Here is a 131,019-nt window from a genome sequence, read left to right on the forward strand (position 1 = left end):
TCTATTTACAAATCTTCAATGAGAGCTTTTGGACTCTTACACACTCTCATTAGAATGGGTTCTTCCTAGTGTGATTGCACACTTTTCTTGGAAGGGGTTCTCCCTGGTACGATTACACAATCTTCTTTGAAATGGTTCTTCCTAGTACAACAGCTTCACCCTTCATGACAACTTGAGATAGTCAACCTCAACAAAGCAACAAGACCCCCGTTCTATGGCCAAATATATACTACCAAGGCTAACCAGAATCCAAATAATTAACACAACTCTCCAAATAAGCTCTCGGACCTTATGTTATCTTTAGAGATGATATCAAATCTCTCTCTCTCTCTCTCTCTCTCTAATGGAAGGCTCTCACGCCTCATGTCATCACTAAGAAGGCCACATGCCTCAAACTCTTAAAAAATGCAATAATTCTCAAAGAAATGAAATAACTTGGTCTTCTTAGTGCAATAACACTGTCTTCCTTGGGTTCCTCTCCACCCCTTATAAAATTTTCTAGGGATAGGTGTTAACATGAGTCTATCCTCTTCGCCTCCTAGGAGTTTTCCAAGTATGTGCATCGATAGGGACTCGTTCCCTTTAGTCTCTTAAAAAAAATTCTAAATATAGACTCACCCTCATTGGATTCCCCTCAACCACTTGAAAATTTTCTAAGCACGAGCTCCACCCTTCATGGATTCCTCTCAGCCTCTTAGAAAAATTTCTTAATATAAGTTTATCCTCATTAGGTTTCTCTACTTATAAGAAAAATTTTCTAAGTATAGATTCCTCTATGGTTTCACCTTATCATCCTAGAAAATTTTATAAGTATGGGTTCCTTCATGGCTCACCTCTACATATTTAGAAAAAAATTTTCAAACATGGAGCATTCTTGTACACACAAGCTCTTTGGTATATTAATCGGAGTCACTACCAGAAAACCGGAGAAAAGCAACGGAATTGCCGACGGAATATTTCCGTCGGTAATTTATACCGATGGAAATAATTCCGTCTCAAAATCTGTCGGTATATACCGACGGATTTATTCCGTCGGTGATTCCATCGGTATATACCGACGGAATATTTTCGTCGGTATATACCAACGGTTTCGCCGACGGAGTATACAGTTCGTCTGGAAATACGCAACGACATGGTGACGTCAGGCGATTTTACCGACGGCAATTACCGAGGGATTCAAACTGAGATAGCCGTACAGTGACGTGGCGATTTCATCGACGGAAGTAATCCGTCGGTGATTCCATCGGAAAAAACCATTATATGCACCCATCTGCCGACACTCTCTTCCTCTGTTTCTCCTTCTTCTTCTTTCCCATCCCACCTCTCCCCTCCCAAACTGCAGCCAAACACCCATCCCAAACTCTCCACTATTCTCAACACGAGCACTCAAGTTTCTTATATCTTGTACGTGGTCACAATATCCGTTTCTTGTAGATTTTATCATTTTTTTGTAAGTAAATCTATCCTTTTTAGTTTTAATATTTAATTGTGAATTTTATTGTTTTAGTATATGTATTTTGTTAACGTTTGTACTTGTTTAATTGTTATTTGTCAAAGAAACTTGTAGTATGAATGTATAATTTTGTAGTTGTTATAGTTTGTTTTAGATTTTGTCAAATTATATTTGTTTGTAAATTGTTGAAATTTTGTTTGAATTACACCGAATTAAATGTGTCGTTGTGATGAAATAAATAATTAATAGCTTGTTTAAGTGTCTTGTTTAATTGTTATCAATTATATTTCGAAGTTGTGATTAATTCTGTAAATTTATATATGTATAAATTTGTATGTATGAACGTTGATAGTTGATAATTGATAATGAATATTTAACATAAGTGTTGTTTTAGTTTGTTGGATAATGTCGGGGAAAACCAATATTTTTGTTATGTTTTATAGAGGTTCAATAGAAGTCATGGATGATCGTTCATGGATGTATCGGGACTCACCCCAAGGATTGCGGAGGATGGATTATTGTAACGATGTCCAGGGTTTTATTAATTTCACAACATCTATTCCGAGGAATTTTACTAATGGCGGTATTAGGTGTCCATGCAGGAAGTGTAAAAATTTAAAGTTTCTGCATCAAGATGTTGTAACGATGCATCTTCTAACCAAAGGGTTCATGGAAGATTACTTGTGTTGGTATGCTCACGGAGAACTATTTGTTCCTGATGAGAGCATGGAAGAACAGGTGGTTGGGTCAACTTCTAGTGCTAGTAACATGCATGAAGTTGGAAATGAGAACAGTAATCCTTACAGGAATATGGTTATGGATGCAATGAGAATGAGTGAAGATAATGTCAGGGAATGTCCAATCGTAGAAGAAGAACATAATGCAGATGCAGCAAGGTTTTTTGATCTGTTGAGAGATTCTGACGAACCATTATGGGATGGTTGCATGAACCACAGTAAATTATCAGCCGTAGCACAGGTGTTCACCATCAAGTCAGATCATAGGTTGAGTGAGGCCGGTTATGACAAGATTATTGAATGGGCGAGAAGCATTTTACCTGAAGGGAACAGGCTGAAAGAGAACTTCTATGCTGCCAAGTCCATGATGAAACCCCTCGGTTTAGGATACCAGAAAATTGATATATGCCCTAACTTCTGCATGTTATACTACCTTGAAAATGCTGAGATGATCGAGTGCATGACATGCGGGCATTCCCGTTACAAACCCAGAACTGGTAGAGGGAAGACTCTCGTGGCATATAAAAAACTTAGATACTTCCCAATCACACCTAGACTGCAGAGGTTATTCATGTCACCAAGGACTGCTGAGCACATGACATGGCACCAATCACACCATGCGGTTGATGGAGTGATGGTTCATCCTTCTGACGGTGAAGCCTGGAAACACTTTAACAGTATGCATCCTCCTTTTTCAGCTGAATCTAGGAACGTTAGTCTTGGGTTGTGTACAGACGGATTCAACCCATTCGGGTCATTTGCTGCTCCTTATTCTTGTTGGCCGGTCATACTGACGGTTTATAACTTGCCACTGGGGATGTGTATGAGGCCGGAGTTCATGTTTTTATCTATGGTCATACCAGGTCCGAGCAGTCCGGGACGAAATATAGATGTTTGTCTTCGTCCGTTGATTGATGAGTTGACGCAGTTGTGGTCCTTTGGAGCTTTGACTTATGACATCTCGAGGAAACAAAATTTTGTTATGAGAGCGGCTTTGATGTGGACTATCAATGATTTCCCAGCTTATGGAATGGTTTCTGGTTGGAGAACGCATGGAAAGCTAGCATGTCCATATTGTATGGAGAACAACAAGGCATTCACGCTAACAAATGGGGGTAAAGCTTCTTTTTTTTACTGTCACCGTCGTTTCTTGCCACATAACCACAAGTACAGAAAGAACAGAAAGGATTTCGTTGTTGGCAGAGTTGAAAATGATGTTGCACCCCCGCGTCTTTCTGGTGAAGAATTGTTTGATGTTGTGTCAGAGTACGGTGAAATTGTGTTTGGTCTCCAATCAGGTAAGCAGAAGTTTCCTGGTTTTGGTTTGACCCATAATTGGGTGAAGCGAAGTATATTTTGGGAGCTTCCTTATTGGAAGACCAATCTTCTCCGCCATAACCTTGACGCCATGCATATTGAAAAGAACGTGTTTGAGAACATTTTCAACACCGTCATGGATGTGAAGGGGAAGACAAAGGACAACATCAAGGCTAGATTGGATGTAGCGTTGTTCTGTAACCGTAAAAATATGGAGTTGGTTTGTGATGGGTCACGGGTCGCAAAACCAAGAGCAAGCTTCGTGCTAGAGAAAAACGCACAACTACTAGTCTACAAATGGCTTAAGAGTTTGCGTTTCCCCGATGGACATGCCTCGAACATATCAAGGCTGGTTAATACGGAGGAATGCAGATTATATGGAATGAAGAGTCATGACTGCCATGTGTTTATGCAAACACTCATCCCATTAGCTTTTCGTGATTTGTTGCCAAAGGGGATATGGGATGCACTAACGGAGATTAGTCATTTCTTCAGAGACATATGCTCCAGCAAGTTGAATGTTGATCACATTGAAAGGCTTGAAAAGAATATCGTCGAGACAATATGCAAACTTGAGATGATATTCCCTCCATCATTTTTTGACTCAATGGAGCATCTACCCGTACATTTACCGTTTGAGCTAAAAGTTGGAGGACCGGTCCAGTACAGATGGATGTATCCATTCGAGAGGTTAGATATTACAGTTGCTATGACATTTATAATTAAATGTTTTTATTTTTATTTTAATGTTTTTAATTGATAATTTTTTATTAATATATATATATATATATATATATATATATGCAGGTACTTGTTCAATCTTAAAAAAAAGGTTAAGAACAAGACGCGTGTTGAGGCGTCAATATGTGAGGCGTATATTGTTGAGGAGATCTCAACATTTATCTCATACTATTTCGAACCTCATTTGAGAACGAGGATAAACCGTGTTCCACGGCATGATGATGGTGGTGAAGTGCATTCAAGTGGGAACTTGTCAATATTCTCCAATCCTGGACGACCCACACCTAAAAATACCGTGAGGGGAAGATATTTGTCTGAAATAGAGTTCAGACAAGCACACAATTATGTCCTATTTAACTGTGATGAGCTGAGACCTTTTATTAAGTAAGTAGATGTTCGACTTAAACTTTGTCAAGAGTGTACTATTTATGTTTTGTGATACCATACACTCATATAATTTGGAACAACCTTGCAGGCAACATCGACGATACTTACTGTCCAATAACTCACAGCTGACCGAATCCCAGATCTTTCAATTATAAGATGAACAATTTGCCACATGGTTTAGAACACATGTAAGTCCTATCACAAACTCATTATCTCTTGCAATGTAATTAATTGTAGTCAATGTTACATAATATCCGTTTATTGATTATTGTTGTATTTAATTTACAAGCTAGGTTTATCAAATGGGAGGTAGTGCTGCTATTTCACTGTCTTTACTATGTCTGGGCCCTGAAAGAAAAGTCAAGTGCTATAATGGATATTTTGTCAATGGATATGTCTTTCATACTGAAGAATACTGGCATGGAAGAAAGACATACAACAACGGTGTTTGTATTAAGGGATCGACTTCTAGTGAGTTTGAAGTTGACTACTACGGTAGATTGGAAGAGGTCATCGAACTACAATATCATAGTGAGCAAAATAGAGTGTTTTTATTCAAATGCTATTGGTATGACACAACTGACAGAGGAATCAGAGTAGATCCTCACTATGGTCTCGTTGAAATCAATTCAAAAGCTAGACACCGCAACGTAAACGACGTCTTTGTTTTCGCAAAGCAATGCCAACAAGTTTATTACACATACACCCATTCCTTTAGAAAGGACCGATCAAGAGTTGATTGGTTATCCGTTTTAAAAACAAAACCCAAGGGTCGTGTCGAGGTTGTTCAGGATGAGAACGAAGACACAAGTGTGATAGATGAAGTCTTTCAAGCTAGTGAGTTGGTTGAACCATACCGAGTTGCTCCGTCGATTGACTTAGAAGAAAATTTGAATTTTCGTGTTTTCAACGATAGTCTTGTTGATGTTGACGCAGAGGAGTTGAATGTTGTTCTGAGCTCTACTAGTGGAAAAAAGAATGTTGTTGAAGAAGATGATAACGAAATTGAAGAGTGCGATGAAGCTGATGATAACAATTCAATAGAGGACGAAGATGAAAATTCTGACTAACTAAACATGTTATAAAGCCTTATTTTTATAATGTAATAATTTGAAACATGAAATATTTATTCTTCTTTAAGGGTCAGCCTTTGTTATTGTGTTGTGTGTGCTGTAAGATTGCAATTCAAGATTTTTTGAGAGGGTTACATAAAAAAAATAAGAAAAATTTATCTTTTCACCGATGGATATACCGGCGGAATATAACCCGTCGGTATTTCACAGAGAGTTGCAAAAAAATTACGGGATTTTGCCACATTCACCGACGGCTTTTTCGACGCTAATACCGACGGAATCACCGACGGGTTGTCGCACGCATGTCTGACACGTGTCCGTCTGCACTATTACCGACGTTCAATACCGACGGCATTACCGACGGACCACGCATGTTTGACACGTGTCCGTCTGCACGAATACCGACGGCATTCCCGACGTAATAGACCGACGGCATTACCGACGGATCACGCATGTCTGACACGTGTCCGTCTGCATGAATACCGACGGCAATTCCGACGGAATTGCCGACGGATCGAAAAGTTTGGCGGGATTTTCGATTTTTTTTTGTGTGCATTTCAATTAATTTCCGACGGCATTACCGACAGAAATTAATTGCACCGACAGCAATTAATTTCCGTCGGTAATCCCGTCAGAAATTAAGCTATATATACCGCCCCCCGCCCCCCCCGCACCTTCTCCTCTTCTCCCTTTCACTTCTCTTCTCCTCTTCTCCCTTTCTCTTCTCCCTTGCTCTTCTCCTCTTCTCCCTTTCTCTTCTCCTCTCATTTATATTTAGCTTTTAGAAGGATTTTATTGTTTTGGTGGTAGTTTTAAAAGGTATGTATTTTTTTTCTTTATCTTTGTATTTTTTTTATTTTAATTATGATTATTTTTTTTGGTGTTCTTTGTTTTGTATATTGTTTGTAGATAAAATCTTAAATTCAACACATTATTAAGGTAAGCATTTTTTATTCCCAAATTTATTTTGAATTGATATAATGTTTTTTAGTTTTGTGTATTGTTTGTTTTGTGTTTATGTTGTGTGTTGTGTAGTGTTTTTTAGTTTTTTAATTTTATTTATTAATTTTAGTTTTTTAGTTTTGATATTATTGTTTGTATTGCTATAATTGTTATTGTTGAATTTATGTTAAAAATGTTAGTTTATAAATATAATTGTTATTGTTGATTTATTTTAAAAATGTTAATTTATATATATATAATTGCATTTAATTAGTTTATCTTAATTTAGGATATTATTGTTTGTATTGCTATAATTGTTATTGTTGAATTTATGTTAAAAATGCTAGTTTATATCCGTAAATTTGAATGTATGACTTTAATCTAATGTTTGTAACTCTAAGTACCAATTTAACAATGAATGTTCATAGTTGTAATTCTATATGATGTTATTGAATAAAATGTTGTGTTGATGATGATGAGTTGGGTTGAGATCCAGGATGATTAGATCGGGATGTGAAATAAAATTGGAAGTGTAATATGATTTTATCGACAACTTGGGACCCCCCAGTACAGGGGAGACTCTGTCGAATTTTTTTTTAAATAATCGAAGTTAATTATGTAATTATTCGTATACATTTGTGTAGATGCGTAGAATAAAATCTATAGCACGTCGTCAGAAGACGGTTGCAGCTAGTTCTTCTAGCAGCGAGGAGGACGTATCCTTAGGTGTTGATCACGGCGAGGAATCTACGCCAACTTGTGATGCTGCCTCTTCTAGCGCGGTTTCACAGCGCAGAAGCGGTGTGCCTTCACAGCGGGGTCAATTCACCCGCAAGTACCAGGCACAATGGAAGGATGACTTCTCAATGTAAGTTTGTTTAGGTTTTAGTTTTTTTTTTTATATACTTATAACATAATTTATGAACAACTAATTAATATTAATTACTACTTTTATTTAATTTCAGGTTCACAAACATTGAGGCTGCAAGTACTATAACATTGGCGTTTAAATCGTCGATGGAGATTCCATTGTTTCAATGGAGCCAGGTTTCCAAACATCCTGAGTGGAAACCTAATATCGATGCATGGTTTAAGCGATTTCAGGTCGGTGTTAATTTTTAATTTCCAGCTTATTTGTAATAAATGATTTTTATAATTTTATATCTTGTACTATTTTTATTTTATATGAATTATTTATATACACAGAACAAATTTGAGTGGGATAGGGCGGACAACAATGTTGTGAGGAGGGTATGGGAGAATCACGCGGCAACTAGGTAACATCGAAAATAATATTTATTTTTGTTTTATAATTTTATGTTTTAAATTCTAATTTGTTACTATGGAAGTAGGTTGCGTGATTTTTGGTATGAAACCCAAAAAAAATCAAAAAGACATGCGAGGGATAACGGTCTTGAAGGATGGAATGAGGTGGCGGTTTGGCAGGAATTCAAACCGCCATTCATCTCGGGGGAAATATGGACGGCATATATTGAGCACGTGACCTCAGAGCGGTTCTCACGGCGCTCACAGTCCGACGCCGACAACCGGAACCGGCAAATTCATGGTTCGGTGACCACGCACACTGGCGGATCCGTCCCATTCAGCGCACATGCAAAGCGGATGGTAAGATTAATTTTAATGAAATATATCGTTAATTAATTTGTCGTTCCTTATAATATATTTAACTTTCAACCTATTTTTCCCTTACAGGCTGCGTCTCTTGGACGTGAATCGAGTCCAATGGAGCTGTTTCTAGAGACGCATGTGCGGAGTCAAGACCGCCAGAAGGGGGCGCAACAGTTCGTTGATAACCGTGCTCAGCATTTCGTGGTATGTTTGTTCAACCATTTTATTTTGTAAGTTATTATGTAAGTTATTATGTTTATTGTATTGAATATGATGATTACTTTTTTTTATTATTTTCAGGAGACCTATAATAATCAGTTGAGGGAGAGATATGGGGACAATCCGTCGACCTATCCAGATTTCGATCCAGATTTGTGGATGGAGGCGGGATCGTCTGGTGGACCCGATAAAAATAGGGTCTACGGGCTCTCCAACACTACGGCTGACAACTTGCGTTCGACTCGTAGTGTCTCAACTGTTGGAAGCTCTCCATCAGTATCGAACACCCAGTCTGAGGAGTTCATTGCGTTGAAACAACAATATCAACAACTCTCGACGAATTATGATGAGCTCCGTCAAATAGTCATGGAGATGAGATCAAAGATGGGTGACGATACTTGTGCAGCTTCTTTTTGACCGTATGGTCCCGGGAACAACCAACCTCCTCCTCCTCCAGCTCCGCCGCTATTCTAGTTTAATTTTGTTTTTTAAACACATTAAATTTGTAATGAATATTATTACTTTTACATTTTTAATGTTTAATGCATTTTTATTTGTTTATTAAGGTTTTTTACAATTAATAAATTATTTTTTATATATATTTTAAATACTTACCGACGGATAATATCCGTCGGTATTTAACAGAGAGTTGCCGAACAATTACCATCCATGCCATAATTACCGACGGCATCACCGACGGATAATATCCGTCGGTATTACACAGAGAGTTGCAATAAAATTACAAGCCATGCCATAATTACCGACGGATTTTCCGTCGGTAATGTCGTCGGCAATTACCCTTGCAATTACCGACGGATTTATTCCGTCGATAATGTTCCCGCGGGAAACTTTTTTTTGGCGCGCGCGTATCCGTCTGTATTACCGTCGGTGGGTGGTTTTTTTTATTTGCGACAAAATTAGCGATGAAAATGGGATTTACCGACGACTGTTATACCGACGGACGTGTTCCGTCGGTGAGTCCGTCGGTATTATTTTCACCGACGGATGTCATTGCTGTCACCGACGGAATGAGTCCGTCGGTAAAACTGGATAATGTTGTAGTGAGTCTTTACCCCACTTCTCATAAAAAAAATCGACAAACTCATCGTACCTAGTACTCTTACAAGTCTTTGTGTATAAATATCACAAAGACTTGGGGAGCTACTGATAAACTCAAATTTAAGAGCCTAAACCCCCCTAAAAAAAACATCTATATATTGGAGCTCAACCAATGGTAGGACCAACTTCCTTTGGGCTCGACCAAGGAAAGGTCCAAACCTTTCTTGGGCTCAATTAAGGGAATGATCTAACTCTTTTGGACCCAGCTATATTTTGGATCTTACTCTTTCTACACTCATTAGATATATAAAAGTCATCCAAGAATCCACCATATTCCCATCGATATTAATGTTGTGTGAGAGATAGTGTGTAAAGTCCTTTAAAGACCAACTATATTTGATTAACATTACTACATATGCCAAGGATATTTTTTATTTTTAATATTATCAGAGTAATAATATTACACTTTAGTCCATTATCTCCAGAAAAAGACTCATGTGCTATAAATAGATTATAAATCCTTTAAACAAAGGGTTTGAGATCTTTATTCTCTATCCCATATTTATTTTCAATATCTCTCTTTATATATATATATATAAAAAGAGAGAGAGATGAAAGCTCATTTAGATGCAGGTCCACCATTGTTAGAAAGGCAAAAAAAAAATGCATATCACTTTGGTAAAGGACCATAGTATAAATAAAAAGTAGCTGCCAACAGGAGGAATCCATCTTTTTTGTTAGCGGTCCTTTTTATATAACTGGCTTGTACTATATAACATAAACGAAGAAATAACACTGTAATGTAGTAGTCGATCTCAGGTAGGAGAATTAAAGGTTAAAATATGATTAGTTCTATAAGAAACTGATCCTACTCTCGAAGGGTCCTAATGAAGTGTTTCCACCAAGGTTCCCACTCCCAGAGCGAGCACAAATATGGGCTGTGTTCTGAGATCAAATTGCTTTAAGAGACATGCTGCCCCCCCTCAATTGAGACCACCATCATTCTAAAATTCAAAAGACGAGGTCCTGCCCAGGAAGAATATGTTAAGCCTTTTCATGTTTATAAAGTGTTTCTATCTGACACCAAATGCTTTTACTACAAGCTCATATGTTCGTATGCATAAGATATAATAATAAAAGTTGGGTCTTGTAAGAGAAGAACTTGGTCTGACGCTGCCTGCATGAACCGGTCGGACACCGCCCTGACCATTCCAGTTGTGATCTTAATTGCATTTGCCCAGCTTCATTCTCTTTTGGGTCACATAAGTACATGCCTGACAGCTAGAGTGGATTTTGTTAGCACGAGAGAATCTTCAAAGCCTGTGTGTCTGCCTGTTCGAGGTTTGAGTCGACTAGTCGGTTGTTTGACTTAAATTTAAATTAATTAAACACCTTGAGATTTTATTTCCTTTCATTAAAAGTAAAAGGCAAGAATTTTGACATGGTAATGATGCTTCTGTAGTGGTGATGCTTTTTTAAATAGAAAAAGGTTGAGAAACATGGGATCTTTAATTATCATCCTTTATTTGGTTTTCGGAGCAGAAAGTAAGAGATCCCAAGTATTCAGAATGGTAGGGCAAAGGAGAAATTAGAAAAGAGGGTAGTGGACTTGCATTTGTCTATGTTTCTGCCTCGTTATAGGAAAAGTAGAAAGATACCACCTCAAGCGATTGCTTATGGAATTTCATCAAGATATCCTCTCCTTAATACACACACACACACACACACACACACACACACACACACAAACTTGAATATGCCATTACTAAATTTATCTTCCCAATAAATTTAAAAGTAAATTGTGGACGATGTTAATAGAATATTGTAGCGTTCGGTTATATTTTTTTGTAGATAGAAAAAACAAAAATAAGAAGACAATAAACATGTTTTTTGTATTTTTTTTATTTTTAAAATGTAAAAATTCTCTCAAAAACCATCTTAAAAACAAATTTATTTTATATCTTTATTTGTGTTTCTTTAACTTAATATATTTTTGTTTTTAATTATTGTCTCTGTTATTTTTATCATTAATATCTATGTTTTTTCTATTCTGAAATATTAACCAAACGCAACATAAAATAATCATAAAAAATTAATTTTAATATGAAAAGAGAATATACTCTATGGATCAAAATGGATATTTTCTTGCATGGTATAATCCCATGCAAAAATAGCTAAGAATTGTTTTTTCCTTTTTCTTTTTTATAGGTGACACCAACATTACATGTGCATATAGAGAGGTAGGGTGTGGTCCAAAATCGCACCACCGGCTAAGCTTACAATCCCTACCCAAGAAACCATACTTTATAATTGTTTGGTACAGCCATGTGATGCTTGCTTGAATCTTCCTTAAACTTCATTATCAGAAACTGATTAAAGATCTGTCATATGTTTTGGCTAACCATGCATGACCTCTACAGTACTTTATCACTTCAGCTAGCTAGCTCTCAACAAGGCGTGGAGAGAAGAGCAGATGTATATTAGCTTGAAAGTTAAAAAAATGCAGGAAATTATTGTTAATTGTGGTAGTCAAGTTGGCCCTGTCCTTGACCTTTCTTATATTTGCGTAATTAACTCATCTTAAATAGTAAGTACCTGCTTAATTATGAGTTTTCAAGCACGCAAGCATGCGCAGCTTCTCCTTAATGCGTGTAATTATCCAATATAATGCCCTTCTAAACTTAACTGCAAGGTAAGTTTGTGAATTAACCTTAAAAATAAGGAATAGTAGCAATAAAGATGGTTTTGAGATCCATAATGAGGCTCTAGATATTATTGACATGGACATAATTATGAAAGCAATTTGATATTATTAGTCTTGATATATGAAAGTTGATATGTTTAGTTTTAATATATGAAAATTGATATATGATAAATCTTGATTATTAAAAGAAAAATCAATGAACAAGTAATTTATTAATGTCAAAAAATTATCTCAACTCAAAAGTTTAAATTATTAAGTGAGACTCCAAGATATAATTTATATTATTTTTTAATACATTCCCTCAAGTAAAAGCTCTTCAGACTTGAAACTTGCACAAGCTCACTGTACTTGTGCTATTCATTAGTTTTAATTAGAAAAGAGAATGAAAATGATAAAATTCGAACTCGTGACTGTTTGGCCAGTAAAGCCCAAAGACATGATTTATATTATTTTCTAATAAATAATACATATTAAAAAAAAAAAACCAATAGCAATGCTTGCTTCTCAAGAAAATAAATGAGATGTTTAGGTTTGGCTCTCCACACTTAATTGAGGAAATTAATGGAAAAAATATCGTCCTCAACAATTCCATATAGTATATTTATATAGCTCAAAATTTATTTTAATTTAAACACCATGATTAAGACAATACACGAGAGCATTGAATGTCAACGAGAGTGATCATAAGCTAGATGAATGAATCTAACTATTTTCCTCACGCCATAACATCATGCTGAGCACTTTGAGGACAACGTGAAGCTTTGTGTTCCCATTAATCAATTTGCATGGACAATGTTGCCTTTGTTTCGATGATTCAATCTCTCAAATTGGTTGCTCATTTTAAGTCATCTTCAATGTCGTTCCAGCTCTGCTTGAATCTTACCATTAGCATTTGGTTACCATTCAAAAGGTCCAGAGATTCATTCCAGTTTTAAGTGTTGAATCTTTCATCTTGAAGCTTACAAAGCTGCCTCTGATTTTGCAAACACGAGTCAGTAACTGAGTCTCTGCCCCTACTTGTGAGTGGGTCATTGTTGAGTCTTTCACCCGCTCCAGGCAATTAGGCATGTTATACTGTAGAAGCAGGGACGGGATAGGGATTTTGGAAATGGGATTGCCAAAATGAGATTTAATTTTAGGGTAAATTTGAAAATAAGATAAAATAATAATGAGTTTGTTGTATTTGATTAACTTTTGGGGGGTGCAGAATGTAGATAGCCTTCGATCCAAGGGTATATTAAAAACAAATAGAAGTTTATGAGTACTGATATGAAACGTCTTTCAAAATATGGGGATTCCATAATTAAGCCCCCACCATAAAGTGCTTCTACCCTTAGATAGAAGAAGGAAAGGAAAACAACCTCAATTGTCTTTCTTTTGATAATGAGACGGGTCTTGAATTATTATACAGCTTCCACATTGACTAAATTATTATTTAGTCCCTATTTTTTTACCAATTTTGTAAGTTAGGTTTTTTTTCTTAAAAAAAAAATCATAATTTAGTTCCTTGATCAGAATCGACGGTTGATTTTTTTAAAGTATCCAAACTACCCTTTTAAAATTCTTTTTTGGTTTTATTTGTAGCGGGTAAAACTGGAAACTTTGACTAGAAGAAATTAAATTGTAATTGAAAACTAACCGAAGGACGCAATTATATAAAAAAAACTACACATAATTGAACAAAAAGTTCGAGAAGGCACGAGTGGAGACAGGAGAGAGAGCGGTGGAGGTACGATGAAACTGTAAATACAGTGAAAGTGCTTCGATCGTTTTCATCTGCAGAAGCTTATGCAAGTACCCTGTCCTGAGCCCTTGATTTATTTGCCTTAGTCCATATACCATGTCAATTCTCAAATATTCAAACAGCGTAGCATGGGCATCAATTTCTTCATCTGATATGATATTTGAACGATAGGCTACATGCACCTTGCGACTAATGAATTAAGTTCTCTCTTTTTCCATAATGTCCCATGAGAATTCAAGAGAAATCTCGATAAATTCTGCGTGTAGGTCTTTGGACACAGACCTGACATACCGATATTTTAAATCATGAATTTGACAGTCCGAATCGAGGACATGCCCTGATGAGCATACAAAATCCTGGAACAATGCTGCAGCCCCTTTGATCCCCTTTTTTTTTCCCCCAACTTTTCCTGCGAGGATGAGGGAGGGGTGGATTTTTTTCGAAAAAAATCTTCCAAGACACTGAGACCGACTAATATATTAGGTATGTCGCTATGGATAGGTTCTGTTTGCCATCATATCCTCCTTCGAGACGAAGCTAATATCACCAACTCTTGCTCTCAATGATAAAATTGCTTTTGGGGACAAAAAAACAACCACACCAGTTATGGAGTTCCATCTATCTCTTAAAGTCATGAGATTGAGATTTAGATCCAAACCAGCTACCACCCCTTGGAAAGACCCCCCTAGCCCTATGTGGGTTGGCTTTTTTCTGGTCTTCACTCTCTAGCAGATAGACGCACTAGGGCTTCTTTATTGCTTTCGTTTGGCTCTTTTGGTGCATAAAGTGATTCCACCCACCACGATATCACTATACAAGAGGTTAAGACAGAGATATTTGGTGAAAATAGTTTCACGATGCTTTTTTCAAGACACCCTACATGATTAGATAGGTTCATGTAATTTCACAGATTTGCTTGTGACATAGTCTAGTGAATTTAAATAAGTAAAGATTTTCTGTACCCAAAAAAATAATTAAAGGGGTTTGATCAATTTTTTTATTCATTGATGTCTATCGTTAATTTCTTCCTTTTTGACTGGAAATCTTTATTTATGATTACGGCAATTAGTCGTCAAAATTGACTTCCTTGCTCATTTTGCGTGGCTGTTTCCTGCTTTTCGGCTTCTGCTTAGCTTTACCTCTATAAATTGATAAATTTGTGAAACATAAAGAAAATCTTCCTGGAAAGACACCTGATAGTACTAATTAAATACCATATCAATAGAACCACATGCTGGCCTAGGCCTTATCTAGAGAATTTTATATATTTAACATCACAGACACGACCTTGATCAAGCAATCAAAAAGAAATATAAAACTCGAGTACTTCATGAACCTGTAGCTATGCCGGGTATTTAAACCAATGGTGTTGCACCAGCACGCCCCAAAAGGGGGAAAAGATGCTCTCCAGAATTCGATTCCTGCTAGAAATTATGTGCATGGGAGATGATTTGATGTAGTGCTTGGAAACCAGATATGAGAATTCAAGTTGCTTAAAGGGGATAATTGTGGAAGGCAACAAATTGTCCCCTTTTTAGCATCTGCTTCTACTGAGGAAAGGTAGGACTTGGGAAAGCAAAACCCTACTCTATATGCAACATTTCTCCTTCCAAAGTTATCAATATAATGCAACCGTATCTGTTCATCCAGATTAATCTTCATGCACCCAAGCCGCCATTCAGTTTTTTTTTTTTTTTGGTAAAGAAGTGGGTCTAAGCCCAAAAAACTAGAAAGAAAGAATCAGGTAGGTGTCTTAGCCAATGCATGCCCAACTCCATTCGGTTAGTTAAGGGTTCAGGGTTCAAGGCACTGAAGAGAATGGCCTAAAGTTCTGCGTACTTGCATTAGCTATTTGCTAATTAACCAGAGATTGCAAAGAAGAAAGTAGAGTTCACCAGCACAACTTTGCACTTTAATACACATATGTAAGCGAAACACACAATAGTTTCACCACTAATGGAGTTGCGTGATCAGTCGATTCCAATGGTTGCCAGACATCAAATAACACATGGAACATGTAAATCCCTGGATGAAACAAGATACCAAGAACCATATGGACAGTATCCACACAAATACACATGAATAAGCACAAGAGATAACTTAATGGCTTGTGTGTTTGCTTAGATCAGTCAATTCCAATGGTTGCCAGATACCTAAAGCACAAGGAACAAGCATATCCCTGGACAAAACAAAATATCATAATCTTATATCCAATAATAGCCACCAATACACAAGCCTGGTGGAATTTGACCCTGGGACTACTATCAAAACAAGAACAAAGGAATGACAATTCACAAAAAAAAATGTCATGCTTATCTTGTAGAGCAAGTGTTTTAGTATCTAAGATATATTGTGGCGTGAAACCTCAAATACTATCCTCAATCAAAACCATCTTTGACTCTCTCTCTCTCTCTTCATTTATTGCTTTTGCACTTTAAGTATCCACGTTCATGGGAGTCACAGGTCTCCATTAACATTCCCTTTAAACTGCACCATTGTGAGAAAAGGGTCCCTTAACTGGGGTACCCCAAGCCCACCATACAATAAAATGTCCAAGGTGGTGAAAGCATTCAATTGCATGCTCATTAAATTTTGAGAAGATGGTATTGGGATCTATGAGCCAAAGAAGCTACGAAAATCTTCCATAGGTGACAGAAGATTCCTAGTAGGTCATTCAGGGTCCTCATCACCGTTTGCGTGGGTGTAATAGCTAGGCAGAATCAGTGGGCAACACACCAGTGGCTATTCGCACTCGACAAGAGCCCATTTAGGGCATGAATGTTGCATTCAGCATCCACTTGATAAGGCACTTCTATGTATTCATGAAACATTTTCGATGTCAATGAGATCCGCAAGTTGTTGCGCATGAGTAGTCATATCACAGCAAAGCATGCAACTAATTAGCTATTAGAGATGTAATAACCCCTGTATAATCACACGAAAAACTTATTTAGGAATTTACTGAACATAAAAATATTTATGGTCTGCTCTAATAGTAGCATCAAGAATAAGACACATGACTCTTAAATAAATTCATTAATTATTTTAATCCTATAGGACGAAAAATGTATAACCTACTGGCATTCAAATTTTGCTTGAACTTCTGTTTTTTCCATGGTATACAATTACAGGAATCATATGCTTTTAAGTAGGTTATAGATGATAGTTTTAAAGCATGAGTACTTCACAAGCTTTACAAGCATTCCTCATACCTTCTTGCCAAATTATAGAGAAGGATATGTTCTATTGCATCAATAAAAGCCAGTTTCTCACCATTTGCTTCCATTGTATATGTAATCCATTATTGGTTTCTCCTAATTAAAATTACAGTAATGAGATTGCCCTAGACAATTGATTCCATTCAATAGCAAGACATTGTATGGAGATGAGTAATTTGAGACCTTGTATAGATCAAGGCTTAGAATGATAGAAACTTTGATGAATCACCTGAAATGCGCACAATTAATGATGATATTCGAGAAAATGATGACAGCAGCATCAAACGATTTCAAACTTGCAATGTACGTGTTCATCTAGTGGATGACTATCATAGAACTCTAATTATTTAGGTTCCTTTCATATCATGCTGACACATCATATTTTTCAACGAAAAAGAAGTTCAAACAAAGAGGTGCTTTTATGATGAAGCATCGAGTTTATGAGGGTAAATCTCAAGTTCTAAACTATTAGACTTAATACCAGGTCAGTCTGGAGATTTGAACGGAGAACGTAGCTGATTGTTTCATACATTATTAATTAAGGAATTTAGCATCTTACATTTCAAATTCTTGTTTCTTCCCCTAAATGCCTTGACCATACATTTATATGATCATATTAGGAAATAAGAATTAATACTAAAAGGGTTCTAGTATATGTTCAATTGCTAAAACATCAGCCCCTAAATTCAATAGCATGGTGCCAGTTTCTCGTTTCTCTGGCACACTTAGAACACTCAAAAGGGAAGAGCAATCTTCTCCAAAATGGGATCAATAATATTGCAATTCAAGACATTATTAATTTAGTATTGGTATTGCAATGCCCAAATATATAGGAAATGATGCCATTGTTAGGAGAAGTATTGAACCCTGCACAAATGCAACGGTTAAAAAGGGCACTTACTGAGAGTCTCTTAGGGTTTGGTTCGGAGTGGTATCCCAGTCCCACAGCACAGCAGACATCCATCCACTTACAGGCTATAGGCACAAGTCTTTCTTTGCAGCTACCAGGAACCCAGTATAGAATCTGCAATGTTAACCATCAGGAAAGAGTGACATTATGTGATCAGTAATAAACATCTCAGAATGAAGCATGTAAAAAAGACGGAGAAGAATCGAACGTCGTTGACACTCACACAACTGTATCGATCATTCTTCTAGCAACCTTAAAAAGAAGACATTGTTCTTATCTTGCTTCCACTCGCATTCACTCATCACGCGCATGATAAAGTTGATAAACGAATGATGAATTGCAGAGGAGCCTACGCGTTACCTTTCGCTTGTGGAAAAGTGAGCCACCGTTTTGGTATTTTGGAGTTGCTGTGGTTTCATGCCTCTTCACTCTTCAGTTTCCGAGGTAGTCAAAGTAAACAGTGGCCGTAGACTTAGTTTCTTAGAGGTAGGCCTTAGCCCAAATCATTTTTTTAAAATGCACCCTAACTCATACAAAAGCCAGGGCTCTTTCTGTCTTTATATCACACAACACAGGCCCAGTTTCTAATTTTTTATATAAATTCTGATAATCAAGTTCTTTTTGTTTTAAATAGAATCGGCGCAAGAGCATGATAATGATTTATCAAGTGAATTTAGATTTATCTTAAAATAATATTGTTTGAATTAAAAATAAATAAATAATATTTTTTCAAATAAAAAATAATTAATTAATTAATTAAAATTAACTTATTTAAAAAAAAATTAGTTTGACCTGGTTAACAAAATCACGGGTTAATATATTAAATTATTTAATTTGAACTAGTTTATTTTTTAAAATTCAACTGGGCTCGAGCCATACTTCAAAACACCGAATTACCATAGTAAATTTTATCAAATTTAATAATTAAGCTATCAACTTTTCTAGAACATTACTGAACAAAAAATATTCTCGCCTCCGAAGTAAAAGCGAGGAGAGCAGCAGAATAAATTGATCAGAAAACTCCCAATTCGAAAATGGGCCTCCAGGTCCAGACTAGTGGCCTCTATTATAATTTGCAAATCCAGCTAGTAATAAGTTTTGTTTTGCATTAAGAAAAAATTAAAACTGCTCAGTATATCACTGTGCAAGTTTATAGTAAAATATTGAATAGTTTTTTTTTTTTTTCATTTTTTTCATTTTTTTCTGTTTTTTTTGTTTTATTTTTTTTCTTTTTCTATGCCTTTATGGGTTTTTTTTTGCTTTTTTCTTTGTGTTTTTTTTTTTAATTAATTTTTTTTGTTTAATTTAGTTTGTTAATGTTAATTTTTTTATTTAGTTATCAGATTTTCATGACACGGATCCCGGGTTTGACGGGTTAACCTGGTTTGATGAGTTAACTTGAATTTTTTTTTTTGCTTTTTTTCTTTTTAATTAATAACATATACTAAAATTGTTCAGTGTTTCACTGTGCAGTCCACCGTGAAATGCTAAGCTTTTTTTTAATTCTTTTTTTGTGTTTTTTTAATTCTTTTTTTGTTTAATTTAGTTTGTTAATGTTAATTTTTTTTTTTAGTTATCAAACTTTCATGACACGGATCCCGGGTTTGACGGGTTAACCTGGTTTGACGAGTTAACACGGAATATTTTTTTTGCTTTTTTTCTTTTTAATTAATTTTTTTTCGTTTAGTTTAGTTTTTTAATGTTAAATTTCTTTCTATTTAATTATCAGACTTTCATGACACGTATCCCGGGCTTGACGTGTTAACCCGTCAATTTGTTTTTATATTTAGTTATCAAACTTTCATGACACGAATCCCAGATTTGACGGGTTAACCCAGTTAATTCAGATTCTTTTCTTTTTCTTCATTAGTTTTTTTTTCATGTTGGTTTTTTTTTCTTTGTTTTTTTTAATTAATCTATTTAATTATCACACTTTTATGACACGACCTTGCAGCTAGACTTACATTCAAGGCTTTTGGGTCCGGTGTTGCAGCCAGACTCACTTAAACTTGAGTCATGTAAGTTTAATATTATTATTAATATTATAAATATTACTCTTGGGTCAAGCGTTGCAACTAAACTAAAGGCTTTTGGGCATATCTTTGCAGAAAGACCTAACACTCTTAGATCTTAGCATTTTTTGATATTTTTTATGCAAGAAAAAAATTTTAACCCGTGGCGCGTGTCTTTGTTTTTTTTTTTCTCTTTTCCTTTTTAAGTCTTTTACTGTGGATTACACAGTACAATCCACAGTGAAAAAACTGATGCCTTTAGTTTTTTTTGTCTTTTTTTTAATTATTTTTTTTAATTTAGTTTCTTAATATTAAATTTTTTCTATTTAATTATCAGACTTTCATGACATAGATCTCAGGTTTGACGGGTTAACCCAATTTATTCAGATTTTTTTTCTTTTTCTTGATTAGTTTTTTTTCTTCCTGTAGGTTTTTTTTTCTCTTTGCTTTTTCCTTTTTAATTAATCTTTTTTTAAATTTATTTCATTAATAATAAATCTTTTTTCTATTTAGTTATCACATTTTCATGACACGAATTCCAGGTTTGACATGTTAACCTGATTTGACGGGTTAACCTAGTTGATTCATATTTTTTTTCTTTTTTCTTATTAGTTTTGTTCTTCCGATTTCATCTTTTAATATTATATGCAGTCCACAGTGAAAAGGCTGAAACCTTTAGTTTTTGTTTTTGCTTTTTTTTATGTCTTTCACTGTGGACTGCACAGTGCAGTCCACGATGAAAAGGATGATGCCTTTTTTTTTAATTAATTTTTTTATTTAGTTTGTTGATATTAAATTTTTTTCTATTTAGTTATCAGACTTTTATGACACAGATCTCAGGTTTGACGGGTTAACCCAGTTAATTTAGATTTTTTTTTCTTTTTCTTCATTAGTTTTTTTCTTCATATAAGTTTTTTTTTCTTTTATTGTTTCTTTTTATTTAATATTTTTTTATTTAATTTAGTTCATCAATATTAAATTTTTTTCTATTTAGTTATCGACTGATGCTTTTAGTTTTTTTTTTCTTTTTGCTTTTTTGTTGTTTTTATGTCTTTAACTGTACACTGCATACTGAGTCCACAGTGAAAAGGCTAATGCCATTTTGTTTGGTTTTTTCCTTTTTAATTAATTTTTTTCGTTTAATTTAGTTATCAAACTTTCATGACACGGATCCCGGGTTTGACGAGTTAACCTGATTTGACGTGTTAGCCCAGTTAATTTTGTGTTAACCTGTCAATTTTTTTTTCTATTTAGTTATCAAACTTTCACGACACGAATCCAAAGTTTGACGGGTTAACCCAGTTAATTCAGATTTTTTTCTTTTTCTTCATTAATTTTTTTCTTCCTTTTGGTTGTTTTTCTTTGTTTTTTTCTTTTTAATTAATCTATTTAATTACACACTTTTATGACACGACCTTACAGCCAGATCCACATCCAAGACTATTGGGTCTGGTATTGCAGTCAGACCCACTTAAACTTGGGTCATGCAAGTTTAATGTTATTATTAATATTATAAATATTACTCTTGGGTCAGGCGTTGCAACCACACCTAAGACTCTTGGGTGTAGCTTTGCAAAATGACCTAATACTTTTAGATTTTAACTTTTTTTGATATTTTTTATGCAAAAACCATTGACCCACGGCATCGCGCGGGTCATGTAACTAGTAAGAGTCTAAAAACCATTTGGGTATTGGATTAGAGTCTACAGTACTATAATATAGGCTGGTTTTATGCGTAGTTGCCCAGCCCCGCCTCCCAGCCCTACTTGTCGGTTGATTTAAAAAAGGGTTTTTTTTTTCATTGTGATTTTAAAGTATTTTTTTACTTTAAGTATATTAAAATAATTTATTTTTATTTTTTACTTCAACAAATCAAAATTAAAAAAAATACTAAAAAATATCAATTTAATATTTTTTAAAGCCAAAAACACTTTTAAAAAGCACTTAAGAGCTGAAACGTAAATTGTGTCAAATACACTATATACATGATTAAATTTCTAATAAAATATTGATTTGATAAAATTTATTACCAAACTAAATTTTTAGTAGTGAATTGATAGGCCCAACCAAACATAATCGAATCAAGATTAAAAAATCAAAGAAAAAAAACAAAATGAATTTTTTTAGTAAATAATATGAAGGAAACTGCGGACAACAAACTATGCTTCTATTTCTAGAGAGAGACGCTGTTCGGCACTACTGTAATCAATCCATACCGCAGGCAAACATTGTATTTCAAGTTTCAACTTACACGCCATCCGAATAATATTTTACATGTTGCTTCAGCAAAGATTATGAAACTATGAACAACGGTAATGGGTTTTTATTAACCAGACAGATAAAATGTGATCTCCGCCGATTGAATTTCACGATCATGGTGTTGAAGCACCCTCAGCATACTCTGAAGCCTGTTACTTCCAAGAGAGACATCCCCACCCTCTAGAGAGATGGGGGAGAAACATCACAGCCAAGAAGCAAGTTATGAATTCCTTAGAAATGCTGATTTTGTCACTGCATCAGCATATGTATTAAGATGTGTTCATATGATATAGAATTAGTCTTGACTCGTTAAGTTAGCTCAGTGCACATAAGCCCTTGATATACCAGGTTCAACCATACCAAGCTGACAAGGTTTCGAACCCCAGCCCTACATGAGGCCGGCCCTCTCTATTGTGGGCTTCTAATTTCAGCCAAGAGCCCAGGGGGATTTCAGCAAAAGACCCCAGCCCGCCTAGTACAAAACAGATTCCACCTCTCCTCTCTCAACGCCATTTTCTATCTTGTTTTCTTAACTGCAGTTAAAGCCTATTTAAAGGACAAACTACTTGCCCTTGATTGGCTGGTTATGTGTCTAGCCAGGGTATTTTAGGCATGAAAATATATCTAAATAACTTTTGTTTAAAAGCACATTAAAATTATCATAAAAAAATTAAAAAAACATTAATTTAATACTTTTTTAATCTAAAACAACTTTTAAAAAGCACTCAAACACGATTTCAAACACAAAAACAATCTGTAATTGAACACCCAGTTGCATCATCAGGAAGCTTCCTCCCTCTTATTTTTTATTTAGTCCGTGAAGTTCAACACGACTAACTAATTAACACTCATAGTTTTAAAATCATTTAAAGGGTGACCCCAAGCGAAATTTTGTCCCCCATTATTAAGTGATGCAAAAACCAGGAAATTTTTCTCTGACAAAATCGGATATCTACAGGCAAGAAAAGAACTTAATGAAAATAACATGAACAAGAGAAAATAAATGATCCGGAAGCTCAATAAGTTACACCAGCTGCCATGTCTGCAACGATTATTGCGTTCTAACTTCTTTTCATGCAACACAGCATTACTCGTTTTCTTAGCATCCAGTCCTCATTCGTAATAGCTTAACAATTTCGATTAGGAATTCAAACACAGGAACACCCTAACTGGACATTCACAGTGATGCTGGTTAGTGAAGAAGAAATTTACTGGAGAATCAATGCTACAAAAGAGAGATGGATTTGGCAACCAGCTGAACTCAGGCCCACAACAAGCCATCACCAGAGGAGGCAAAAGTCATAAATGACTTTGCTCTACAGTAACACACCTGCAAACTTTAGAAACTTTCTATCTTTCTGAAGGGACTTTCTTTAATTAAGTTTAACCCACAATAAGGAGAATGGAAATAATCTCTCAACAAAGTATGCTTCTATTGCTAGAGAATTAAATATGCAGTCCAGCACTATTTCTATTTCAGGATACACGCCATCCAAATCAAATTTTACAAGTTACTTCAGCAAAAATTATGAAACTATGGAACATAGTAAAGGGTTCTTATTAACCAACCTGATAAAATTGAACCTATGTAAGTCTCCCCCGATTGGATTTCACAATCATGATGTTGAGGCACCTTAAGCACAGTATTTCCAAGTAAGACACTCCCACCCTCCAGCCCAATTTTTTTCTTTTTCCTTTTTTTTTTTTTTTTTGGTCTCCTTCCATAAAGGTTTGCTACTGACCTATATCTGTCAGGAGAAAAATGGTAAAGTTTTAACCATACAAATATAGATGAGAAGATTAATCAGCACCTGTATCCTCAACAGTTTTCTTATATTCTGGCTTAAGTTCATAAGTTCCTTGGTTTGTTCCCCGCTTATTGTACACACAGAGCTCATTCAGTATCTCTTTCAAGAATTGCTGCATTCAGAGAAAACACCACAGAAATTTCACACATGAATACCCCAGAGCAATATAATGGTATAAATAAACAGAGCCAATTTGACAATCATCCTTCTAGAAACAAAACATATAAGAAAAGGGATTATCATATCTATATAAGCATTAGGTAACAATGATGAAAACATAGGAGCTAACATCTATCATGGTCCACAGTTCACACAGATCAACTAATCAGGTACAACCATATAATTTATGAACCATGATTTAACACTTATTTTAGGAAGTCTACCAGCCAACAAGCATCGGTAAAGGAAATGGCATTAGCAAGCATATATTCTGAAGAGCTGTTACCACATCAGAACTTTTTATCAGTAACACCTCTGTTATATAATAGCAAAGAATAGAAAAGGCATACCGCAGGTTGATCTGTTTCTTGAACAAGCTGCTTTAAGGCCCAATTTGGTTGTCTTTCAAATAACTTGAACATGATATCTTCCAATTCCCCACGATCCCTCCTGGTTCTCTTAACGTCTGATTGTTTAACTGGTTGTGGTCTCTTCTTATCCTACTCGTATAAAATAGAAATAAAGATTACAAATTTTTATTCTTAAGGGCAGAAAGAATGGATCTTTGGCTAATAGCACCACATTATTCTTGACAGAAAAAGTGCTACCAGAGGAAAGCACTACTAGGAAAGTATACACATTATCTTTTCCCATTACTAAGGAGCAGTATTGTTCATAACTCCATCGTTTAAAGCCAAATAAAAGAGAACTAATTTATGAACATCCTAATATCAACATGTCCAATGGGGAAAGAAAATATACCTTGGAGCTAGATGAAATCAAGCCAACCATTCCAGGCATGGGCCTCATGTGAACTCCACGGTCATTATTAATCACCTTTAAAAGCAACCAAGGAATCAAAACTTCTGTTATATCCAGGTGATTAAATAGCAAAGTAAACAACAATCTAATCCTCTACCTGTATCTGCCTAATCTTAACCATAGATTTCTTCGTCCTTTCACGGCACAATTTATGATACTCCTCAATGTTCTGCTCATGGGGCTTCATATCAAATTTATGTTCCACTTTCCCTTCCATGGCGACCTTCCCTATAAATAATTGAAAAGATTTTGCAAATAGTAGAAATCCAAAACAAGTAACTAATATTAGTGTACAAAGAAAAGTAAATATCAGTGCAGAGCATACTATCATGGATTAGATCAAAAACATGTAGATTGCATCTGTTTGAAACATCCAAATTGCATATTCATGAGTAATGAACAAGTGCCTTCAGGAGTATGATGCTCATATACAATAAACATGCATACTCGTGAATGAGAAGTCCCTTATTTATATTTCTGCAAGTTGCAATGTTCGACATCAATCTTCATGTCAAGTATTGTACTTGAGTCAATAATAACAAATGACAGGAGACAGATAATTATTGAAATTGAGTTGAATCATAAAGAATTGAAAATACAAACATCCACAAAAACCAATAAAGGGCCAGCGAGATCCTCAAGAATTGTTTGAATCATGACTCACCAATCAAAAGAATCACAAAAATTTCTTCCACAAAAAAAAATAATGTGAAAAATCATCCAGTAGATACAAACTGGATCCTCACCTTGAGGTGTCTCGGAAAAGACGCACATAGGAACAAAGTCTTTAAACATATTCAAAGAATAACTCTTCGGTACATTCCCAGCCTCGGTGCGAGCCATCTCCATAGTGAACTGATTACCATTTGGAATCATGTAAGAGAGATGAAATGATGAATTACAAAGACAACATATCAAGCAGCCAGATAAAAACTATATGCTGTTTTTAGTTAGATACTCTCTTTTAAAATCATTACAAGCTATTTCGGCCTCAAGAATCCACATATATACAATCATCTGATTTAAATTCCCAGATAAAAAGTACAGATTGAATTTTGCAATCAATGCCTAACAATACAGATGACTACTGAGATAAAGCATCTTATAAATGCAAATTTAAGCGCACCAACCAATCATCAGCTGATTGAACTATTGAACGCTTCATGATAAATTATAGGTCATATAGTTTAAGCGCTACCTTAAAAAAAATCATTACACAAATTCCATTACAGCTTTAGTATCCTCGGATTTATAATTTGCTCAACTCAACTGATATAAGTAAGAATAGTTCACTGACTAAAATAAACTAGGGTTAGAGAGTTAAACGATGAAACCCTAATTATTAAAAAAAGTCAAACATTGAGCGCAAATTGAGAAGACGAAGAGTACCTGAAGAGCAGAGGGATCGTCAGATTGGAGAGGATCGAGGGAGAGAACGACTTTAGCGAGAGGGGCAGAATCTGAAGAAGAAGGGGAGGTATGAGTTTTCCATGACTTCGCAACCACTACTGGACACTTCATCAACCAAACAGATTTATCTGCCTTTGATGTTTCTAAATTAGCGCTGCTACTGCTGTTATCTTCTTCCATCTCTCTGCTTGATGTTTTTTTGCTCGAATTTTGTTTTCAGTTTTTTTGAGATTTTTACTGCTTTGCTTCCCAGTCTTGTCTCGTCTTCTATTCTCAAGTCTTCTCTATTGACGCTGTTGTTTTGAGAGGTGAACCGAGGACACTTTCCTTGAACCGGATTCGAATTAGGGTCCACGTTCGTTGATGAACTTGTAGCTTTATAATTTTGGTTTAAAAAATTATTTTTAGCTGTAGTTATTTTTTATTAAAATATGTATTTGATTAAAATTATTGTTTAACAAAAAATATATCCAAGATATTTGGTTAAAATAATAATTAAAATTGATGTTGGTAATAAAATAATTTAAAAGTAAATATATTAATTTTTTATTTTGTAATTATATTAATATGCATTTTATTATTAATACATTGTAAAAAAACCATACGAATTATATCATCAATTTTATTATCCTGTTAAACTTGTTGCAGCACAAACATAATCCATATAAAAAAAATCTCTAGTTTTCATATGATTGTGAGCATGAAACACATCAATTAAAAAAAATCTCATTAACAAAATTGAGATGAGGATAAATTATATAAATAATTGATGAAAATTAAAACATATGTATATTTTTAAATTACAGATAAAAAAACTTGAGTCTCGTAAATTTTTTAACTTATACAAAAACTGCACAGCATTAATTTTTTTATTAGTTCGAAGAAAGGTGAGGTTATTTTGGTCTGGATAGCAAATTCAACAAATAATAAAATACAACTCAATGAAAAACAGAAATAAAATGTAGCAAAAGCATGTGGAAGCAGTTCTCAAAAATTAAGTTGGGGTCTAAAAATAAAAATTACGATTCATTTTGTAACCAAACAGGACTATGGTTAAGGACAAAAACGCATAGCCAAACGAGCTCGCGGATACCACTCCACAGCGTTTTTTTTTGGGCTGTTCGACCGCCTTATAGAAGTTGAGACAAAATAACCAAACACCTATAGCCCAAATTCATTGGGCTTCAGCCCATCATCGAATCATTAGATGAGAGGAGGCATTGGGACAAGGTTTCAACTTTACAGTTTCAACAAGTCCTTCAGAACAAGGCTAAATGAGGGATTTCCCAGCGATTACCAACGTGAAAACAATAAACCCAAACTTGGATTTCTACCAGAGGCATGATCACTGCTCAGATTTTTAGAGTCATATTAACAAACACGTAGAATGCACAAAAATGAGATGCGAACTCAGCTGATATAGCAAGTAATCATCCTTCCATTACATCTAAAACGATCGCATCTTTTAGTACTTGGAGGCAAAGGCACTAGACATGGAAATAGACTTATGATACCTAGAAGATACAAACAGAGATAAGAGTTGTCCATCTACCCAGAAATATCTAACATGTCATTAAGCCCTTTCACCCCTGATCCTTCTAGCCAGCTGAATATCCTTAGGCATGATTGTAACCCTTTTAGCATGAATAGCACACAGATTTGTGTCCTCAAAGAGACCCACAAGATAAGCCTCAGCTGCTTCTTGAAGAGCAGAAACAGCACTGCTCTGGAACCTGAGATCAGTCTTGAAATCCTGAGCAATTTCTCTCACAAGCCTTTGGAACGGAAGCTTGCGGATCAAAAGCTCAGTGCTCTTCTGGTACTTCCTGATTTCTCTCAAAGCCACAGTTCCTGGCCTGAAACGGTGGGGTTTCTTCACGCCTCCGGTGGCCGGGGCAGACTTCCGGGCAGCCTTAGTTGCCAGCTGCTTGCGAGGGGCCTTGCCTCCAGTGGATTTTCTTGCAGTCTGCTTGGTACGGGCCATTGCTGATTGAATCGAGAGAGATTTGCAGATAAAAGATAAATTGCTCTAGCTTTTGCTTTCGTTAAGAGAATGACGATAAACGATTGAGGTTTAGGCCTAATTTAAGGGGAGGTTTGGTTGGGGTAAGCGGGGATTTGAAATTTTCGTGCTTCGATGGAGGGATTTTGAAGAAGGGGAAAAGTGAGGAGAGTGAATTGGGCCGTTGATTAGTGATTAATCGACGGGTAGGAATGTTTGGATTATCGAGACGAGAATCGCGATCCGCGTGCATTGTGGATGGGCCAATGGGAGGTGTTTCTAAGCGGGAATTGAATTTTTGCGTTTTAAGAGGCGCGGCTAGTGGAAATTTTGAACCGTGGATTGATATGGACGGTCGATATTTAGTGGAGGGGAGTGACAAGGTCCCTATCTGTGTGTGAATACGTTGCTAATGAAGTTTAAGCTTGTGTAAGTAAAATTTTAATTTATGAAAAAAAATCCTTTTGAATGTTCGATTATACATACATGTGGAATGACAGTAATTTTTTTTTTTGTAGATTAAAAAAATAACTCTTGGTTGGTTAATTTAGTGTGAAATACTTTTTTTCAATGATTTTTTTTTAATTTAATAGTAAAAATATTTACATATCATCAATCAAAACTAAATTTTTAAAAAAACAATTAATTATGAATTACCTGTAATTTGTTTTATATAAAAAAGAGTTTGTTGATATGATTAGTGGTTAGTTGTTCATGTTTTTAGAAAAAAAAATTGAAATTTAATATACATTTGCAAGAGATTAATCACTGTAACAAAGATGAAAGGCTAATTTTAATCCCTTTTTTTTGTGTGTAGGATGTTAAAAAATTTAGTGTTTCTAATTTTAATATGAATTGAATCTCTAACCTCTTGTTACTATCAAGATGCCATTATCACTTAAATAGAAGTGGGATGATCAATATCATATAGGATGATTTTTAAATCATTATATTAAATCATTAATTCAGTAAGATTTTTGAGGAAATTATTAATATACAAGGTGTTTGACATAACTTTTTCTGCTTTTAAGTACGTTATAGAAGAATTTTTTACTTTAAAAAAATATTAAATTAATATTTTTTTATAGTTTTGATGTGATGATGTAAAAAATAAAATAAAAATATAAAACAATTATTGTAATATATTTTTTTAAAAAAAGACTATTTTAAAAATCACTATGCACAATAATCATAAACACCATATAATTGTCATTTGACTCAACATACATTATAGTTTTTTTTTTAATCTTTGATTTCATTTAAATCTCTTTTTAGGTGTTTTTTAGTATGCTGATAGTTTTTTAAAAAAATAATTTTATTTAAAAATATATCAAAATAATTAATTTTTTAAAAAATATTTTAACATTAATGTATCAAAACGAAAAAAAAAAAAAAACTATTTAGAACATAATTTCTAACGGACTTTATACGTGCATGATAATGATTTTGGATTCTTTAAAAGAATATCTCTAAATTTTTCCCTTTTTGATATATCTTATTTACGAAAAGGGGCAAGTGAAAGTCCACTAGACAGGTTGGATCCCATGGCCCGCACATATGTTTTCTAGCTGCTCTCGTGTTTCACGATATATCAAGAACTTAAATCATCTATAGTGTCTAGATTTGACCTTGGGTTTAAAGCAAACCTGCCCATCCATGATTCGAAGCAAATCACCCGTTATTGTATTTTTTTTTTAATTTTTTTAATTGTGAGATTTTGATATTGACACTTAGAGTGTATCAAACACTTTCTTTGATTCTGCAGTTATATTTAACATCAAATAAGTAAAATTTCAACGAGTTGAGATATCTAAACAAGCTCAATTTTTACTCTCAACCTTCAATTTTTCCATACATTTTTTAAGTGATATATATAGGCCTAGATTACAGGATTTTGCAAACTTAACAACACTTATAATTTTAATAATTGGCTCGTCCACCTTGTTTAACCCATCACTCACAATAAAATTACCAATGCGAGCATAACACCGACATAAATAAACTCATTATCTATAACCATGAACTAGCATTATTTAACATGATTGTCAAAATTCTATCCATGCCGGCCCCAATTAATCAAGCAACTCTCCAAAGTGTATTTCAATGGTCTGATCAGGAACTTGAAAAAAGTTTAAAATCCTTTCATGCAAGTTTCAATAATTTTTTTCACAGTAAGTTGTGACGCGAATGTAATTGATGTTTTGGATGAGAATCTAAGTGTCACTTGTAAGATACGCATGTTCATTCTGTATGACTTTCTTTAACTTTCTAATCTTTTTTATATAAGGGTTAGGGATGATCATTTTCGATTCGATTCAGTTTTTATTAAAAAAAAATAACCAAATTGAAATATGTTTTTTTTAAAATAACCGAAACCGGTTCGAACCGACCGGTTTCGGTTCGGTTTTTTAGGACAAATACCGGTTTGACTCAGTTTTTTTCTGATTTTTTTTCGGTTTGGGTTCGATTCGTTTTTTTTGTTTCAGGCTTATAAAACTGAAAACAAACTGAACCAGTTGGTTTTTTCAAAATTTTAATCGGTTTTATCGGTTTTTTTCACGATTCGGTTATTTTTTTCCTGATTTTTTTAGTTTAATCGGTTTTTTGATTTTTTTGCTTACCTCTAATAAGGGCTAGGGCAATTCCTTATGATAGCAATTCGTTGTAGGGCAAAAATCTAGGCTACATGGTTTGATAAAATTATTTTAATCCTAAAGCTTCTACAATCATGAAAGAAAACTCATCACAAATAATCATCATGTGTCTTTATACAAGCTTGTTAATTGAATCTAACAACCTTGATAATACCTCTAGTTTCATCTTCACCCTTTTTAAAGTTTTAGCCAATGGTTTTTGCTTTTTATCACTAAACTTAAACTTATTATGAAATTGTTTACACGAGTATTTATTCAAGTGTGTCCGCAAATTACTAGTGTTACAAGTCTTTGAAGCACATGCATAATTTTATTAATAGTACTCGATCGATCGCATGTAGCTCTCCTCGACAATGGATCGTAATCCTCTCTATATATTATATCAAATTGATGCTAAACTTCAGATATAAATATAATTATAAAGGCCACGTTCCTTTTCATGTTACCTTTTCTGGGCAATAACACTTGCATGAGTAGCTGAAACAAGCTTGGTCTCTATTCTAGCATCATCATCATTTGTTGAAGGTCGAACTTCGTCATTCGATGGATGAGCACTTCGTTGATCAACATTAATTTCTTGAATGGAATTGAAGAACTTGTATTCTTCATCCTGAACAATAAGATTTAATCAATTTTAGTTAAATATTTATACAAAAAAAGACGTAATAATTACTAGTTCGGAGCTAAGTCTAAGCTTATTAATTTTGCAGAAAATGCAAAAAGAAAAAAAAAAAGAGCAGTCAAACAACAAAACTGAGATTGACCAGAGTATTGTGAAGGTTAACTTGTCAAAATCAAGCTAGGGTTTCTGGTCATGTAAATCTCTAGCTAACTTCAAAGCTTTTGCTGCTTCACAATGGACGAGGATGGGACACATGCACACACAACTTTACGCCGTAATCTCGTGGATCCATGCCTTTGTTTTGTGGATGTAGCATGAAATATATTTTCAAGACGATAACGTTTTTGTTAGTGGTGATTAATTTTTTTTCGGTTTAGTTTTTATAAAAAAAAAAATTAAACTAAAATTTTTTTAAAAAAACTAAAACCGAACCGAAATCGGGTCAAACCGACCGGTTTCGGTTCAGTTCTATTTTTTTAGGGTAGAAACCGGTTTGACTCGGTTTTTTCCGGTTTTGGCTTGGTTTTTTCGGTTTAGCTCAGTTTTGGCTTGGTTTTTCCGGTTTGGCTCAATTTTTTTTGAGTTTTGGTTTTTTCATATATTTTTTTTCAATTTTCTCGGTTTTTTAGTTTTTTTGCTCACTTGTAGTTTATGTGTGAGAGTTCTCTTTGTATTTTCATTTTTATTATTGTGAATACAAATCTGAAATACATACAAATTTAACTATCCCAAACAATCGGCGAAGACGGATCTATAACAAGTGCAAATGGGGCCGCCCAAAACTGAGAACAATTCATAAAGCTTGATGGATTTTTTGTTCTCTCCGCAAACATGTTGGAGTTTATCTAATTCCAAAGAGATAATGAGTAAATTAAATGATGAACATTGTAATCATAAAAAGAAGAAGAAGGAAAGATATAATTATAAATAAACTTCCCAGCATAATCATTGATATTGATTTGGTAGTTAATTAAGAAAATATTTCTTGACTTTTTAAAATTAAATCTCTTCTAAACCATTGTATAATTTGAGGGTGTGTTATTAAAATCATCTTATTCTGGTTAATATAAAATGATCCGAAAATACTTTTATAGTAAAAAAAATTGTTAAAATTTTGCAATATCTTGATTCAACCATGTATAACAAAACATGATTACAATTTTTGCTTGATCTTTCCTTGAATTGCTCTGGTTGGATAACATTAATTTCGTGTTTTGAAATTCTCAATAGCATCTCTAGAACATGGATTCACGGTGACAAAAAAATAAAAAAATCAAAATTGAAACCTGGAAAAAATATTACAATCACATGAATTCACCAGCAACGACAACACAAGAAGGGAACCGGTAACTTGTTAGCGGCTGTTTGACAAACATACTTGTCCATGTATTAAGTATGTTTTAAGAGTAATCTATATTAAAAAGCATTAAATTAATATATATTTTTAGTGTTTTTTAATAGTTTTGATGTTGATAATAAAATAAAAATATATAAAATAATATTTTAATATATTTTTAAATAAAAAAATATTTATAAAAAACAACATCATAGTATCAAACAGATATTAATATCAAACAAACATTTTATTTTTTTTGGTGTGTTTGAGATTAAGGTGCGGTTTGATTTTTGTAGAAGAACTCATAAAAAAAAAAAAAAAAACATGTATTTCTAACTTTTAGGAAGATATAATTTATACTTTAAATGATTGTACTTACAAAAGAAATTAATCACACTCCACCATATCTCAATTTCAAAAATATACTTGGGCAATGTTTGATATTAGTTATTTTTTAAAATATTTATTATTTAAAAATATATTAAAATAATATTTTTTTATTTTTAAAATTTTACTTTTAATATTAATACACCATATCAATTAAAAAATATAAAAAATTATTATTTTTTAAAAACAAGCACAAACTTTCCTTCTTCCCCTTTCTCTACTAGAATCGTCACAGCTTACGTATGTTTCCCTGACCCTAATAAATAATAATAAATATCTTTGAAAATTAGTAAATAAATATTAATAACGGTCACTATTGCGGGCCCAAGCACGAAAAAGACAAGCATCAAAGAAACACAAGCAACAGAATCAAAGGCCCACTCAGTCCGAGACCATGGAGTGCACGCTTATTTGGAAAACTCAATTAGCCGAGCATTAATAACGATCACCTTCACTTCACAAAAGCCAAAAAGTCAATTTATTACGATGGAGAGGATTGTGATCGAGGCAAGGATGGCGTAGCTCCTATTTTTAAATATTTTAAAAAATATATTCGATTTCAAAATTATTTTCTAGTATATCAAAATAATCTTAAACTATATATAAAAAATAATCTTAAACATTTTTTTAAAATTTTTTCAGTAAACACCATTCAAACGGCGCCTAACCAATATATATATATATATATATATTTATTTATTTATTTATTTATTTTTTCTTTCTGTTTCTTAATCCATCAACTTGCTCACGTAACTATACGTGTCACGTTCACAGTGGTAATCACCACACAATATTCTGGGAACATCGCCGCTTACAAATATCTCCTACGCTTCCAGTTCCCACTGCACAGGCATTTCTGTCCCAAGTCCAAACCATGGAACGCTTACCTCTGCTCTTTCTCCTCCTCCTTACAGCCCTATCCTCCACCCTAGCATCCACAGTATCTTCCAGCGATCTCGACGATCCTTTAATCAGGCAAGTCGTGTCAGAGGGCGAGGATCATCTCCTCAACGCAGAGCATCATTTCACCACTTTCAAGTCCAAATTCGGCAAAAATTATGCGACTCAAGAGGAACATGATTACCGATTTAGTGTTTTCAAAGCTAATCTCCTCCGTGCCAAGAAACACCAGATAATGGACCCTACCGCTGCCCATGGCGTCACTAAATTCTCTGATCTTACTCCCAAAGAATTCCGCCGCCAGCTCCTTGGATTGAAGCGGCGGCTTCGGTTGCCGACGGATGCTAACAAGGCGCCGATCCTTCCTACTGGCGATCTTCCTACTGATTTTGACTGGCGTGACCACGGTGCCGTTACTAGCGTCAAAGACCAGGTATCTTATCTTAATATCCTTTTTCCTGGCTTTTACTGTCAAGCATCATCGGACCAGTACTTTTCATGTCTGTCGAGCTTTTCGATATTTTATGTTGTGCTATGTGTTAAAAGATTGGGATTTCGATAGGGATCGTGTGGATCGTGCTGGTCGTTTAGTGCTACAGGGGCATTGGAAGGAGCTCATTACTTAGCAACAGGAGAGCTTGTAAGCTTGAGCGAGCAACAGCTTGTGGATTGTGATCACGAGGTTTGACTTCCTTATTTTCATGCTCTTGATTCAGTCTTTCTTTCATTTATAACTAATATTAATTTTTATGGATTATTAGCAGTAGTTGTGATTCTTGTAGTCGTACATGGTCTGGGAATTTGTCAAGTGCCTGGAAGACTACGAGTCTACGAGGGTTTTGATTTTTTTAACATGAAAAATGGATTTTCTTTTTTAAAAAAAGCTTATTCATTTTCTATCAAAGGAAATACGAAAATTTAGTTACTGTGCTATGATTCCTCGTTATGGTGTCCTATTGGAACCGTTACAGTGTGATCCAGAAGAATATGGTGCCTGTGACTCGGGCTGCAGTGGTGGGCTGATGAACAATGCCTTTGAGTACGCACTGAAGGCCGGTGGTCTTGAACGTGAGAAGGACTATCCTTATACCGGAAATGATCGTGGTGCTTGCAAATTTGAGAAGAGCAAAGTCGCTGCATCGGTATCTAACTTCAGTGTTGTTTCCCTAGATGAAGATCAAATTGCTGCCAATCTGGTGAAGCATGGTCCACTCTCAGGTATCTAGCTACTTCTGGCTGTGGGTCCTAGGCATTGGCATCTTTTCTCTCAACAACTCCTGTTAAGATTTGTATTTTGCCTATTTTTATCGTGGGAGGGCTAATTATAAGGTTTTTTCTGCTTTCCACGGTGCAGTGGCTATCAATGCAGTTTTTATGCAGACATACATAGGTGGAGTTTCATGCCCATACATTTGCTCAAAGCACCAGGATCATGGGGTGCTGCTGGTGGGTTATGGAGCTGCTGGTTATGCTCCTATCCGGTTCAAGGAAAAGCCTTTCTGGATTATCAAGAACTCATGGGGAGAGAATTGGGGAGAGAATGGGTATTACAAGATCTGCAGGGCTCGCAACATATGTGGTGTGGATTCCATGGTTTCAACTGTCGCTGCTATTCACGCTACTGCCCAGTAGATTGCTGTGCCCTTTTAGCACATTGAATTAGTACTGTATTTTTAGACGGTGCTGCTTTTGTGTTATATGAAGTGTGATGTGTGTATTGTAACTCATGTAAATGACTAGAATAATATAAGCCCCCCCTCCCCCACCCCCCCAAAATTTATCTGGCAAAAGCTGTAATGATGAAGGTGGTGTTCCGTGTTCGTAATTTCATCAATCTATGCCAGGATTTACTGTTTAATGGTTGTGCATTGCTCAATCTTGTTGCTACTGATGATCAACAATGTAATTTCTTTTACTTGCCTTTTAAGTAAATTCAGAATATAATTTTCGGAATAATTTGGACGGATGCGTTCTCATGTGCTGATGACCTCCATTGTTTCCTGCAATTGATTTTAACCAGAAGCGTGTCGTGGGCACGTACTGTGAGGATTTGAAGCTTCAGAAAACATGATCTGATCCCAGTCCCCCACAGACACAATTACTGAAATCTAATAATATGCCAAGTGGCAAACGTACAAACAAGCGCATTTTGGCGATAGGAGAGGTTGATTGTCTCGATAAATATAGAAATCTGATCACGTTTGGTTCCAGCTCCTCATCTACAAAGTGAGTTCACTGTCAATTGTCAACACTGTTTGCTTTCTTTATCCTCACTGGACAATATTGCACAGCAGTACCCTAACAATCACTGGTGAAGAATACAATCAACTAACCGGCAAAATTCTAGAAGCTTGTACATCGACCGAAATCTCGGTTAAGCTTCTTATTTGCTAACTGGCAAAATTCTAGAAGCTTCATATATCGTTTTTCCTCTATAGTTTCCCTTGAACCTCAACAATCTACGCTCAGGGAATAGGCAGCCACGCCTGCCAGGCTTGTTTCAGCAACCACAAACACCGTGGAAATGGTTGTTCCTGACGAAAAGGTTCTTCTTCCGAACTTGGAATCACTTCCTCCGTTGGCTTTCTTCAACTCTTTGATCATATTCAAAAGAATCGCAAGTTTGCTATATATACTTCAATGTGTGATAAATTCAATTACCTATCTATGCCCTTGACTGCTCTATCCAGTAAACATATCATTCATCATCTTGACCAAGCGAAGCAAATGAAAATGGATAGAATTTGTATCCATCTCCCACGTAAAATTTGTTTTGAAACTCCACCCAGTGAAGCCTCAAGGCATGAAGGAATGCACTTAGGGTTTCCATCACTAGGAGGACACCGACAGTTGCAAATATAAATACACACAATCCAATGCCGCGAGCAATGATGCTGTTGTACCTGCAGTCATTCACAGACAATTCATTATATTGCTTGATCAAATCTGAGAGATATCAAGTCACTTTCATCAAAAGCCAAAACATGGTCATGAGAACTCACCCCCATGCTAGAAGAAGGACCTTGTCATAGAATACACTCGATAGTTCTGAATGAGCCAGACTGAAAATCACAAAAATAAAAAAAAAACTCATTCAAATTAAACAGTTAACTTTCTGTACTCGAATGAAAAACGCACCCCACATTCATCGTAAACAAGAGAAGTGTGTCAGGAAGGCATATAAACATAAGATCTTAACAATCCAATCAATATAACTTTGCATTTAGACCACGTAAAAGAGAAATTATACAATATACTAAAAGGAATAATGCTCATGTTACTATTTACAGAGACACAAAACACTGTGGTTTGAAGCAGTATAATGATAGAGCTGCCCTTGCCACACAGAGTTGGAAAGACTGCAGGGGGAGGGTGGGGTTATCTTTTCACTAGAATGCATATGGCATTGAAGGGATAGTTTGGGAGAAAATAGTCAGCTCCAGTTTTGGTAGGGCTGCAGGCCCCAGACTGCAGACACCTGGCGTTGTGGCTGGCAAGCCCTGGGCGCCAGCACGCCAGGCTACAAACACATGGTGTTGGGGCTGCCCTGGGCGCTAGCCTTAGCCTTGGGTCCTGTGTGTTGGGTCCGGCGTCAGGATCCATTTGTATTATAAATATTATTATTTTTATTATAATTCAAAGTATTAATATAAAAAATATTATTATTTGTGCTATAAATATTATTATTTTTATTATGATTCTCTTGGGTGCTCCAGACGCAGAACCAATTGGCCTTGGATCTTGCGTCTGAACCCAATTCTGTTGGGTCCGGCGCCAGGACCCAATGCTCTTGGGTCCTTCGTCAAGACCCATTTCGCTTGGGTTCTCACCAGGACCCAATGCTCTTGCCTTGCATCAGGACCCAATCATCTTGGGTCATTTGTCAGGACCCAATGTTCTTGAGTCTTGGGTTTCTAAATATAATTATTTATGTTATAAATATTATTATTTTTATTATAATTGAAAGTATTAATATTAAAAATAGTATTATTTGTATTATAATTAATAAATTTGAAAAATTATTATTAGTATTATCATTAATAAATTTAAAAAATACTATTATTACCATTGAAGAAAAATCATCATTTTTTTATGAGATTAAAAAATATAAGAATTTAGGCAAATAAGTTAAATATTATTGTTAGGTATGGTGTTGCAGCCAGACTCGACACTCTTGGGTCCGGCGTTACAGCTAGACCCAACACTCATAAATGTTAGATTTTTTTTATATTTTTTATGAAAATAAAAAGTTGGCCCGCGGCATAGCGGGCCACCTAACTAGTGACAGCTACATTTTGACGAGCAATCACAAGCAAGCATTCAAATAAGGGTGGGAATTTATTTAGCTTGAAAATATAGATCTCAAGTAATTACTAGAAGAACCAACCTGAGGGCCCATAAACGTAAATATGAAGCTGTATTCGACACTGCTCCAAGAACAAACTCTATGGTATGTATAAGTTGGTGAACAAACACCTCGCTGAACTCAAATTCCTCATGGTTATGGGAAACAGAATGCGGCTCAATTTCAGGAGGGTAGTCATTGCTGTCCAGCCGTGCATAGGACTGACCTTGGAACCTCTGAACAATGCATTTAGGAATGATAGAGGTTAACAATTATTTTTACAAATGAGCAATAACAATGAATGCATTTGGGAAAAAAATGAGCATACTTCCTCATGTCGTTTCTTCAACAGAAAAGGCTTTGGAAACATCATCCATGGGACAGCAGCAAGGGCTGATAGGAGCAACAAGATCTGATGGTGAAACATGTTAGCTGGCTTCATTTTCTTAAACCACAAGGGAGAATTTCCACACAATCACTATAATATATTATACCTGAAAAAATTTCTGGCCGATAAAAAGCTGATTGTCATCCAAATCATCAGTGGGACTTAGAAACATGTATATCATCACATGGTATAGATCAGCTTGTGAACCGGTGCACCACTTCACAATTATGAGGAGTGAAAGGTAACCAAACAAGCTGTTTAAGAAAATCATCTGGGGCACGAATTGGTACCTAAAACAATGCAACTGTCGCTAGTTAATTCTGAAAATGAAAATAAGAAAAAGAAGAAACAAGCAGTGAAAAGCAAAAGATATATATCTAAATGCTTCCAAGGTCCCATCTCTCCACTGTAGCAGATAAGGACGGTCATGTTTATAGGATTAAATACTCTAAAACATTAAACTTGAACGTTCATGAAAGAACAATAACTTAAAACCATCATTATGCTGTTATTCCATAAGGGCATGCTGTAACATAATATTTGAAACAATGCATTGCATGCAGGAATAAAGTCTATAGCTCACCAGATGTTTATGTTATCTCCAAAGAACTTTGCATTGAAGTAGCTCATTATAATCCCAAGATTCATCTGGGCCACTCCAAATAAAATTGACATCTTCATCTTCATTGAGTTAAGAAAAGGTAACTCGCTCCGGCTACCATGCCATTTGGGATCCAAACCAAATGGATACGTAGCATGGACCTTAACTAGACCAGCAGTATAAGCATCCCTACAATGCAAATAAAGCATAAATCATTTACAGGTAAAGTTGAACCACTCGTGCACATGTAAAGTTGTACTGGTTAATACCTGCAAGACTGGTCACGACAGCCATACGCAGAGGGCCCAAACAGTTCAAATGGAACCGAAAAGAATTCATTGTATATCAACCCCGTGTAGATTGAAAAAATTCCCATCATCATTATCACATAACGACCACTGAAAGCCATTTCCATAATGTCTCCAAGCTTCTGTTGTTTGCAAAAGGAAGTAAGCCAAAGCATGCGACAATTAAGAGGAAGACAGTGCTTGCTAAGACAAACCAACGAGCTGTATCACAATTACCTGACTGGAAAGTTTCTTTTCCCTGATAATAAGATATAATGTTGCCAACAGCAAGCAAATACCATGGCCCCAATCACCAAACATTACAGCAAAAAGGAAAGGGAATGTGACAATTGTGTATACACTAGGATTTGCTTCCTGGTACTTGGCAACCCTGAAAAATTATTTTGTCAGCTAACACCTCTATTTCATCTTTGAAATAGTCAACGAGAACAGTCAATGGGGCAAATTAAATGATGCATGGATTACAGGTTGTGGAATGGGAGGAATGTCTAAGCCAAATGTATCCACTCATTATGCAACATGCAAGGACAAGAGAAGACCTATCCCTAAACTGTTTACACATATAAATTGACCAGCATTGAATTATTGGGACTGACATCCTGCAAAGACAGATAATATCAACTAAATATACTTCGGTCAACCACTACATATCACCTGGAACATACTAACAACAATCAGACACTAGTTTTCTATCTCTCAAACGCCATAATTTCTGTGTTCGAACAAATAATTTACTTAAAGAAACTGTAAGTTCTGCCAATGCCTAACATGGTTGTCACATACTGGTATTACCAGTCCGATCTTAAAGGCATCTGAAAACTTCTAAAGTTATGCTAGAACCATATAGCCAATTATCCTCCCAAAAATTACTTTAAAAAATTTCAGACTCTTTGTATTGTTTGCATGGCATAAGTAACTCACCCGTACGCATCTACAATTTCTTGAAAAGCAGAAGTAAATTTGTTTGTTTGGAAAAAGGTAGGTGGTGATTCCTTTGTCTGCAAAACATGGAATATGGCTCCAATTTGTGAGTTGCTGTCTAAAGTCGCTCGCCTTAATCCATTTTGTATCTGCAGAGATACAACGATGAGACAATTTAAAAGATATGATTAATGCAAGATTTAACCAAGCACTGAGTATTATAAGTTAAGGGAACAAACCTGATCTTTTGCAAAAACAGGACACCAACCTTCAGCAACAAGACACTTCTTTGTCACATCCATGTTGAGCATGTTTAAAATGTGGTAAATCGATTTTTCCTTCTTCACCTATATGAGTTGAAAGCGACAAACTTAGTTGACAAAAAAGATTCAGCTCAGCTTAACTCAACTTTTATTAATCCAGTGATGATCCAAAATATTAAGTAAAATGACTTGAACAAACCAGAAAATTCCACTGCTCAAATTCAAAGCCGATGGTTTGTAACAAATTGCTCCGGTGCGCCAATCCAGCATCTATGGTGGTTTTAAGCTCTGCAAGTCTTCCAGACACCTAGAAATCAGTGAATTTACAAAATTTACATCAGAAAACTGGACAGAAAGATGCTAGTGCACCTAAGACAGAGCACTAAACAAAAACTCTAGGTTCATTTCAAAGTTGGGGAAAATGCAATTTTTTTTATCCTCAGTTTACTACAAGTGAAACACTATATATTAATAAATTAGGACTTTCGTGCAATTATTTAGTTCTACCTGGGAGTGAGGTTGCTTATGCCTTGATGTGCTTTTCCCTTAAAAGAAATCAAATTAATGCTTTTTAGTGCTTTTCAATGGTTTTGATGTGTTGATGTCAAAAATAAAAAAATAAAAATCTGAAAAAATCATTTTTATGCATTTTCAAGCAAAAGGCACTTTAGAAAAGCACCCTGCACCACAATGTCAAACACCCTAAACTAGCTTGGGGATTGATGTTATCTTCCGGCAATTATGCTCTACTGATTTCTTATTAAAAGCATTATCTAGCTCATGAACTTTTTTTCCCTTTCTGAAGCATCAAGGGAAAAATACCTTTCCTGTTAAATTTGACACCTTTTCAGTTTTGCCCCTGAAACTGTTACACATTTATTTATATGCCTATATAAGAACACTCACAAGGCCACAATACCTTGTACTAACAAAATCATGTCCATTGACATAAAGTAAAAGCAAATTAAATTCCTATGAATCTCAAGCCACATTGCTTCAAACTCGACATGCTGTACTTGGATCTTCTGTCCCAATAATTGTTGCCAGTTGATAGGGAGTGAACTCCGTTCTCTTTCCCAGTAATTGGAGCATGCTTTATGGTTGTCTAGACCAAATGACAGTAAAGTACCCGGAAAGCAAGAAAAAGAAAAGGCAATTCATGTTTCTTATGTGTAATCAAGTATGGCAATGAGCAGATGGTAAAAAAAGATGAAACAGAGAGAAAAATAATCCAAGTCCTCCAGAATCCTCAAGAAGAGAAATAAAAATAATTGTTTGCTCTCTAAAATTGACCAACTAATCAACTTTCAATGTGCCGGGCTTCTAACCTACCAGAATCAGAGGTAAGAAACATGAGCAATCATGAATTATACCTGTGAAATAATCTGAAACTGTTTGTTTAGGTCCTCCGTAAAAGGGTAGCGGTTTGCTCCAAAACCTTCACAGAGTTTAAGAATCTTGTTCTTTGCTCTTTCACCAGAATAGAAGACAACAAATACATTTTTCTCAACCTGTAAATTGATAAATCATAAGCTTTTCAAAATAAAGCGCGTATATCCAACTCTGGAAATGGAGAGCAGATAAACATCATCCAGGAATCAACCTCATCCCCCGACACAGGATCAACAACAGCATTTTCAAGCACAGTTTGCTTCAAAAAGACATTGCCCCTAGTTGCTCGAAACAAAATCCTTTCAAAAGCCATTGATTTTTCTCTTGCAACAAGACCACTGATATACCCCAGCTTTACTTGCTTTGATGGATCCATTGTCATTTCCTAAACAATGTTCATTTTTAAGAATCAGTTAGCAGAAAATGACAAACTTTCAGCTGTTATAGTAAAGAACAGGAAAAACTGAAAAGCAGTACCTGCTCCAACAATAATGATCTCTCAACGGATTGTTCAGTAGTGTTATATAATTCAAGTTCACCCTGCTGAGCTGCAACAATGCTTTGAGCTGAGTGGAAAAGTTCACCAGCCTGACATGAGATACAAAAAGTACCCACCTGTTTCAGAGCTCCATTGGCCTTTTACAGTAAATTACAGAATGCTAATCTCTATAACATTCGAAATTCCTGGTTGAGTAGATTGAAATTGAAAGTGATAGCATATGTTTCAGAAATTTCTCCTGACAGAAGTTGCTGATGGCCAGTTCATCTATGTGTTGAGTTAACGTTTAGTGCATGTGTGTGTGGGAGAGAAAGGCCTATAAGGCTATATATAAGATGCAAGAGACTCAAAGGCCTCGTCATCACACTGGAGGCCTTGGAAGTAAAAGAAGCCATACCTTCTGCAAGACAAGCTTATATTCTGATAGTTCATTATAAGTGTGTTGTAGCATTTCATTGTTCGAATTTATCTCTATCAGCTCTGATTCCAATTCTCCAAGCGTTACCTAAAATTGCCTCGATATATCACAACAAGTTCTAATTCCAAGGAATCATACTGTAAAAAACTAAACAATCTACATTAATACCTCCAAATGATCCAGATCAATATCGCCACTTCTTAAAGACTTCGTCGACGGTGACAACCCAGCCTTCCTCATTTGCTCCTTGAAGAAACGTAGCTTGCGAGCCATTTCTGCACATCTTTTAATCTACACAGCATAAAAAATTCAACACCTATCGATTATCCACCAACATTTTCAACATTTGCATAACAGAATTGATCTCTACACTATCAAAACCAAACCTGAGCAGCATACGTCCGCTGGAACGGGCTCTTTTCCGCGTTAAGCTGGATAAAACAGTAAAAAACACACCATTACTTCATCAAAACCGTAATGTGATAACGAAAACCACAAAAGAAACTCCAGTTCTTCATATTCAATTTCGTAACCGTAAACACAGAATACCGAAATCATTCAAACTAAAACAAATCCGATCGAGTTCAATCCAAATTAATATCAGAGAAATCACATTACGCGGATTATTAACTAAAACAAATCCTAATATTATTATGGTTAGGTAAGCAATTGAACCGAACAACAGAAAAATCTCAAAACAAAAAAAATGCTTACATCATTGAATTGGAAGAGGCCAAGGTCACCGAGATAAGAAATTGTGCGATACGCTGATTCAATAGGAATGATAAGTTGCACTAATTGCATCGGCTCCGATCGCATCAGATCCATGGTTGGGCCAGAACTTCCGTCGCCCATTTTTCACAGATCGAGAGATCTCAAATTGTGTAATTTATTTGCGTTAATATATATATAGAGAGAGAGGGAGGGAGGGAGGGAGGGGGGGGGGGTAGATCGTACAAATTGGAGAGATCTCACCGGACGATCAATTCACTTTTTCGTTTGTTTACGTTACCAATTCCCAACTGACTTGCGTGGTGTGGAACTAGAGATGTTCCGATGTGTTTCCCCCGTCGTTTTCACGCGCATAATTTGGTTATTTAATAGAAGCCCTAAAAAGGATAGACGATGTAGTGTTTCGTGATATTCGTAGTCAATGCTTCTGCTGTCCATGGTTTAACCTTCAACCTTGGACCGACATGGCACAAAATATAAAATAATTATGGATATAATAAATTAACCTGACCCGACCCGAGAACCTGAGTTTTAAGCCAATTCAACGATGATGGGTTTTTTTGACCCAGCCACTAGACCCGCTCTAAAATGAAAATGATATTATTTTTATTATTGTTAGATAAACGTTATTAAGCTATTGTATTAAAAAAAATTCCTCTTATTATGCATAAGTATATTATAAAAAATTTATAAGTGATAGATAAAAGCCTTAACAAGTGATGGTTAATGTATAAATGATCTGTACGTTTACATAAAAATCTCATTTAATAAATGACGTGGCAAGTGATAAATGATGTTATATAACTCATCCAGTTACCATACAAGTGATTTATAAAATCATCTCATTAAACGTTATCTGTGTTGGTAAAAAATTGATATATTTTATAAATTATTACTGCAGGGAATAAAAGAAAAAGGATAATATATTAATTTATTCTTTAGATGCACTCTTGTATTCTTTTAGAAATTTTTATTCTCGTATATTCATTTTTTATATATATAACCATTACCAACAGTTTTTAGATAAGTTTACCTTCGAACTATCAAAAGTAAATTAATTTTTTTTTAATTTTCTTTGAAAAACTTTTCAGTTATGAATTTAACATTTTAGCTCTCGAGATCTCATCATTACAAATCCTTTCCATATCCATGCGTGCGTATATCCCACAGTTTTATTTTCGATCTAGCCCGTTGGCATGTTTCTAATTTATGGAAAATTCCACAGATTTTATACTTTCTATTTATAATTAATTTCCTCTCTGCATTAATTTCCATGGATTAATATTAAATCTAAATTTAACGAGTTTAAAAGCCCAAAAATTCATGATTTCAGGTGATATATTTAGGTCTAACTGTCCATGATCTTAGCTTTAAGAAAGAGTTCAACCCTTGTAATCTTAGTTACATTTTGGATTTTACTTTTTCTATACCTCTAGTATATAAAAACTCTTTCAAGGACTTACTATATTTTTATTGTATTAATATTAATATAAGAGATATTTATCATTAATTGATATATATATATATATATTTTATTATTGCTACCGGAGTAAAATAACACTTCAGCTCCTCCTCCTCATATAATAATAAAACTCGTGGGCTATAAATATCTTATAAATCTTTCAAACTTCAAGTTAACAAGTTTTATTCTTTACTGCATATATATTTTTAGAGTATCTCTCTCTAAAATATCATTACACTCAATTTCTTAAAAAAATACTTGAACATCTAATAGTCCTAAAATCTATCAAATGAGATTTTTTTATAGGTACCGGCTACCCAACCATATTGGCTTACCAGGCAACAGACACCAATCACCTTGGCTAGGAAGAATGAATCGGATTGCTGGAGCCAAAAGATTAATCAATTATCTAACACACAAGCATTGCTACTAAGGTACTTTTAATTTTTGGGACATTATAGATGAACCTATATTTAGAAAATTTTATAAGACGAGCTCCACTATTCATGGGTTCCTCCAATCACCTAAAAGTTTTTATAAGTATAGGTTCCTCCTCTAAGAATTTCTTCACCTATTATAAAAACTTTATAAGTATAAATTCCTTTATAGTTTCACCTTACCCTCTTGAAAAACTTTCTAAGTATAAATTCTTCCATGATTACCCTCTACATGCTTATAAATGTTTTTTCAATCATGATGCATGCCCCTCCACACAGGCTCTTCGATATATTGTCTAGGGTTTCCACCCTTAATATCATACAAAGAAAACTTGAAAAACCCATCATGCCTGATATTCTTACAAGTTTTTGCTTGTAAATATCACAAAGACTTGAGGTTATTAATAAACCTAAATTGACGATCCTAAAAAACTCCTAAAGACCAGAAAACTCATGATCTTAGGCAACATGCTTGGGCTCAATCGCCCATGGTCTTAGCCTTGGGGGAAGAGCTTAACTACATTTTGAATCATACTCTCCCTACACCCCTGAATGTATAAAAAATATCTTATTTTCATCGTATTAATATTTATGTAAAAGATATTCATCCATTATTAATGCTTATGTAATAAGCATTTATCCTTCGTTAATGCTATCATAACAAAATAACATTTTAGCCCTTTATATCCACAAAATGACAAGATTTGTGGGTTATAAATATCTCGTGAATCTTTCAAGTTTCAGGTTCACAGTCTCTATTTTCAATTATATATATATTTTTAGAGTATATCTCTCTAAAAAGATATTTACTTAAATATATGAGAGTTAATTTCCAAATCTATCAAATAAAATCTTTTACAAATACCAGCTATCTTAGACTTCTTAACTCACTAGACTCCAATAAAAAAATAGATCAAATTATTAGAATCAATAAATTAATTAATTATACAACGCATAAATATTTCTTTTAACCTATTTTGATTTTTTAGATACATGATCATCAACATGATTATTTAGGAGAGCATGATACTATGTTTGAAGTTACAAGAACACTAATGAAAAACAACCATTTCTGTAATAAATTATTGTTAATGAATTGTATTAATAGTTGAATTTCATTTTACATTTCTGTAAAACACGATTAAAATAAGTGAGATAATGAGTTTTTAAATGATTTTAATATATATTAATATTAAAATTCTATTGCTCATTTTTAAGAAATAATTTATTATTTAATAAATGTATACTTGATGAATACGTGTAGTAAAAAGTTTATTCAGAAAACTAAAATTCTCTCCTCGTCGTTATATTTGTATGTTTTTCTATTAGAAACATACTTGAAAATAATAAAAGTTTGAAAAGAAATGTAATTTTTTTTTATCAAATTACATTCAAGATATTATTCTTTTAAAGAGTTTGCAATGTATCAATATAAACTTTTTCTAAATAATTATTTGAATATAAGAATTACAAAGTAAGGGGCATTATAATTTATATTTATTTATTTCTATTTAAGAGTAAAGAAATATTACAGTAACATGATTTTATTGGTAGAAGACAACTAACAATCAATCAGTTTTAAAGCGTTGTTTGTTTGCTGAAACGTTCTATAAAAATTAAATTATTATAAAATAAATTATTTTTCAATGTTTGATAATATTATGAAAAAAAATTTGAAAAACACTTTATAATATTTGACTATATCATGAAAAATAACTTATTAACATTTTATTTTAAACAAAAATTATTAAAAGAATAGAGACTAGATTTGACAAATAAAAAATTGAAGGAGGATGAAATTGAAAAAAAATTACATTTCATAAATTATTTTAAATAAAATAAATAGCAATCAAAATAATAGAGACCAAACCTGACATATAAAAAAATTGAACGATGATGAAATTAAAAAAATAATAATTTCATAAACTATTTTAAATAAAACAAATAGTAATGAAAAAAATAATGGTCAAATATGATAGATAAAAATATTTAATTAAAATAATAATAATAAATAATAAATAATAATAAAAAGAATGAGTATCAAAGTTGGTATAAAAATCAAATTAAATTAAATTTTAAATAATTAAATTGAAATATATATATATATATATATATATAGCAATCAAAAGATTGAGGACCAAATTTAATATAATTAATAAATAATGAGATATTTTTTATTTTTTCACAACTTCTCAAAAATATTTTTGGCCCGAAAATATTTTTTTAGAAATAAACTCAAATCTTTTTTTAATTAAAAAATATTTTTTATTTACAAACTTTTCTAATAAAATCATTTTTCATGAAATAGTTTCTCTTTAACTTATCTATTTGGCTTTGCACTGCAGTTCCTTAGACGCGATAGTTTAGGTCTTATTTGGGAACGTGGTGCAAACCGTATTCTTTTAAATTTTGAAATTGTTTTTGCTTAAAATAATTTTTTATATTTTTGGATCGTTTTAATGTGTTGATGTCAAAAATAATTTTTTAAAAAATAAATTTTTTATTTTAATGTATTTAAAAAAAACATTTTAAATCATCACCGTTATCACCATCTAAAACACACTACTGTTACGGTGATGTTACCTAAAAGCAAGTATAAGATGAGAATGCTAAGATAGCAGATAAGATCATCTTCTTTTTTTTACATAGATTTTCTCTCACACATAAAACACGACCATGCATATGCTTGCTGGCTGTAATAGCAAAGAACTGCTGAAGGGGCCACCTTTTGTAGCTCAAAAAAACAAAGCCACGAAGAAATAAACAGAGCAGATGTGCATGCGCCTGACCCATAACCTACAAGGCCTAGTGAGAAAACGAAACCCCGTAGCTCCTTGGGGATGAGTCAGCCTTTTCAAGAGGATAATTTTGGTGAACAATCCAAAAGGACTGCATGTCAATATTGGGTTTGCAGTCCCATCCCAGTCCTTGACTGCCAATTCTGTCTTAGCTGGAGGTTTTTCATGTGCATATCAGCCACCCAAGATAATTAAAAAAAAAACTAAATTAAAAGCAATTTGCCATAAATTCACTTAATTACCAGAAAAATATTAAACTTGTGTGAAGGGATGTTTTTGTCTTTTCAATTTTTTTTAGTATACCAAAATGACTACTGTCCTTGAAATAAAAAATTATTAGGCTGGTGTCATGTTTTCACCTTTTTATTATATTTTTTTTCAAAATAACTACATTGATTTAGAAATTATTTAGTAATTTAATAAATAAAAATATTGATAAAAAAATGGTTAATATGTGCATTCACGTGGACAACACCCATGCTTTTTGGGTGGTGTGTATAGCATCATCCAAACACCTCGTTCAACGACAATATTTCAATTGTCTTAGAGGCTCCTTCATGATGCGACAACGCGTGTAGAAAATAGGTATGTGATTTAGTGTGATGACTTTATCTTTTTTTTTTTCCTCATCCTTGATTTTCACGTTAATCCTTCAAAATTTTATCTTCTTGAAATTCAGTATATGTTCTTTTGATTACTATGTATTTTATATGAAATAATTTATCAAATTGAGATTTTATTTCAATTTCATTTTCCTTCATTTGTTTTTTCTTTCAAATTTGGTCCCCATTGTGTGTGTGTGTGTGTGTGTATATATATTCCATTGATTTTTTTTTGTCCTACTTGATTTAATCATTATTCTTTTAATTGTTTTTTTTTAACTTTAAAATTTTTTAATTTTTTTTATGGTTTATCCTTCAATATTAAATTGGTTGAGAATTAAGTTTTTTGGTTGAGTTCAGGTCTAGGATTTCACGAGTTGCAAATTTGAAAAATTGACTAGGGTTTAGGAAATTTGTCGAGATTTACTTGGTTTTTTTTCCTTTTTTAGCTTATTGTTTTTTTCATTTTCAACTTTCAATATTTATTTAATTAAGGATCGGGCTCTGTTATTTTTTTTATTAGTTTTCTATTTGATTTTTTTATTAATTTTAAAAATAATCTAGGTTATCTCTACCTTCAACATTAAGTTGTTTAGCAATCAAACTTCATAGTTTTATTTAATTTGATTTTGACGAGATTACCCCAATATCATAATCAGATTGTAAATTTTGCATGCTAACCTAGGTGGATCCAGGTCATTTTTTTTTATGTTTTATGTATTCTTTTTTTCTTTAATTTCATCATTTAATATTTTATTTGTTAGTAATTGAGTTTATAAACTTTTTCATTTTACTTTATATGAGGCTATCACATTCTCATTTAATTTTTCTTCATTACGAGATAAGATCCTCAATATTTGATTTTTTTAAAATTGATTTTTTTTTAATTTCACCCTTCATCATTTGATTGATTGAGAATCGATCTTCATGCTTTTTCTTGTTTTTTTTCTATGGAACTATCTTAGTCTTATATTGATCATGGAGTTAGTGGATTAACATGGTTTGACTCAAAGTTCTTTTTCATTGCTTTAAGAATTTTTTTCCAGTTTCACCTTTTAGTATTGAGTTGTCTGGTAATTTAGTTTAATGATTTTATTCAATTTACTTTTAGCGGGGGTTATCCTAGTGTCACGATCAAGTCGTATATTTGGCATGCTAACTAGGATGGATCGACTTGGGTTGAGTTTTTTTTTGTACTTTTTTTTGTTTTCAATCTTTTCTCGTATATTTTTTTTGCTTTTTAGAAATATTTGCATCATCCTAACATTTTGTTTTTCATTAAAAAAAATTTGGTTAGCCCGCTACGTAGCGCGAATCACCTATCTAGCTAGTAAGTATTCATTATTCTTCGAGTTTTTATTATATTTATTATTTATTGTATAAAAAATTTAGGTATTCATATTTTGTCAATTGATATTTATTATTAAAATATTATTTATTAGTCAACATAAAATAAATAATAATATGTATTTGAATATAATAACAAAATAATAAATAACACACACACACACATATTGAACTTCAGGTGAGATTTAATAATATTTATATTGAGTTAAATATATATCCAAGAAAAGCATCTCATTCAAATAAGTTCGGATCATTATTTAGTAGATTGAGGTTAAATTTACATCTCTAATGATAGCATCTAGGTAGTCTTTATGATTAATGTTTTTTTTTGGGGTATAATTTAATTACGATTCATGTTGTTGAGTATATTTTCTCACTAAAATCCAAGGGTATTTTCTTATTGGGGTTTATGATCCCTGCTACAAATGCAGAACCAATTCTGCAGCGCTATACAAATGGCATCCTCTTCCAAATCCTATTGGCCCTGTAAATACAAACGCATGAGTACAATATATACTATAAGGTCAACATCGAGTCTCTTATACTGTATACCCAATCCAATTAACACAGGGACACGCATTATGAACAATGATAATGACCTGTGTATATGTTTGGGTCTGAAGCTAAAGATCAAGTGAAAATCGGAGAAGTACTTGTTAATTTGGTATATACATACGTACGATAAGGGAAACAAACATTCTACGTTCGGTGAGAGGTGCGCCAACAAGCTTTGGAGTACACGAGGCCCGAGGGCGTTCCGTTGATCCATCATCCATGTAGCAGCGGCGCGCAGTTGCAGAAATGGTGGTGATGGCAAATATTGCAATTAATGAGAGTGTATGATAAATATAGTGCTGGCGATTCTAAAATAATAATAGCAATAAAGTGCTGGCAGCACCGCTGATCGGAAAAATAAAAAGTGTCACACAGAAATTTTAAAAAATCTAAGGCATTGAGCCCACCAAGACAACAAGAAATTAACCTACTGTTAAAAGCATGTCTTCGTTATATAGGAGTGAATTTTAATGATGACAACTTCCTCAATGCTGATCATTTATTCATTAAAGTATCAATAATCATCCGCATTTTGTACTAAACAAGCACAAATGCGCGCATCCTCGTGCTAAGAATTTAGGTGATCTCGAATTCATGGCAAGTCTATATATGCAAGAGAAAAGAAAATAAATTACTGTTGTTTTACTGTCAAATATTATGCAAAAGAAGAGGTCAGGAGTGGGCATGAATTCATGCTTGAAGAAGAAAGGTGGTGGGACTTGAGAACAAGATCCTCTGCCTTTTGTTATTTTGTTGGGGCTATATATACAAATGTCTCCTCAGTCATGAATTTGGTAACCATATCCTCTGAATGCATCTGCCTTTCGGATTAATTCCAAGGAGTAGATTTCATATTGACGAGGACAGGACAGGCATCCAATAATATTTATTCCCTCTTATTTTCTATAGATCTAGCAATATTTATGCATCACCAAGTAAAAACAAGATGCGAGGATTTTTTTTTTAAAATAAAGGGCAAAAAATGAAACCCACGATTTACTTTGATGGCCAACTAGATTGCCCCTTTACGTATTTTCTCTAGAAACTAATTTAATCTTCTAAAATATCGATTACCTGAGTTAACAAGCAGGAGTAAAAAAAAAAAAAGTTAATTTGCTTGATCCCCTCGTTCAAAGTTACAAGAAGGAAGGAGACAACCTTTAGTTTCACCTTTTACTTTCTACCGTCCACGATATTAAAACAAATAGAATTTTATTTGTTTGGGAGTGTGGTTATAGTTATTTTTCAAAGTGTTTTTTAAAATATTTTTTATTTAGAAATATATCAAAATAATATTTTTTTATTTTTTAAAAATTATTTTTAATATCAGTGCATCAAAATGATTTAAAAACACTAAAAATATTAATTTAAAGTAAAATAAAAAATTTTCAAAAATATTTTTAAAACATAAAAATAAAAATTATTAAAATTTACTTACCATGTTTTTATAAAAGTAATTTTTAAGTTAGAAACAGAGCTGAATAGAGTGATAATACATATAGACGTCATTTCAATAAAAACCAATTATATAAACACTAGCATGTTTGATATATGTAAATTTTAAATAGAAAATAAATGATTCTTTTTTCTTAATTAAAAAAAGGAATTCCATAATAAGTAGTTGTACTTTTCATTGAAAACAAGAGATACCCTGCTTTATTTGTAATGCAGAATATATATTTATTTTTTTGTTTGAATGACGCCTAATTTAATTTTCAAATAGCATTTGACCTCATCATTGCGATTTTAGAAGAACATTGCATATAAACAATAATAACTTATGCTTGTCAACAAATCATTTAATTCTAAAATTTTAAAATAATGATTCAAAATATAATTTATACTATTTTTTAATAAAAAAATTTAAGTAAGAGTTCTGTAACTTTGAAACTTATATACATTTACATTATCTTGTGTTTAATTTTTATCAAATAAATAAAAATAATAAAATTCAAACCCGTAACCGCTTGGTCAATAAAGTTTTGATACCATGTCAAATTAAAAACTATTTCAACCTAAAAACTTAATCCGTTAAGTAATTTAAAATATGATTTATATTGTTTTTTAATAATATTAAACCATGCAACATCTTTTGACCCAGGTAACTTGATAGTGAGTCAACTCAAAAAATGACTTCATTTCGCGAGGAAGCAACAAATAATCGAATTACAAATTCTCCATTCCATCTGGCAAGCATCTAACTATTGATGACATATATTGATTGTAAATTGGAAACTGATTGATGAGAAGAGAAAGTCAAGCAACGCAACCAACCATAACACATGCCATTGCTGTACTCTCACGGTATATATATTTCAAATGTTCTTAGCTGGAAATCATGTCGATCTCCCTCGTGCTTTGATTGATTCCTCGACTTAATCTCCTATATGGAGTTGCCTACAAGTATACCTTATCATGACAAGTTTGAATACATGGCTTAATTTTGCTAATGAGCTAGCTATAAGCTTAAGACTTACATATATATAGTTTCAAAATGTACGTAAGACAGCAGCTTATTCGATCGATCCTAGCTAGGCAGGCAGGCACACACTGCGAAGTTCATTCCAAAGTCATGAATCGGATGATCAGATGGATATCTCTTTGAGCTCAAAATGATGATTTATTAATGAAAAATCAATATTTGTAAGGATTTTAGAGATAATTTATGTGTTTTTTAAGCAGTAAGCATAAGAAAACATCTCCCATCTGTCTTCAATATCTTCGTCTTTTTCATCCGAGAACAACAACCGAACATTATCTTGATGTGCTATAGTTTAGGATTTAAGTACATGGTATTGTTAGTAATTATTCTTTAGCTTTAGGCAAACTAAGCTAGTGATTGGTTCATCCATAATATATTCTCTCTTTACGCTCTAGGTAGTAAATCAAATCATAGATTTTCTTGAGAATCATGTACAGAGAATTTGCTTTCTAATAATAAATAAATAATTATGAATTTCTATCTTTCAGATAAAGCATCTTAATTATTTTTCTCAAAAGACAAAAGATACATCTCTAGTTTTGAACAAGGGAGCATTGCATGCGTCGAATCTAAAATCCCTACCTAAATCGGCCCCCACCCCCTTTTCCCAATATTTGAGGCAACCCCGCCAGGTAGCAAACAAGAGTCGAAAGAAACTGGCGTAGACTATTCAAGTACGGGAATACAGTAGATAGTAATTTCGAAAGTAATGTATTAAGAGCAACTTCTTATCCATCACTATCTAAAAGTTGCAAGCATTTTGTTGTGTTCTAGAGGGTAATAACAGTTATTTTTAAAAATATTTTTATTTTAAAATATATTAAAATAATATATATTTTATATATATAAGCTCATCAAAACAATTAAAAAACATAAAATAATATTAATTTGAAGCAAATAAAAATTAACTTTTTAAAAAAACTCTAGTTGAAATACCCTCTATACACCGTCATTGCCTTTCTTCCCTCATTGTCTTTCTTCGACAGACTAGAACTACCAGAATATTTATCAAAATTCTCAGATCTCATCACACGGGAAGGTGGATGACTCATCCTATATATTTGATGTATATACTACCACCATTCTATGCTTGTTGAAGAAAATAGCTAGCTCGAAAGCAAGCATCCAGTAATCAAATACTTCTCTAAGCAAGGACAGCAGTAATTGAACGAAGAAATATTTTCTAGAGTAGTAAATCTAGATATCGATTAAAGATGAGAAAGCATATGCCGGAGGTCAGATCTTACAAAACGAGGGAAATTCTAAATTTTCCCGTTTCTTTCCTATGTACCAAATCTAGCAATCTATGGAAGCATCTTCGATACCTATATATATACACACACACACACGTGCCTCGACCTATGTCATTGGCCATAGTCTACATAGAACACATATCACATGCAGAAGCATTAACATTTCTGAATTTCTGATAATCATAAGCAACATTTTCCATTCTACCATTTAGGTCACATCCATGCACGTCGCCTCAAGCGGCTAAATATTGCTGTTTTGCAGGCAAGTAGTCGTATAAACGCCCATCAAAATTTTCCATTTACATACATAAGGAAGAATGCATACACATGTAACCAGGCTGAGAGGAGAGCAGTCAAAAAGGAGGACAGAGAGGAGAGAGGGGAGAGAAAGAGAGGGTGGAGCTAGATTGGAGTTGTTCTTTCATCGTGTCACTTGGCTATTAATGAATGAAAGGCTTCCAAAGCTGGCCCTGCCTTTATTTTTCTATCTTCTCAAGAATTTTTACTATATTCATAAAAAAAGGGTTTTAAACTCTTTGCCTAACAGAACAAGAAACCTATTTCTTTCCATTTAAATCCGGCAAGCAAGCCAATAAACGGGAAAAAGCGCATCGAGTTCAACACCAACCAGAAAGCAATCGATTCAATATATATCTCAACCATAAAGTAATCAACAAACAACGAGAGCGATCAGCAAAAAAATTTAAGTAGATTGCACGAATCCACATAGAAAACAAAGAAATAATATTAAGTCATTTCATCATCGATAGGATCAAATTAAATAAACCCATATCATGAAATCTGAATTGAAATTCGAAAAAAAATTCAAAAAAAAAAACATCCACATTCTCCTTCCTGGCAATGTTCCATTTCTAATTTCTAAAATCCCTATGCTCTCTCTACTTCAGTTTCGAGTGCATGCATGCTGAAAAATGAAAAACTTCTACTACAACAAGACCACCTATTTATGGAGTTCTTTGACAAATAGATAGGTTTTGTTTAGAATGCAGCTAGGACCTTGGGGGAGCGAAGAATTGCGTACCAGCAATAAAAGCATTGAGAGGAGCTGGATATAGAGAAGATGGATCGAGCAAAGTATTGCCAGCAGCTGGATTGCTAGTGTTTGTTGTAGTTCCCGTGGTGCTAGTTCCTGCTGCTGTTATAAGAAGTTGTTGTGCTCCACTGGAGGAGCTCTCACCGCCTGTACTGGCGTAACGGCCATCTGCACCTTGATCATAGAGAATTCCTCTGAAAACATGGCCTCCAATGTTAACAGCCGTTTGATATGCCAACTGATCATCTGCATCGTCCATGGCGCTTACTTTAACGCAACGAAATATGGCATCTGAATTCACCTCTGGTGGAAATGCTGTCAATTCCAGCCCTAATTCATCTCAGAGTTGAAGAAAATCAGTTCGAATGAAAGCAAATGATATTTCAAGTAGAATTAAATAAGTGAGACAAAGAAAATAATTTTTTGCTAATTAATTTCATGTGACCTTTTTTTATCGTCAATTTTACTAGCAAACAGTGGAGGAATGAAAAGAAAAGAGAAAAGAGAAAGAAAAGCACGTGGTGGGTGGCTGACTATGGAGGTGGACTTGCTCACACACACGCAAATGATACTTGTCTTGCTGGGTAGCAAGAACTGAAAGTGCTCTCACAAGAACTATTCCTTAAAGATCTCTAGATCTCTCTACTTAACTTTCTCAAATTGTGTTCGGTTCAGTTTCTTGTAAATCCTCGTCAAAAATCTTTAAAAGATTTGTGTACAAAGGGAACCTCACCATCAAATATTTGTAGTTTTAGTGATTTTTGTTGGTCTGTGTTTGTATTTTGAGCTCCTACTAGTAGTACTAGCACAGCTTTACCTGACGTGGTAGCGGCTAAACGAGTGCAAGCAAGAGAGGAAGCACCACCATGATTCTCCCTCTGCCTTTTTGGATTCTCTCCTAGAAACTGTTGTTGATGTTGTTCTTGTTGTTGATTATGTTGTTGCAAAGCAGCTAGTTGTTGTTGCCTTTCTCTCCTTTTAGCAGCAGAGACCCAAGTGCTCTTAACGTGGGTGTTGCACGGAAACCCTCGACTCTTACAACAAGTTCTACATCTCAAATGGGGACAGTCTTTTTTAGCTTGGTTTCCACAGTCTTGACAATTCATTCCTCCTCTTAATCCTCCTCCTCCTCCTTGTCGCGTCAAACTAAAACCTGATCTTGAAGAGTGATCATCAGATAAACTTCTTCGACTAGGACCCACTCCAAACGAGAAGCTGTTCATGTTTTGCTGCTGGTGATAATACTGCGGCCATAACTCAAACCCCTTGTTGTTGTAGATCTCCTCGTTTGATGGTCTGTACAAAAACAAACTACTATTATTGTCTTCTTTCTCTTGATCTTGTTTCCTCGACGGTCCTTCTCCCCCACCTAGATAGAACCACCCTGCCATTTCTTGCACCCAAAAGCTGATACCAACCTCAATTTAGAAAAAAAATCCATAGCAGGAAAATGACAGACTCTGGAAATCTGCAAGATCACAGGTTTTGCTTTTTGGGTCTTTTAAGAGTTGAATTTTGGTGGGGTTTCTAGGGGAGTCTTAAATCAGCGGAGTGTTTCTTTGATGGCTGACTATATATTTTATATGACTCGTCGATCTTCTCTTGATCTGATTCTGAGGACTCTCTGGGTCTAAGGTTTTTGCAGCCTTTTTTGAGTGGAAGGTTAAGAAAGAGGTAAAAACTTTCAAGATTTTTGCTAACTGTATAAGAGAAAGAGACCGAGAGAGGAAGAGAGAAGATGGGTAAGCTAGACTACTATTCTTGACTTGTGGATAGAACCAACCACGCAGGCAGCCTGAGCTAAGGCCAGCTTTCTTGAATTCTCTTTCAATGTTAACGAAGCAATAATGGCACGGAATTAGAGCCCTGCTACGCCGCCATGGTAACTGCACTGCTCTCCCCACTCTGCGACACTTACCTCATTTAAGACAGACCTACTTTCCCTCTCTCTTCTCGTCAATTACTCTCTGGTTCTTTCTTTGTAGCAGGAGCAGCTCTTAGTGTTTTTTTTAGAGTGACAGTAAATAAATATAAAGGATACATGAGATCGAAAGAAAAGAACAAAAGTAAATCAACTTCTAAACCACTTGGGCATTCAATATCTCCACCTAACAAAAAGTTACAGGAATAAATAAATATATTTATTAAATAAAAATTGTTTCTATTTAATAAAAATTCTTAATATAAAATATTTTTTTTGGATTTACTTATTGGATATATATAAAAATTATTTAAAAAATATTTTTAAAAAATTATTTATAATTTTGTCTAGATTTATTCAATTTAAATGGGAGTTTGAGAATGGATTTTAACTTTTTTTTTATTAAAATTTAAAAAAAATTGATTTAAATTAATTTTATTTGAGTGTTTTTAAATTATTTTAATATATTAATATAAAAAATTAAAAATAAAATATTTTAATATTTTTTCAAATAAAAATTACTTTCACAATAGGTAAACACTCTCTAAACCAGATATATTTACTTCTAACCTGTTTTTTATTAAAATTTAAAAAATTTATTTTAAATTAATTTATTTTAATGTTTTTAAATTATTTTAATATATTAATATAAAAAAGTATTTAAATATTTTTTAAAATAAAAATAACACTCTCTGAACCAGATATATCTACTTCTCTGGTCACTTATCTACAGTTGTCTTCCAGTTTCAATGTACCTAGAATCGAAGATGTTTTCAATCTAGCCATTCAATTGTTATCTAACGGCAGGTGGTGGATCCACGTGGCCGAACAAAGGCTTTTGCCTATTCGTTCTTGGCTCCGGAAAACCTGCTCAGTACCTTTTCTGACCCTTTCGATCCTGTAATTAAGTTTGATTTGATTTTACTCCAATTTTTCAATCTCGAAGCAATCCAATGACACCGTCTCACCTATCCATTAATATTACCTACGAGAGTATATTTGTCACGCTCTAATATTTAAATTATTAGATTGTTGAGTTGTTAATGAGCCATTTAATGAGTCATTTATTTTATTTAAAATAATTTAATTTTAATATATTTTTATTAAAAATATTAATTAAGTTAATTAATTGAAGAATTAAATGTTTAATTATTTAAATGGGATGAATTAATAATTAAAATAATTAAAAATAAAACTTAATCCTATTTAAATTTTTTTATTAGAGTCGCTGAATCGATTAACTGGATCAAACTGATTTTAATAACCGGTATTTAAGATCAATGGTCAGAGATGCAAGGGTGCAAGTGATGTAACGGTTGTTATTGATCTAAGTTTAGCTGGGAATTTCATGGCAAACTCAAGGGATTGTGTGTTTTTCCCCAGTTCCTCTTATGCAAACACTAGAAAATTTATGTGATTTTGAGGATATTGTTCAACTAGTCAGATTTTTAATTTATTTTCTAGAGGTTATTAGTTCGAGTTTCATGAACTTCAGGACCATTAAAGATTTATATGATCATTAACTTCATGACTCGTAGAATTAGTCGAGTTGCACACAAACTAACACAAACACCCATATTAATTAAAAAAAAAACCCTATGTGTAATCATTTTATCATTGACTTAGGACACAAAATTTATTTCGTTAATGAGATACTAGTGTTTTAATTGTTCTTTAAAATGTTAATTTACTTAAAGGTCAACACCTTTGAATTAGAAATGACAAGGCAAGGGTGACAATTCAGCCAATCTCTCCTCTTACAAGGATGAAAATAAAGATTTATAAAAATTTCTTGCTATCAATCCTGTGGAGTCCAGTTGGTTTTTTGTTATTTTCTACATGGTGGTTACTAATTACCTAAATTCTACGTCTCCTGATAATAAAAATTAACAAAAAAAAACTTCTAAATGTTGTTGGAATTTCTTTTTCCATATTTTTTCCCACGCATTTTTCACTATTTTTCGTTTGATAACATACAAAGAAACAAATAATTGCACATGTAAATGTCCAAAACACATGGATTCGTGAAATCATTTTTATAAAAATAAATATCATTGTATTGTTTCTTGAAAAAAAAATTCCTTAATTGAATCAAATTTTTTTACCACGATTTGAAAAGAGAATATTTTTATTATTAATTTATGTTTGGTAGTGTAATGCATGATTTTTTTTATAAGTATTTTTCAGTTAATATATATATACATCAACCTATCAAGATTATTAAAAAACATTAAAAACATTAATTTAATATTTTTTTTAAAAAAATACATTTAAAAACAAAAAATATCGCAATGCTAACACTCATATATGTTGAAAAATCAAGTCAAAATTTAAAAGCAAATGGGATGATCATCCACTAAGATCTAAAACAAAAGGATTTGAAAACTTCATAATTTAAAAGCAATAATGAGTGTTACATGTTGATGATAAAGTTTCATAATAATTGAACTCTAGTACCTAGAGAACTATCCTTGGCTTCCCATATCTAATTAAAATTAAAATCTCCATCCATTATGCTTGAGGATGCACAGCTTCTTCTACGGACTCATCACCACAAAATCATCCCTCTTGCAAGAAAATGACTTTAAACTTTCAGGCCCACCTTAGGTCGCTAATAGAAAACTAGTAGTCTCTAATAATTTCTTTATCAAAGCATCACGTGAACCGCAGATTAGTAGTCTCTAGTAAATGGATTTCAGTACAAATATATATATATATATATATATATATATATATATATATATATATATATATATATTATATATCTATATATATATAGTGTTTGGTGATGTGGTGTAATTATTTTTTAAAATATTTTATTTTTATTTTTTAAAAATTATTTTTATATCAATACATTAAAATAATTTAAAAATATAAAAAAATTATTTAAAAAATAAAGTTTTTTAAAATACACGTTCCACATCAAAATAAACACTACCTAAATAGAGACTCCCGCGGCCGCTCATCAGTCCCCACCGTACTCACAACCGTGCCCTTATCCCTAATCAAAAAGTCCTTCCAGTCTAATTAAACTAACTAATTAATCCTCGTAACTTTAAAAAATGTATTCTTGATCCTTATTTATTTCCTTCTTTCTTGGTAAATAGAATTAATAAAAGATAATTAATTAAAATAGAGAAATTTTACCATGAAAGAATGTAGGCCAATAAAATATTATATATGTGTGTGTATATATATATATTATAGAACTAGTTAATTAATTTTAATAAACTAGGTGCAAGGATTAATTTATAATTACCTCGAATCATATAATAGTTTTTCTTTTGTATTTTCGGTGCGGTGACGTGTATCAAGGTTAGAATTTTATGGATCTTAGATGATAATGCTATAAGCAAATTTCTTTCAAAGTATCTGTGGCCAACAGCATGTTGAAAAACCACATGAAGCTTCAAAATTCAGCTGAAAAGTTGAAGTTAATTACTATAATTAATTAGCACACTCACGAGACTTTTGTCTAAGAACCAGTTAATGGGTTGGTCAACTTAACCCATGAATCTTATATCAATTCAAATTTATTCTAAACTGATGTTATATTGATATTTATGAATGAAACAACATTTTTTTAAAAAAAATAACTTAAAAAAATTAAAATGACATAAGTTGACTCGTTAAATTACCCATTGATTGAGCTAGCCTTTTATTTTATTTAAAATCAAATCCAATCCAAGATAAACTCAAAATTGATAGATCATTGTGTTAATTTGAGATATCCAATGTAAAAACTATGCTAATTAGGAGTCGAGGAAGGAAGTATCATTGTCCTTACTATATATTGACCCGCTCAATATTTCAATATAAACTAAAAGCCATGTATTGTTTCTACATGAACTCATGATGTTTTCTTTAGTTTTCTTTTTTTTTTTTTTTTATTCTGGTAATTTAACTTTTTTTTTCATTCGAATTGTTCATTTTATGACCAAATTGGTAGCCAACTACTTATGATTTATTAAGAAAAGGCTAAATTGAAAAATAAAGGATCAGAGTGAAAAAATTAAAAATAGGTGGCAATGTCAAAGTTGGCTTGAAATATTCACTTTGGTCATTTTATTTTCCAAATTCTATCTTTCCAGCCCCTCTAACTTTTAAAAAATAAATTTTGATCCAAAAAATTGTTTTTCTTATATCTCGGTCCCTACCTCAAGAGAGGAGAGAGAAAAAGGTGCTGAATTCCAATGATAGAAAAAAAATATTGTTGATTAATACTGATTTCGACAATAAAAAAATATTGATTTTAATGTTATTGAATTGCATTCAATGAAAAAAATTTCATTGGGGATGTTCTTTGGAATTCCCATTGGTTGAGAGGGCAGATCTCATTTAGGAAGTTTATTGAATCCATGTTGATTTTGAATTTTTTAGATAGATTAAATGGGTGTTTCAAGGAGCCTACAATGGTTTTTAGGTGTTTTTGACTAGGAAATTGGGTTATAAAGAGGTTTTTTTCTTCCATGAGAGTTGGTTGCTTGGTTTTTCAGCCATGGGGGCCAAAAATTAGAATAGCAAACAACATGTCACTTGTGTTTTTATTTATTTTTTGTTTTTATAATTGATTTATTTTTTCTAGTTCTATCCTCCCGAGTTGGATTTTTATTTATTTTTCTTGTTAATTTTGTTTTTAATTTTATTATTTAATATTCAAATAATTTTTAATTGGAAAACATGATTTGTTTTAGTTTGATACTTGTAGGTTTATCGCGATCTTAAATAAACACCTTGATATTTGGTTGATTCTTGATTTTGTGAGTTTCTATTTTTGTTGTTATGTAATTAAATAAACAGTTATAAAAAAATTGTTTAACAAGATTGAGTTCTTAACTTGAGTCACGAGTTTACTTGGTTAACTTTGTCTAATTAGAAATTATGCTTCATAATTTATTTCGATTTGCTTTTAAGAAGTTATTGAAGTTTCAAATAAATATCTCGACATTAAGTTGGTGATCGATTTTACGAGTAACTATTTTTATTATAATATGATTAAATCAAAAATAATATTAAAAAATTTAAATTTGATTAAGTTTATGATTCAGGTCACATGTTTGATATATTAAGTTACAAAACCTAGATTAATTTAATAAATTTCTATTTTAATATTTTTTAAAAATTATTTTATCTTAAAATTTATATTTAAAACAAATTATATTTTTACCGGTTTTTTTAACTTATCTTTAAATCATATAAGATAGCGTTAGGTCAAAACAACTCTTGATCTGTTTGATTTGAAACACTAACGTCCAGACAACGAGACAGGTACGAAGGTTTTAGGATTGACCGTTTGACGCCAAGTTTTTTTTTTCCCGAGACCTTGATATTCTTTTTTCTAGGTCAAAAATCTTTGTTGCTGCTCGCAACGCAATACAGGACATCTATCTAGTTCTTTGTATATTGCAAATCATAAATGGATTTGTTTATCCATCGCCGACACGGAGCTGTTAAATGTTAAAATTCCCTTTCCATGATTTGTGGGTAGCAACCTAGAATAGCCTTATCTCTCTATTAACGGAATATTTAGCAATTCACGTTCCTATGCTCGATGAATTCTCTGCTCTTGGCGTTGATCGAAAAAAGTCAGTAGAAATGGATGGAAAGCTTCATTTTAGGGATCAGTGATCATCAGCTAGACGTGTGTTTTAAGAGCCTGTCATGTTTTCTAGACCGTGTTTTAGCAATCAAATTACCATGGCTGTCATATTCATCTAGCTGCAATTAGCCTGCTTATTATATTAGCTTTCTTTTGTGAGAGAAATATTCATGAACCAAAACAAACTCTGTTTAGAAGAGGTCATTCCTAATAATAATAATAACAATAACAATATATTAATTAATCTATTTCATTCATTGTTCCTATAAATAATATAATAACTTTTATAATTGCGGTTTGAAAAAAACTATAAATTATAGTTTTTCCATAACTAATATTTTAAAAATTAAAGAGTTTTCATCAAAATCTATAAAAATATTATGATGTATATTGATGAATCAAAATTTTTAAATTTAGAATTGGGACAAAATACAAACCACAACCTATATAGAAACAAACAGAGACTAATTTTTTGGAATTGTATTTTATTTGCAGTGCAGGTCCTTTTACAGTGCTGTGATGCTGTGGAAGTTCGAGGTAGGTCATACGATACGAGGACTCGAAGAGTTAATGCTAAAGCCCTAACTACATGCATATGCATTTTGTGTACATAAAAAAAGAGGAATGTTTCAAACAAAACGTGAAGTAGTGTTTCAAAGACATTAGTGGTGATATTACAGTCCTCATAAATGGACTAAATCTTGATGGTTGATAACGGGAAAGAAATTTAAATTCAAACTAGAGCTGATCAGACCTACATCTGACCATGCACAATCATCCAACATGACCCTCGAAGCTAGGATGTGACAATCTCTAGCTTGTGTGTCATGATATCGTTTTCTCTTGAGATTAGGTACAAGCGCCCGCCCACCGGCCAAACTATACTAGCTAGCTCTCTGCATTTGTTGTGTTCTTATCATACATTACTTCGTCATGTTGAATCTAATTTCCTTCTCCCCCCGTACTCCGTGACAAACATAGGGATTGCACAGCTCCTCGAGCAACTCAGGCAGCCATGTAAATTAGGCAACAAAGTAATCATTGAAAAAGATTATATTATAATTAAGCATAAAGCATGACAGCCGAATTGAAGAACTTCGATGTTTAATTATGATTAGCAAAACAAACGACAACCGCTTAACCACAGCTAGACAGCTAGTTGGCTGATGGTATAACACTAGCCATGCATCTTCTCAAATTTAGTGAAAGCAAGAACCCGCGGCTAAAGTAAAACCCTTGTTTTTTTTCCTTTTTAACATATCTCATTTTCGGCTGTAGAAAGTAAACATATGTTTATTGGTTTTCGCATGAAATTTTTTATTTGTTTTTAATGAGTGAGAGCTGTGCTGGGTTTTTATTAAGTGATTGGTGTGGTGGGAGAGTCTCAATAATTGTGTCTGTGTCTTTCACTCTCGAGCCTCGTGCATGCATTCTTTTCTCCAGTTGACTCTTCCTCTTTCTCTAATTCCTCTCCTGATCGGCTATGCATTGATACTCAATATTTCTTACACATGGAGCTAGGTTAAGGTAGAGGTGACCCTCGAGGGCACATCATGAATCCTCCATTGAAATCTATGATTTTGGACTTTGTTATCATGGTATCTTTGGATTAAAAATGAAAAACAAAAAAAAAAGAAAAGAAAAGAAAGAAAGCAACCTACTTTTAGGGTAGGTTATATGCCGTAGGAGTACTTGAAATCATTTCTATATATTATAGTAATTTTCTTTTTAACTCTTCTAGCATCGTACGTCGGATTCTAAGGAATCTGTTCACAAAATAAAGAATATAATCGTTCATAGCTTTAAAATTCTAATCTTCTATGTTTCTTTATATATATATATATATATATATATATATATATATATATGATATGGAATATTTTATATTCAATTGTAGAGATATTTTAAACGTTAAGCACAATAAAATTATTTAAATATATATAAAAAATGAAAAATATAATATTTTCCCATTAATTTATGTCTGTTTTCCGTGTAAAAATAAATTTGAAGGATAAATTATATATTAAAAAATCTCTTGTGTAACTACCAGTTACAAGTTATTCCAAACCATTAATCATGCGGCAATACTTGTCTGCCGTTCAATTCGGGAAAGTGAAGCTATAATTGCAATTTGCTTGCTGTTTCCTTGTCAATCTCGAAGGCTTTTCCGCGTTCTAAAGGAAAATGATTGAGAGTGAATGGCTTAAAACAATCGAAGCACATGGTACCCGCTATGAAAGTAAGTCATTGCCGTTCTTGAATTTACAGTTCTATTAAATAAGTTGGTCGATTTGTACCCAAGTTAACTCAAACTCATCTGGGAAGGCTAGAGCTTCATGCATGGCGAATGTGCAAAAACCTAGATCACACGCACTGTCACACCAGATAACAGATCATTCTTAATTTTAGCCACAGTGAAAATCAGAACATAATGAGTAATTATGCTTTCTCCGCTGCCTAATGTTATAAGTACACGCAACAAATTAAGTATCAGAAACTTGTTACTAATTGGAGATTAGTATCCTTTAAGAAATTAATCAACAACAGTCCTTTGATAGATAAACTTTGTTGTCTCGAAGGCTTTCCGCGTTCTAAAGGAAAATGATTGAGAGTGAATGGCTTAAAACAATCGAAGCACATGGTACCCCTATGAAAGTAAGTCATTGCCGTTCTTGAATTTACAGTTCTATTAAATAAGTTGGTCGATTTGTACCCAAGTTAACTCGAACTCATCTGGAAGGCTAGAGCTTCATGCATGGCGAATGTGCAAAAACCTAGATCACACGCACTGTCACACTTAAGTTAATTTGGTTTATAAAATATGTAATGGGAATTTTAAATTCAATTTATATGTGAGGTCCTGGGGAGTAACTAATGGATATCATGTTAGTTATTTATTGTACCCCCTCTGAAAACAAATATAAATAGAAAATAAAAATTATAGGCGATAATATTCTTATTATATTTTATGGGTTATGAATTTTATTATCTTCTTTCAACTTATATCTTCTTTTTTTTTCAAAATAAATTCTAGAAAGTGATATCATTGATTACTCCCCGAGCACCGTGAAATTTTTCAAATTAAATTCTCTTAATTAAGCAATCAAATACCAATAATAATTTGATTTCCAAATAACTAACGATTAAATATTTATAAGCCTTGGTCCGCAGATTAAGTCAAACAAACTCACAACTCTCCACTCCTTCAACAGTTTTATCAAACTCTCAAATTTATCATTGCTAAAGCTTTTAGTTTCGATTCAATCGATTCTGGCGACTCGAAAGATGCACTCAATTCAGAATCAACGAGCAGGGAAACTAAAAGACTATATATATGCATACAAAAGTTTCATGGTGTGATCTAGAGAGGAAAAGGAGATGCACTCTTGAATAAATTTGGGTTTGATTGATGCTTCAGTTGATCCGAAAATATATACCTTATTGTCCAATAATAATAATAAAAAAAACTGTTCCTCATACGTAGTACTGTAAGTTTTCTCAATTGTTTCTTGCATTAAAAAAACAATCATCTGTAACCTTTAGTTTTTTTATACACGCCAATTTGTATAAATTTGTCAAATATGTGTCCTTTGCGCTTTGATCCTGGTGTTGGAATTTTACTACAGCTTCTGCCAACTAGGGGCTTGAAGAATCTTAAGGTCCCAGCAAGGCCTTTACTACAAGGTGCTTGTCAATGTCTATGGACTAAATAAGCTTTTGAGAGGCACTTCGGAGGTTCTTTTGTCCTTGTAGACTCGGGAGGACAAATATTGGTTGGTGCCTTTATGTCACAATGGTTCCTCAGTTGCTCTGATTTTCCAAAGCAAGCTAGCTAGCAAATCTTGTCACTTTGGAGCTTGGAGACATGAGCAAAGAACCCTAATCCTGCCCCACCCATCCTTACCCCATGCAGCAGGGCAGGAAGGAGACTTATATGAGAATACGAACCTTTATAAAGAAACCAGCCGTATTGTATCAATTCTCGACCGACCAAAACGCATCAACTGATGTTCAGCATAGCATTTTATCAAACCCTAGGCAGTAATTTCTCTTGCATGTTACCCTCCACGCTCTGTTAAATTAAATGGTAGAAAAGTAAGCTCACATGTCGCAAATACGTAGGCCATAAAGATTTGGTACACAAGAGGACTTTGATGTGTGGTCCCCATTGTAGTGTGGGTCCAATTGGGACATGGACAAGGGGCCCGCCTGGCCTTGCATGTGAAAGACATTATAGATATAGTTTTCCATAGACTGAATTTTGTAGAGCATAGGTTTCTCTTTGAGCATATTATTGGTGTAATATCCGTTTCGTAGACATAATGTCTCAACAAAGGTTACAAGACTCAATTCACGTGCCTACCACCGCTTTTCACAAGCCTAAGAAGAACTTCTTGTTGGAAGCTTTGAGCCTTTCAATCTCAAATCTTCAACCAAAACCAAAGTGCTATTGCAAACTACATCGTTTTAAACTCGGCTTAGATCTATGTATTAATCCTCCTATCCAAAATTTGATATGGGTTAGACTTTAAATTAAACTAATAAATGAGAGTTAATTTGATTAGATTCAATTGAATCGACAAGTAACCCACAACTCAGTCAACATTAAAACCTGATTTAATTTTAAAATTAAAAAAAAAACATTATGAGAAATTAAAAACTTTAAAAAACTATATATATTTATATAGATATAACATTATGAGAGGTTTCAAAAGCCACGGGAAAAAGTATCTGAATTTTGTTTTCCCACAAAAATATATAGGATAAGTGGGCCGTCCAGGCACAACATTAACAAGTTGAAGTTGAGTCCAGGCCTGGATAGTGAATGACAAGATTTAACTCTCTCCCCACTAATTTCAAATATTGTGCAGGCCTAAATTAACAAATAAATATAATTCGGCCCAATTAGAGGTTCGAGCATGAGCCTATAGATTTTTTCTGTGCTTGGACACTAGTAGGCTGGACCTGGCTATTTCAAGTTCCACCTGTCAGTTTTTTTATAATTATTATTAAAAAAAAAGAAACCGATAAATCTCACCATAGGGCATGGCTAATTGGCTGTGTGCTACTCAATAAAAAATATATAAAGTTGACCGTAAAACAGCTAATTCTTCCAGGTTCCATGACCATAATTTAAAAAAATAGAATTAAAAAAATTATATCCCAAAGCTAGTATAAAAAAAAAACCAGACGAAATGGTCTCTTCAAGAAAGCTCATGAGCTCGCAGTTCTTTGTGATGCTGAGGTCTCTCTGTTATCATGGTTTCTTGCACTGACAAGGTTAATTTACGAGTACATTAGCCCCACCACGTAAGTCCCATCTCTCTTCCTCATTTTCCTTTCCCGTGATCAAACCCTCTTTGATCCCCCTTTGTTTTGATTTTATTTTCATGACCAGAACGAAGCAAATATTTGACCGGTATCAGAAGACACACTGTATGCCTCTCTTTAATGGTATAAAGCTTACATGTGCAGAAAATGCAAGAAAACTTGGGAAAACTGAAAGAGGTGAACAGGGAAAATCAGGAGGGAGACAAGGTAAATCTTCCTGGATTTTGCGGCCCTAATTTTCGTTATTCTTACTTCTTTGGTGGTCTCTGTTCTGTTTCTTGCAAAAATGTTGCGGTGTCCAATTGTAATCATATTTTACAGGCAGAAGATGGGTCAGGGTTTAAATGATCTGAGCTTTCAGGACCTGCGCAATCTTGAGAAAGATATTGAAAGTGCTTCGAAGGTTATAATTCATGACCGCGCAGCAAGATACTCAGCCCAGTTCACAGCACTCTTAGGGTTCTATACTAAGAACATTTTCAGTCCATACTAATTTACTCAAGCCATCCAGAATTTTTGTGATCTATATGGTGTGATTTCTAATTTGAAACCTAAGCCTCCTAACTGAAAGAGGTGAACAGGGAAAATCAGGAGGGAGACAAGGTAAATCTTCCTGGATTTTGCGGCCCTAATTTTCGTTATTCTTACTTCTTTGGTGGTCTCTGTTCTGTTTCTTGCAAAAATGTTGCGGTGTCCAATTGTAATCATATTTTACAGGCAGAAGATGGGTCAGGGTTTAAATGATCTGAGCTTTCAGGACCTGCGCAATCTTGAGAAAGATATTGAAAGTGCTTCGAAGGTTATAATTCATGACCGCGCAGCAAGATACTCAGCCCAGTTCACAGCACTCTTAGGGTTCTATACTAAGAACATTTTCAGTCCATACTAATTTACTCAAGCCATCCAGAATTTTTGTGATCTATATGGTGTGATTTCTAATTTGAAACCTAAGCCTCCTAACTTGCGAAATGTGTAGTCGATTTGTAATGGATAATCATCCAGCAATTGATCAACTCCTATGTTTTGCTCTTAATTAAACTATGAATACTTTGTGTATAAATAAAGTTTTTAGCAAGAAATTTGTCTGGACACTTCGTTTGTTACTTTAATCTGTAATAATTCCTCAAATCACTTCAATAATTACTATGAGTTCTGAGCTAGGTCAAATTTGTGCTGCTCAGGTTGCTTCGCCACAGTTAATTAATGTTTAAACGAACGACCCATCATCTAAACTCATGCATGCATGCTTGCTGATTGTATTTTTTTTTTTTATGCACATGACATCCATGGAAGTATGTCTTTCAAATTGATAGAAGCATCGATGTGATCTGTAACGCATTTCAAAAAGTGTAATTTAATGTAGAATATTTTTAAAAATATTTTATTTTTTTCAAATTTTTAATATTAGCATATTAAAACCTAAAAAATACTTAAAAAAATAAATTTAATATTTTTTAAAGTAAAATATATTTTTGAAATGCATCTAAAAAATAAAAACAATCATATTTCCTAACACTCACTAACCAAATTCTTTTTCACAATGTTCGTAGATCTTCTAAATTGAAATGATATTAGGAAATTATTGAATTGAGGAGGATTAATGACCTTTATCATAGTACTGTTTGCTATCACCGGCCGATCATATTCTTTATTTTTTAAAATATTTTTTAATTAAAAATAAAAAAATATTTTAATAAATTTCTAAAATAAAAAGAATTTAAAAAACATTATTCCTAACTTCCACCACTCCCAAATATTAGCTAGATACCTGACCATTACCTAATCATCATCATCCAATAATTAATTATGAAATTGATAGGATGATTCCGCACGGAAGTCTAGGACAAATATTACTTGACAATTTCCTAATGGTTCTCACTTCTTTTACTCGAGACAAGTACACTTCTTCTTCCTTTTCAATTAACTCCAGCCTTACCCATCACTCCAAAATAAAACTCATAAATCCCACAAAGCCATCCTTCCTGTCAAAATTTATTCTCATGAGATATAAATAGGCAGTTTAATATTTTTTCAATTTACTTCTTAAAGTATTTTTCATTGATAATTTTAATTTGGAAAATATTTTAATATAAAAATAAAATAATTTTTTATTTTAATATAGTTTTAATTAAAAAATATTTTTACAAAACACCATGCACTATATTATTAAATTATTAAACACGCACCATGACTCTCCACCAAAAAATATAAAAAACCCAATTTTTAATTTTATCAAAAACTAATTAATTTTATTACTATTGTCCAGAAATTTAATTTTATCTCTAACAATTATTTTTGTCAAGAACTAATTAATTTTTATCAAATATTGTTTCAAATTCGTTTGAAATTAAACAATATTGCTATTCTATAAAAAAGAATTCAGGTAATCCAATAAACTTGGATGAAATCGAAACATTAATTAATATAAGATGCTATTGAAAATCAAGTGATATTTTTGGACTAAAGCAAGATTTTCCAAGAAAAAAAAAGGTTAGATAGACACAGTTTATTTCTTTTTTTCTTCAACATCAAACGTTACTTAATTATTTCAGAATCCAAGAGAAATTCAATTTCCTTTTGAATCACAAAATAAAAAAGAATAAATAAATAAAATCAAATGCCGTTATTTTCACAGGCTAATAGCAAAATCTTTCTGCCCCCACATCCCGTAATTCAGTTGGACACAACTACCCTCCAATATAATGTGAAACAACAAAAGGCATTTTTATTTCGGCTCTAACTGGAAACATAAAAATCCCAGTCGCCGCCTCCCGCAACCAATTATTAAGAGTATTTATTACTGATATCAAGTGTTTTTAAAAATAATTTTTATTTAAAATAATATTTTATTATTTTTTAAAATTTATTTTTGATATTAACAAATTAAAATAATTTAAAAATACTAAAATAATTAATTTAAATATATATTTTTTAATTTTTTTAAAGTGTTCTTAAAAAGCAGAAATAAAAGCGCTATGAATTTAACTAATGTTCAACTCGCGAATGACCACAGCCGTTTCCAGTGACAGCCCACCATCACCGAAAGAGCAAGCGGTGGAAAGAACGAAAACGGTGGTTCTTGTCAATTCTTGTCAAGGGTAGTTCCGTCAAATTCACTTAATTCTCAAGGATTCCTCTTTTTAGTCAAAAGGTCAAACCCCCAGTAACAATTTCTGCTCGCGACAATTAGCAAAGTTTCCCAGTTTTCCGTCACCTGAGAAAGCAATAGTTGGCTCACACGCCCTATCACCGACGTTACTTTCATGGGTTTTTCATGAAATCTCCAGTCACCTGAAAGAGCCGGCACGACGCACCAGCAAGAACCAGACTTCTTTCACTGTCCATGTTTCAATAAAAGAAAAGCCTTTTGCTGCTTCTTCTTTTGCATGTTTATTCTTTAGTCATGGGAGCTCTTGGCCCTGTCTCTCCTTGGATGCCAGGGGATGACGTTTTGTTGAGAAATTCTATCGAGGTAATTTTTTTTTGGTATCATTTATCCTTTCTCTCTCACCAATTCTTTGTTAATAGTTTTTCTTTAAAAAATTAATAAAACCCATTATTTTATATTTGTTCAAGTAAATATTTTTGTTGTTATTTTTGTAATGTTGGGTTTCTTTCTTAAAACAAGATTGTTATGTTTCGCATGATTTTCTCTAAAGATAATGATTTTAACAAGGGCGTGCTTGTTAATGTTGAGAAGAGAATCTGAATTCGAACTTAGAAACATGTTAATGTAATCAGTATGAGAAGATATATGAGACTGAAAGAGAAAGGGATGTATTTATAATAGTGTTCTTGACTTGTAACTGGACAATATATTCTTCTAGGCTATCAGAATGGAAGACTGTAGCTGTTGTGTGAGTTCCAATTTTCTTAATGATAAACGATGAGGGTCAGGTTGTCAGGTTCTGCTTTCTTAATTTCTCGAGCTCAGTGAGTAACTAATGATATCCTATTGATTACTCTGGACTCAGTTTAAAGAAATATATAGATACAAATAGAAGAGATAAATACTAGTTTAATATATTTTTATTCCTTTTGTTGAGGGAGTCATGAATTTTATTCTTTCTCCTCTTTATATCTCTTTTTTTTCTTCAAAGTGGTCCAAAGTGGACTAGGAGGGCCCAGAGTAACTAATGAGATGTTATTAATTACTCCCGGTGCACCATAAAATTTTCCTTGCTTTCCATGTATGTTGATTCTGGTGATTATGATAATATATGTGGTTTCAGTGACTGTGATTCTGGTGGTTTTGATAATCTATGTGGTTTCAATCACCCTGTGATGGCTGTTAATAGAGGCATTGGGAGTCAGGTATAAGCCAAGATAGATATCTATAATGCTCCATTTTGTATGTAAATTGAAAAAAGAAATCCTTCATAAGCTAGTGCAAAAGGGGGGCACTGAGAGTGAGTGAGTGGCATTACCAAAACCAGAAAACATTAACGGTGACATGTATGACCAACACTGATTATTCGTATGACCTCATATAAGTACTTTAAGAAGAGAAATTTTGGGTGTTTGTGAGAGAGAGGTATTGCATTCTTTTTATTCTGGATTTTGTCTATGTGCTGTTATTAGCAGACATTAGTGAGGGTAAGAGGGAGAACATCCATGGATATGCCAAGAGGTATTGGGAGTCAAAGCTTACGTTCCTTGTTATTTTTTCTTAAACTGTATAAAACTAGATACCATATATTGGAAAACATAGAATACTAATTCGAAAACATGAAGATTTAGGTTGCAGTTGTTGGCTAGGATGTCTGTGTGAACCGGTGCATTTGTAATTGTTCACATTGCACACCAGAGGATTTTTACCATGGATTCTTTTTGCTTGCAGTTTAAGACAATATAGTTATTATTGGCAGTGATAATTTTATTTCTTCATCTGCTAGTAAGAACCATTGCCTGATTGCTCTCTTTCTGTTAATCTTTTTGAATATCTGTGTGTTTATTAGACTGCTTATACTTTGCAGCATGTGGATTTTAGCAGTTGTCCATTTTTTTGTGCTTCTTAAGACTGAAATGACATACCATGCATGGCATATAAAATTTTTCATCAATTGGTGCTTGGCACAGCTTCTTCTTCATCTTTTCTTTTTTGTTGTTGATGTAGGGTCGGCTCATTGGTTTGCTACTATTATGTAATTAAACATCTACTGTTAAAGCTTGTTGACTTTTGCTCAGTGTGATTGTTTTGGGAATTCCTTTTTATTTTTGTTTCTTACTTATGTTTTGCAGGCTGGTGCTTCCTTGGAATCGCTGGCAAAAGGTGCGGTGCAATTTTCTCGAAAATTCACTGTTCGAGAAATACAAGATCGTTGGTATTCTCTCCTTTATGATCCAGTTGTTTCTGCTGAGGCTGCTTTTCACATGACTGAGTTTGAGCGTTCTACATCAACTCTTCCGTCAAAATACAGCAGAGCTGGAAATTCAAAAGAAAATAAATATTTTTCAGGGAAGAGGAAAACTGAAAGTGTTCATAGTTGTTACTATGCTCTGCGTAAAAGAATTTGCAGTGAACCATTTAACTCCATGGATTTGAGTTTTCTTGTTGGCCCTAATAATAGCAATTATGCTGGCAATGAATATGAGCAGTTATCCGGACAATGCACGCTTGGAGATCCAGTTACAAATTACTTTGTTCATCAGGAATCTAATTTAGACATCATGCATCATGCTTTTCCAGAAATTATGGATGGTGATCCTGCCCATGCCTTTGATACTCAATTCCAGAATACATTTCAAGAAGACTATCCAATGGAGCAAGACAATATACATGAACACATTCCCCGTATACTTGGAGAGGATCTGTCTAACACTGAAAGCAGAACCGTGGTTAGGGAATTCAGTCAACAATTGCCAGTGAATGATGATCTAGTACATGGGTGCTCCAACTTTGATGGAAAGGAAGTCCTTCAGTCACCAGTTCCAGATCGTGGCTCGTCATTTCAAAATTTGGAGTACCCATCTCCACTTCATGAGATGCCAATGTGGAGAATGGATGAAGTGATTTCAGCGCCTTATATTCCAAATAATCTTAGATTATGTGATAAAGATCTGCACCCGGGAGATACCTTTTCACTTCTTGATGATGGTGATATTAAGAATAGATGTTTGACAGAATATGATGATCTCCATGAAGACTCAAAGTTACAAATGGAAATGCTGACTGATGTGCCACAAAATTCTTCTCACAGTACAGAAGATTTTCTGGCTGAACTTACCAATTATTTGTCTAATGATGAGGAAGGGTCAGGTGTGGATGTTGATGGAAAAGATTTCAGCACTGATCCTTACATTGCTTGTCTCAATACAATTTTATTGAGCTCACCTAATAGTGAAAATGAAAAGCACATGCCCAGTGTAACTGAACCAGAATCATCAATATCAGCAGACTGTCTAAAAAATCACTCTGGTGTGTGTCCTGGAAACTTATGGGAGGATAGAGGGTCTCACTACAGTGTTGATGTAGTTTGTAATTCTGAGATGCAGTTTGTTTCATCTACATCAGTTCTAGACCCTCATCCTGAGGTGAAAGATGGGGTTATTTGCTGTGTGCTAAACTCCGAGGACACAGAGATCCCATGCAATGGTGATATACTCTTCCCCACTGAGTGGCACCCAAGTTCAGCTGCCTCCTTAGCATCAAGAAGTTCTCAAGATGCTGGCAAACCAAATTCTTTATTTGTTAAGGAATTAATAAGTAATAAAAAAAGTGGAGTTCCAGTAGTGGTGCATAGGGATCTAGATAATCCTAGACAACCACGCGCATCTTCTCAGATGACCAGATTACAGGTGATGCCAGAGCGTGGTCTACTCCATCCTGCAGGTGATCATGTTTTGAAATTTGAGTTGCCCAGCAGTGAAGCCACTCACAGGGGTGGTGCTGGTTTTTCTTCTGGTGGTTCAACTCAATTTAATTCAGCAGACACTGAGATGGAAACTCTTGTTACTGCTAAAGTGAAGGAAGAAACTACAGATACCCCACTGGTGAAGCATATGAGTCATGATCCAGCAGATTCTTTAACAGAGAAACTGGATTTCGTTTCTGATTGCTTTACATATCCCCAGACAAATGTGTCTGCTGTTAAACAGGCAGAAGATGCTCCAGCTGGAGTTCAAAATCATCAAGCATCACATATGAAAGTGGGCTCTTCAGATATTGCTGCTTCAGAACTAGTGGAAAACCATTCAATATCAGATCCAGCTGAGCCACCTATCCAGAGTGATGATGATGTACCGTATTTTTCAGACATTGAAGCAATGGTAACCATGCACTATCCTTCAAACAGATGGGTCATTATTCGGTTTCTTTTGACCATTTCTCCCTTTTTTTTATAATATATATTTGCAATTCCACTTGTTATCAGATACTTGATATGGACTTAGATCCACAGGACCAGGATTTGTATTGCAGTGAGGAAGGTAACATACAGTCTGCTTAGTACCTAGCAATTACTTTTCTTATGTATGGATCCACTGGAAACATTCCACAAACTTTGCAATAATTCTCTGTACCCTGTTAGTCCTTGCCATGCTTGAAATCTGTTATCGCATGATGATACACCCTGGTGCTATCTTTTGCATCTTGGGGCTGGGGATGTTATTACAAATCTCTAGCATTATTCTGTGTATCTGTTTTTCCCTTTTATTTTTAATTGCCCGTTGCCTTTTTTTCTTGAAAATAAATGCTTTATTAGATCATAGATGCATACAGTAACTTAGACAGGTATGTATTAGTTAATCATATTTTATGTGTAATGTTGTTTTGAATTTCTGAAACGATGAGAGCAAAATTAAGACAATCTCTATGCTGTTGTAATCTGCACAGCAATGAAAATACAAGTATATGCTGCCTGTATTGATAGTTACTTTGATTCGATTGAAGTTCTATCTCAGTATTCATAACTGAAATCATTGAAAGATATCACATACACTATCATCTGTGTGTTTGTGCTCGCCTTAGTGCACGCGTGTTTAAGTGCACATGTTCTTGTGCTTCATATTAATATCTTTAACTGAGTTTATTGACATACATTTGAAAAGTAATGTACTGTGTACATGCATTGTATCTAAGCATGGCATATAAGTTTCAATTGTTCTCTGCAGTCTCAAGATATCAGCATGAGGACATGAAGAGAGCAATCATAAGGCTGGAGCAGGGTGCTCGTTCGTATATGCAAAGATCCATTGCATCTCATGGAGCATTTGCAGTTATGTATGGTCGCCATTCAAAACATTATATTAAGAAGCCTGAGGTATTTCAAAGCTGCAAACTTACTTGATTGCTTACTATGTTGGGTATTTGCTCTAAGGAGTCCTGTTCTTTTTAATTCCTTTGTACTTTGCCTCGCCTACAAAACCACAACTAGAGCTATAGCTTTATATATGGACTCAATGCTCATCCAAATTGTGTATCTGGAGCACTACTTGAGTGGTAAAAGTAAATTATCTGGACAGTTTGGTAATTTTGTACGATAGATATTCATGTTACACAAGTTAGGGGAAATGTTATTCGCACACCTCGTATCTGTTAACCGCACAGCAATTGTCGAAGTGACCTAAATACCCCAATGAAATTTCCTAATCACCCGTAATTTATTTGAAAAATCTGCCTGTTTTCTCTTTCATTGGTTGGTTTGAACTTGGTTTGGTGCTCTGGTTCCTTTTATCTCATTTGCAAATTCAATCAAGATGAAACAGTAAACTTGTCAAGAGAATATTCTTACTGCATTCTGTTTTAAGAATTATTGTATCAATATCAATAATAAAGTGAATAATATTTGTATGTATATATAAACTACATTGACACTCTGAGATGTTCTTATTGTGTAATCATCTAAAAATTATGTAAAATAATGAAAATGATGTTCTATATAAATACAGACAAGCATGGCATTCTTTTTAACATCTAACATAAATATTCATCTATTATCCAAAAGGGACAGAAACCAAGAAATAATAAAATTTTATAATTGATCATGTTATTTTCAATTGATTGGATGCAAATGTTAAGTAAACTTTTACATGAAAAGTTATATAATAAAAAAAAATACTTTAGGGCAAGTGGTTTGGAACTTTTGGATGATTTTTTTGCAATACAGAGACCTAGGTTCCACATGTAAGAAAATATCATAACTCTCAGCTATAGGTAAGGTTAATTTGGAGATTTCCAGTGGGCATTTAAGTCATTTTAGGAATCTTGTTGTTCAGTAACAAATCTTTGTGCGTGAATTACGTTTCCTGCTAGTTAGGAGTAGGAGATTATGTTTCCTTTTCTTTTTAAATCGAAGATTATGGAACCTCAATAAGATGCTGTTTTTTGTATGGAGCTTAAATTCTGAAGCTAAATATAATGTTTGACAGCCCATAAAGCTAAGAATTCATGTCTTGGGTTGGCAAGTAGGATTCAAGTGCATGTGAATTTTCTTGTGACCATGCAGGTATTACTTGGTAGAGCAACAGAAGATGTTACTGTCGACATTGACTTGGGAAGGGAAGGCCGAGCTAATAAAATATCTCGACGGCAGGTGAGATCTGTCCAAGTTTATTGATGTATTTTAATGGTACTGTTATTGGCTTATTCTCGTTTTCTTTTTGTGTCCTAAAGGATTTAGAATTCAGAAAGTTTTTTTGTTCTTTTTGTAACTTCAAGGATTTGCTGGGTTTCTTTCAAACATCTTGCCAGCATTTACTAACTCAACAAACTGGTAAATTAAGAAAATTTGCATGTTAAAGAGTCATGAAAAGTGAAAATTGTTAATTATATATGGATTAAGATAGGTTGAAATTGATGATGGTATTTACATTTATTTATTTTTAACAAAATTTGTAATCATAGCAATGCAAAATCACATGAAAATCAAACTTGTGATTGCCTTGCTGGCCATTCAAGAATATATGTGGGAGTTCTGGATCTTGAAGTGCTGTAAACCAAAAGATTCGAGTAAAGTTTACTCAAGTTGTAGTAGCCGAAAAGAATGAAGTAATCTTTTTGAATTTAGCCTCCTTTGGCTCCATCATGCACACCACGCTTTCTCGCTTCTAAATTCAATGTCTCGTATTTTTACCTTTCTCTGCTAGTCCACGAAGGCGCCTACTTTTTTCTTTAAGTGCATTTAACTTATTCATTTATTCTGTTTAGGCCACTATATATTTGGACAAAAGTGGATCTTTTTATCTGAAAAACCTTGGCAAGTGCTCTCTCTCAGTGAATGACAAGGAAATAGCCCCTGGACGGAGTCTAAGCCTTTCTTCTGGTTGTTTGATTGAGGTTTGTTGCAATAGGTCTTTCTTCAGCATTATGCATGGTTAATAAGATGTTCTTGTTGTGTAGAATTTCTATGTAGTGATCTCTGCAATTTTATCTGTGCTGAACTTTTTGTTGGCTTTTTCCATGCCTGCTTTTACCTATCAGGGTTTATGCAAGTAATTTTTAACAATAACAAAATCGGCCATTTATCACGACCAAGTTTAAACTTCGTGTAGATAGAATGAAAGATATGCCATCTTTCACTAAGGCTTTTACAATGAATGAGATGACCCTCTTCATTTTGTTGGTACTGCCATCTTTAGAAAGAGTATTTATCATCTTGAATTGATTTGTCTTGAATCTTAATGTAGTTTCTTTCTTGTATATCATTCATTCACATACTGACACCCATTAGGTAAGAGCCTACGAGGTAATGTTGAGAATTTGACTGTTTCTGTATATGCACTTGTAAACTTTGTCTCTTCCTCTCTTCTTCCCAGCTGCCCTTTGTTTTTTCGCATTGTGTAAAGCCTAAATAGTTTCTCAATGCTGTGATTTGACTACAAGACTCTATTTTTTTTTATGTGCCAACCGCTCTAGTATCACTTTTTTCACAGCCCACATAATTGACCACCATTAAACAGCATCTGTAGGTTCCTATGGAAACCTTAAATTTGTTTTCTCCTAACATTAACAGAGGCAATTTATTTTGTTGCAATTGGACACTGGTGTCTTAATCCATGAATGGTTTTATCCTCTACATGCTTTATTCCTCGAAGTTTTATGCTTGCACTATACACCTAATCGTAAGTAATCGCTCGGTGTTTGTGATTTTGCATATTAGGGGAATGCCTTTCATATTTGAGATAAACCAAACGTGTGTGAAGCAATATCTAGCCCAGAAGAACCAAACCCAGGAGCACCTGGTTTGAATCGCACCATGAATCAGAGCGTATTCAGAAGGTGCTAATTTTTTTCCTTGTGCTTTCTGGGTTCTTTCTGTAATCTATGTTCAGTCTGTTGTATGTAGATCCGCTGCCTTCGAAAGAGGGAGTAATGTTCTCTCATGGTAGAGAGGTATATTCCACACGGTGTTTCCCATGCTATGCTGCCTCGGGTTGGATTGATTTTTTTTTTTATTGTAATAAAATATTTAAATAATGTTAATGTGTTTTTTAGCATAAAATATTTTTTAAATAATATGAGAATTGATTTGATATGATCTGATAACACAGAAGATTAATAAAAATATAGCTTGATTAAAAAAATAATCAAGAAGAAATCTTTTTTTAAGTATTGAAATAACAATATATTATATCAACTCGAATTAACTATGGTTAACCTGTCAAATCTACTACCCAGATCATGAGACCTTTATGACCCTATAGAAAAAATATAAAATAAAAATTATTAAACTCAATTCTCAATTAATCTAGTGTTGAAGGATAAAACCGAAAAAAAATCAGTTAAAAAAATAAGCTGAGGGAACCTGGGTTAACTTGTTAAACCTGAGGCTTGAGACCGAGATAACCCTTTAAAAAAATCAAAACAAATTATAAAACTCAAATTACAATCAATTCAATGTTGAAGGATGAAATTTTAAAAAAATCAATTAAAAAAAACTCAAAAAATCACTCGAGTCAACTGAATAAGCTCATGATCCGAGTCATAAGATCAAGATAACCTTGCAGAATGCAAATTAAAATAAATTATGAAGCCTAATTCTCAATCAATCCAATATTGAAGGATAAAATTGAAAAAAGCTCGACTAAAAAAAGGATAAAAAAACATGAGTCAATCGGTTTAACCTGCGACTCAAGCCAAAAGACTGTGATAACTCTATAAAAAGCCAATAAAAAAATTATAAAACTCAATTATTCCTAATCAATTCAATGTTAAATGATTAAATTGAAAAAAATCAGATAAAAAATTAGTAGTTGCTACTCCATTTGTAAATAATGAGAAATTACAGAAGGAAGATGGATAAAAAAAGATGGACGCATCATCATTCAGAAGTTTAATAGGGAGCTTACTATATCTAACAACAACAAGACCATATATAATGTATGCAACAAGTCTATTATCGAGGTTCATGCAAAGTCCAAGCCAAATCTATTTTTGGAGCTGCTAAAAGAATACTTAGATACTTGCAGGGTATAAAAAAAGTATAAACCAACTACAGAAGCAAGACTAATTGGTTACACAGACAATGATTGGGCTGGATCAATTGATAATATGACAAACACTTCAAACTATATATTTTCACTCAGTTTTGGAGTATTCTCTTAAGCATCTAAAAAGCAAGAGTCTGTATCACAATTAATAGCAGAGTATGTGACAACCGCAGGAGCAACAAGTCAAGCTATATGACTTAGAATGATACTAGAAAATACGAAAGAACACTAACAAGGATCTACAATGATATTATGTGATGATAAGTTAACGATTGCTATGATGAAAAATCATGTATTCCATAACAAGACCAACACATATCAATTAAATATTATTTTCTATGAGAAGCAGTTGGCAACAAAGAAATCGAGTTCGAGCATTGCAAAACTAAAAAACAATTAGCAAATATCTTCATGAAAGAGCTTTCACAAGTCAAGTTCGAGGCGTTACAAGAAAATATAAGTTAAATGCATTAAGAAAAAGTATTAAATTATTGATGCACTTATAAAAGATTCTAGAGATCAATTATAGAAAATACTACAAATTACAAGTTAATTCTAAGCTAAACAAAAACCATTGCTAAGGTTAAAGCCTTTGTCCTAAAACTCTCCTCCTTGTATTATATTTTCTATCAAGGAAGACTTTGCTTTGTGCATCCCACATCCTTCAACCATTTCCAAACTATAAATTAAATCCTTCTTTTACTAAATTACTAAAACTAAAAACCTTAACTATCAATCTACTTTCATTTCAATTTCTAATTACTAAAACCTCTAAATTACCTCTTAAACTACCCTATCTTCTAACACTTATTCATTACTTTTTGAAAGATAAGACTGGAAATAAACTTCAATCTCCCATCAAAGTCATTTCTCAATCTCTCAATGGAGTTTCACTCTCAAAAAATTAAACTGTGCTCTCCACTTTACCTATCAGATTGATTTTGTTTTGTAAGACAACAGTTCGCAAATCCTGAGCCGAAAGTTCACTGGTGAGGTTGCAATATTCCTTAATGATTTGTTGCACTGATATACATGAAGAGTAACCCACCGGGTCAAGAGTGATCTGAGCAGAAACATGGAAAACCACCAGAACCGGCTAATCAATTTCTGTATCTATTGGATTCTCTTTTTCTTTTTTTAATTTTTGCATGTACTCAGTTCATGCCGAGTCAGAGGATCTCACATGGGACCCTGCTACATTCCTTGTAGTCAAGTCCAACGGTTTGAATATGACTGATGGCCGTTGTCATATCTCACAACTCTATATATCTAGTCTCTATAAAATAAGGAGTCCAAAAACCCAATTCGCACGGCACAATCGAAGTATCTTACTCTCTAGTTTCTAGTTACTGCTTCCCTGCACAACCTTCTAAACCCAGATCCAACATTCACTCACTTATTTCCCTATCTACGTTTATCTAGTCACTCTTTGTGAAAATGTCAAAAAGCATATGCAATCTCAACCTTTCTCTACAGTATCTCCTTTTGATGATCACTTTACTGTTGCTTAAAGTAGATTCAAGAACGCACCCTGGAGACATACGAGTGCTCAAGGATCTAAAACATGGGCTGCACCCCGAGTCCATAGCTCCCGGATCTTGCTTGAGCTCGTGGGACTTCTCAGTGGATCCATGCGACCATATCTTCAGTGACAGATTCACTTGTGGGTTCAGGTGTGACTGGTTTGCTTCTGATTTCTTCCGAGTCACTGAGATCACTCTTGACCCAGTGGGCTACTCTGGTTTACTCTCTTCAACCACCTGGAATCTGCCTTACTTGCAAACTCTTGATGTATCAGATAACTCCTTCTATGGCTCAATCCCAGACTCACTTTCCAACCTCACTCGGCTCCGTCGACTGAGTCTCTCAATCAACTTGCTTTCTGGCAAAATGCCCGTCTCTCTCGTGTCTCTAGACCACCTCGAAGAGCTTTATCTTGATAACAACAGTCTCCATGGATCCATACCATCAAACTTCAGCTCACTTGTAAGCTTAAAAAGGCTTGAAATCCAAGAAAACAATCTCTCTGGCGAGTTTCCTGATCTGGGTGCTCTCAAAGACCTGAATTATCTGGATGCTAGTGATAACCAAATATCTGGTGAAGTTCCCTCAACACTACCGGTGTCTCTTGTTGAGCTATCTATGCGAAACAACAACTTACGAGGAAAGCTACCTGTTAGTGTAGGCGATTTGGAGTTCTTACAGGTCTTGGATCTTAGTCACAACAAGTTATCTGGTCCTATTTCATCAGTTCTTTTTGACCATCCTTCTCTTCAACAACTTACCCTTTCCCATAATAATTTCACGTTCCTGCAAGTTCCAGGTACAGTGGGTCTAACTAGCAACTTAATAGCTCTTGATTCGAGCTACAATGATCTTAGAGGCATATTACCAGGTTTTTTGTGTTCTATGCCGAAGTTGTCATCTTTGTCTCTAGAGAATAACAAGTTTACAGGAATGATACCATCCCAGTATGCTTTGAAAGTGGCTGTTCCTAGGAGCAATTCGTCCTCGTTGGAGAGGCTATTATTAGGTGGGAACTACTTGTTTGGTCCAATTCCAAGTGCTCTGATGGGTTTAAAACCGGGTTCTGCTAATGTGAGTTTGGTGGATAATTGTTTGTATAGGTGTCCTGATACCTTCTTCTTTTGTCAAGGTGGGAATCAGAAGTCATTAGTGGACTGTAAGAAGAGATTTGATACCGTGATCCCTTAGATTAGAACCACAAACTAACCAGATTTGTATGATAATACAATATTTTCCTTTAAAGTTTTATCTCCATTTTTCTGGTTTTTATTTAGAACCTTAAACAGAAGTTTTAGTTAGCACTTTTAAAAGAAAATAGATTATTTTCTGCAGTATTCTGGGCTGGATTATTTTTTTTAATGTGAAAAAAATATTCAGATGTTTTTAATATACTGATTGATTTAATGTGATCTAGTCGACTTGACATGTCTAAAAATAACCTGAATGACCGATAAAAATATAATTTGACTAAAAAAAATCAAGACACATCTTCTTTTTTTAAAATATTAAAACAAAAACATAATAGATTAACTAGGGTTAACCTATTAAATATTCTATTACTCGGATCATAAAACTTTCATAACCTATAAAAAACACATAAAAACAGTTATTAAACTCAATTCTCAATCAAACCAATGTTTAAAGATAAAATTGAAAACAAAATTCAACTAAAAAAATGAATCGAGTTAACCTGGGTTGACCTGTCAAATTTGGGTCATGAGATCATGATAATATCATAGAAAAAAAATCAAAATAAATTGTGAAACTCAATTCTCAATATCAACCTGATATTGAATGATAAATGTTTTTTTTTAAAAAAAATCAATTAAAAAAGAACACAAAAAACCACCTGAGCCAATCGACCAAACTCGTGATCTGAATCATGAGATTGGGATAACCTCATAGAACGTAAATTAAAACAAATTATGAAGATTAATTCTCAATAAACTCAATATTGAAGGATAAAATTGAAAAAAAATCAATTAAAAAAAGACAAATTAAAAAAACTCGAGCTAATCGGCTTAATCTGTGAACTGGGGTATAAAATCGTGATAATCCCACAAAAAACGAATAAAAAAAATTATAAAGTTTAGTTTTCAATTAACTCAATGTTAAAGAATTAAATTGAAAAAAAATCAATTAAAAAAAACTCAAATCAACCTTGTTAACTCGTAAAACTCACAACTTTGATCATAAAACGTACGGTAATAACCTCATAAAAAATAAATTAAAAAATAATTATAAAGATTAATTCACAATAAATCTATTAAATATGTTGAAAGATAAAATAGAAAAAAAAATATTAAAATTAAAAGAAAAAGTCCTTGAAATTTTGAGAGCCAGAGTTAAAAATACCATGACATTTCATTATTTATTCCTACAGTAAAATACCAAGATAATTTAGTATATTTTGCATTAAATAATAATAATAAATAATATTGTTTCAAATCTTCTGAAAACGAAGATTTGGCATCACATGTCTATCTCCTTTGCTCTAGAAAAACGACAAGTGAAATGTTCTCTATCTAATCCCACTTTGATGCATTATCACCCCTCACCTATAATATGTTTAATCAGTCTGTGCCTCTGTGCTGCACTGCGCACGCTGCTAATTTCAGCTGAATGGGTTAGTGGGTGTTGGGCTCCATCGAAGAATTCTTTATTTTCTCTCATCAGGATTCGATCAGGTTGTTAATATTCTTCTTCTTTTTTCTTTTTTTCTTTTTTTTTAACATGAGTGGTTGGTGTTTTCTGCTAGGGTTTCTGTGCAAAACATTGTTTAAGGTGATCTAGATCCAAGACTAATAATAGTAAAGCATTGTATTTATCAGTTAATAATATCCTCTAGTATTATTTTTATAGCGATGTACTTTACGATAGTACTGATACCTTGTCTCTTAAATCGTAGCTCCTCCATGTGCACTTCTTTTATAACCTGCATGGTCATTTAAAAACCCGAACATGGCCACTCCTTTATGTCCATCACTAGGGCAGTTTTCTCAATTTGTGCTGCAGAGTTGAATCATTCAACTGGAATTCTCTCCCCTTTCAGACATTAATTTAGAATTCGATGCTCCCTAGAACTAATTAGTTTACGTACCGTTGGAAACTGTAATATTGGGACCAGAACATGGGACTCTTGGCCCTCAGATTTGATATCCATTCCATCAAGCGTAGCTATTCAGACCACCCCCACCCCACCCCAGGCAAGCTGACTATGACCATCGATCTGGGTTAAAAACAACAAGTTGCTAATTTCTTATGAACTCAGTCAGTTCTCAGATTCACTTCAATACCCGTGATCAAGTCATGGGCTAGGCCTGACAAAGATGCAAACTTGATACGTGGAACTAGCTAGGCTTGACGAAAATAATCATCTGTCTATCCTTTAATTACAATACTATTTTGATACTTCGGGGTTGCACTTTGATGCCTGTACAATGATTTTTTGGGCCACCCAGTGTTTTGTTGATATTGATGTTTTCACGTATCAATAGCCATTAATTTCGCGGAACAACTGAGATCAGCTTCTCCAGAGAATATATAAGTGGTTCTTTCCCCTGCTGTTGTTTTTTGTGCACTGCTTAGTAGCAATAAAAATGCAAAATAACCTTCGATCGATGCAGCCTGGCGCCAGTGCCTGGGTTTGAATCACTCACATAGCAGACAATATTAAGACATCTACATGTCATGACCAGCCTATGAGCATTCTTTGATTTTTCTAAACGAGCAGCACGCTGGATCATCTCATTCTGTGGTAGCTCGGGCCTTAATTGCAGTACTGAGGTCTGAGCTCTGAGGTGATCAAATCTCCTTACTCTTGAAACCATTTCTTAACCAAAGGTATTCCCGCAGTTTCGAGCCCACAATGATTGAGGTTTCTATCAATTACTACTACGTACTGTGTCTCACAGGAGTTAGTATAGTAAATATTCTCCTCTTAGCATAGTTCCGACTACACATGCAAGAATATTGGCCACTCCATTAAATACTCCGCCCACGTCTTCATAGAAATCATCTGTCACAATCGATTACGTACCATTTGCACCTTGGCAACTCTATGAAGTACTCTGCTGGAAATTACCTTTATTGTTTCTTTACATGTTTTTGGTAGAACGTATGCTGTGTTAGGAGAGCCAATAATTTCCCACATGTGGCCTAGCCCTTCTTACAGTGAGCTGTTTTGGCCAATACGCTCGAAGCTACCACAGAGTTGATTAGTTGATCTTAATGCAGCTTTTAATATGGAATTAATTTGTGGTCCTCTCTATTAGTGGTTGGGTGGATCCAGGCTCAATACAGACTTTCTCCACTCCAATCCAGCTTGGTGGTGTAATAAAAGCATACCTAAAAGGATTCATTATTCAAACATCGTTGTATTTACAGAACTTTACTTGTCTACTTGATAGAGTAAGCAGCATGTTTGTCTGGTATTGTGATGGTGGTGTAAGCCTATTTCTTTGGCATATTGGTAAAAACCATCCTTGAAATGGTTTTGCCATAACTCAGAAAAGCTTGGGCATTTTGAGTTTGGACGCGTCAGAAAAGCTTGCCACTCCAATCCTTGAAATGATTTTGATTGAAGAGACAAAAACAAAAATATAAATTAAATTTATGATCTTTATTATAATTTTGAAGTGAATTTTTATATTTTAAATTTAAAATATACAAAAAGACATACCCTTTGTATCCTCATTGCCTTCGTAGTAGAAAAGGATACCATCTCACATGAGTTTTAACCCCTCATCATCTTCCCTACAAGGTGACTTTTCCATGAACAAAACTGTGTCATTTTAGTTTGAGATTGGTCCAAATTAAGCAGAGAATACCTAGTGACGTATGAAAATTTGTTATATGTCTATGTAGACCTAACCAATCAAAATATGGAATGGCGCAATGAATTCCATCCTTAAAATTGGTAAGAGTGATATCAGGAACTTGGAGAGTTAACTTATAGCTACACAACCACTGCGGGAGGCGAAGAGACTGCCATTGCGAGGGATAGCTGCAAATTGTACAGAATCAAAGACCATAATCCGTAGAAATCCCTTAGTTTCTGTCCAGCAGTAGACCTTACCGGACGCATCCAATGTTCATTATTGTTGACGATTATGAGGAACCTTTCCGGCAGCAAAGAGTTTGTTCTTGTCAGTTCTAGAATATTGTTACTGCTTAATGAATATGAAGTGTATCCCCACCCTCCCACTCCCACAAAAGCCCATACTTTACCAGCCAATCCTAGATTTCTTGTGCAGTACAATTCCTTCCTTCCATACTCGATCGGTTAATTATACCCACAACATTTCTCAGCATGTTACCTTTCCTCTCCCTCCCTCCCTCCCTCCATCGATGTACAAACTTGATAGTAAATGCATGTCACGGGATTGAGCTTTCAATGATGGGGACCATATTTCAACGATATACTTCCAAGTTTCTGAATTGATACATGATAACCATTGGCGGGCAGTTTCAATGAAGTAGAAAACAAGATAAACAGTAGACATTATTAGTCGGTGACTGTTGGATGTTAAGTACTTTTCATATACATGAATCCCTCAATATTATATATACCACCATGCCAACTAACATTAAATAAATGTGTTAGTGACTTCAAGCTGTCTAGTGTTGCTATTATTTTATATATATTTGTCAATCATTTCGAACATGAAATAACTTTGAGATTATTATATATTATCACGGTGTGATGATATGACTCGTTGATTAAACATGATTATTGCTTTAATTAATTTCTGTTATATATCAACTCTTGCTTTGTTATGACACATCCTCTCTCTTATCTTTATTTTACATAAGCCAAAGCGAATTTTGTTATAAATTAAAATATTCAAAGATAAAAAAATATCGAAAAGATTTTCAAAATGCATGATTTTATCCATCATAAAGCTATTAATTAACCCTAGTATTACGTACTAAACATGAGTAATAAAATGGGAAATTTATTCTTTTCAAATTGAAAAAAAAAACTAGACAATCATAGTAACATAGTATATGAAAATAAGAATTTAAAAAAAAAAGAGAAAAATTGCATTTATTTTCTAAAAAAAACTTTAATTTGCATCGTTATTTCATAAATCCGCTAGCAAAATCAATATTAAAAAAGTATATATATTTATAAAAGCTAGACTCTTATTATTATGAGTTGAGACTATTATTTAGTAGTAAATTCTTTCAAAAAAAATCTCATAAAGTCCTGCTACACTTTTAAGTATATATTATAGGTAACATCTAAGCATACATTTATCTGTCCTTGTCCCAGGGCCTAGGGTACAGATTCGAGTCCATAATACCGTCCAGATGAACGAATTAGGATCCAAACATGATTAAAATATTCGCGTCTTATCACTGCACAGTGATGCCGACAACTCTTTTTGCCCATCTTATGTTACATTTCAACTTTCTTAGAGAGAGATGGAGAGAGTGTAGCATCATTAGCTTGATCATCATATTTTTTTTTGACAGAAAACGTGTTGCTTGTCCTTCTTGTGTTGGAGTGAGCCCAGCATAGTGTTAATTCTTAATCTAGAGTTATCATATCTTTGTCACTTTAATTAGATTGTGAATCTAGTAAAAAGTGTCACCTGTCAAGTGATAGGTTGAGATCTTCTTAATATAACAAATTAGAGCAAATAATAAGGTAAATAAATCTTAATTTTATTTAGAACTATTGCTACTTAGTTTAAGAGGTTTATTGAGAGTAAGAATGGGTTTGCTACTTGGGTTGTTATTATTTAAAGGTTCAAATTAAAGGGAGATTAATTATAAAAGAGATTCTCAAGGAAAATAAAAACTTTCAATTAAATTGTTAGAGAATAATATAAATTATATCTTGAAACCTCACCTAAAAACTTAAGCTTTTAGATTAAGATAGTTCTTTGACATGGTATCAGAGCCTTGATGATTAAGCGATCATGAGCTCGAATCTCATCATCCCTATTTATTTAATAAAAATTAAGCACACGGTAATCTGGACATGTGTAAGTTTCAAGTCCAAAAAGTTTTTATTTAAGGGGGTGTGTTAGAGAATAATATAAATCATATCTTAGAACCTCATTCTAAAAGCTTAAGTTTTTAAATTGAGATAGTTATTTGATACAAATTACTTCATGAAAATTAATATTGAAAAAACTTGTTCTATACAAGAAAGCTGATCAAAAGAGCTAATGCTCTTGAAAGCGTTGAAGGCTGGACTGGTTTTTCCTATTTAACTACTGATCATACATCACGTCGACTCCCACCCAACTGCTAAATCCTTCCCGTTAAAGGAGGACGTGGGAGGTCGTTGATTGATCCTCCCTCTTTTATATATGTGCCATCTCAATTATATGAAGTGTTTGAGGTACTATAGGCTAAAAAATTAAGTGCTGATCTAATCGCTAATTAAAAAAACCAAGCCCAAATACATTAAAGAAACAATGAATTTTTTTCTCACTATATATCAATTTAGAATTTATTAGAGAATAATATAAGTTATATCTCAAAATCCTACATAGCAGTTTAAGTTTTTTGGTTGAATTGATTTTTTAATATAGTATCGGAGCTTTGATAACTAAATGATCACGAGTTCAAATTTTACTATTCTTATTTATTTAATAAAAATTAAACACAAGGTAACGTGAGTTTGTGTAAATTTCAAGTTCAAAGAGCTTTTATTTAAGAAAATATATTAGAGAATAATATAAATTATATCCTGAGAACTCACTTAACAATTTAATCTCTTAATTAAAATAATTCTTTAACAGGTTATATATATATAGTGTATCGTAAACTGCTCTAGAGGTATAAGCCACAAAATATAACAGGGGAAGAAAGCAACGGGAGTGGATGGCCATGAGCTGACACCTCCTCTACATTTCGAGGCAAATATACATATTACAGAGACCACAGCTCTAGAAAAACAGTAGAGACACTTATTTTAGCACCAAAGAATTGCTAGAGTTCATAATGCACGCCTGCCTTTAAAGGCATCCCGCGCTCCCCAATTACAACAAAGGGATCAGAGGTCCCCTATATAGCCCTCGACTGGGGGTGGAGTGGAAGATATTTGATCTTTCCTAGATGGGTCAGGTTGACTTGATCGGAGATATTTCTCGTATGAGAAAATATTTAACAATGATTGAACCTGAAGTTGACAATTGACATCATTTAGCCTTGCTGCACGTTGATCAACTGTGTGTGATTGGTAGTAGTTTTTTTTTTTTTTTTTTATTGCAAAGCTGGATGAGAAGGATATTGATGTTATCTTAGTGGTAACAATAAAAAAAACCTCTTTTCCACGATATATTTTGTTTTATATTTCTGAAGATCTGAAATGGAAAATTGTTCATAATCATTTATTTTCTTAATCAAATTGTATTTAAGGTTTTTTCTTAAATTAAGTAAAGTTATCAAAAATAAATTTGTAAAACTAAGAAAGTAACTATTATGATATCAGTAATCACTTCAACAACACCATAAAATTTCTTAAAATTACCATATTAAATAATATATTTTAATTTATGTTTGCTATTAATTTACATGGTTTTATTTATTGTTTCAGAATCAATAACTTCAGTAATTTTTAAAACAATAAAAGATATCTCTAGATCATGCCCTCTCGGCAAAAGATCATCATCAAGACATCAACCTTAAATTGGTAGATTTAGGAAAATAAGATTTATTGAATGATATAGTTTAAAGATTTGAACTCAAATGAGAAAACAAACCTTATTAATTAATACCTTTTAACCTAATTAGGGTTTATTAATGGCTTATATAAGACTAATCATAGCCTTCATATACCAAAAAAAAAAAAAAAAAAAATTCGTTGTAAAGCATGACCATCTAGTATTGTTCTAGCCAAATTTGGCAGTCCAACTTGGTGTAAGTTAAGGCAATGTTTGTTAGTAACTCAACATCTCTATATCATCAAAACTCCTCGATGCGTTTTTTTCCTTAACATGTACAAAATTCTGACAAGGACAACATGGGCAGTCACCGTCCCTCAGAGGGAAAAGACGACTTGAGGATTTGATTCCGCAGCTAAACAAAAAAAAAAAACAGCTAGGCAGAGTGTTCCTTTTATTTTTTTATTTTTTTTAATATGATTTTTCAAACTAATTTACATACACCTCAACTAATTTTATATATCTCAACTAATTTTACAAACTCTAAAATTAATAATTAACAACCATAAAATTCAAATTTAAAATAATAAAAAATATAAATTTTTTAATTTCAAGCTTTTATCACTTGTACTACTAGATCAACTAGATGCTTAAGAGTGGTGCTAACATGGGATCTCATGACCCAGTTGCTACTGTGCTATTCTTAAACATGGGATCTCATGACCCAGTTGCTACTGTGCATGGGCCTTGTATTACAGTACCTTGTATAATTCAGATAGAAATGACAGGTACTAAAATACAATCCTTGGCTGCAGATTTTCACAGAGCCCAGAGGATTAAAAACGTAGAAAAACTTAAACCCTAGCAACTCATAATATACCCACATGTCTCTCTGTTATGACAATATGACACCGTTTGTTGTTTCGGTCTGTTTTTTAAAATTTTTATTTTTTATTTTTTTAAAAAAATTAAATTAATATTTTATTTAGTATTTTCTATTATTTGAATGTACTAATATTAAAAATTAAAAAAAAATTATTTTAATATATTTTAAATAAAAAATAATTTAAAAAACATTATCTACCACCGTCAAACAAGCTAAAAAGTGTATTATGTATAATTTTTTTATTTGTAATTTTTTCAAATGATTTTTAGAGAGTATTTTAAAGTGTAACAATTTTTTTAAAGTACTTTTTACTTATAAATATATTAAAATAATAATATTATTTTTTTATTTTTTCAAAATTTATTTTTAACATCAACTAATCAAAATAGTCTAAAAACATAAAAAAAATATTAATTTTGGCCACCATGCTAAATCTGGTGGAACCAATTCCTTTGTTTTGTTCTAAAAAAACCCCTCTATTTAATTAAAATATGCAAAAATATTTTATCAATTTTTTTTTAAGGTTTTAGGCTTAAATAAAATCGGAAAAACCTATTAGTTTGAGCCCAATGAATTCCCTTTAAATGAATAAAAAAAATAAGGAAAGATTTAACCGAATATTTTAAATTTAATTTGCCAATAAATATACAAATTACAAAGTGGAGTGCCGAGCATGATTTTTAGCCAAGAAAGCACGGATCCTCGGAACCTTCACTGTCTGTGCTTGCGTTCCTGATTACTGATTTGATCTCACCTATTCATCCACTCATGTGGTGCTAATATTATATTTATCATCTCTCTCCCTTCCCTTCCAAATTTTAGCCCACCCCACCGTTTCTCTTCTTATTTTTTCTCCTTACCTTCTCTCTCCTCTCCCTGTAGGAGCAGATTATAACTGGCTTGATCTGAACATAGAGAGAGATAATACTCGATGAAGATCCAGTGTGACGTTTGTAGCAAAGAAGAGGCCTCGGTGTTTTGCACCGCTGACGAGGCAGCCCTTTGTGACACTTGTGACCACCGTGTCCATCATGCCAACAAGCTTGCTTCAAAGCATCAGCGTTTTTCCCTTCTCCATCCTTCCTCAAAAAACTTCCCCATCTGTGATATCTGCCAGGTTTTTTTCCCGATTTGGCTCTTTGATTATTCATTTCTTGATAAATCTTTCTGGGGTTAATTGATTTCTTGTCTACTTTTCTTAGGACAAACGGGCTTTCTTGTTCTGTCAACAAGACAGGGCGATTTTATGCAGAGATTGTGACGGTCCAATACACACAGCAAACGAGCATACCCAGAAGCATAATAGGTTTCTTCTCACAGGAGTCAAGCTCTCTGCTACATCTGCTGTTTATATGTCTTCCTCTTCCTCCGTTACCAGTAGTGGCGATCTTGTTCCTGACTCCAAGTCTCAAAAACAGCAGCAGCAACAATTAATCAAGAAACCTGTGTCTGTTGCTCCAGTGAATTCCAATCCACCTGCAGTTCCCAGTACCTTGTCAGCAAACACAGTAATAAACAAGGACGGGGATAATTTGGTAACAAGTGAAGGGTTTGGTTCGACAACAAGTAGTACTATATCAGAGTACTTGATGGAGACTCTTCCTGGCTGGCATGTTGAAGAATTTCTTGATTCCTCTTCCACCACTCCATTTGGTTTCAGTAAGGTTTGCATTTGATTCTTTCCTTCTTGGTCGATGATCTACTAATTATTACAGTTTTCAGCTTTATTACCGAAAGGGGGAAAATTGATTACTTTGATATCTTGCTTGAAATTTGAGAAATTTATGTGATTTGTAGATTGATGATGGTCTCTTGCCGTATATGGACACTCATGATCTTGAACGCAATATGAGTTCTTTCTCGTCAGAAAGTTTGGGGCTTTGGGTCCCCCAAGCACCAACTCCTCCTCTATGCACATCTCAACAATATTACTATCCACAATTGGTAGGGCAGAGTGGATTCAAGGAGACAAAAGAGAGCACAAACATGAAAGCTAACAGAAGGTTAACAGATGATGCCTTCACTGTTCCACAGATAAGCCCTCCATCAAATATTGGCTCCAAGAGATCTAGGCCCTTGTGGTAGGGCCAAATTTTCATAATCTCTTTTAATTACCAAGATCAAGGCCTTATGCTTTGTAGTTTTGATCGCATGGCTTCCAGTCAAGTTTCTTTTTAGTGTTTGGGTATGAGTTAGTCTTCTTGTATATCACCAGCTTCTCTCTGCGTTGTCTATTCCAAACTGATTTATGGGTTTTGTTTGTCCTTTGTACTTGACAAGGTACAGCCATCTTCTGCAAATGTGAATGAGATTTTTAGATCTTTTTTCTTTAGAATGAAAAATGACTGAGAGGGTGTTTTACACATCCTGTGTTCAAAGTGTTAGTGTTATTCGCTTCAAAAAGAAATTAAATGAATATTTTTAATATACTAATATCAAAAATTAAAAAATAAATCTTAAAAAATATCTTATACCACAATCCCTTACCGTTGTTCAATCTTGCGTGCATGGAATCATGTCCTGAAAATATCAAAGATGAATGAAACGACAAATTTGTCCTTTGTCTTAAACAAATCAGAGAAGTGACAGTTTAAGGAAGATAATTATTTTTCAAAAAAAAGCTAGCAACTTTGAAAAAAAAATTGAAAATTAAGTTAGTAGTTAAAGCGACAAAAGATTTAAAAAAAAAAGAATAAAAAAATAGCATTTTTTTTTTAATCTAAGAACGCTCGTCTACAGATAGAATTAGAATTTGATGATGGGAGGAGATAATCTAAACGCAAGCAGATTAAATGGTTTTTACGAATTAAGACTGGAAATTTTTTTATTAATTTATTTATTCTTTATTTATTTTTTTCTCAAAAAATGCTGATCTCAATAGCATTATTTATTAAGATGTGTTATTTTTTAAAAAAAGTTTCGTTTGTGCCACCTTTTAAAAAAAAATCGACTGTTTTAGTTTGAAAAAACACCCAAAAGAGAAGTCTTCATTTCTAGATTTGACACTGGTGGGCACTGTAGAAGGGAACTTGGATAGAACAAGGAGAGGATAAATATGGTACGATGATGATAAATGAAGATGATAGTGATCGGATAAGGAAGACGATGACGAATAGTAGTAAAAGTGGTCTGATCTTGTCCTCTAATGCACAATTTCATTTACAATTAGGAATTTTGTTTATTTGGATTCCCTCAGGGATATTCACTTAAACATCACACTTTCGGTTAAGTCTTTTCACGACAAGGTGGTGGTGGTGGTGGTCGCAAGGTGGTGGTGGTGGTGATTGTGGTGGTACGTGGTGAAACAAGCATTCTCTTCTTCTTGAGTAATCTGATCCCATGGCTTGCATCGTGTTTTGAAATTTGAATCAAAGTCAAATTTGGTTAGGTGCTAGAAATTATCATGATCAAATCCCATCCTGAATGAACATATTCAGCCCATTTCTTAAAAAAAATAGAAGAAAAGATTGTAGCCAACAAAATCAAAGAAGTCTCCGTGTGACCATAGAATCTGTAGAGAATAATTTAAGTGTTTTTTTTTTTTTTTTTAAGTGTGGTGGATTATGTTTTTTAAAAATATTTTTTATTTAAAAATATATTAAAATAATATTTTTTTATTTTAAACATTAGCATGTCAAAACAAACAAAAATATTTTTTTTATTTCAATATTTTATCAAGTAAAACATATTTTTTAAATCCACACTTTGGTATGGTATTTTTCAAAATAGTTTTTGAATTGAAAATATATTAAAATAATTTTTTTAAAATTTTATTTATTTTTAACATCAGTACATATCAACCGTAAAAAAATACTAAAAAAAAATCAATTTAATATTTTTTTAAAACAAAAAATACTCTTAAAAAATATTTAAAAACAAAAAAAGAAGTAATGACAAAGATCACCAACTAAGCACTAACTAAGCCAGCCTTTGCAAACGGAATATAAGCTAGAATAAATCCACCGTAGCAAGAATATGTGATAGAAGTTGCTAGATGGGAAACTTTACTGTCCAATTTCGAAAAAACGACAATGATATCAAATTAAAGAGCCCCTTCAAATTTATCAATATTCCAATTTGGTTTCTATAGTTTAAAATTTCCTAATATCAACCCTGGTGTCTTCAAATATCTCCCATATGGTCCTTGACCATTAATCATCAAACGAAATCCAAAGCAAGGGAACCTTTTAATTTCGGTGGAATTTTTTTTTGAAATTCAATGTTAGAAAAAATGGGCTCACCATTAAGTCATTTAACGACTAGGGGCCACATCATAATTTCTTAGAAACATCGGGGTGGGTACTACAGAGACCTAAACTATAGGGACTGAAGTGGAAAGTCTTCGAGTTTATAGGAGTGAAAATGTAGTTTATGAAAGAACACCAACGTGAAAAGGCCAGGATCCTCAATTCCAGGATCCTCAATTTTAGAATGGCAGGTGAGGGTACAAGTAGTCTAGGGTCAGTGACGTCAGCCTCGTCATGCTTCGGGGTCACCCAGCTCATATGATAACGGTGGAGAATAAGGCTTTATGTGAAGGCTTTTTTTTTTTTTTTTTTTTTTGAAATTATGTTCCGGTACATTTGAAAATTTATTTTTGCTTGTAGAAAATGTTTTATTAATGATTTTTATGATTTTAATATATTGATGATAAAAATAATATATATATATATATATATATAATTATTTAAATATATTTTTAATCAAAAAAATTTTTTTAGAAAAACACTTTGTATCCAAATATTAAACTAAAATTTTAGTATTTATTTGTGAGTATGGTACGTAGAAGTTGTTTTTTAAGTATTTTTAATATATCAAAATAATATATTTTATTTCTAAAAATTTATATTTACATCAACATATGATCCAAGTATAAAAAAATAATTTTAAACTAAAAAAAAATAAAAAAACTTCAAAAACACCACAATGCTAAACAAACAGGACTAGACAGTGCGAACTGCGTTTCGTCTGAAAAACAACATTTTTCGATGGTTTATTTTGTATGAAACGCAGTTTTCACCACCGCAAGAGCACTGCATACCGGCTTTAAAAATAATAGCAATTCATTAATTGTTTTAATTCTCGGCCGGAAGCCCTAAATTGCTCTTTGTAAAGAACACTTGCTAAATTCACCTCTATTAGAATAATGCTTGGATGGACAGAGAAACGCAATTTCACACAAGTAAAAATGATAAGAATGGCTTCGAGGGTTTTTCTCTTTTTAATCCTTCGGAGGGGTTAACGAGAGTGTTGTCTTTCGCAGTCAAAGAAGTAGACACTGCTTTATTTACTTTCTCAGCGTCACAAAAGATGGGGGGGGGGGGGGGGGGGGGGGGGCATGCTCTTCCTGAATCCTATCCCTGCAACAGCTAGTGGTCTAATATACAACAAAAATTGGAGTAGATTAATTCGACTTCAGCGATCCTCCATAAGACTTTGTTTCTCTATCCTAATCTTGTTCCATTAGGCTAGCTAGGCTGGGGGCGGCCATGTTTTTGGTCACATACTAATGTCCAAAGTGACTGTCGGTCGGTCGGTCGGTCGGTCGGTCTACCACGGACTCGCATTCAAGTTCCTATTGTCTTATCTCCGATATGTATTTGTCTGCATCTCTTTACGGCACACGGTGCTTTCTTTTAAATTAGGCCGATTCCCTTGACAACGAGTTACAGGCCCAGTTAAAATCCATAAGCGAACTTGATGAGAGCAGATCCCAGATTTGGGCCAACTCTCAAGCCACCCAGAGGAAGTAGACAAGATCCAGCATCAAAGTCATATGTGGTAACTTATGACTAATGTGCCCAAAGGATGGCCTGTAGAAAGGCTCAGTGCCGGTCCAAGTAAAGAAACTAATCTGGAAAAGGAAATGAGAGTGAAAAAAGAAAAATCATGTCCATCAGAATTCAGAAGATCATTCTGCGTCCATTTCACATTAGCAAAATGAATCAAAACACTCATTAGAATCTTGAAGCCATGTATCTTCGATGAATGGCAAGCCATATCCAAGAGTTTCATCATCCATATGCCAAGCAGCATGCATGCATGCATGCAACATATGGTGAGACAGAGTCATCAGGTTTTCCATCCCCGCATCAAAAACAGCATCAAGTCAATATAAAGAAGACAAGTAGAAACATCCAAATGCCAAAAACTCTTAGCACACACCACTTAGTTTACTTATTGAGGGCACAAATCAACCTACCTAATCTGACAAACACCAAAAAGAAAGGTACTCTTTCATCAATCATCAAGGACGTCGACAATGAGCCTTGCACATGTGTTGGCAGTCGTAGAAGCAAGGGCCTCCACAATGAAGAGGGCAATCTAACCTCATGCCTTTACACCTTCCTTTTCCCGTGCATTGTGCAAACTCTCCGAGCTTGTAGTCCTCGTTACTGAAAACTCTCTTCCTATGCATCCGGTGGTTGTTAACGCCTCTACTGCCTCCTCCCCCTCCTTTCCCTTTCCCACCACACCCCCATTTATACCAACCACCGCCTCCTCCTCCCCATCCCCATCCACTCCCACCTCCTCCCCCACCCCCACCCCACCCCACCACCACCACCACCTCCCCCACCCCATCCCCATCCAAAACTGCCCCCGCCACCTCCACCGCCTCCCCCTCCCCCACCTCCTCCCCCACCACCACCTCCTCCTCCTCCTCCTCTATAGTGTCCACCATACCTGTTTTTGTTGTCGTTGACAACAGCTTCAGTATTAGAAGTTTTGTTTTGACTTCCTTGTAGCTTGGTAGGATCTAAAAAAGTGACATTGACTTTGGTCTGATCATCAGCAATGCTGTTCGTTCCCTCGTCACCTCTCAACTCAACAGCTACCATTGCTAGAAACAAGAGAACAAATAAGCTTCTCCTTCTCGTCCGTATCTCCATCTTTAATTTTTTTAGTGCCTTCTTTCAAATTGATTTGCAATTATTTTGCATTTTCATGCCATCGCTCCATAGGTTTATATAGCACTCCTTTGACAGTTTGACAGCTAGATTTTGGACCCCACTTGATTCAGATCTCTAACTAATTAAGTGAAGCAAATCCACCTCCAAACAATCAAAGCTAGTTCTGTTGGTCCAAAGAAGAAAAAGACCGTGCCTTACGGCTCACTTTTGTCCCCACCTAGTTCGCAAGGAATAAGATAAACTAAAACCCTGCACTCTGCATGCAGCAAACGCGCCCACCCTTGTCCACTACGATGGCATGCGTTACTGTAGTCGTTAAGATATATAGCTGTACATAGCGTGCATGTTCTTGGTCTTTGATTGGGTGTAAACTCAAGTAAACAAAGAGTGAAGATGACTATAAGAAATTCTAATCATTTGATTATTTTTTTTACAAAAAAATGGAGACTGATTGCTTGATTAGACCAAACCAACAGAGCTAACTTGTCTCACGATACCCAATAGTGCTTTAATTAGCATGCACCGTGCTTCTGTCTATTGCTTGACAATAACGTTTGAGAATTGAAGTGTGTGAATGAAGTTGCAGTCCATAGAGAACTGGTGGTGGAGGTAGCTTGAATTTACTTGTGTATAAGGTTCCTTGCGAAGGTATACAAATTGATTGATTTCAGTGTGTTGGTACCATCATATGCTTCTATTCTAGGTGGAAAATATTTTTTTAATGAATTGAATGTTAGGATTCAGGCTCAAGTTTTCTTGCAAGCACCCACTAGTTAATTTATTTCATATTGGGTTGTTAAATTTCATATACCGGTGAAGAAGATTTTTAAATTGATCATGCATGCTCAAATACTGAAAACAGATTGAGCTACTGTTCAAATTAATGATGACGATGATGACTGAAAAAACAAGGCAATAATAAGTAGAGACATAAAAGTACCTTCTCCGTTGCTATTGAAAGCTAGAACAGAAAAGGCCCATGCATTGATGCGGTTTAACACCTACTTTTCTGAAAGAAAATAAACACTCTGGTTCCTACAAGATATGGATAAAAAAAACACAGAGCAAATTCCGAGTCAGATTTATGAGTATTTGTTTTGAAGTTATAATCTGCCTTTTAAATTGATTTACACTACAAGATAATGTTTTTTTAGATGGAGAGCTTGCATTAACATGCCATTTTTGTTACCATAGACTTTTATCCTCCAGATCAAAGCAAGAGCAGAAAAAATAAGGAATGCATTGTGGAATATAGCATAACAATTCTGCTGTTTTCAGACTGTGAAAAGGACGATTCAAATAGAATAGAAGCAATCCTCTCATAAAATTTGCTACAAAGTGAAACCATCTTCCTGTAGTTCAAATTATGTAGATTGCATGTGAGAAACCATACAACTCATCACTGTCAAATGTTTTAGCTCCTTGCCTCTCAAAATCAAACACGGATCGATTTATGAAGTATCAGTACCTTCGGAAGGCTATTCTCCCTGATGGGCACTCGATTGCCCTGTGGCCCCTCCCCCCGCAATTGTGGCAGATAATCATGGGACCTATACAATCCCTGCTCATGTGGCCCACCTGATTGCATGTACGGCAAATCACATCCCGATAACTGCTATTACGACCCCAGCCTCCTCTGTCTGGAAAACTATTTCCCCTTGTGCATTGCCTTGCCACATGCCCAGAAATGTTGCACAAGTTGCAGACAGGCTCATTCTGACAGTCACGTGCCATGTGGCCAGTTTTCCTGCAGTTCTTACATGCTTTATCATTTGTGCAGTCAGCAGCAAAATGCCCTGGCTTGTAGCAATTGTTGCACAACCTCACATCTCCAGGTGAAGGCTCAGGATTTGGGCAATCTTTGGCACGATGTCCAGACCTGCCACATGCGTGGCAGATGCCCTCATTCGGACAGTTGCTTGCTACATGCCCAGGTTCCCGACAGTTCCAGCACTGCAGTTGTGTGGTGCACTCAGAAGCAACATGCCTGAAAAAAAAAATTAAAGATGCAGAGCTGAAATGCTTATCCAATGTATAAGAACACGGGATCAGAAAGCGCAGAAAATTGAAGGCAGGAAGAATTATTACCCAGGAAGACCACAGTTGTTACAAACAGCAGCATTGGGGCATTCTCTTGCAAAATGACCAGCCCGCTTGCAATTATGGCACAAATTGGTTTGGCTGAAGACAACCAGCAAAAATTAGAAAATAAAATTACCTAAACCTAAAGCTCATGCATCTAACTAACCTCAAAAAACACCCATCACTGTCATTCACATCCATTATAGTTATTGTTTCACAAGATTTAATTTAAACAAACAATGGTTCTTACATTTTATACCATTGCAGAAAATGCCCACCAGGAATTAGACTCGGTGATGGGTGTTTTTATCTGTTTTTTTTTAGTGTTCAAACCAAATATCAATGAAACTCAACTCTTAAAACAGAATGCAGTATCCAACTGCAATAGAAGAAAGAATGCAAAAGGAAATTTTTTGTCGAAGTTGCAATAGTGTAAAAACTTTATCCAAAAATGATAAAACAGGAAACTGATTGTAACTGTCAGTTCCTTCTTGACTCTGATTTTTTTTTTCAAAATGATAGAAGATCCTTAAGAACCAAAAATTGACACCAACATTGAGCAGAAGTAAACTTGATTGTTTTGTTTACCAATTGCATGAAAGATAGAAGGTAGAAATAACAAAAAAAAATTAAGCCAAAAACTCCCTTGATAAGACAGTAAAAATCTTAAACAGCAGTAATGTGAGGATGTCATGAAGGAGTATATTAACAACTTTCAGAACCTTAAGAAACTAGATGCTTCATTGGCATTAAAAGGTATATTGCATTAACAACCACAGCCAACAAGGGCGGAAAAAGAAAGGAGTTTCCAGCACTCGACCATAGAGCACAATGAAAGCCTTCAAAAAGCTTACAGGACAAAGTGTCACAAGGTGCTCCTTTAGCATCTAGACACACACTACTAAATCTGCTGCTTAGATGCAATAAGTTCAAAACCATCCTCCCAATGCATGTAAACGGCAAACAATCTAAAGAAAGAGAAAAGAAAGAAGTTATGAAAAACCAATAACCTGAAACCACGATCACGGTCACGTTCACGGTGTGTCTCTCTCCTATAAGGACCATCACGATAGGAATTACGCTGAGATCGAAATCTGCGATCTCGGGGACTCCTACTCCTGCTACGGCTCCGACCCATACCCTGACTTCTGCTACTGCTCCTGCTACGTGAACTCATTTCTCAACCTTTTACTAATCACGTCAACCACCACAGTTTCACAAGCCCACCACCAAACTTCCACAGCTACTGCAGCTTCCCTGTGAACATTGATCACACCCAAAATTATCTGCATTCATTCACCTCATGCTCCTATTTTAACCTTCAAACAGAAACACCAATTTCCCAACACTACAACAAAATCCTCGTCCAACAACCACCACCCAAACTAAAAATTCAATACATCCAAAGCATACCATGTAAACTTAAAGAAACATTTCTTCAACCGAAACATACTCTGGACGAAGATTTATGTACCTCTTCAGGGAAAGAATTGTTCGGTCAGTTCACACTTTCAATTTGTGAACACTATGAGCATTGCATTAACTTGACACACAAAACCCCAACCATGCAACAAATCACCCACATGTATAATTTACCTCCTATTTCGTAAATATTCAAACCAGGATTATTTTTTTTCACAAACCCTTTCTGCAGCAATTAATCTAGTATGACGAAAACAAAAAGAAAAGGTTGAATAAATAGAAGAGAACGAGAGAAACAATCTAAGAACATAAAATAGGTTATCTGTAGCTAAATCAAAGATTTTCTCACGATGAAGCAACAGGCAGAAACAGACTTCGAGATTTGAATCTGAGCAATTAATGCGTTTTTGACGAAAAAATAAACATGAATGAGCAAGGAATTCAAGAAATCCAACCTGGTTCTCTGAATCCATAACTTGATCATTAAAAACAAAGATAAAACCCTAAAATCCGTTAAAAAATAGCTAATAAAAAAATGCAATCGAACCGGATCTTGATTTTGTATATCAAATTGGGAAAAAAATTTGAGAAAAGCATATACCAACCTTGTGGAGGTTGAAGCAGAGGGGATAGATGTTTGGCACTCACAAAATATCGTTTGCTAATGTAATGAAACGAATTTTGTAAATAGTTGCTGGAGGAGGGGAAAGAATCTTGTAGGGCCGGTTACGGCGTGTTTGAAACTTTAACCATGAATGGAAATGGACACGTCAACTTCAGTCGGCGTATGCGTTCAACTGATATGTCATGGTAATTTTATGTTTTTTTTCTCATCGATATAGAAAACATTGTTTGATTAGTTATATAGCTTTTGTTTTTTATACTCAACTAACATGTGATTTCAAAAAAACTTGTATATAATTATATTTTAAATTTTTATTTTATAGAAATTAAAATAATATATTTTTTATTTATATAAAATATTTAAAAATATTAATTTATATATAAAAATTTATCTTATAATAATTTTAATTATGAGTATTTTTTTAAAATTATTTTTTAAAATTATAATTAAAAATATTTTAAAAAAACTTGTTTTGTTTTAAATTACAATTATGAACACTATCATGGTCAAACTCACTCTATAGCAAATCTTTTATCAAAGTTTAATGGTGACTTTTGTTTTTAGAATAACGATTACGTGTAAAAAAATTGCATATACGTGCCTTTTTTTCAATTTTCATGTATTTTAATATATTGTTTTTATATAATACAAGCTATATAGTAATTTATGAACTTTTTCTCCATTTTTATAACAGTTAAATATCGTTTAATTACTAGATTATAATAAATAAAAATTAATATAATAAAGATAAATAAGATATATCTCAATGTACTTCATGTTTTAAAAATATAAAAATTTACTTTGAAATTATCATTGAAAATATATTTATTTTATATTTATATTTTTATCTTTTTAACCAAATATATATATATATATATTATTTTTTATTTTTTTGTATATTGGGTTAAATTTTCAGGTCAATCAGAATCCAATAAAGCTTTACAAAAATACCAATAAACTCGGATGGGATAAAAAGGGGCATATATATAATTTGAGGGGTAAATTGGTTATTAGAGCAAAAAAAATCCTTCTTTTAAAATATTGTTACAGCTGCAAACTCAGAAGCCACAAAAATAGCTTGTAAAGCCTTCATCTTCTTCCAAAAATTTAAGGAAATCAACCATAATTGAGAGCTCTAAGTGAGATTGAGTTGGTATTTGAGAGAAAACATATTAAGAGCAGATACTTTGACAGTTATATCTCCATTATACACTGTTAGATTGGGCTGCCCTTTGGGTATGTTGCTCTTTGTTATGTATGCTACATTTCAGCTAGAGGGATTTGCAATACCAGGCTCTATGTAAGAGATATGACATTTGGAGCATTTATGGATAAAATAAATTTATGTACAATCATGGTCATCGAACATCTTCTTCTTCGTCAACTGTTGGATGAAAATGTAATTTTGATAAATTGTTTGTCCAGATATTATTTGAAGTTTGAATGATGGAGATCAAAAACGAACACTCTAGACATAAATTGTTCTTCCTGAACAACATGTCTATAATTTTTAAAGTCAATTTGGTTTTATTCAATTTGGTTTTATTCCAATATTTTCCTGACATGAAAGGATTAATTATGTATTGATTAAACAAGTTGGGTACATGTATTAGGATGGAATATCTTGAAATGAAAAGTATACTTGGTATGGTATTGTAAAAAATAATTGATAAGTGTTAAAGTGGTGACTGGAAAGATCGATAAGGTTTGTATGTATTCTGATAAATATACTATGACAAAAAAAATTTACATTAATTTTTTTAATATATAATAAAAAAATGTAGAAAATCAGGATTGTTATAATTTATCTAAATTTAGAGTGTGTTTGGTATTGTGGTAGCTGCTGTGGTTGTGGTTTGAAAAAAGTTGTTTTTATAAAAAGTACTTTTAGTTGAGGTTGGTTTGGAAAAATATATGTTTGGTTAAAACTGTGGTTGAAATTGAGGTTGAACAAAAAGTAATTTAATATGTTTGTTAAAAATGCTTTTGAAATTGAGGTTATAAAATATATATATTAATATTTATGGTTTTTAATTTAAATATTATAAATTAACTATTGCTATTACATCATGAAATAAATAATACTTAAATATTTTTTATTGTTCCATTAAACTATCTACAATTCCATAACGTATGAAATACATCCGACAAGGACTGCAGTTTTCACAAATTTCTTAAGAGCGCAACAACATCAGGTAAAATATAATCAGAAACAAAATTAGGATTGCGATCAAATTCTGCAAATGCTATGTTTTTAACACTAGTTAATGTAGTGTCATTGAATAATATTTAACAAGTGACCCGGCTGGGGAAAGCAACACGCGTGTACTAAATTCACGCGTGTTGCTACACTATTCAAGTGAATTAAAATTCACTTGAACAGTGTAATGGTGATAAAAGCAAAGCGGGAGGAAGATGCAAGTTGAGCACTTTTCTATTCCTCTGTTCTGCTCATTCTCCTCTCACAATGTCTGCTTGGTGCTGGAGGTGGACTCTTTCCCTGTTTTCCCCCGCCCCTCATTCTCCTCTTTCTTCTTCTGCACTTCAATGTCTCCACTGTTCACGTGAACAATGGAGACATGGAAGTGCAGAAGAAGAAGAAAAAACGCGCGCCTCTGGTTACTGGAAGAAGAAGAAAAAGCGCGCGCCTCTGGTTACTGGAAGGAAGTTCAGTTGCGCGCCTCTGGTTACTGTGTTGTAATACAGTTTGCTAAAAAAGCAGCTCCAAGCTGCTTCTTCTCCCCCTGCGTTGTAAACGCAGAAAACAATGGGGTCCATGCACAGTAAATCCTGTTTTTTTCTTTATCAAACAACTTAAATATACGGTTTACTCAAAACGCTGCCGCAGCAGCGTAAACAAACGCTACCTTAAAATATTGATTAAAGATACGATGAAGATAAGTTTTATATATATAAAAAAGGAGCATGTAATTCAATTAAAAATTTGAGATGGTTTTTTATCCTATTAAAATTGATTGATTTTTAAAAAAAATATCATATTAATTTTTTTTTAAAAAAACTAAATTAACTAAATTAATCGGGCTGATATGTAACCGAGTTTTGCCTGAAGTCGATTCTGGGATTAGGTTATCCATGCTTCACCTCGCTCCTCAATCAAACGACATCATATATCAATATTTTTCACAAAGTATTCTGCCCAACGTTTTCGGAGAAACTACGTCGTTTCCCGAGACAAATATCACAGTCCAATTGAAAGTTGATACACCCGACTACAGAGGATAAACCCCAGCATCATCTAGGGTTTAAGGCACTTCACACGATACTTTAGGGCTTTGCACAAATCAGTTTAGCCTTGGCTCTTCAATCAAACTCTTCTAAAAAAATGGGGAAGAAGAAATTCATCGACAAGAAAAAAGCCGCAACTTTCCAATTATTCGCACGCGATTCCTCCGATCCCAATTTCGACGGCACTGACCGAGTTTTCGTGCGAGTCGATAACAATCCCTACACAGTAGAAAGCCTCTTGCCCGGCAACAAAATCTCCAGCAACAGCCACTTCGATGACGATCCTAATTCAATTTTCGCCGACGCGCCGGATGATATGGAGGATGGAGGCAATGGTAGCTTTGGTAATTCCGATAACTTTGGAGGGGTTTTTTTTGGTGAGTCATCCTCGGAGCCTTTCCCAGAGGATGTTAGGAGAGAGATTTTGGAATTAGGGTTTCCCGATGATGGTTATAATTATTTACTTCACTTGAGAGAGATTAAAAGTACCGTTAATGGCTCGGGTTTTTTTCAAAATCCTAAAGCCAAGCTTAATCAGCTTCCTCATGATGTTAAGGTTAGTCAAGGTTTTGTTTTTATTAACTCGTTAATTTTACTGTTCCGTGTTACTGTGGTGAAAATGATAATGCTTGTGATTTTTGTGGTTTGTGTTAGGCTTATGATGCATCGAGACTAAAAGTGTCGGAATTGAAAAGTGAGGATAGGAATGATAAGTCGATTTACCATGTAGCTTCGAAGAGTGTTGGCGTTAGGGTTCAGAAAGCTGTTGATCCTGAAGTAGCGGCATTGCTGGATGACAGTGATTTGTCGCGGTTTGGTTCCGATGTTGAGGACTTGGAGGAGGATTTTGTTGTTCGTGCGAATCTTCCTGAGGGAGAGGATGATTTGGATGCTGGTGATTTGGTTGAGGGATCGAAGGTGATTAATGAAGGGATCAATGAATATGTTAACTATGGTCGAGAAAATGTAGTGGATCGCAGTGGGGTAGAGAAAGCAATCAATGCTCCAGTGGAGGTAAGAGGTGATTTCGGAGATGAAAAGCAGCGAGTTCGTCGTCCTTTGGATGAACAATTTGATTTGGTGAGACTCTTCTTGCCGAGTAGTTTATTTCTAATTATGTTTTTCATTTTTATCTTGACTCGATCTTTTTTAAATCTAATTTTCAAGCACATAGTTCATAAAATTATATTCTGTTTTATGCTATATGTGTGCAATGCCAGAGAGACATCAAATCGTAATTGTTTGACCTGTTATTTTTTAAATATCATTTGGGATATCATTCTTTTGAGATTGGCATGACCATATTAATCACATAGATTTGATCGGAGGCATTGAATCTAGACATGGTGCTATTTTAGTTAAATTTTTGTGACCATTTCATCTAGTCAGTTATCTATGCCTTGAGCAAGTATTTAGGCACCCCTGGTGTAGGTGAAGCTTCTTGCACATTTATTTGTGGTCCATAGCTAAATTGCAAGTATGTCCGGATGGCGTGCATGCACCTAGAGTACTGAATAATTCATCACATTTATAAGATTCCTTTGTCTCATAAGAAATCTCTATTTTGCACATTTCAGCTTGAAAGTCAAGAATATGGCACTGATGGTGAAGGTGATGAATATGATGGTTACATAGCTGAAGAAGATGAATTTCTAGCAGGCAAGCTTAAACATGCCCTTAATGATCATGCAGTCGATGACCTGGAACTTGATGAAAAATATGAGGTTCCTGCAGATTTATTGCATGGAAATGATAGACCAAAAGACAAAGAACTCTTAGAGTCGGCAGCTGCTGTCATTCGCCGCTGTAGAGAATATGGGAAGAAGTATGAAAATGAGGATGAAGATAAAGAGGTTATTATTGAAGAGGAAAGTAGTGATGAGTCAGAAAAGTGGGATTGTGAGACTATTGTCTCAACATATTCAAATCTTGATAACCACCCTGTTAAAATTGGAGCTCCAGAAACTGCTAGAAAGAAGATGTTGTCCAAAGCTGTTATTGGGGCTTTAAACGCTTCCAGTCATGTTATTGCCCTTGGAGGAAAAGAAAAGCTTCCTGTAGACTTTTTGCCTCGCAGAAAACCTGCTGCAGAAAAGGTCAAGGGTGCGCCTAGCTTACAAGTGGAGCAGCAAAAGAGGAAGCAACAGGGCCAGGAGACAAAGGACGAGAAGAAAGAACGAAAGGTTTATATTTGTTGTTCCTTTCAGCATTTCCTTTGTGTCTCTTTCTTTGACATGCAATGCATAGACCCACAGGATAACACCTAAAGAAACAATTTGCTTATCCAAAAAACATGTTTGGCACTTTTAAAAATTATACTTTGGTTCATGTGCAACTGCCTATGTTTTGAACTTTGATTATGACATTGAGATTGTGCAAGCAGGCTGCTGTAAAGGAGGAAAAGCGTGAAGCTCGACGCGTGAAAAAGGAGATAAAGGGGCTCTACCGGTGTGAAGCACAGCGTGCTCAGAAAGCTGCTGCTGTAGCAGGCCCATCTTCCATTCATCTTGTGTAAGTATACTGATTATTGATTTTGCTTCTATCAATTGAAATGCTTCCAGTACTTACATATATGATGATAATGGTTACAGTAATCATATTTATTTGTGATGGTATATGAAGTACAGGCTAAACTCTGATGTGAGATTGCATATCAGTCCTAATCTTTTCATTTCTCTGATATGGAAATGTTGAGTTACTTGATGCTAATGTGGTTTTTGTTCCCTCTGACCCAACAGGTAATTTGCCATTAGATCATTGCTCAAGACAACAGGATCTTGTAGGATGATATCGGCATTGTTTGAAAACCATCAAGGGGGAACATTTGTAACTTGAGAAGGTGCTGTATGCTTGGTTTTCTAAGGGGAGCATTTTTAACAAGAAAAGGTTCTGTATACTTCATCCTCAGTTCCCCATGGAACATTTTTTTGATGTGTTTTTGTTATGAAGTTTATTTTCAATGTCATACCTTGGGTAAAATTGTCAAGGTTTTTGGAAGACACTTTTAGATGGACTTACGATGACTTACAAAGCCATGGCTACCGTTTTGTTGGAAAACATGTATAAATTAATCACATGTTTTCTCTGTCATTAATATCATATATCATGCCATAATTTAATTGTGCTAGGTGGGTTTAGAACAAAGATGTCTGTATTGTATGGTAATCTGCCTTGGAAGGCATCTCAGCAGAGTAGCAATGTGAAATCCATGGATGATTTATCTTGAATGGAACGTACAACTGCCAGACCTGAAAGTGAGTTGAAAAGAGAAATGTAGAGGCAAGAGCCAGTGTACAGCCAGAAAAACCAGACGGGATGGCTGTATCTAAGCTAAACAGATACTGTAGCCATTCATCCATTTGCTCCACTTATTTAAATTATTTGAAGTATATTTATTATCAAATTATAGCATGATCATCAAAAGAAGCAAAGCCAGAATTCTTTAGCTTCCTGAAAGAGAATTTAAACAAGAAGCACAGCATTGCTACTCTGCGTGGGGAATGGGAGCATAATCGCCGCCACCAGATCTAGGTGCAGGATCCCAGATGCTGTAGTCTTCTACCACATCTGGTGGATGAATCTCGGTGTGTTGTTCAACTCCTTCCTCCTGATGATCGTCGAATGGATGGGAGAAAAGGGAGGCCGACGATGATACTTGAGCTGGAGGCCATGCCGATGATGATTCTGTTGCTACCATGGGCATCAATGTCATCAAAACCATCACTATCATGCATGAAATATGCACAACCGACCTTCCATTTAAGGTCGTCGTGTGCTTCATAAATTTACCTTTCTAACCTGTATTTCAGCTTTGATGATGGCCTTATTTGTTTTTTATGGCACCTCTAGTCGCAACTAATATGCATATGGTACCCTAATTTGAGCGGAATTGGAGATTAAGGTGTCTTGAAACACCCAAATAAAACTCTTCCTCCGTCCACTCCTAATGGATGATATAACAAACTCATAGTTCGGTGTGTCCAAAATCAAGAATACAGGAAACGTGGAAAGCCATGTAGAATCTTGATGTATGAGAGTACGGTAAAGAAAATAATTTTTTTTTTAAAAGAATATTTTTTAACATTAGTAAATGAAATAGAAATATTAAAAAATAATTAATTTTAAAATATTTTTTTAATTTTTAAAAACATGATTAATTCACAATGCTAAAAAAATATGAATAAAATAGTGATTCGACACCTTGTATAAACTTCATTCCATCCAAGGCCAACTATATTTGGATGTATTTTCTCATAAAATTTATAGTTAAACAGTGTGAATCACTTGCTTTTAACTTTTTTTAAAAATAAATAAATCTGTCTCTGTACGAGATAGCTCAAAATTACCCAAAAGGTAGATTAATTTGCTAACAAATTTTAAGATATACTGATACTTCTTGGTAAAGATGGCAGGAGGGGTGTTAATGATGATGACCACGTTGTTGGCTTTGTGAAAAAATTATCTTGATGTGTGTCTAACTGTATCCATAATTGCATGCATAAACTCCAATCACTCTAATCAAAGAACCCAAGTCTTCCTCTTTGACTTTGTGAAAACTTTTATTTTCAAAATACTTTTTCATCTATTTCATAGTAAATTAATATTTCTTAAATATTTTAAATATATTAATATTAAAAAATTCTAAAAAATCATTATTTTAATTAAAAATAATTTTATAAAACACTATATTACCAACACATGCAATAAAAAATGGAAGGAAATTGCTGATTTATCATCATTTGCTGGAACAACTTAATAAATATAATCATTTTAGCCCTTCCCCCATCAACTTAAAAAGTCAATAATTTACCCTTAAATTTGGAATTAGCTGTGAAATGGGCCCCGTGGCTAAGAAACCACGGTTAGTTAGTGGAAACTGTTTAACAATCTTTTGTCTTTGCAAGACATGTCTTTCATACGGGCAAGAATTGTAGACGGTTTGCATTTAAACTATTGAGTTAAATTTGTTATTTAATATAATATTAAAGTTATGATGATTAAATAGTTATAAGTTGTAATTACAATTTTCATGTTCTAATCGATAAAATTAAATATAAAATATTGAAATTTATGCAAATTTTAAACTTAAAAAACATTCACTTAAAATGATATAATAAAAAAAAAATTAAATTATATCCCAAAATTTCATGCAATGTATTAAATTATTGAATTGAGCTGATAATCTTCAACATGAAATAGCTGTCCCACGTGAAACCTAACTCATCTGTGGATGTTAAAAAAGTCAGCTAGAAACCGCGTTTTCAAAAGAGCCGTATTATTATTATTATTTTAAATTTATTTTTAATATTAATATATAATTTAATTTGAAAAAAAAAATTAAAAAAACATAACAGGTCAGCTTAAACAGACAAGATCAAAATGTTTCGAAAAAGCATCAAATTACAGCTCGATAAAAACCAAGATTTTAAATTTTAAATACCATGGTTTTAAAAAAGTTATCAGACACCCATTTTTTTTTTTTTACTCAGCTTACATTTTGCCAATTCAACCATGATACCAAACAGGCTAAGTCGTTGAAAAAGAAGCTTTGGAAGTTCATTCATTGCTCGAAGCTCTTGCCTTTTGATGCAATTTTTTCTTTTTGAGTATTGAGAGATCGCTCATTAGACTCGAAGAAAATCATTACTTCTTCGGTTAATCTTCTGTCTCGTACAGAATTTAGTTCTTAAAATTTGGTACTTATTTTTTCAGATAAACAACCAACAAGTCAGCTAACAAACAAAAAAGAATGAAGCAGCCTCATAAACGCCTGTCACGAATATGCAAGAACAAGAAACTCATTTCTACATTTAATGAATTTGTTGAAATCCAAACTCAAGGAAGCAACGTTAAAACTCAAAATCCGACAGGATCAGCTACAGAAGAAAACCACAAAGGATCCATAAAGACACCCACAGCACTGACTCACACACCACATAAAGGAAGAATCGGCTTTAAAAGAACTAATAAATGTATCAGAAATTAGAAAGGATAATATACATCATTTCAAACATTCGAATAGTGGAACAAAAAAAGGAGAAATTCTAGCACACCTACTGGGAAACGGGGATCAAAGATACAGGTGCTGGTTGAGACCATTTATTATACAAGATGATGCCCACAGAACACATTGATGAGATAAATAATTCACACTGAACAATTAGAATAGCACGAGGGGATATCCACAAAAGAACTTGGAATGGAAGAGTTACCGATCATTACGAGATTGCAAAGGGAGACATGTGCACTTATCTTTCATCGCTTCAGCCTCACTTCCATACTCTTTGAATTTGTAATCATCCTGCTTAAATGCAGGAGACACCTTCCCCTCGCTGTAACACTGGCTACATAGACTAAAATGAGATTTTATCTCCTTGAAGCGGGACCCAATAATTGGGTAGCGGCAAACTGAGCAAACACAATTTCCATGGCGGTTCCTGTCCCCAGATTCGAGCTTCACCAGAGTTGACATAATACCAAAGCCCCAATCAGGATCATCGAACATCACAAGAAACTCCTTGAAAGACACCATTGAAGAATCTTCTTCTCCATGAAGCTCTAGCATTTCACTAACCCCATGAGAAGGAATATAAATAGCCCTCAGTAAATTGATGTAATGAACAGCATCAGCCCTTTTAATCTGTGAACCACCTTCATTCACAGGACGCCATAAAAGTGCATCAAAAGCAACCCTTTTTCGCTTATCAGGAGTGCCACTGCAAATGGGAGCAAGAACGGCATAGATCATACCTAAATCCACCCTGCCTGAGCCTGTATCGTCCAAAACAGAGAGGATCTTCTCGTTTATTACCTTGACAGCCCCCTGGAAGGTTTCAGGCTTCAGGAAATTAAGCAACCGCCGCAGAATTTCCTCTAAGTTAGGTTTGCGTATTGATTTCTCAGGAACACCACCACCAGAATAAGACATTGGTACATCATTTTCACTCATTTCCTTCTTCAAAAGTTCCACATCACATCGACTTAACCTGGTAATCCTCTGAAACACCCTGATTTGAAGAGCAATAGCTAAGTCCTGCCTCAATGTAGTTTTGCCATTCACCGTCTTAAATTTTGAAGGTTCCACAATGACAAACACTCCCTCCCCATTGGCACCTTCATTACCCTTCACTTTCTTCTTCTGTATCTGCTTCAAATGAGATATTGCATCATGCAATTCAACCCTATTTGTCAATTTCAATGCTTCCTTCAAAGCTTTCTTAGCTTCCTCAGTCTCCCCAGCCCCCAACAACGAGACAGCCTTATTAAGTTGTGCCCGCCAGTGGTTTGGCCAGACAGCTAAAACCCTAGTATACATCTCGGAAGCTCTTTGAAACCTACCCAGATCCATGTACAGCCCACCTAAATTATACAAAGCATCCACATGGCCAGGTTTCAAATCAATTGCCTTTTGAAACACCTCTATTGCCTTCTCATCCTCACCCATGGCATGTAAAGCAGAAGCTAAATCACAATGAGCATCAGCATAATCTGGTTTCATAAAGATAGCCTCTTCTAAGGCCTTAACAGCAGCCTTATATTCCCCTACCCCAAACAGAGCACTACCTAAAAGTTTCAAAGCTCTAAAATGGGTTGGGCAGAGAATAGCAGCTTCTCTATAATACTCACAAGCACTTAAAACCATACCTTCACCTTCCAGCGCAATCCCGAGATTCACATAAATCTGGGGAAGCAAATAACCCCATTGATTCCCACCTGCCTCTGCTGCCTCCAACGCCAACAAAAACTCCTCTTTAGCCTCTTTATACCTTCCAAGCACATATAAACAATTCCCAGCTCTAAAGTGTGGCCTAACATCCACAGGCTGCAACTCACAAGCTCTCTTAAAACTAACCAGCGCCTCCTTAAACAACTGATGATCGTACAAAACCCTCCCAATTGCCATATGCCCATCAAATGCCTCTTCTCTCGATCTCGCCCCGTCAGCTCTGCTCCTCAAAGCCCCCAATTCTCTCACGAAAGCCGCGTAATCATTCCCAGACTCTTCCCAAAACACCCTCTTTTCCGAGATCTCCGAAGATGGCCCCAATTCCCTTGACCACCCAGCATCAGAAAACGCATCAAAATTATCAGCTTTAAATTTCCCATCTTTAGCTTGCTTCGCTTTCAATCTCTTAATCAAAATCTCCAAATCATCAACAATTTTCCACGTATCATCAAAAACAATCCCGTGATTAGGCGAAACCGCCCACGCAGCAGTCCTCTGCTTCTTCTGCGACTCTATAACCCTCTCATCCACAATTGACGACGACGACGCCTCCGCCTCGATCGTGCTCCCTTTATTATCATCATTCAATTCCAATTCAAGCGCATCAAAATCACGGTCCACGTCACCAGCTCCATCATCATAGGTACGCAATAAACCATCATAGGTTAACCCTTTGTCGCCATCAATAAACTCTCCGTACGTGCGGAAAACTTCGTCAAGAATCGCATTGATTTGCTCGTCACTAAATTTAACTCTAGGGTTCACAGCCACCACCAAAGCTGCCATTTCATCTCTGCTGAGACCTCCATCACGATTGACATCAAATTGTTGGAAAATCCTCTTCACTTTCTCTGATCTAGTCCCTCTTGTCGTCATTATAGGGTTTCAAAGAAGAAGCAGACTAACAGACCTGTTGATAATGCTTGTATAATTGGATAAATGTTAGGGTTTAGTGTCGGAGGATAATAATTTTGTTGCTAATTTTAGGGTTAGAGTTTGATTTGTTGCATTTTGCAAGGAGGAGGAGTGGTTGTTTGTGAAGCGGCGGCGGGCTGCTATATCTGAATTTTGTTTTGTGTTTCCTTTTTTTTTCCTTCCTGGCTTTTCTTGATGACGGGTGGTGGTGGGGGCTATGATGCCCAGCTCTGAAGAAGGCCTTTTGCAGTCTCTGTTTTAATTAATTTATGAGAACTTTAGTTTCTTGGGTGGCAGTTGGCTAATTGCCTGATTTTGGAAGGCTTTTTTGCCAGCTGGCATGTGTGAGGGAGCACGATTGCCGTGTTTTATTTTTATTATCTTACTTTGATAAGGTTGCTACTTGCTATGGGACGAATGGCAGTTATATCTGCTTGATCTACTTCAAAAAATCATGATCAAACCTGATTGGGGTTGTATGATCTGATCAGATTTTTTTGAGTGATTTATTTGATTTAGTCAAACTTTACTGAGTAAACATTAGTTTTTTTAAATAAAATAAAATCATTTTAATAAAAAAAACAATCGATCTTAATAGATTTTGCTGACTCGTAAACTATTCTCGCTGGCCCGGACGAGGTGCTGCCCAGCCCATGGTTAGCTGGGCTGGGCTGTTACTGTTTTGCTTTTTCAATATTTCAACACGTGCATAATGATTTTCGTCTGGGGTCATAGCATAGTTCCAACACACATTGAATCAAACCATTTTCGCCCTTCTTTAACTAAACCCGCATGGCTACAAGCAGAAATGACTGTTCTTGTTCAAGATTTCCTGATATTTTTCTAGTACTGAAAACTGGTGGTTTTTAATTTTTTATGTCTGCGCCAGGAAAGGTTAGAGAAAGGAAGGCCTTCGGAAATGCAGTGGTTGGGGACCTTGCATCTTCGCCTTCGCGTAGCTGTGCTATTATTCCATCCAGATTCACTCTTTGATTGTGTACAAGCAAGTTTCCCGTATTGCATAAACGGAAACAGGGTTCGATCATTCTCTAATAGTTCAAGATACATTCAATAATCCATATACTGCGCATTGGTCTCCAGCTAAAAATTCAGCAGAAGATAAGAAGATCCATATGCTAACAGTGACTTTTATGAATTTGTTACTGCACAATTTGATGGTTCAGCTACAAAAAAAAAACATTGGGACTAGTCTTCAAGGAAATTATCAAAAACTATAAACAAAGACAAGGAAGGGATTTACACTGGGGTCATTTCATGTTTTACATCATAATTGCTCCTTCAGTTATTTTCCATCCCGAATTGGAACATGATAGCTCATATCTTGTCGTGTAGGTTTTGACATTTGAGGCATTGTTCTCTGGATGAACCTCGTCAGTTAAGCGAGTTGACTCTTTGAGTGTTGCTTCTACTACAGCACTTAGTCCATCCACAGATACAGTCACACTGTCAATAGTCAGGTCCAACAGCATATACTCGTATACCCAACCAAGATGTGCAATTTCGGCCGCGCGGTCTGTCCATATTTTCAACATCTGACTATCCAAAACCTGGAAAGTTCTCTTAGAGTCAGCAAAAAAGTACTAAACTAGTTTCCTCGTAATGGTGTTCAAGCAAAAGTTCAATTAAAAGCATAGAAGGGATGTTACCTCTGGCAATTTTGCCAGGCAGTGATCAGGTCCAAAAGCCTGAGATTTAATGTTTTGCCACTTGCGAACTATATCCTCTGCAAACCTTGCATCCATTCTGGGTAATTCCTCGGAAATTTGTTCATCTACTGCTGAATCTGCACAGTTGAAACTCCATCACAAGCAAAAACTTAAGTGTCTTGCTAGAAGTATACATGAGGAATGGAGTAGCTTTAAGTAATGTTGTCGTGTGTAACATAGACCTATAGCTACATTGGTGCAGAAAAATGACCAGATTGAAATTTTAGATGGAAATTTTTTTAAGTGGTGAATCAAAAAATGACTGGCTAAAGTGGTAAAAAAAAAATTAGCATCGCTACAGAAAATGATTTAGTTTAACTTGAGATATCGTCTGGTTTGAGGTATATGGTAAAAGTAAAATAAAATCATACTCAAATTGATGGTGTCAGATGCCATTGCCGAACCAATTTCTTTCTGTCGAATGAAGGAGCCAGTCCTAGGAGGAAAATACTTCAGGCCAGCTAAAGTCAGCAGTCCAATAGCCACACCAGCACACATGATTTTGATACTGGCATCTTTTATTTTTTCAGTAATTAATTCTTCTTCAGGTACTTCATCAGAATATATTTCTTCAGGATTCTCTAGACCAAGACTTTCAAAAGGCTTTTCCGTTTCTACAGCAGAAAGGACAGAATTGATCCCATCATTTTCATGGAATTCTGCACCCATGTCCTTGTGACCAAGAGGAAACACCTTCTGCAATGCCTGAATTGCACTAGCCTTCACATGATCAATAACAGCAGTAGCCTCAGCCCCAATTCTCACTATGGCTGCTGCTGCAGCCAATGGTGAACGGCCACCTCCTTCCTGCCTTTCTAGGTATCTCAAGACAGTGGGGTCATCATAATAATCTCCAAGCTTGAATTCTCTGTCTTTGGTGTCCCTAAATCTAGGAAATACCACCTCCATCAACCATGTCTCCAACAATTTACAAAGCCCAGGAAGATTGCTGTCATCATCATCCTTGGAATTTTCCATGATAAAATCAAAAATAGGTGGGTTTCTGTAAGGAGAGTTATCACTGTCTAAACCCATCCATTTACAACATTCATCAAGCTCGCCTACAAGCAGTGAACAAAGACCCCTCTCCAAACCAAAGTCAATATCACGGTTTTCCATGGAACCAAAGACAGGAACAAGACTCCCTTGATTTGTTACCTTAATCTGCTGAAGCTGTCCGAATAGGTTATCAGCATCTGTGATGAGATGAGGCTTTTTACCAATGAAAGCTTGGGCAACAAGGGCAAGTGCCACTCCATAAACTTCAAAATTTTGAGCCGGGATATTACTTGGCGTGGTGACGAACAGATCAACCTTTCACGAGGAGGGAATTTCAATAAGAATTGGGCAGGCATAAATAGGCAAAGGCAAATTTCATAACAATCATAATTTGTCCTACCTGCTCAGCTGCTGTCATACGTAAGAAGGCCTCATTCATGAAATCTTCCCGGGTAAATCCTCCAGCAACCGGTGCTGCTCCTCCTCCTCCAACAGCCCATAATGTGTTCCGCACTCCTTGGAGACCCTCCTCCCTTCTTGTTCGGTATTCTTCACTGAGGGGCAATGCAAGAAGTTCGAGGACAGATCTAGGGGTAATCTCTTCCAATGTCTCATCAATCTGTGCTTGTAAATCAGGTGCAAGGCTACTGGCACCTTCCTCCTACATGCACAGAATAAGTATTTTATCGAGAAGCCAATCAGGTGAGTGAGCGTCAACATCTGGTGATAAAATAATAATAATAAAAAAACATTTATTCTTGATAAATACGCACTAATGCTACCAATAAAAGAGAGAATGGGTCTTGAATCATAATTGTAACAAAACACTAAGCAAGAGCAATGTAGTACCTGCAGAAGCTTCAAAGCCCGCTCTAGCACCTCACGCCCTCTAATAAAATCTGGCGGATCCAACGCCATAGCATCCCTCGACATATCCACATACGCAAGCACCATTGCCAGCACCACATCTTGCTTAAACGACTTCGGCAATCTCTCCCTTAACAAACTCTCTCCAATTTGAAGCACCACCTCAGTCTCCCCTGCTTCTTGTAATACACACAATGCCCCTGGAACCTACAAATAAAAAAAAGTTCACCTTACAAACAATTCAATTACAATTTCTCTTTCAGTTCCCACACATTCTCTCAGATACCTTGTCCCAGGGAACTTGAGTGACGATGGTATCAGTCTCGTCATCGATAAGGCCTTGATTGTAATCTCTTCTAGAGGCAGGATCAGCTAGGGTTTCACAGGCAGCTTGGAGAATTTGCCTGCGGCTAACCAGAGCGTCTTGACTGAAACCGTATTGTGGTGGTTTAGAAACCCTAGCTTCATAAGCTCTCTTTATTCCATCTCCAAGGAAATGTGTTTCAGCTCCTAAAACCTAAAAAAAACGTAGTAATTTGTTTCAGTCGAGGCCAAAATGGAGAGCATAGATAGGGAAATGAATTGAATTAAATAGTGTACTTACCTGGTAGAAGTGGAGAGGGGTGGAGACATAGCGTTCGGGAGGTGAGAGGGGGGGAGGAGGAGCGAGAGTGGCGGTGGAAGAGGAAAGAGGGTGGTGGAGGAGGTCGGAGGAGGAGGTGTCGGTGGAGGTGAAGAATTGGAAATCACTGAGGAGGCGATCAGCCCATTTGCTGGCGGAGCAGGTGATTGTGGTGCTTACTTTTGAGGGTTTTTTAAAAGGAGGAAATAGTTTGGGAGTGCAAAGGCCAATGCCGACATGTCTCAAGGCTTCCATTGCAAGTCTTTTCTGTTTTGTGTGCTTAAAACCTCAAACCATCGTCCTCTTGCTGAGGTTTTCAGTCTCTTCCCTTTCTTCACTGGCTAGTGATAATGCCGAGGACAAAATACAATGGGCCGTATTTAAAAAGGGTGAGCAAAGGAAGAACCTATTTGAATACAAGCCCGTTGACAAAAAGGCAGGAAAGGTTGAAGAGCCCAAAAAACTAAAGGAAAACCTCAAATCTCAATTATTGTGTCATTTACATCCACAATGTTTTCAATTTGACATTTTCTCCTACGTTCGTTGATTTCGTTTTATAAATTTTTCTCTGAAATACATTGTTTTATTGCATAAAATATTCATATTATAATCCAATTGATAAATACATGAAAATAACAGATCTGGTTTTTCTTAAAATCCAATTAAAAAGCTAAGATATCATAATAATACGAAAAATATCATCTTGGTTTCGCTAGATATTATTTTAAAAACATGAACATTCAATTAATAAATATTTTATTTTTACACATAAAAGCACAGCCAAAACTTTAGCTACAAAGAATGTCATAGATCATTAATATTAACTTTAAAAAATCTCCCTCTACATGTTTTTTATTTGTTCCACAATTTGATCGAGAAGGTGTCGACAATCCGTTGTAGTCTAGTTGGTCAGGATATTCGGCTCTCACCCGAAAGACCCGGGTTCAAGTCCCGGCAACGGAATTTAATTTTATTCATTTCCCCGTTGTGGTAATGGGCTTCTAGATAATTGAGGTTCTTGCAGGTGGCCAGCCCAAGCGTGCCAAGCCCTTCCAAAAACTTTTACTCCAAGCATGATTTTATCAAAAAACAAAATTAAAAACAGAACGAATGATGGTTAGGTTGTGACCTGGTAAAGTTTTCTTTAAATCTTGGCTTAATGTCCCGAACCAATTCACTGCTGGTTTAGATGATGTTCGGAAGTAAGATAAAGGTTATATTTTAAAGTTTTTTTTATTCAGAAATTTATTAAAATAATATTTTTTATTTTTATAAAATTATTTTTGATATTAGTAGATATTCAAAAATACTAAAAACAAATATTAATTTAAATAAAAGAAAAATTTTAAAAACTAATTTTTTAAAAAAATATTTTTGAAACTAAAAAAACAAATAAATTGTTGGATTTTACAACTATGGCACCAAGTTTCGTTGGTTTTTAAAGTAAAAGAAACAGAAAAAGGCTAAGCCATTGTCACCAAATCAACCTTCCTGCTAAAGCAAGTAATAGCTTACCCAACACTGAATTATTCAGTGGAATGAATATAAAGAAAACGGACCTGCAATGCCCATGGACCATGTCGATACAAGCTTCAAGTTGATTGCTCCATGGACCTTAGAGGGGAAAACACCTTAAGTTTCTGTCTCCCTGCTTCACTAAGCATGCTAGGAAAACTAGCAAATACTTTCCTAATTTTTAGATAATTACTTTTAATATATCTGGTCCGAGAATCCATGCATATGCAATTTCAATTTTATTATCATGCTTATGAATTTTAACAATTAAGTTGTGATTTTATATTTTGAATTCAATCCCCAAAAGATAAATAAATAAATAAATAAATAAATATAATTATTGATCACTTCAATTTTCAATTAGTGCGGATTCATTCAATAACTTTAAATCAACCTTATGAATGGGAACCAAACCTCAATAATTAATAATTTTAAGAATATAAATATTTAATGAATAAAGATTTCAATTTTGCACTGACAAAAAACTTCCAGAATTTTAGTTTGTCTATAAGTAATGCACTTAGCGTAGTATATTATTAATAGAATTGAGACGTTCGCTAATGTCTCTCCGTTGTAGTCTAGTTGGTCAGGATATTCGGCTCTCACCCGAAAGACCCGGGTTCAAGTCCCGGCAACGGAATTTCTAATTTTATCCATTGCTCCATTTGCGAGTGTAGGGCCCGATCTGTATGTTTCTTTTGGGCTTCTAGAAAATTGAGTTTCGGTAGATGCCAAGGCCCATCAATGATTGGAGGTAACCATCATTTTGATTTTTATATGCATTAATGTTAAACTTTTACCTTGTAAGAAAAAAACAAAAAAAAAAACATTTATCTTTATATTTCAAAACTGGTTCTTCAAATCCTTTAAACGTCGCCGTAAAATAGCCCGTAAAACACTAGTTTTTTCATCACTTTCCTTTGTTTTTTTTTCTTATTTTTCTTGCATGGTTTCCTCCTGGATCTCTACACACGAGATTATATCTCGTGAGAATTTTTGAAAGCTTGAAAATATATAAAATAGGCTAGCATATTTTATTAGCTACAATAATATTTTTTGGGGGAACTATAGTGGTTTGAATTACATAAGTAAAGATGTAGTTTTTCCTTACAAGAAAAATGTTTAGTCTTAAGTCATCGCACACTCACCAACCTTTACCAGAAATTCAACTTCTACAGAAAATTATATTGGATTTGGATTTTTTTTCTTCTTCTAACCTAACCACGAATAATAAAGTGGGAGTCTCCTGATTTTTTTTTAATATTTACAAAAAAAAAACTCCTTGCATTAAATATATTTAATAAAAAAATGAATTGTCTATTGATTAATAACAAAGATCCTGCAAAATACTAAATAATTATTTTTTTATAAAAAAAAGGTTGTTATATATGCTTATGTGAAAAAATTTATATAGAGTTTTTATAACACTATTTAAAATTACTAATCTTTCATGTAAAAGTTAGGTTTATATTTGATAATTCGACATGAAGTGCTTATAATTAAAAATATATATAAAAAAATATTTTTTAAATTATTTTATTTGATATTAGCATGTTAAAATAATTGATAAATAATTAAAAAGATATTATTTTAATATTTTTCTATATAAAAAATAAATTAAAAAAAAAAACACGCCCTTTTTAACCGAAAAATCTTCCTAAGAGCGCGCGCAAACAAAAGATTCCTAGAACAGTGAAGCTGGAAAAGCGTTAACACTGGATAGGAAGCAAGCGAGGGTTCGATCATGAATAGGAGGAGTGCTAAACCTTGTCACCCCAGAAATAGAAATTGTCAACATTCACACGACAAGTCAAGTATACAATAGTCATCCGTCGTTGAAATAGAGACCACTTCAATTATATGGCTCTAGCGACCTGGTTTTATCCCCATCGTCGAATTGATGTCTAGAAATATGACTATCAGAGGTTCAATCATGGTTTCTTCAATCAATTTATTGTTTTCGTCTTCTTCTTTTCTATGAGATGGGATGCAACAAATCCTGTTTTGTTCAGGTAGTTTAGAAAAACTGTTTATATGATGAATAATTAGTTAACTTTTTAGTTGTAGTTTTTTCTAGTTATAATGGTTGTTGGATGCCCTTTTGTGTTTGAAAACTTAAGATGACCGGTAATCAGTAATCTAAGAAAAAGTTGAAGGATTTTGATTTTTTATATATAATTAAGTAAATAGATTTTTAGGGAGAAATTGCACTGATATTTTAAAGAAAAATGTTATAGAAATATAATTTTGAATCTGATGTTTGAAGAATTTGTAGGGTATATATAAACAATAAGTCTTGTTTTTTTTTTTTTGAAAAATGAAAGGTTGTAAAGTAATATTTTTTTTTATAGAATCAATAGGAGATAAATATTATTTACATATTATCAATGAGAGATAAATATTTCTTACACGTCATTAATCATGAGAAACATGACTTACACTTTATTAACATTGATGGAAATATAGTAAATTTTTATAAAATTTTATACATCTAGAGATATTGAAAGATAAATATCACTAATTTTAACATTTCAAGAGCCGCGTAAATAAACAAATGAAATTTAGTGACCCGATATATAATTTAAAAATATCATTAATTCTATATTTATTCAGGTTGGTATGATATCAAGTCTAAAAATACTATCCGCTAACCCTAGCTATAAGCTCATCGTTTGGCTGTGGAAAAAAAAACTGAACCGTCACCTTGACTTGACACTTTTAAATATAGACACGGGGAAGTAATACATGAATGCAAATCAATTTTTTTGCTGTTCTTTTTGCCAATGGGATGTAATAAATCCATGTTCAAACTATCTTTCTGTTAAGAATAATTAACATTTATTTATGTAATCTAATCCTTAATCTCCCAGAAAATCCATGTTCAGAGCATCATTCAGTTACAGCATAATTACCATTAATTTATTATTATCATCATCATTATTTTGAGCTTATCATTTATTTATTTATTCATGTAATCTAACTCTTAAACTTCTTCCAACATGCCATTAGATCGAGCAATGTGGCCTGTCTATTTGGCCCATTTCCCCCACGTTCTGTTGCAAAATAGGCAACACCAACACCCCAAGTTTTCTGTATCAGCTAATGACATGATGCCATGTAATCGAACAATTCATCAACTCATTCACTCAAAGAGGTCACCATTCCTCCTGCCAGGGTGGTGCTATCAAACCCCTCGTGATAAGAGTCCACAAGCAGATTAATGATCAACCCCATGAGAATTGAGAAGTAGCTGAAGTGCAAAAAAGTCTCCTCAGTTAATAACCCTAATTCTTTAAAAAGGGCATGCACCTTTTTGGGAAGAGAGAATGTAGCAAAAGAAAAAGAAACCAAAGCAAAGCAATTATATATGGCTTCGTTTCTGTCCTCCACTCTTTCCAGCCCCTCTCTCCTTGCACACACGCTCCTCCTCCTCCTCCTCCTACTCCGTCGCCCCCGCTAGCAACCTAAACACCACTTTCCATTTCCATTTCCATTTTCAGCTTCAACTACCAAAACCCGACTTGTTTATCTATCTTGTAATGTCAAGAACAACGGCTATTTCTCTCCTCGTCATTTTTGCAACCGTAATAACTTGCTGTCAGAGCGACGTCGTTTCATTGTCCGAGGAGATCCAAGCTTTGACGTCTTTCAAGCTAAATCTCAATGATCCACTAGGAGCACTAGACGGCTGGGATGCATCCACGCCATCAGCTCCCTGTGACTGGCGTGGCATTGTCTGTTACAATAACCGAGTTCATGAACTCCGGTTACCTCGTTTATACCTCAGTGGCCAGCTCAGTGACCAGCTCTCTAACTTACGCCAGTTGCGTAAGTTAAGTCTCCACTCTAACAACTTCAATGGCTCCATCCCTCCTTCACTCTCTCAATGCTCTCTCTTACGCGCCGTTTACTTACAGTATAACTCACTCTCCGGTAACCTTCCGTCAACCATCGTTAACCTCACTAACCTTCAAGTCCTCAACGTTGCTCACAACTTCCTTAACGGAAAAATCTCTGGTGACATTTCATTCTCTCTCCGTTACCTCGATGTCTCATCAAATTCGTTCTCTGGTGAGATACCGGGGAACTTCTCATCAAAATCTCAGCTTCAACTAATCAATTTATCGTACAATAAATTCTCCGGTGAAATTCCGGCGAGAATTGGGCAACTTCAAGAGCTTGAGTACTTATGGCTGGATTCTAATCAGTTGCACGGTACTTTACCATCAGCAGTAGCAAATTGTTCATCACTTATTCATTTAAGCACTGGAGACAATTCACTTAAAGGAATGGTACCGGCAAGTATCGGTTCAATTCCTAAACTCGAAGTGCTTTCTTTATCGCGGAATGAACTCTCTGGTACGATTCCGGCAAGTATTATCTGTGGAGTTTCGCTGAGGATTGTGAAGCTTGGATTTAATGCATTCACGGGAATTGATCCGCCGTCAAATGGAAGTTGTTTTAGTAATTTGGAGGTTTTAGATATTCACGAGAATCACATTACAGGCGTCTTTCCGTCTTGGTTGACTGGTTTGACTACGGTTAGAGTTGTTGATTTTTCGACAAATTTCTTTTCGGGGAGTTTGCCGGGTGGTATCGGTAATCTTTGGAGGTTAGAGGAGGTTAGAGTGGCTAATAATTCATTAACAGGTGATATTCCGAATAAGATTGTAAAATGTAGTTCTTTACAAGTTCTTGATCTTGAAGGGAATCGGTTTGATGGTCAGATTCCTTTGTTTTTGAGTGAATTAAGGAGGTTGAAGCTGTTATCTTTAGGAAGGAATTTGTTTTCGGGTTCGATTCCTGCGAGTTTTGGTGGTCTTTTCGAGCTTGAAACGTTGAAATTGGAGAGTAATAATTTGAGTGGAAATCTGCCTGAGGAGATAATGAAGTTGACTAATTTGAGCACTTTGAGTTTGAGTTTTAATAAGTTGTCTGGGGAGATTCCTTACAGTATAGGAGAGTTGAAGGGTTTGATGGTTTTGAACCTGAGTGGTTGTGGGTTTTCGGGGAGGATTCCGGGTAGTATTGGGAGTTTGTTGAAGCTTACAACTTTGGATTTGAGCAAGCAGAATTTGTCTGGTGAGTTGCCGATTGAGATTTTTGGGTTGCCAAGTTTGCAAGTTGTTGCTTTGGAAGAGAATAAGTTATCTGGGGTTGTTCCTGAAGGTTTTAGCAGCCTAGTTAGTCTACAGTACTTGAATCTCACATCTAATTTTTTCACTGGTGAGATTCCAGCAAATTATGGATTTCTTACGTCATTGGTTGCTCTTTCATTGTCTCGGAATTATATTTCGGGGATGATCCCAGCTGAGCTCGGTAACTGTTCAAGTCTTGAAATGCTCGAACTGCGTTTTAATCATTTGAGGGGCAGCATTCCAGGTGATATCTCTCGCTTGTCTCGTTTAAAGAGGCTTGATTTGGGTGAGGATGCTTTAACTGGTGAAATCCCTGAGGATATTCATAGATGTTCCTCTTTGAGTTCTCTGTTGTTGGATCTTAATCACCTTTCAGGCCGTATACCGGAGTCCTTGTCAAAATTATCAAACCTCGCAGTTTTGAGTCTTTCCTCCAACAGCTTGAATGGGACTATTCCTGCAAATCTTTCTCACATCCCTAGTTTGAGATACTTGAATTTATCAAGGAACAATCTTGAAGGAGAGATTCCAAGATTGCTGGGTTCTCGGTTCAATGATCCTTCTGTGTTTGCTATGAATCGGGAATTATGTGGGAAGCCACTGGATAGAGAATGTGCAAATGTTAGGAACAGAAAGAGGAAGAAGTTGATTCTATTCATTGGCGTGCCTATAGCTGCAACCGTCCTTTTAGCACTGTGTTGCTGTGCATACATTTACAGTCTTTTACGCTGGCGCAAGAGGCTTAGAGATGGGGTAACTGGTGAAAAGAAGCGAAGCCCAGCAAGTGCAAGTTCAGGGGCAGACAGAAGTCGTGGCAGCGGAGAAAATGGAGGGCCAAAACTTGTGATGTTCAATAACAAGATAACATATGCAGAGACATTGGAGGCAACCAGACAATTTGATGAGGACAATGTGTTAAGCAGGGGAAGATATGGACTTGTATTCAAGGCTTCATATCAAGATGGAATGGTGCTCTCAGTCCGTCGCCTCCCAGATGGATCAATCAGCGAAGGCAACTTTCGTAAAGAAGCAGAGTCATTAGACAAGGTGAAGCATCGGAACCTAACAGTTTTACGTGGCTATTATGCAGGACCACCTGATGTAAGGCTACTTGTCTATGATTACATGCCAAATGGAAACCTGGCCACTCTCCTTCAAGAAGCCTCACACCAAGACGGGCATGTTCTAAACTGGCCAATGCGTCATTTAATTGCTCTCGGCATTGCTCGTGGACTAGCGTTCTTGCATTCACTCTCTTTGGTTCATGGCGATCTCAAGCCACAAAATGTCCTTTTTGACGCTGATTTTGAAGCACATTTATCTGAATTTGGGCTCGATAAATTAACCACAGCAACACCAGCAGAAGCCTCCTCATCTTCCACCCCAGTTGGCTCACTAGGCTATATATCACCAGAAGTAGCATTAACAGGACAACCAACAAAGGAAGCTGATGTGTACAGTTTTGGGATTGTATTGTTAGAAATTCTAACAGGAAAGAAACCAGTTATGTTCACACAAGATGAAGACATCGTCAAGTGGGTGAAAAAGCAATTGCAAAGAGGCCAAATATCAGAACTACTCGAACCCGGATTGCTTGAGTTGGACCCCGAGTCATCAGAATGGGAAGAGTTCTTGTTGGGAATCAAAGTTGGTCTTCTTTGCACAGCACCTGATCCACTTGATAGACCATCAATGGCTGATATTGTTTTCATGCTTGAAGGTTGTAGGGCTGGACCGGATATTCCATCCTCAGCCGATCCCACCTCACTACCTTCTCCAACTTGAAGAAAAACATTTCATTTTCCCTTTGTATTTTACTTCCAGAAAGAAGGCATTCTTCATCAGTACTCAGCACCACTCCATTTTTTTCATGTTAATCAATTAGTATGATCTAATTTAATTTATCACCCTCTAATCCAAGAGGGTGTCTTTGTTTATTCTTTGACTATTCACTATTCCTCAATTTCCTCCGATCTGCGCATAACTTTGACCCCACGGCGCCGTTGAAGAAAGTTTGTCAAGGTCCACTCAAGTTCCATATCCATGGTCAAAATAATTTTCCGTGATTCCATAGCGAAGGACCCATGGCCTGAATTCCCGCCATATGACACGTGGCAAGCAATGGGGCTAATGGAAAGTAGCCGTTAATGGGAATGGTAACCCCCACGTGTCTTTATCGGAAACGAGAAATGGAGGGCGTCAGGATCCGTGAATCTCTGACAGTTTTTAAAAAGGCCGACTAGTTAGCCAGTCAGATATTTAAGTCGTTGCCACGTTGGATTTTAAAGTTTTGACCAGCACGTGGTCCCCTGACTGACTCCAGTGGCTTAAGTTCACATACGGTCCTTCAACTTTGTAATTTATAGTCGAATTAACCTTTACGTTCTAAAGAATAGTTTCCATTAAAAAAATTAAAAATTAATTCTGTTTCTACAACGTATTTGGATAGAAATTTCAATTTTCTTTCAAGTGACAATGGAGAGTATGGAATTATAAAATTTAACATAAAGGATTTGATTTGATTAAATGGGAAAAGTAAAGGGACCTCACAAGAATTTTAGCCCCAGGTCCTGTCTTGTCGTTTGCTGTAGAGTAATTATATGGTGGCACGAAAGTTGTATGGTTTCTGGCAATCAGTCACGTACGCTATCATAATGTAAATTTATACTGCATTTCTACTCATCCATCGTTTAAATAGAGTGGTAGGGTGTCTTGTGACAAGTTTCTCAGAGTTCAGAGAGAACCACTCTCAATCAATGGGGTCATGACAGTAGAGGACAAAAGTAGCAGTGCTTAACTGCAGGAACTGTCATTGTCGAATTTTACTTCAAATTTTTTTCTCATCTCTCACTTTCATCCCTCAATTTTACCGCGCTCCAGGCTAAAATGCTTAGCTTTTGATCGCCTTTAGGCCCTTTACTGTACTCTGCGTCGTCGTCAACGAAGGTATTTTTTTTTTAATTAATATGAGAGTCCGAATCAGCTTGTATATCTCAACTAATATTACGAGTCCTGAAATTAATAATCATATAAGTCTGTAATAACCATTATATTAACAACTATAGAATTTAAACTTAAAATTACAGGGAGAGTAAATTTTTTAATTCTAAATTCTTATTACTGAATAATCTACGGTCACCTGCTGGATGGTTAAATGAAGAGTAATATTTTTTTTTATTTACGTGGGTGTCCAGGTTAGTTTGTGCGCACCACGACTAATCCCACGGCCCACTGAACATCCTGTAAATCCAGCGAGTATGTAAAGTATCATGGGGATGACAGATATGCACAATAAATTTCGAACCCCGGTTAAAAAAAAGAGAATAAATTCCTTCCACCACTATACCAATACCTCAAGTGGAATCGAAGGGTAATTTACTTTAACCCGTAGAGGATAGTTAACGTAGCAAAAAGGGTTCTGACACCATTACAATGGACCTACCAAGAAAATATTCAATTCTTATTACAATGCTGCAGTTCTTTAATGTGAAATCAGTGAGCTGGGCCTGTATTCTCTATGAAGGTGATATTTTTGTTGTAAGAACTTGATAGTTTATGAAGGTCATATTTTTGTTGTAAGAACTTGGGGAGGTGATGGGATTATAATTGTTTTTTAAAATATTTTTTATTTAAAAATATATTAAAATAATATTTTTTATTTTTTACATTAACATATTAAAAAATCTGGAAATATAAAAAAAAAATTTAAACTAAAAAAAATTAAAAAATATATTTTTTAAGATACAAAAATAATAATGTTAACAGCATGGCATCGTTCTTTGGCTGCTCGTATTGGGGGCGAGTGCTCTTTAAAACAAAAAAAGAATTATTAGGTAAAAATTGAGATTTTTAAAATATTTTTAGATTAATTTTGATAATATATCTGAAAAAATCCGGATTAGCCAAATTACACAAAATATATATATTTTTTATTTTTTTATTTATAAATTTCAAAACTAATGAGCTTGTAATTTTTCTTAGCCTTATTTTGCACAAATAATCTTTTAATATTTAATATTTTAGATGAAAGAATAATGGGTAATTAGTGAAAAAAATTCACAAAAAAATCACCTTCTACTGTATTAAACTAAAACTTTAAAACCAGCTACTTTTGTTCAAAATTATTTTTGTAATTTAATACCTATTATTTTTTTTTCTAATCCTTCCTTTCCTACTCTTATATATCTAAATAGAAAAAAAGTTTATAATTCGGTACCTTTTCTTTTCTTGACCTGCCTTTGCCTTTTAGATGCCAAAGCAATACGCGGTACAATCATTATGACCAGTCAATCAGTTCTTAACAAGAACAATACCTGTCATCTATAGTGACTTTAAAAAAAATAAGTTGTTCATATTTACGTAATTAAATTACAAAAATTAAAAAATTAAACCGAAGTAACCCTCACGGAAGAAAAACAAATTAATAAGCCACGACATGAAGTTAAAAGTATTAAATTAATTTTTTTTTAGTGTTTTTTAATATAGTTATATAAAAAATAACTTTTAAAAATAATTTATATTTCAATATCAAACATCAAACCCGATT

General features: G+C 34.4%; 14 protein-coding genes, 2 long non-coding RNA genes and 2 other non-coding genes across 23 annotated transcripts; 9 read left to right on the forward strand and 9 right to left on the reverse strand.

Moving 5' to 3' along the window:
* Positions 1–16,101: 16,101 nt before the first annotated feature.
* LOC112327543 (uncharacterized) lies at positions 16,102–18,695 on the reverse strand. Its single transcript, XR_002981844.2, has 3 exons — positions 18,357–18,695; positions 18,125–18,247; positions 16,102–16,930 (listed from the first exon to the last, which is right to left on the reverse strand). It is a non-coding gene; the product is annotated as an uncharacterized LOC112327543 (long non-coding RNA).
* A 5,118-nt stretch (positions 18,696–23,813) lies between these two features.
* On the reverse strand, positions 23,814–26,947 carry LOC7493937 (transcription initiation factor IIF subunit beta). The gene is made up of 6 exons (XM_002307656.4): positions 26,583–26,947; positions 25,940–26,048; positions 25,291–25,421; positions 25,134–25,208; positions 24,722–24,871; positions 23,814–24,324 (listed from the first exon to the last, which is right to left on the reverse strand). The coding sequence occupies exons 1-6, from the start codon at positions 26,781–26,783 to the stop codon at positions 24,205–24,207; spliced, it is 786 nt and encodes a 261-aa protein (XP_002307692.1). The 5' UTR covers positions 26,784–26,947; the 3' UTR covers positions 23,814–24,204.
* A 1,044-nt stretch (positions 26,948–27,991) lies between these two features.
* LOC18099681 (histone H3.2) lies at positions 27,992–28,730 on the reverse strand. The gene has a single exon (XM_006383665.3). It carries the CDS (start codon positions 28,585–28,587, stop codon positions 28,177–28,179), a length of 411 nt encoding a protein of 136 aa, XP_006383727.1. The 5' UTR covers positions 28,588–28,730; the 3' UTR covers positions 27,992–28,176.
* A 5,649-nt stretch (positions 28,731–34,379) lies between these two features.
* Positions 34,380–36,362, forward strand: LOC7493938 (cysteine proteinase 15A). Its single transcript, XM_052452748.1, has 4 exons — positions 34,380–34,937; positions 35,067–35,186; positions 35,476–35,722; positions 35,859–36,362. The coding sequence occupies exons 1-4, from the start codon at positions 34,479–34,481 to the stop codon at positions 36,134–36,136; spliced, it is 1,104 nt and encodes a 367-aa protein (XP_052308708.1). The 5' UTR covers positions 34,380–34,478; the 3' UTR covers positions 36,137–36,362.
* A 289-nt stretch (positions 36,363–36,651) lies between these two features.
* On the reverse strand, positions 36,652–44,763 carry LOC7477645 (V-type proton ATPase subunit a2). Its single transcript, XM_002307657.4, has 18 exons — positions 44,354–44,763; positions 44,026–44,070; positions 43,808–43,930; positions 43,619–43,726; positions 43,200–43,310; positions 42,934–43,107; positions 42,704–42,841; positions 41,530–41,637; positions 41,307–41,414; positions 41,068–41,216; positions 40,363–40,516; positions 40,108–40,268; positions 39,821–40,027; positions 39,344–39,527; positions 39,178–39,261; positions 38,892–39,085; positions 37,507–37,566; positions 36,652–37,407 (listed from the first exon to the last, which is right to left on the reverse strand). The coding sequence occupies exons 1-18, from the start codon at positions 44,492–44,494 to the stop codon at positions 37,203–37,205; spliced, it is 2,454 nt and encodes an 817-aa protein (XP_002307693.1). The 5' UTR covers positions 44,495–44,763; the 3' UTR covers positions 36,652–37,202.
* Positions 44,764–55,999: 11,236 nt separating this feature from the next.
* Positions 56,000–58,399, reverse strand: LOC7493939 (protein SHI RELATED SEQUENCE 5). Its single transcript, XM_024601074.2, has 2 exons — positions 57,179–58,399; positions 56,000–56,691 (listed from the first exon to the last, which is right to left on the reverse strand). Exons 1-2 carry the CDS (start codon positions 57,750–57,752, stop codon positions 56,318–56,320), a joined length of 948 nt encoding a protein of 315 aa, XP_024456842.1. The 5' UTR covers positions 57,753–58,399; the 3' UTR covers positions 56,000–56,317.
* Positions 58,400–69,039: 10,640 nt separating this feature from the next.
* LOC112327440 (uncharacterized) lies at positions 69,040–70,299 on the forward strand. The gene is made up of 4 exons (XR_002981640.2): positions 69,040–69,191; positions 69,280–69,419; positions 69,534–69,815; positions 69,930–70,299. It is a non-coding gene; the product is annotated as an uncharacterized LOC112327440 (long non-coding RNA).
* A 1,891-nt stretch (positions 70,300–72,190) lies between these two features.
* Positions 72,191–80,689, forward strand: LOC7477646 (uncharacterized). Of its 3 annotated transcripts, XM_024602204.2 has the most exons (8): positions 72,191–72,684; positions 74,454–76,205; positions 76,287–76,481; positions 76,586–76,640; positions 77,325–77,473; positions 78,659–78,745; positions 79,360–79,488; positions 80,307–80,689. In XM_024602204.2, the coding sequence occupies exons 1-8, from the start codon at positions 72,616–72,618 to the stop codon at positions 80,397–80,399; spliced, it is 2,529 nt and encodes an 842-aa protein (XP_024457972.1). In that variant the 5' UTR covers positions 72,191–72,615; the 3' UTR covers positions 80,400–80,689. The 3 variants fall into 3 exon arrangements, with proteins under 3 accessions (XP_024457972.1, XP_024457970.1, XP_024457971.1); XM_024602202.2 differs by having other exon boundaries at positions 74,454–76,481; XM_024602203.2 differs by having other exon boundaries at positions 74,454–76,481; positions 80,312–80,689.
* A 1,566-nt stretch (positions 80,690–82,255) lies between these two features.
* On the forward strand, positions 82,256–84,410 carry LOC7477647 (probable LRR receptor-like serine/threonine-protein kinase At4g36180). The gene has a single exon (XM_024601380.2). It carries the CDS (start codon positions 83,079–83,081, stop codon positions 84,354–84,356), a length of 1,278 nt encoding a protein of 425 aa, XP_024457148.1. The 5' UTR covers positions 82,256–83,078; the 3' UTR covers positions 84,357–84,410.
* An 8,958-nt stretch (positions 84,411–93,368) lies between these two features.
* Positions 93,369–95,041, forward strand: LOC7477648 (B-box zinc finger protein 21). Its single transcript, XM_006383666.3, has 3 exons — positions 93,369–93,795; positions 93,881–94,342; positions 94,476–95,041. Exons 1-3 carry the CDS (start codon positions 93,610–93,612, stop codon positions 94,761–94,763), a joined length of 936 nt encoding a protein of 311 aa, XP_006383728.1. The 5' UTR covers positions 93,369–93,609; the 3' UTR covers positions 94,764–95,041.
* A 3,510-nt stretch (positions 95,042–98,551) lies between these two features.
* Positions 98,552–100,402, reverse strand: LOC127905372 (glycine-rich cell wall structural protein). The gene is made up of 3 exons (XM_052453252.1): positions 99,247–100,402; positions 99,112–99,182; positions 98,552–99,066 (listed from the first exon to the last, which is right to left on the reverse strand). The coding sequence occupies exons 1-3, from the start codon at positions 99,566–99,568 to the stop codon at positions 98,926–98,928; spliced, it is 534 nt and encodes a 177-aa protein (XP_052309212.1). The 5' UTR covers positions 99,569–100,402; the 3' UTR covers positions 98,552–98,925.
* A 410-nt stretch (positions 100,403–100,812) lies between these two features.
* Positions 100,813–103,866, reverse strand: LOC7477649 (uncharacterized). 3 transcript variants are annotated; one of them, XM_002307659.4, is made up of 4 exons: positions 103,699–103,866; positions 102,682–102,928; positions 101,678–101,770; positions 100,813–101,576 (listed from the first exon to the last, which is right to left on the reverse strand). In XM_002307659.4, exons 2-4 carry the CDS (start codon positions 102,846–102,848, stop codon positions 101,051–101,053), a joined length of 786 nt encoding a protein of 261 aa, XP_002307695.2. In that variant the 5' UTR covers positions 102,849–102,928; positions 103,699–103,866; the 3' UTR covers positions 100,813–101,050. The 3 variants fall into 3 exon arrangements, with proteins under 3 accessions (XP_002307695.2, XP_024458041.1, XP_024458042.1); XM_024602273.2 differs by having other exon boundaries at positions 102,682–103,333; positions 103,699–103,864; XM_024602274.2 differs by having other exon boundaries at positions 102,682–103,147; positions 103,699–103,859.
* Positions 103,867–106,959: 3,093 nt separating this feature from the next.
* On the forward strand, positions 106,960–110,054 carry LOC7493941 (uncharacterized). Its single transcript, XM_024602256.2, has 5 exons — positions 106,960–107,520; positions 107,619–108,044; positions 108,542–109,147; positions 109,348–109,475; positions 109,703–110,054. Exons 1-5 carry the CDS (start codon positions 107,062–107,064, stop codon positions 109,704–109,706), a joined length of 1,623 nt encoding a protein of 540 aa, XP_024458024.1. The 5' UTR covers positions 106,960–107,061; the 3' UTR covers positions 109,707–110,054.
* A 2,863-nt stretch (positions 110,055–112,917) lies between these two features.
* Positions 112,918–115,882, reverse strand: LOC7477650 (uncharacterized TPR repeat-containing protein At1g05150). The gene has a single exon (XM_002307660.4). The coding sequence runs from the start codon at positions 115,564–115,566 to the stop codon at positions 113,173–113,175; it is 2,394 nt and encodes a 797-aa protein (XP_002307696.2). The 5' UTR covers positions 115,567–115,882; the 3' UTR covers positions 112,918–113,172.
* Positions 115,883–116,622: 740 nt separating this feature from the next.
* On the reverse strand, positions 116,623–120,183 carry LOC7493942 (protein ACCUMULATION AND REPLICATION OF CHLOROPLASTS 6, chloroplastic). Of its 2 annotated transcripts, XM_052453251.1 has the most exons (8): positions 119,803–120,183; positions 119,485–119,715; positions 119,181–119,405; positions 118,732–118,992; positions 117,704–118,646; positions 117,273–117,409; positions 116,867–117,173; positions 116,623–116,789 (listed from the first exon to the last, which is right to left on the reverse strand). In XM_052453251.1, the coding sequence occupies exons 1-7, from the start codon at positions 120,073–120,075 to the stop codon at positions 116,886–116,888; spliced, it is 2,358 nt and encodes a 785-aa protein (XP_052309211.1). In that variant the 5' UTR covers positions 120,076–120,183; the 3' UTR covers positions 116,623–116,789; positions 116,867–116,885. The 2 variants fall into 2 exon arrangements, with proteins under 2 accessions (XP_052309211.1, XP_006383731.3); XM_006383669.3 differs by having other exon boundaries at positions 116,623–117,173; positions 119,803–120,182.
* A 527-nt stretch (positions 120,184–120,710) lies between these two features.
* On the forward strand, positions 120,711–120,783 carry TRNAE-CUC (transfer RNA glutamic acid (anticodon CUC)). The gene has a single exon. It is a non-coding gene; the product is annotated as a tRNA-Glu (tRNA).
* A 1,119-nt stretch (positions 120,784–121,902) lies between these two features.
* TRNAE-CUC (transfer RNA glutamic acid (anticodon CUC)) lies at positions 121,903–121,975 on the forward strand. Its single transcript has one exon. It is a non-coding gene; the product is annotated as a tRNA-Glu (tRNA).
* A 2,560-nt stretch (positions 121,976–124,535) lies between these two features.
* On the forward strand, positions 124,536–128,436 carry LOC7493943 (probable LRR receptor-like serine/threonine-protein kinase At4g36180). Its single transcript, XM_024600868.2, has one exon. It carries the CDS (start codon positions 124,875–124,877, stop codon positions 128,256–128,258), a length of 3,384 nt encoding a protein of 1,127 aa, XP_024456636.1. The 5' UTR covers positions 124,536–124,874; the 3' UTR covers positions 128,259–128,436.
* The last annotated feature ends 2,583 nt before the right edge of the window (positions 128,437–131,019 follow it).

The sequence above is a fragment of the Populus trichocarpa genome, chromosome 5 (assembly GCF_000002775.5).
Source record: "Populus trichocarpa isolate Nisqually-1 chromosome 5, P.trichocarpa_v4.1, whole genome shotgun sequence".
NCBI classification, from domain to species: domain Eukaryota; kingdom Viridiplantae; phylum Streptophyta; class Magnoliopsida; order Malpighiales; family Salicaceae; genus Populus; species Populus trichocarpa.

Excerpts from the sequence above, each read along its gene's own strand:
- LOC7493937 (XM_002307656.4), bottom strand. The coding sequence starts at position 26,783 with ATGGAAGAAGATAACAGCAGTAGCAGCGCTAATTTAGAAACATCAAAG. Across the intron at positions 25,422-25,939 it reads CTTTTCCGAGACACCTCAAG|GGAAGGTCGCCATGGAAGGG; the intron begins GTGAGGATCCAG and ends AATTATTTATAG. Across the intron at positions 25,209-25,290 it reads TTAAGATTAGGCAGATACAG|GTGATTAATAATGACCGTGG; the intron begins GTAGAGGATTAG and ends TTGCTTTTAAAG.
- LOC18099681 (XM_006383665.3), bottom strand. The coding sequence starts at position 28,587 with ATGGCCCGTACCAAGCAGACTGCAAGAAAATCCACTGGAGGCAAGGCC.
- LOC7493938 (XM_052452748.1), top strand. The coding sequence starts at position 34,479 with ATGGAACGCTTACCTCTGCTCTTTCTCCTCCTCCTTACAGCCCTATCC. Across the intron at positions 34,938-35,066 it reads TTACTAGCGTCAAAGACCAG|GGATCGTGTGGATCGTGCTG; the intron begins GTATCTTATCTT and ends GGATTTCGATAG. Across the intron at positions 35,187-35,475 it reads TTGTGGATTGTGATCACGAG|TGTGATCCAGAAGAATATGG; the intron begins GTTTGACTTCCT and ends GAACCGTTACAG.
- LOC7477645 (XM_002307657.4), bottom strand. The coding sequence starts at position 44,494 with ATGGGCGACGGAAGTTCTGGCCCAACCATGGATCTGATGCGATCGGAG. Across the intron at positions 44,071-44,353 it reads GCCTCTTCCAATTCAATGAT|CTTAACGCGGAAAAGAGCCC; the intron begins GTAAGCATTTTT and ends TGTTTTATCCAG. Across the intron at positions 41,638-42,703 it reads AGTTTCAGATTATTTCACAG|GTGTCTGGAAGACTTGCAGA; the intron begins GTATAATTCATG and ends ACTGATTTCTAG.
- LOC7493939 (XM_024601074.2), bottom strand. The coding sequence starts at position 57,752 with ATGGCAGGGTGGTTCTATCTAGGTGGGGGAGAAGGACCGTCGAGGAAA. Across the intron at positions 56,692-57,178 it reads TTTAGCCGCTACCACGTCAG|GGCTGGAATTGACAGCATTT; the intron begins GTAAAGCTGTGC and ends GAGATGAATTAG.
- LOC7477646 (XM_024602202.2), top strand. The coding sequence starts at position 72,616 with ATGGGAGCTCTTGGCCCTGTCTCTCCTTGGATGCCAGGGGATGACGTT. Across the intron at positions 72,685-74,453 it reads TGTTGAGAAATTCTATCGAG|GCTGGTGCTTCCTTGGAATC; the intron begins GTAATTTTTTTT and ends TATGTTTTGCAG. Across the intron at positions 76,641-77,324 it reads TTTGTATTGCAGTGAGGAAG|TCTCAAGATATCAGCATGAG; the intron begins GTAACATACAGT and ends TGTTCTCTGCAG.
- LOC7477647 (XM_024601380.2), top strand. The coding sequence starts at position 83,079 with ATGTCAAAAAGCATATGCAATCTCAACCTTTCTCTACAGTATCTCCTT.
- LOC7477648 (XM_006383666.3), top strand. The coding sequence starts at position 93,610 with ATGAAGATCCAGTGTGACGTTTGTAGCAAAGAAGAGGCCTCGGTGTTT. Across the intron at positions 93,796-93,880 it reads CCATCTGTGATATCTGCCAG|GACAAACGGGCTTTCTTGTT; the intron begins GTTTTTTTCCCG and ends TACTTTTCTTAG. Across the intron at positions 94,343-94,475 it reads CTCCATTTGGTTTCAGTAAG|ATTGATGATGGTCTCTTGCC; the intron begins GTTTGCATTTGA and ends TGTGATTTGTAG.
- LOC127905372 (XM_052453252.1), bottom strand. The coding sequence starts at position 99,568 with ATGGAGATACGGACGAGAAGGAGAAGCTTATTTGTTCTCTTGTTTCTA. Across the intron at positions 99,183-99,246 it reads ATGGGGATGGGGTGGGGGAG|GAGGAGGCGGTGGTTGGTAT; the intron begins GTGGTGGTGGTG and ends GGGGATGGGGAG. Across the intron at positions 99,067-99,111 it reads GGGGAGGAGGCAGTAGAGGC|GACTACAAGCTCGGAGAGTT; the intron begins GTTAACAACCAC and ends TTCAGTAACGAG.
- LOC7477649 (XM_002307659.4), bottom strand. The coding sequence starts at position 102,848 with ATGAGTTCACGTAGCAGGAGCAGTAGCAGAAGTCAGGGTATGGGTCGG. Across the intron at positions 101,771-102,681 it reads GACCGTGATCGTGGTTTCAG|CCAAACCAATTTGTGCCATA; the intron begins GTTATTGGTTTT and ends GGTTGTCTTCAG. Across the intron at positions 101,577-101,677 it reads AACAACTGTGGTCTTCCTGG|GCATGTTGCTTCTGAGTGCA; the intron begins GTAATAATTCTT and ends TTTTTTTTTCAG.
- LOC7493941 (XM_024602256.2), top strand. The coding sequence starts at position 107,062 with ATGGGGAAGAAGAAATTCATCGACAAGAAAAAAGCCGCAACTTTCCAA. Across the intron at positions 107,521-107,618 it reads AGCTTCCTCATGATGTTAAG|GCTTATGATGCATCGAGACT; the intron begins GTTAGTCAAGGT and ends GGTTTGTGTTAG. Across the intron at positions 109,148-109,347 it reads ACGAGAAGAAAGAACGAAAG|GCTGCTGTAAAGGAGGAAAA; the intron begins GTTTATATTTGT and ends TTGTGCAAGCAG.
- LOC7477650 (XM_002307660.4), bottom strand. The coding sequence starts at position 115,566 with ATGACGACAAGAGGGACTAGATCAGAGAAAGTGAAGAGGATTTTCCAA.
- LOC7493942 (XM_052453251.1), bottom strand. The coding sequence starts at position 120,075 with ATGGAAGCCTTGAGACATGTCGGCATTGGCCTTTGCACTCCCAAACTA. Across the intron at positions 119,406-119,484 it reads CTCAAGTTCCCTGGGACAAG|GTTCCAGGGGCATTGTGTGT; the intron begins GTATCTGAGAGA and ends TTTTATTTGTAG. Across the intron at positions 118,647-118,731 it reads GTATGACAGCAGCTGAGCAG|GTTGATCTGTTCGTCACCAC; the intron begins GTAGGACAAATT and ends TCCTCGTGAAAG.
- LOC7493943 (XM_024600868.2), top strand. The coding sequence starts at position 124,875 with ATGTCAAGAACAACGGCTATTTCTCTCCTCGTCATTTTTGCAACCGTA.